Source organism: Orcinus orca, chromosome 2 (genome assembly GCF_937001465.1).
Source record: "Orcinus orca chromosome 2, mOrcOrc1.1, whole genome shotgun sequence".
Lineage (NCBI taxonomy): Eukaryota > Metazoa > Chordata > Mammalia > Artiodactyla > Delphinidae > Orcinus > Orcinus orca.
This window is the reverse complement of record NC_064560.1, coordinates 105,322,002-105,443,897: the sequence shown is the minus strand read 5'-3', so window position 1 is coordinate 105,443,897 and position 121,896 is coordinate 105,322,002. Positions and strand designations below refer to the sequence as shown.

Here is a 121,896-nt window from a genome sequence, read left to right as displayed (position 1 = left end):
AGGGTCAACTGTATGTATATAAAATTTCTCAGAATGTCTCATCCATCTTTCTATTTCTGACAGTATTGTACTAGAGTGTTTTATACCTGAGATGGAAAAGACTCACAATCTGCAAGCATTTCATGTTACCTAAATTACAAAGCCTTTACAAATGTAAGTTAGGCTGCTAAGACCTCATAAACAAACACTGTAAATTAAAACAAAATTTAAGACTACAATAGTCAAATTCTTTCTGCATATTGTAGTAGCTGAAATCTAAAGGGATCAACTTCAGAAAATACACCGAAAAACAATATAACACTTAAATGAGACAAAAACTGCAAATCGAATCAATAGAAATTAAGTAGATCAATTTATTTTTGTGTATTTCACAAGTATAATTTTGGAAGGGCTATTTAACAAATTTCAGCATTAACTGCCAACTCTATAGACATGTTCAACAAAAAAGGCATTTACTCTTGGCCCTTTTAATACAGGCAAGTGTCCTACTGCATCACAAATAAAAGATGCAGTAACAGATCTGAGGGTATATTAAAGAAATTAGATTTTTCTTTCAAATGCTGTTTAGTTGATAAATAACAAAATACAAACATAATTAATGGCTGTCGTGACCATCAGTGATTTCCAGAATAAAACCTATAGGCCTACCTGCTTTAAAAGGCAGAAACTAGTAAAACAGTATTAAAATCAGTGTTTTTATCCTTAGATTAACAATCCCAGAATGAGACTTCTTTGATCCCAATTTTACAAGGTGTGGTGTGATGTCAGGGGAAGAAGGGATATGGGGGAAGACTGGCAGTGCATGCTGAATTGCAGAGTTGGGACGGTGGCTCAAACTTGTCATTATCCAGATGAGGAGAGTGTTTTAGAAAATTTTAAATGGGTCCTTAATTGTGTTATATTGAGAAGGGTATTAAAGGATTGATCATTCATCAGTCCTAAATACCATTTAACAGATGCCATCAGGCGGCTTAAGAAATAAGCAGGGATGGGAGGGGGGAGAAGTGAAGTAAAATGAGGTGAAAAAGGAAAATGAAAAATGGAAGAAATGTGTCTGAATGTTGGGGAATGTAAAAAGGCCACCACAGAAACTGCTTAAGTTGCCATTCAGACATGCTCTTCCTATTGGATACTTGCCCCTGGATCACCAAACACCAAGTTTAGAGCACAATTCAAGTAGAGATCATATTTCAGCACTGATAAAACTTCACTAATTTGGATTGAGAAAGAATACATGTCTGATTTAGTAAAAAGTATCAATAAACATTCAGAGGTATAGTTTTGTTACATTAAGTAAAAACAGCAACAAATTCCAAGTGAAGTAACAACAAGTAGAGGGCTTGATGAATAGTTAAGACTTATTTTTAGGTGAGCAGCAAAGGAATATTGAATAACTTGTAAATAGACTGCAAAAATGCTCCTTTCAGTTCCTCAAAACAATCCAACAGTCCTTACTATCCCAACATGCCAATAATTGTTTTAGTCAGATGTAGCCTTTAAAAATGAAATGTTTCTCAGAACTGTATTATCAAATAGGAGCTACTGGACATAAAACAGGTAACTGAGTTCAGACATTAGCTAGTTTTCATGAAGTATTTATCTCCAACTTGTTTACTCCAACATTCATTTATAATAAGAAGGACAATGATTAAAACTGGCCATTTCTCAAACCACAATTCTGAAATCACAGAAATGTTTGATTAAGCCCACCTTGGTCAAAAATCTTCATTCAAGCAATGGTGAAACAGCCTGCAAATATGTCTTCAATTAACTGAGCTTTGAAGCAGAACAAAAACAGAAAAATGTAAAACCTCTATCCCAAGCACCAATAATGGAGGCTAAGCAATTATACCTACAAGTCCTAAATGACAGGTCTTTTCTGATGGAAAATCCTGAGATTTCTATTACTGTGACTTTACAGAAGGCAGGTTGGTTTAATGAGGAAATTTACTTTTAATAAAAAGACAATAAACAATGTTTTATTTTGGGCACTTACTCAGTATTTCACAGATCCTCAACAAGTTTTGAGGTAGGTTAATATTAGCATTGTATTTTACAAATGAAAACTCAGGCAGAGATTACATCACTTGTCACAAACCATAGCAGGAGTCCTACCATAATCAGTAACATGGTCTGATCTTTGAGATTAATCTCTGATGTGTGTGTGTGAATTTAATGGTGATAGCTTGCAAATAGTCATAAAAACAAAACAAAACCACTAGATATTCTACTTTGGGCTATTTTGTAATTCTTAAATAATCCTACAATGATTATACATACTTTGGAATAACCTACGTACTCCTGTTAGAAATCTATTTATATATAACTAATCCTTATAATAACAAATTAACACATTATCGATTTTGTTGTTTTCTGCCTTTTGGGGTGGGTGAAGCACGAAGATAATCAGCAAGTTTTCCTCAGAGAGCTAGGCAGCCTTTAAGTGCAGGTACTATGCTCAAGGCACCATCTATGGTGATTTGCCGTCATAGGAAAGCAGGTATACAAATGGAGCCAAGATCCAGAAAAGATGCCTGGATCCAAAAGAGGGGAAGGCCCTGCACAAGTCAAAGATGAAGAAAAACATACTGTCATCTCAGGCTACATATCCTCAGCATCATGGGAAGAGCTCCTAAAAGACCAGCAAATTTGTCCCAGTTAAGTCTGTTAATTAAAGTTCTTACTAACTAGATAAACCATAAGTATTGTATTTTATTAAAGTGACATCTATAGAAACAAAATATCTAAGTATTTATTATGAATATGTTCCACCTATCATGTAAATTCCTCTAATTGTCACAAGCCTAATTCACCTAGCTCATTATATTACTTAAAATTCAGCTCATCCTGACTAGGTTCCTGGGCCAATCTTCTCAAATATTTGTTTCATTATAAATTTCCTTTTATTTAAACAATTGTCAATTCTTAACAATACAGGATTAAGAGTGGTTAATTAACAACTGAGAAATATTATAAGGAAAATATCATTATTGTGTTAGAATATACAGCATTCAATAGAGCAAATTTCAAGAGTAAAGATATAGACACCTATGTTTCTGAAGAGACTGAACGGCACAGCCCAACACAATTTGAGTCAAAGAAGCAAGAAAAAAAGAAGGGAGGGGCCACAGGAGGCAAAGTATTTTATTCTAGTGTCCCCAAAATTGACTATGGAAGTAAAAAGTTTCTACATTAAAAAAGTTTATATAAATTACATGAATTGTAATTTTCATAAAAGTCAAAATGAAATGTTCTGCATAGGACAAAAGATATGCCTAAGCAACATATCATATTTGCACAAGGCCACTGAATGTCATGGATATGAGGAACAAATGAAAAAGCTTAAGTCTATGGCAGACTGAGCAAAGATTTCAGTTTGGTATTCTATAACCCCAAGACTGTAAACTACTCTTACTATGCAAAAGCTCTAATGACACACAGGGTTTTGTGTAGGAACTCTTGTGCTTCTGGTTGGCACATCATCTACTCTTTAATATGTGAAATTAATACAGACAGTTGTGAGAGGTTGTGCAAAACTACTGTATTTACAAAAATGGCACAAAAGTGAATTCAACAGTCGATGCACATGCACACTTCATTCACATCTTCAACAACAAAAGGTATTCTAACACTACAGAACTGAATAAGAATACTCTTCAACAGCAGCTGTTAAGCACTAGAGTCACATAAGTTACACCAGAATGGGCAAATATTGCCCAAGTAAAATTCTATTGTTAAAGCTGAAACAGATTTAAGGCCATTCAAGTTCAAGCACAGGATACAAATCTTTTGAAGCCCCATCTATTTATGTTTGAAATATGTGACCTTTCTTCTAACTTGTGGTCTTAAACTTCTGTTTTACAAAATTCAAAAGGAAAATACAGAAGAAATCAATACAATAAAGGTTACATTAAATAAGAGTAACATACAAAGCTATAATTAAGATGAATTAAAGAAAGCCAAAACATTAAAATTGTAAAACTTGCTTGTTACTTGTTGGAACCAGTCCTACACTAGGAGTTAGGTAATATATACAATTATTTTCAAGTAGATTACTTTACATTGCTCTAACATGTTCTTTTCATCAGTGCACTGTTAAACTAATCAAAACTCTACACATGTATATTCCCTTACACACACACTACCACTACCTGCAAAGCCATAACTCTCAAACGACTTAGTGAGTGAAAGGAAATAAAAAGTGGATAAGTAACATATTAAGGAGAAATAATGGGAATTAGAAGATTCATGCAGTTCAGCTCTTTTAATCAGCCAGCCAGCTTGCTAGCAACAAGAGATGGTTTCCGTTGAGGAAGGTCCTGTGGAGTGGGAATGTGGTCACCAGTGACGTCTGTCTTATCCGGAGCTGCAGTAGGAAGTTGCTTGTTCTTCATTTTTGCTTTAGCCATGTTGTAATCCCCAGAATCAAAATATTTTTGCTACAAGAAAAAAAAAATTCAGACTAGAGTTTAAAAAGCTTTCATATGCAATTACACTGGTTTAAGATATATATGTGACCCTGTACTGTCAAAATAAAATAAACCTAAAAGTTTTTAAACAAAAACATCAACTACACGAAATAGCTATGACTCTACAGTGAGTTCTATCACAAGTCAACAGCTGAGAAGTCAGGCAAGAACCCTTTCTTCAGGCTTACATATATCATTCTAGTTCCAGTATGGAACCCTCAATATTGACATCAACTTCCATATCAATCTATCTGGGAGCTAATAGCCCTGGACTTAAAGAGTGGGACACAAGCCTTTCACTTACTAATGGAAAAACCAGCATGAATTTCTTGTTTAGATTTTGAAAATAAAAACACACAATCCACCAACTTGCATTTGGGATGTCACCCACCTCCAATCAAGCTTACAATTATTAAAACTATTATTTATAGTTGCTGGTACTCTGTCATCTAAGATGAACTGCTCTGTAAGGATTTAAACCATTTATTTGAATTACAGCAGTTCACTAACATAAAAATTAAGGTTAAAATATAAATGCTTAGGGTAATAAAAGAAATGAACTCATTAGAAATTAATTATCACTTAAAATACACAACCCTATCCTATACCACCATTTTTCACCTAAGACACTAAGTACAACAATCGCTCTTATTAGTTGGAGATGGATGCGGTAACAACCACACCATTTATCACTGAAATGTAAATTGTGGAGCTAAAGATGAACCTTAATATAGATAACCTAATGAGTTAGTCTGTTCCGAGGTAAAAACAGATGAATTTGCCTGGGTTATGACTTTCACCTATCATGTTTAGCCTACCTTTAGTGAGTGCCTGCAATACTACATGAGGCACTGTGTGAATCATGAAGAGAGATATAAAGATGGACAACAGTCAAGTAAATCCACTGTTACAGTTTTAAATACATGAGGTGCTATGGTTACTCAAAGGAGGGGAACCTAACCTTTGCCTATAGCATAGACAAGAATCCAGATACGAGATGAGGGCTTGGACAAAGGATGAAGGGGAGGAAATATAAATATTCTCTTTGAGACTTCAGGGGTAACTCAAGTGGTAAATCAAGGAGCTAGGAACTCACAGCTTAGTTTAAGATTGCTGAATGGCCTGAAAAAAAAGGTCTCACTGGCTGCTTCTCTCCAGTGACTATTCTTTTATAAGCACCTGGCCTTAGGCCAGAGTCTAAAGTTAGAAATTGCTTTTCATGTGTCACTACACATAGAGTAGGAAACTTGGACCAGGCCTTTCTAAGACTTTCTGCAGCTTCATTTCTGCATGTTTTAAAATAAGTGTAGTGAAAAAAAAAAACCTCAGAACTTCTGATGTCCTATATTATATTAGAGAGCTACTTCTGAAGTTTAGTAGCCTCTAAAAGAGAAAGTAGACTGCCAAATTTCTTAGAGTCAAAAGCACAAAATGAGAACTTTAACACATAGTGCAAATTTTAGGCAGAGTTTCCCCAACGTAATAAAGTCTGTTTCTAATGTTACCTATTTTATAGTAAACAAAGGTTCATCACAAGGGGATCACACTTATCTGTAGATTAGGCTACTTTGCTTGAGGAAAAGGAATTAAATTTATTTAGTGTGGTGAGAGAAAAACTAAACTCAATGCTTAATAATTATAACTGCTCTAGGTAGAGGAATGAACTAGATCAATGTTTCTCATATTGGAAAAGATACAGTTCAAGAAGGCAATATTACTTGTCTTTAACAATTTTTAAATTTTGTATAAGTGAAAATTTTAAAAATTAACATATTCTGTACCATCTAGATGACACTCTTATAAGAGCCTTTTCCCACTTCAATTTAAGGGCCACACTTACATCCATATTTATAATTGCATTGACACTAATGGATCACCAAAGTGACAATACTTAATTTTAAGGTCATGTTTCTTAAAACTGGACCCTCAGTTTTCTTGGGACTTCACAAACTCCACAAATACGAAAAAACATGGGCCAGACTGCTGCTTGATATCCCTCACACGTCATATTGTTAAAAGCCTAAAAATAGGTATCCGAATAAATAACATTAACAAGTACAATAAAACAGAAAGGGACCTAAAATACATGATATCTAACCAACCCTCTCAAATGAACAAGAAACTGTTTAAAGATACTAAGATAACTTGTCAGTTTGCTATTACGACAGAGGAAAACTAAAACCCTGTGATCCAGACATTTTTTTAAAAAAAAACTCTTTTAACATAGTAAGAAATTATATAGTTGAATATAACATTTCATTTCCCTAATATAAAAGTGCTTATTCACTGACATTTTGGTAAAATACAGAATCATTCAAGAGCTCCCATCTCAAATTCTATATAAATTTCTTGATTCAAGTGGCATTTTCTTATTGACAACTATTTACATCTATAACACCAACGCCAAGATACAATGTATATAAATTCTAACTTGAAGATACTTAAAGTCATAAATCGTTGAAGCTAGAAAAATGACGAAGTCAACAGCCCAAATGTTGGAGGAAAGGCTGTTAGCATAAGTTATACTGAAGATTAGCAAAGGAAAAAAAGTTTCCTAAACACTAACAGTCAAATCCCAAATCCAAATAATAATAATCAAAGAAAATTACATAATTCCATACTAAAACCACATCTGATGGAATGATTTCAAAATGAGACTTGGTACAGATACATTTTACACAGAATGCATAACATGTTTCTCAATGCTGCTTTTTTCTATTTATCCTGTATATTATGGTCTTTGCTTTTCAAATGACCACATAATGTTCTACTTTGTTGACTTATCACAATTTATTTACTATATCTCTGCTGTTGAATAATGATGCTGCTTTTTATTATAGTTAAAACTACAAAGAAATAATTGTTCTAATTCATACTCCATTGATTTCTATCCTGGATAAACATTTTTTTGTGTTTCATAACAATATTTCCTCTGCTAAAATCCTTTATCTAGGGCACCTTAATGTTTTCCTTGTGTATTTGAAAAACCATTTTATGTATTACAAATATTGACTAACATTTTTATAATAATTTTCCCACCATATTACTTTTCATGGATCAAGGATTTTATTTTTATGTTTTGGTATAATCCTTCTTTGTCATTCTATTATTTCAAAGCTGTGAATGTCATTCTTTCATGCTGTATAAAAACACCATTCTATATTTTGCCACTTTTAAAAGTAATCTGTTAAACTAAAATTAATGTTAAAATATTCTTTTGGTAGAAAGACAATTAGTGTATGACATCACTTATATGTGGAATCTAAAATCATCAAACTCATAGAAAACAGAGTAGAACAGTGGTTGCCAGGGGCTGAGTGGTGGGGGAAATGGGGAGATGCTGGTGAATGGGTGCAAACTTTCAATTCTAAGATAAGTAAGTTCCAGGGATCTAATAAATGGACAACATGGTGTTAACTGCAGTTAACAATATTGGACTGTATATTTGGAAGTTGCTATGAGAGTCAGGCTTTAACGTTCTCACCATAACAAGAAGAAAATGGTAATTATGTGAGGTAAAAGATGTGTTAGCTAACCTTATTATGGTAAGCATTTAGCAATATGTACATGTATCAAATCATCACACTGTACAGCTTAAAGTTACATAATATTTTACATCAGTTATAACTCAATAAAGCTGAAAAAAAATTCCCTTGCAATTTGGTTTATTTGAGAAAATAATCCACATATAACTATAGCCAACATATATACTTATCAATGCACACACATCTGGTGGTAAAGAGCTATATACACAGACACCCATTTCACAATCTCTTTCGGCACAATGAGTTCACAGGACTTAAAACATATGAAGATTTACACATGAGAACTTACCCCTTTCTGCAATCGTTTCCTTAAAAAATCTGAACCTCCAGGCTTTTGTCCCAGATGAGGATACCTTGCTTTTAATTTTGCTTCTTCAGCTTTCTCTGGACTAGTCACTTTGTCTTCCATTTCCTGAAATAATTTTAAATAAATTACTTGTCTATCACAATTCAGTTATTTTAGATAATTCCACCTTTTAAATATCTGGATTCTGGTTTTAGTTGTCAAATACCAAATAATGCAGCAACAGACTAAGAAATCAAGCACAGAGGCTTTTAAAACATCTCTGTCTTGTTTTTCAAATGATCCATGTGACAGCTCTATTATAGCTGTGATGCATGTATAACACCCCACACACTGGATAAAAATATCAAGATAGCTCAGCTCTGAAGTCTTGCTTGCCATTACTTTCCAGTCATGTATAATACATTTATAGTTAGTCACCTTCTATGGAACTCATCAGCTCTTTGCCCATATTTAGAGAACCATCTTAATACTGTTAAAATAAAAAAGAGCTTTTTGACCTCCTGTTTATTCAAAATCATATTTAATTGAAAGCTCTGAGAATCTTTAATAGAAATTAATAGCAGCTTACTTACCATCATATTTTCCTTGAATAGTGCAGAAGACCTTGTTATTTTTAAAGGAGAGAAACATCATCTCTGCCAATCTTTACATCTGTATATTTTATTGCCTAATTTCTACCCATATTTAATGGAAAACAGTTTTCATGCCAAAGATCCCATCTTTAATGCATCAAAAATATGTTTTCTGACCAAGGACTATCAATATCTTAAGCCTATTCACTTTTAACACAGTCTTGATATAGCTTACTTTCTTCCATATATATATATATATATAAAAAAAAAATATATATATATATATATAGGCTGTGCCACACGGCACGTGGGATCTTAGTTCCCCAACCAGGGATGGAACCTGTGCCCCCTGCAGTGGAAGCGGGGAGTCTTAACCACTGGACTGCGGGGAAGTCCCCAAGAGTAATATTTTATAGGGAAGCAGTGTTTACCACTTCATGGCAAGTAGTGCAGAAGAAAGAATGAATCAAGAAAAATAGAGCTGCCTTGATAGGGGAGGCTGGGCAATGGCAAGGCATACTTTTCAGCTAATGGACTCACTTCTGCACACCAGCTCAGCAAAATTACACACCTCTGCATATCTTGATTCTTCCAGGTTATTTATGAATAGTCAAAAAGCAGAAATGTTATCCATAAATGTCAAGCCTACTGTTCTTACACAGCAGCAAGTAATCATTTATTAATCTAGGAACTCAAGAAACTTCATATAATTTTTGCATATATCTTCCTCAAAAGTATTTTCATACATGTTTTATAATCAACTTTATTCACCCTATAGATTGTCAATATTTTTTTCCATCTTCAAAAGCTTCCTCATGTGTTGTTACCTTTTCTCATTTTTAGTCTTAGAGGATTTTGAGAAAAAAGCTGCTGCTGCTGTCAAATATACCCTTTCTATGGGGCTTCTTTTATGTGTATGCTTCCTTCTGCTTCAAGTGTTCTACTCTCTTCTTATGCTGCAGTTTCATGCGTCTACATATTTTGATTTTCATTCTTTTTACTGTGGCTGCATCATTCACTCGATGTACAAAAAACTCAACTATGTGTGCCCAGCCAGAGATAGAGACTCTAAATAGTATCGGTGATTCTGCCAGTCATTCCATTCAAAAAGGGTAGCTCAAGTGTGAGGTTTATGACGCAACCCTGCATTCCCAGGAGAGTCTCAATCCCAGAGTATGTCTCTTTCAGAGTGTAAGTGTATCAACATGCTGTTTATCATTCCAGTGTTTAAAAACTCGGCCCCTGTAACAGGAGTCAACTACCTCAGCTGGCAATCAACTGAAGAACCAGCTCGGCCATCTGTTCAAACGCTAGACAAAAAAGTGACTACCACTTGACCTACTGAGAATTGACGGGGCAGTCTCTAATGTGATCATGACTTCACTGGGTTTTTCAAGGGTGATTTCAGTTATATGTGATTTTTTGCCTTACTAACTTTAGAACCTAACCCCTATACAAGATATGACTACATTGTATTAATCAGATAAGCTGGAGAAATAATATAAATTTAAGGTTCCCAGTTTAGTATAAGACAGTGCGCTGGGTCACCACAGAGGCTTCACTTCGCTACTACAGCCCCAGGGTATCCATAGTGGTTAATTTATAAGTGGACTTGGGAGGGACCTCCTCTTGGGTTCCACTATACAATTGTTTTTTAAATTGGCTGACGTTAAATTTGGACACTGGTTGAAAAGGACTCCAACCCAATTATAGCCTTTCAGTCCCAGCACCTTCAAATTAAAGGATGTTAACAGAGTCCTACATTTCCACTAAAACCATCCAGCTTTCTTAGGCTTGGGAAATGAGAGCACTCTACTTCTTTGATTTGAATTATCAGTTCTCTGTGTCTAAGAAAGATTCCTTAAAATTTCTAGTATGGGGTAGCAACTTTCCCTAATTTCCAGCGTTTCTGGAGATTTCTCCATTTTATATACGAGGGGAAAAAAGTTGTGCACAATATGCCATCTTATCTGGCACTCCCCTATTTTCTTAATAAGGAACACATTTATGTATATATTTACATATAATATTGAATTAAATGAAACAGTTTAATTAAATTGAAACAGTTTACTATCGAAAAATATTTTGGGCAAAACAGCACCTACAGCTGAAAATATTATTTAGATTTACAATAAATCTGTAATATGTCCTAGAAAAACAAACCAATTCTTGGACTTCCTGGCCAAATACACAGCACAATGGCAAGTCCCTGCTAGGTGTAACTTGGCAGTTGGATTCAGGATTTCAGCTACATTTAACACCAAAAGGGTGGAAAATATGACCTAAGCTACATTTTTTAAATGTAGTCAGTACCATCAAGACACATACAATACTTTTAATGGATCATACAGAAACATTCTTAAACCTTCTGCAAATGTATACAGTTCTAGGGCTTATTGATAAGCAAGTTCAAATGCCTGGATGTTCACCAATGATCTGACGCAGGTACAGTTTGCTTGTGGAGTATTAATAACATGTCAGGTGGTGGACTGTGTCCATGGGCATTCAGCCCACACTCACCCTTCTCTAAACACTCCTCTGAATCACCACAGTTAGAATAAGCCTGAAAGCACATTTCTCAGACTGAATTCCTATAAGGTTCTGCCAATGGTACCTACAACAAATTAAAAGGCATGGGAAAAAGAATCCATTTTATTCCTGGTGATGCCACACAATGTGCAGACAGCAGTAGCTCCTGTGTGTTCCTGCAGAAGGGCATCAAGCTCATGATTAGGGTCTATTGTAGCAGCTACATGAGATAGGGCAGAGGATGCTGGGCTCAGAATAGTGCTCACTCTTGCAGTGTCAAAGGTTTTTTTGTAATCCCTCACCTCTGGAAACATCATCTTCCCCTTTCTGCTACTCTATCCTTTCAAATAATTTGTAACCTAACCCCCTAAATCATATCCCTTTCTGTCTGAAATACCCAAATTGATTTCTATTCTCCAGAGCAGGACATTAACTGACAAAATCAGGTAAAATAAGCAATTTACTGAAATAGTTCCTAGAAAGTATTTGTGTAATTTAAAAGAAAGGAGATAATATGTATAGCAGTATGTATATATGTAAACTGCCAATTAAAATTAAAGGAATAAACTGTTGAATAACTTTTGCTAGAACTATTACAAATAAAAAGAGATCACCAGGATGGTCCTGGCAGGATTTGGGGTGACTGGGGTGGACACAGGGCTAAGAGGGAGAAGTGACCTGAGAGTCTACTCCAGATGCCTGACTTTGGAGTTTGAAGAGGTCTTATGTTGTGAGAATTTCATTTCACAGTGATTTAAAATAAAAAGCTGCAATAGAAATTTTTTTTTAAAAAGGCAATTTATCCCTACAGTCACGTTAAAAAATGCAAAGAAGCACACAAAATTTGGTGTGATTGCATGTTTCTGAACATCCTTCAAAGGAATTTCTGAACATTTATTCCAGCTAGAATGAAAATACATCCCTCAAAAGGTCTGAGATAAAGAAGGAAAAAGCAAACAAGAAATTGGTATGTATGTATGTATACTGAAAAGTCACTTTTCTAATTTTTTCCCCAGCTTTATTGAAATATAATTGACACACTTTCCTAATTTTAATGTCTTAATATGTGAGGTTAAAAAAGGACAGAACAAAAATATACAACAGTTTTTTAAAGTTTAAGTGTTCTATGTTTCTGTCTCATTTACAAAAAGATTTATGATATTAATTTTACACTTTGCTTAGTTGAAGAGGCTTGATAAAATTTCAGGGGGAATCAATTTAATAACAAAATAAAGTATATAACTTCCAAACTAATAGTGGGGGTAAAATGGAAGAAGAAAATCAGTCAATTGAAAAAAACAAGGGGGGGGAGGGGGGGAGGAGGACAAGAAATGGAAAAAAAAAAGACCAAAAAGCTTTATTAGGAATGCAGAAGATCTAATGTTTATGCCTCTAGTAAGAAAGCCTCAAAATAAATAAATCAACAAAATTATAGGGAGCAACTGATAGGTCTATCAGCATAGGAGAGTTCAACAGACCTTCCTCATATTGGTATGTGAAAAAGACAAAGTATTCAACATACTTGATTTTAATTCTGCATCCAACAATTAGGAAATACATATTCTTCTCAAGGACAAATGGAAAAACTGACTAAATATTAGGCCATAAAGCGAGTCTTAACCATTTCCATCCAGGCCACAATCTATGACTGCAATTCAGAAAGTTAAAAGTCAATTATTTCAAACTGTATATATCCCTGCCATTTGGAAATTAAAGTACATTACTAAATAATTCATGGTTAAAAAAGGAATCATAGGAATAAAAAAAATTACTTGGAACTCACTAATAATAAAAATTCTACACATACCAAATTTGTGGGATACAAGTGTCCCTTAAGGGCTTATATTAAAGAAAACTAAAACTCAATGAGCTATGCATCCAACTTGAGAAGTTAGACAAAGAACGGAACCCAAAGAAAACAGGAGAAAACAAAAAGAAATTAATGAAATAAAAAAGAAAGATACAATAGAAAGGATCAACAAAGATGGGAAATGACATGCTTAACCAAGAAGAAAGTATTTTTAAAAATTCAAATCTGGTTTTGAATCTTTACTCTCCAAGAGGCCTTTGTGTTACACTGAAATTTTACTAGTTTTTAGAAATAGATGCTGGAATATGAGTGACTTCATTTAGCTAAGTGGTTTCTATGCTGATAATAGCTTTGGGAGGAGGGGGGAAAAGCATCATTAGAATTCTGGAACTTTTACTCTAGGCTACAAACTAGGAAAGCAGAAATCCAGGATACTGCAACAGAGATGTATGCTTATGATGTACAAAAAACAAAAACTTAAAAACAATATTTTAAGTGATAGTTATTCTCTTGGCAATAACATATGCCCCAAAATAATCTTCGTTGTATACTCTACAATTAGCACAGGGCCTAATATTTATTAACGTTAGGCACTTGCATTTTTGTGAATCAGTCTATTGAAATATACTAGCTAAGCTTTCTGTAAGTAGGAGGAGTATAAGGTATAAAAGCATATATATACACATATATAAACATACATATATTCAAATAATTAAGGATTATTTTGTAGTCTGTCATGGAATTGATAGTAAGTTTGAATGATTAATACCACTTTTTGCTCTTCAGCAGGGAAGTTACACAACTACATCAGCAAATAAAAATCTGACCGCTCTAAGTAAATTCTCAATCTGCTCAGCAATATGTTCATTGATGCACTGATTGATGAATAAAATTAATGAAAGCCAACAAATCCTTTGGTATAGTGTCAGGAAGGGACCAATACTGTTATCAACCTCTGTGGAAAAATTCTGTAGTTCTATTAAGTCCTTGCTGCTTGCCCAGTCCCCGGCATTTAATTGGTGTTCAATAAAAGTCTACTGAATGAACAAATACAATGTACTCCAACTGTTTTTTAAAAGTTAAGAAACTTTCTAAACGCGTGATAGTTTCACCAACAGCTTATCTTTGGAATATTTCATGTTTAGTAGACACTATAAGTTCAGGAATAGAAGTTGTTAAGTATTGAAGTCTTGCACAAACAACAGGCAAGCCTAAACACTGTTGCTATCTCAGCAATTTACTATACAACAAATGAAAGAGCCTTTTTTTTTTGAAAGACATTTTAAAACTTTTCTGAGGTTTACTTCTAGATTGTTAAGAATCAATGGTTGCACAACAAACCAGAGGAGCAGGTTGTGGTCCAAACTGAATATATCTTAAGCCTTTTGGTTACCAAAAGTACTGTCAAAACAGTCCCAGAAAAGGCCAATATTAACCACGATTTTTTAAAAACTGGGAAAATGGGACAGCAATTTATATCCACTCTTTACTGATGACATAATGAAGTAATTTAAACAGTAGTTCTCTTCCTCCTCCACCAGTCATAAAAGCACCAAGCATACCTTTTAAACTGACAAAGATATTTAAGTTGAAAGCTCTACTTGAGTTAGCCTTTCCCAAGACACCTTACTAACTTAATTTGATGAATTTTGTAATAAAATCTCTAGAAAACCTGTTTTCTAGAGAACCTGCTATTAAGATCTTCTCTAAGAAAAAGTTAAAAGCCATATATATGAAAAAATACATATAAACATCCTTCTACTTTCATTCAGATTTCTTAAGTGGGTCTAAGCTAAGGTTTTTTATATTACCATGGTCTATCCCTCTCTTTTTTTAACTGCAGTACTAGTATCGTCATTTGTATTGACATAGTGCTTTGGCAATAGTTTCAACTGAAAAGTTTGGAGAAAAATTCATTCAACCAACATTTTCAGAACAATGCCAGGCACTATCCTAGGTGCCATGGGAGAAAAGATAAATAAAGGAGAGTCCTGAGTTTAAGATGCTCACAATGAAAACAGAACTATGTGTTTTAAGGCTCCACATGTCCCTTTTCACCCCCAGGATCAGACTGCATGCCTGTCTCAGCTAAGTATTATTCAAAGTGGATGATGGATCCACGAGGTCTCTGCTAAAATAATGTTTACTTTTCACTTCGGTGATAATCTAAAGAAAAATATAAGCATATCTTAGGGCATCTGAATTGTCATCTTATATTTAAGCAGTCCTATGGTGCTTGGGTGTCTGAGCTTTCATTTACTACTCCATTTGTCCAAATAATGAGAAAACTACAGAGCTGAATTTAAAATGTAAATGATCTACCTAAGACTACAGTTAAATGACCATACAGCTAACTCTTAAAAAAGGGAGAACTGAGGGATCATATGGTCTAAGGGAGTGTTAACTTGCCAAACTCAAAAGGCTCCTGTACTTTAACAATTGCTACCATAGTCTCAATACACTGGAAATTCAGTTTCAGCAAAACACCATGTGACAGTGAATTAATAATTTAGAATGTTTTTGTCTGTATTTAGTTTGTTTTAGATTTAGAGTGGTGTAAGAGAGATAAGAGTTTATACTTATTTTTACGTTTGTAATATTTAATTAGTATCGCAATAAAAAATAGTGGCCTATAGTTTTCTTCTCTTAACAAGGGTGCACATACTACTCAGGTAGATAAATAGTGACTTAGCTCTTACTCTATGCCAGGCTCATCATCTCTTTACCTTAGTTTTTCAGAAGCAATAGGCTGACGTACCATAAAACTAGAAAGGTATTTTAGTTGACTACTTTGGCTTTAATTCAAAGGTCAATTGAGTACAAAAACAATAATCCAATTTTTTTAGGTCATCTAACTATTCTTCCAAATACAAGAAACAGGTGATTTGGCTCACAGGAACACAGAAGTGACTCTGCACATTTTCCTCATGTTTAGGGATGGTATCCATGCTACGGGCACTTAACATCTACAGCCAAACCTTAATTCAAGAAGGGACATTATATTACTAACCTCACACAGCAGCCCTAAAACCAAAAGACCTGAATTAAAATTTTAATGTAGACACAAAAAGAACACATTGAAGATAGCCTTAAACTTGTTAAGAGACATAAATATTAGGCTCTCCCAAGTGAAAGCATTTACAATGCAGAAATCAACACTCCACGCTTTGGCAACATATTAACAAATCTCATAAAAGAAAATTACATAGCACATTATTGTGCGTCAGAAGTCAAAACTGAGCTTGATTTTAGTGTTTAGGACAAGACAGCACAGACATGGGTTTGCTGTTTTATCTGGTCTCCTAAATCCTAAGCAATAATGAACATCACGATAAATATTTTACAATAAATATTTAATATTACTATTATGACTGTAATCCTCAAATTATATATAGCATATATACTTTTTTTTTGGCCCCCAAGTTCGATTTTTAGCAAAGTGTGAAAAATACCCAACATAGTTTACATCGGAATATTCTCGAATAAGGTAGTGACTTGGCCTATTATTTGTTATTGCTTTTTTCTCCAGTTACTTTACAAGTAATATCATAACAGAACCATCCAATTCAGGGAAAGTTAACATGGTAAACAACACATGGAATGGGTTTAAAACACTAATCAAATTTTCAGCCTGATTAGGAGCATGGTTGTAACCTAAAGCAGAAGCCCTTACAAAATCCAAGTATTAGACCAAATCTCATTTATGACAATGCCCTCTGACTCTTTAAATAATTATGGTTATTTAGAAGCAAGCACTAACCTAGACAAATATAAAGCCTTTATATCCATAATCTGAATCACACCGATCCGTGGCCTATTTCCCTACATCAGCAAGGTATTACCAAGTGAGTTCACAAAATGTTCCCATGTTTCCACGAAACACGTGATCAAGTCAGCTGGCAAAAAAAAAATTTAAATTCCAACCTTCCGAGTTTTAGTCAAGCACCACAGGCGAATCCCACTGGCACACATTTCGGAGCACACGCTGCGCCAAAGCGGTAAGTTATCCACCACATTTAAGCTTCACAACAACTGTATCCAGCAAGGACTATTATTCTTATTCTACAGATGAGAAGACTGAAGCTTGAACAGTTTAGTAACTGAACAAAGTTACACGGCTAACAATGACTGGACCTGAAATTCCAACCCAGGTCTAAGTCACCGCCCCAACACGAGATACCGCCTTTAGAGCTAAGAACACGCAGACAATACAAGCAGTTGGACAGTTAGTTCTTCGAGAGAAAAATAAAGGTTCATTAGCCAAGTGTAGCCCACGGAAAAACTTAGGCTCCACGCATAAGGACCAAGTCACGGGCTTTTGTGTACATTTGAGTATTAAGGGAAACCCCGACACACCCAGGCGCTAAAGGAACGTTTCAGCCAGGACGCTGAGAACCTCCAACTCGCACCACGCCGGCGCTAACTACCCGAGCTCCTGCGGGCGGCCGGTTCCGGAGTGTGTGGCCTTGCCAGGTGAGGAAGAGCGGCACACCGGCTCTGCACCGGCGCCGGGCTGGCTCCGGCTGCGCCCCTTCGCCCGCGGTGGGACCAGGCCGCCGCCAGGCCCGGCCCCCGGCAGCGACGGCCCCGGGCCTTGCGGGCTCCCCGGCCCGCTCCACGGGCACACTCACCTTCTGCTCCTCCGCGGAGGCTGCCTCGGGGACTTCCGCGGACATACTGCTCCCTCTGCGGACAAAACGCCGGGAAGAGAAGCAATTACCGGGTGGCCAAGGCCGCCCGCCCGCCGCGCAGCCTCAAGCCCACCCCGCTCCCCGAGCGCCCGCCCGGGCCGTCTCTGCCCGCAAAAATGGCCGCCGCCTTATGACGACACGCAGCCCCGCCGCGCCCGGAGGGCGGCCACCACTACGGCCCGCCGCCGGCCCGCCGCCCCTTCCCCGCCGCGCCCTCGCCTACCTTAGCCCGCTTCTCCCGCTCTGCGACGCCCAAGCACTTCCTTCTTTCCTTCAAAGGTCGCGGCTCGCGCCTCACCTCACATCCGTCCGCCGAACGCTTCCTGGGAATTGTAGTTTATGAGTGGAGCCGCTTCTCCCTGCCCTTACCTACCTAGTCTGGTCCCTTCGGTTCCAGGAGCGTTCCTATTTTCACTTCCCCAGGCTCGCCTGGTTCCGCTCTTCTCCTGGCTCTCCGCGCTGCGGCCATACATACTTTCTTTTGGGCGCCCCATAACTCTGTGCTCCACAAGTCTCTCCCCACTCTGCTTCGCCTTCTTAACCCTATTTTTCACATCTTCAATACTACGTCATCGCCTCGGGCTTTTACTGAGACCCTACTAGGTCAGATCCACCTCTTAAATGCTGTCACATCTCTGCATAGTTCGACAATGCACGCTTTATCATTAGACAGTATTTGTTGTGATTACTTTATGTCACCTTTCCTGTTTAGATAAGCCACATCAGGGCAGGGACCTCGTCCATATTTGCTTATGTTTTGTTCCCAGAGCCCAGAAATTCCTAGATAGTTAATAAATATCTGATGAAGGAATTCAGCTTCTACTCATTTGTCAACTCCCAGGGGTCCACTCCCACAAATTTACTCAAACTGCTGGCACCAAACTCCTCCAATGATTTTTTTAAATAAATTTATTTATTTTAGTTTTGGCTGCGTTGGGTCTTCCTTGCTGCACACAGGCTTTCTCTAGTTGCAGTGAGCGGGGGCTACTCTTTGCTGCGGTGCACAGGCTTCTCATTGCAGTGGCTTCTCTTGTTGGGGAGCACAGGCTCTAGGCACGTGAGCTTCAGCAGTTGTGGCACACGGGCTCTAGAGTGCAGGCTCCGTAGTTGTGGCACACGGGCTTAGTTGCTCCGTGGCATGTGGGATCTTCCTGGACCAGGGCTCGAACCCATGGTCCCCGCATTGGCAGGTGGATTCTTAACCACTGTGCCACCGGGGAGGTCCCTCAATGACTTTCTTAATTGCCAAATCCGTTGGTTTTACATTGAATCCTTATTCTACTTGACATCTGAATAGATACAGGCAATATGTGGTGGTTCCAATGAAGCATCTCTCAGAAACTTGGAAATAAGATTGCCCTCTAAAAGTTAAACTAGTAAAAAGCAACAGATGATGAATGCAGTTCTGTGGGAATTTGGAAACCATAAAAACTCAACCAGGTTGTCCTACGTAGACTCTCAGGCAGGAAAAATTGCACTGGGATTGCAACTTGAAAAACAAAAAGTACACTCCTTTTGGAGAAAGAAAAGAAGGGGTTTGTCAGGCAAGGGAGCATTTAAAATACAAGGGTTCAAGAGACTGAGCTCTTTCTTTGACAAGTATATGCCTTGGGAGTGACTTAAGCTGGGCCAGCTGAGAAACTTCATAAGATCAACTAAATATTTGTTCTCATTTCATACTCACAAAGTAACCTACTGAAAATTTGCCTTTCTTTTATGCAGACCTACAGGGAGAAGGCAGAATGCACTAGTCAGGCTAACTTAAGCATCTAACAGTTTTATTTTTATTGAGTTGACATTCTGGTATATATCCTACATCAATGTATTTGTGAGCTAAAATCTGATAGATGCACATATATAGAAAATCAGTATATGTAACCTTAGATAGAGAGAATCTGTTCCTGAAAGATACTGACACTCACATGAGGGAAAGTTTGGATTTCTGGGAGGCAGATTTTGGTCAATGGAGAATCCACAAAGGCCAATGTCCCACTGTGGGGACTGTCTGAGAAGCCATCCTTCCCCAAGTAATATTCCTTTTTGCATCATCAACCATGTACCTTAATGTTTAAAATTACACAGCGATCACCAATTCCCTGTTTCTCAAAACTTTCTTCCCTTGATGTTTAGGATACCACTCCCTTATTCTCTCTTACTTCTCTGGTCATTGCTTCGCTGAGTCTTTACCTGCCTCTTAATGGGAGGATTTTAACAATTCTGTCCTAGGATCCCCTTCTCTTCCAGTTTTATACTTTCTGAGAAATCATTTCCATCCTCATAGTTTCAACTGCCATTTATATATTCTAGATCAGTGCTATCCAAGAGAACTTTCTGTGATGATGGAAATATTCTGTATCTGTGCTAGCCAATACAGTAGCCAGTAGCCATATATGAATAATGAGCATCTGAAATGTGACTGGCACAACTAAGTGAATTTTCAATTTTATTTAATTAAATTAAATTAGCTACAAGGATTAGAATCACTGAGAAACCCTAGTGACAGAGATTCGCATTAAGTCTGGGGCAAAGTCAAAGAACTGATGTTTAGCCAAAGCTCCCCCTGGTGATTCTGGTGCATACACGCACAAAAGGTTTTTCAGGCTTGGAACTAGGTAGGTATATAAAAGTTTTAAAAAGATCAGGGGTCTTTTTGAGATTTAGGTGCCCTAGCTCAAGGGTTTGTAGGAGTGAGTAAAGGAGATGAGAAGTCACACCCCATCCATTCCTCAAACAGCTGAGTGAGGAAGTCTACCTGCATCATTGCTGATATTGTAGCAAATATCAAGAACTGAATACCTTTTTTTTAATTGAAGTATAGTTGAGTTACAATGTTGTGTTAGTTTCAGGTGTACAGCAAAGTGATGCATATATATATATATTTATATATGTTCTTTTATATATATATATATATAAAAATATGTTCTTTTTCAGATTCTTTTCCATTATAGGTTATTATAAGATATTGAATATAGCTCCCTGTGGTATACAGTAGGTCCTTGTTGTTTATCTACTTTATATATAGTAGCTTGTATCTATTAATCCCAAACTCCTAATTTATCCCTATTCCCTTTCCCCTTTGGTAACAAGTTTGTTTTCTAATTCTGTGAGTCTGTTTCTGTTTTGTAAATAAGTTCATTTGTATCATTTTTTTTTTAGATTCCACATATAAGTGATATCATATGATATTTGTCTTTCTAAAAACAGAATACATTTTTAATGAAAGGGAGAGACTGGAAGATCAATGCAGAGAAACCAAGTTAGATAACAGAGTGCCAAAAAACCCTGAGTATAAATGGTGATGTCTGTGAGAAAACTCAGGGAACATTACCTGAATAAGTAAGTCAGAGAACTGTAAAAAAACAAAAAAAAAGTTTTAACAACTTGAGTGTTGGAAGTGGAGGATGCCACTTCTCTAGGGACTTAGTGAGACAAGAGAACGTTATACGAACTGGAAAGGCTGGAATAGGAAATTTTTGAATGAATTAAAAAGAATGATGAACGGTGGGGTCTGGAAGAGATGTTTAAAACTTTAAACATTTAAATCTCATAAAATATTTGCCACAATATGTTTCTAAAACTTCTCACAACTGTATTTGCATGCCTCCTGACAGTATACTAAGTTGAAGGGCCTCTGAGTTGCTTTAGGACATTCCTTCCTAAAGTCTTTTATTTTTTAATCAAAATATTTTCCCCCCTAATGATTAATAGGCATTGCCTTATTATATAATCTCATTACACAGCAAATTAACTTTTTGCCAAGAATATTGATGAAAATTATATTTTGATGCCAGGCCACAATTTGTAGTAGAAAAAAGAAAAAAGAAAAAAGGGGTGAAATGCCAGTGTAGTAGAGTGGAAAAAAGAAGATTTAACCTAGATTTGAATCCTGGCTCTTCAACTTACTGACCATGGGACCTTGGGCAAGTACTTCAAGTGTCCTTTTTCTTTCATTGTAGACTATATCCATACTCTCTCTGAATCATGGCTTTAAGTATTAAATAACATATAAATTGTTTACAATGCCTGGCACACAGTAGGCATTCATATGTTCCCCGCCTCTTCCAACAGTGTTCAAGTTTAAGACATATATCTCTCACAGATAATCCATGGTGGACTACAATGAGCTGATTCCAATGTCACAGAGAGACAGGCTTAGGGATTGAGAGTGAATTCCTACCATGATGAAAAGCCTACTTCCCATCTAGACTGATACTGTGTTCCCAGGTCTAGTAGATCATGTGCAGTGTCATATACTAAAATTTTAAGAGCCACCACATCTGTAAAGTGATAGCTAGAAAGGTGGATTGAAGGAGGGACTTTCACATTTACTTTACATAACTATGTACTGTAAAAAAATTTTATAGTAAACATGTATTGCATAAATTAAAAAAATTAAATTTAAAAACAAATCATTGCTTCACTCACGAACTGACTAGGGAGAGTGGGGATCCCAAGGATGAAGTTTTTGAAGGAGAAATTGCTTCCTTTCTCTAACCCTCTGGGAATGAGAGAGAACTGGTGGGGTAAAATGACAGGAGAGGGAACCTTCTGTTGGGTGCCTTGCAGCCAGTCCCCATTGTCACCACTTCTTATTAATATTTTTCATTCTCTTCTGACAAGAAAATCTCCAAGGACTTTCCGGAGGTTACTTGTGTCCTGGGGTTCCTTTTAAAAAGAAGTTATCACTCATTTTGTTAGCCTGCAAAACTGCCAAGTGAGCCTGCAGTAAGTGAGATCTGTATTATCTGTCACAGGTAGCACTGTTGGTTGTCTTTACCTGCAAGCCAACTCTCAGTGTAGTGACATAATCTGTGAGTACGAAGAGGAGCCACACAGGAAGTGTGGTAAAGTCTCGGCCTATGACAAAAGAAGGGTAGAAAAAGAACCATTATGATAGAGATAGTGCCAGGGCAAGTGAGAGCAGACAGATGCTGGGTCACCATACCTCACTGGGAAAAAGAACACAGACAAAAAAGGCCTTAAGAAGTAGATGGACAAAATGTCAGCACTTGTTTCCCTTGCACAAACTTGCTAGGAAAAGCACAAGATGCATCCAGCTGCTTCACTCATTTTCTGGAAATTTTCTTTAAAATGCCCAGAAACGTGGAAAACCAGGTACTAGAAATAATTCTAGAAAGATTGCAGTGTCGTATCCACATAAAAAGACACCTGCATACACATACATCATTAATTTTTGGAGTACTAGAGAGGTCAAAGCAGCAATAACATTTTTTAAAATTAAATAAAGGCATTTTGATGTTTTAAATACTTGGTATTTTCTGAGTTTTATATAAAATTATCAATATTGACTTTTGTCAAATATATATAAAAAGTCTATTGGGATTGACATATACACACTACTATATACAAAATAACTAATAAGGACTTACTGTATAGCACAGGGAACTCTGCCATACTCTGTAATGGCCTGTATAGGAAAAGAATCTAAAAAGAGTGGATATATGTGTATGTATAACTGAATCACTTTGCTGTACACCTCAAACTAACATTGTAAATCAACCGTACGCCAATAAAAATTTTTTAAAAGTCTAGATACATGTATTGAAATACATATTCCAATAATTAGATGACACTTTAAGAAGACACGTTAATGATACTCTCACCCCATTTTCTCAATCACACAGAGCCAGAAAGGTCAGTTCCATCAGATACCATTAGAGCTAGGACTATAATCCAAACCTTATGGGTCCTAATTCCATGTTGATACCACACACCTAAAGATTAAAAACAAACCTTTATAAATTTGTGTCACTGAAAACTTTTTTTTCGTGGAGTGTAAATAGACTTTTCTCTTTAAGCTGGTGTTTCAAAAGGACTTTATAAGAGGCTTCTTGCTGAGCACCCCACAGCCTGCAGGTATACACTCTTATATGCCTTGTATAGTCTATCCATTAGCTGAGTGCCAAAGTAAAGACCTTCCCATCTCCCAAATTCCAGACTGCTCATTTGGTTCTAGACTCCCAGGTCTCCTGGGTCTGGCCTACTTGAACTGTATGTATTTTCTAACCTGCGTTCACGGCTTTGTGTGAGCATTCCCAGTATTTGTGCCTTGTTAACTGATCTGCTGTTGCCCACTGTCCCTGTACAAAGATCTAAAACCACTCCTCTTTCTGAGGGGGATGGATGGGAAGACTTTTGATGCGCTCAATCATGTTCCTTTACTCAGTGTTTTCCCAGTTGCCAAATGCCTTCCATGTGACTGTGAATGAGAAAGTGATAAATTGGTACAAGGCTCAAGATATCTCTCCCCTCTTATCAGCTGTAAAGCTAGAATAGAAACTGTCTGATCGGTACCAGAAATTCACTCAATCATATAAATGTCTCATCTAAAAATAAAAGCCAAATACACATTTCTTTGTTTCTTGCATATATTTACAATATAAATACTAATTTGTTTTCAAAGTACATATTCTTTTAACAATTTGCAAAAGTTTTCTAGAATGGGACAGCAATTTAACGTAAAGCCTTTGTAGTAGTGATTAAGGAAAAAATAGAACTGTTTTGGGGATAAGGGATTCTAGAAGGAATATGAATGGGCATGATGATCTGAACTTGCTAAGGGAATGTGAAGCAGCTTACTCCACGTTGCACTGCCGATACAGCATGTTAAAGGACTATTGTGTGAGACAGCAACCGGGATGGGGTGTTGTAAAAACTAAACCTGGGAGATATAAAAAGTACACATGCTTGCATAGTGCGTTAATCTTGAAAGAAGCTCAACATTTCATTCTCATTTTCAATAACTTAAATGAATAGTACTTAAAACACATCACACAAAATTAAAAGACTTGTGCATATATTTCAGATTTCAACATTAATGTCAAAAATACATAGTATGATTTTACATAGGATTTGTGCTACATTAGAACACTAAAGACAAACATCACTTGAGTAGTAAGGAAAACATTAAATATTAAATAACTGAGAAACGAAACGTGTAAACGCTAATCTAACTGTGGCGGGGGTGGGGGAATGGGGGGTGGTTTGCTCTTGCAACAAGTCCAGTGAAGTGATTTCGACAGTACAAAAAGGGTTAGGACATGAGTGTTTCCAGTCTCCTTGGAATATGTGGATCTCATCCCAGGAATCCTTTCATAAAAACTGGTCCAGGATAACAGGAGAGGACCCACTCTCCTGCTTGTTAATTTGGTACACTCCCTTCTACGCTATTTTTTACTTTCAAACTTGGGTACTGAGCAAATACTTTAAATTGTCACTCTTTATCAACATCTTGGTGAAAACTGAGGGTTTGTTGGCGATTCAGTGTAAGATTTGAGTTCATATGCAGCACCGCTATCAACTTCCATCGACTTTCTAGAGAACAGGAGCCGTACATCTCTATGGAGGTAGATCTTTCCAGATTTAGAACTCTGGAACCTAAACAAAGAAACAACAAAATGATGCTTCATTTCAGGGAATTAGTGTTTAAAACAAACAAACCTGAGTAATTAAATTTTGAAAGCAGGAAGGATTAGTCTTGCTACAACATTAACAGTGCCTCTTTAACAAGATATTTAAAGTCTTATATTGCCAAAGCACTTGCTGCTATTTCAGTGCCTCTCCCTCACTATCCCTAAACATTCCATACTCCCTTTCCCCTCTTACAATGACAGAGGTGCTTCTTTTTGTAAATCTGGGTTTCACATGCAATCTGACTCTACATCCCTGACACCACAGCACATGCACCTTTCCTTACCTGTAGTATGCACTTTCAGTTCACGTCAGCCAATTACACTACATTTGGGCATCTTCTAGCTACAAAGAATGACCCATTTCACACAACTTGCCCTCCTACAATTTTGAGTACATTAAAATGGATTCCACACTTGGAAAGTCACCACAGAAAACTATCAAGTTTTGAGACAATCACAGGATGAGGAAGGACTGCTACCACCAGTAGTGGCTAGCTAAATAAAACCTAATCATCATTAGAAACCAAGAGGAAAGTTAGCAGTGAAATGAAAATGGTTACCAAAGCTGTATATGGAACTGTTTCTATCCTCTGCTAACAGCTTACAGCATAATACAGGGGGTTGGAGGCTTTAATCACATAAACTTAACTGGCAGATAGTCAAACATACCCTTTAGTGTTAATTTCTCTAGTTTTCCCTTTGCATAGCAGAAATATCTGGGTTTGTGGATTTTATTCCCAAATTAGCTGAAAAATCTGGTGGTCAGTTGTATATATTAAAGCAGACCTCAGACTGGCTCACTCTTTGATTCTTTCTGCAGTTTTTCACCTTCTCAATCTGAAGAAGAACATGGTGAGCTTTGGGAATTATGCCATGCCTTCTAAAGCAGTTTCTTCACAGCATTTAAGGTATCTAATCATTATGTGGAGATGATAAAAGCTGGGATAGTTGACTTTTTGGCGAATGTTGGTTATATATGGCTAAGGCTGTTGTAACAGATTGAAGTTACCTCCTCCTGATGAATAGGGCTCCTTGGAGTAAGCAGTTAAGCTAAGATGAATTACTGTCACTGATGTGATTGAGGACTTCTTATGAACAACATCAGAAAATTATTATTAGGAATAGAGTTACAGGCAAAGGGCTACTGAGTTCTCTTCTAAGCGATACACTTGCTCATTGATCTTAAGAACTACACTAGGATTTCAGGGCTAAAAACCTTACCCTATGATGCTGGAAGCATGGACCTCAAGAGCAAACAAATGGTTTCTCACAACCTAGAGCTATTAGCTGGGTAGTAAAAGTCTGAGGAAAATATATTTCTAATGGAATCACCAGAATATAAGCTGTATAAGAACAGAGATTTTGTCCCTGCTGTTTCCAAGAGTCTAGAAGCATGCCGGACACATCAATGTTTGTTGAATAAATGAATGAATAAATGAAAGTTAAGAATTTCCCTGTCCAACTCAGCAGCCACAAGCCACATGTGGCTACTGAGCACCTGAAATGTGGCTAGTTCAAACTGAGTACAGCAAAGGAATGTAAATATCTCATTAATAATTTTTATATAGATTACATATTCCAATTATAACACTTGAATATGTTAGGTTAAATAAAATATATTAAACCTCTGCTTCTTATTACTTTTTTTAATGTGGCTACTAGAAAATATAGAACTATATATATGGCTCATATTACAATTCTATTGGACAGCATGGGTTTAGACAACTGTGTTTCATTTCCCCCAGATATATTAGCATTGTTTTGCTATAACATAGTTTCCATTACACAGCTATAAATGAAAACTCCCCTAATTCAACAAGTAGTAATGACTGAAGGAAGATATGCCATGTGTTTTCTGCATCCTGGCCTATCATAAAGAGTGTCGAAGTTAAGCAAATTCCAAGGGGTACTCGTCTAGTTAGAATGACAGTTTTTAAAAATAAACTAAAAATTTTAGAGTTTTCTTCTAAAGTAACGTATTTTCATATTCATTTGAAACATTACCTCAGATGTATGAGGTAGCGTAATAACCGTTCTTCTGTATGTCGGATGTTCTCTTTATTAACACTTCTCTTCATTTCTTGTTTAACAGGTACAGAAAAAGTTCTTTGTCGTAGGAATGTCTGATGATTGGCTGGCATATCTCGTAAGTCATATATCACAACAAACATCTTCACCACAGTCTTATTAGGATTAAATAAGGTCTGAAGAAACAATATAGAAATTATTCTTTAAAAACAGTGATTTGTTCATTTGATTCAAAATGATTGTGCCAATAATAAAATAGGCTTTTCAATAATAAATTAATCCCAGTGGATATAATTCAGTTTGGGGGAATAAAGTTAATAAAATTTCAGAAGTTTATGAAATGATATTCAATATTTTTTAATGGTTCAATTAGATTTTTTATTTACAGAAATAAAAGAAATAAAAACTCCTGTAACAAATCAAAATCTTTAGTCACAAATGTCATATTAATAATAGATAATACATAACATTTACTCTTGTTCATATTTTAAGAAATGGTTCCATTAGATTAAGCAAAATACACCTTCACTGAATTAAAGCATTCCAGTTCAACTACTTCAAACACTAGCTTTATTAAAATAAGTCAACTGAAAAATGCTCAAAATAGAATTTTAGTTTTCCTCACATTTTAATAGTGAATAAATAGAATTTTTTTAAATAAAAAAATAAAATCTTGGTAAAACTAGACTTTGATATGATGTTTCAGGTACATATGGTTATTATAAAATTTAAAATATATTCTCAAAAAAGAGAATTTTTCTTGTTTGGAAATTTTTCCAAGTTTAGAAAATAAAGTTCATTATTATTAGTTACAAAGTAGGCTAAGTAATATTTCATGTTCTCACAGTTGGATTCATTTCAAACACTGCAGTGACACTAGACTTTTTTTTTAATCATCATCAATATCATAATAGACTGAAATTAAATTCAGTTGCTACTTGGCCATTAATAACTGAAGGAATATTATTTTTTAAAGTACTAATTTTTAAACAAAATTCCAAGCTGCTGATTTGACTTTAACCAAATTACCAACACATCAATAGGTAACTTGGTGCCCATGCTTTCAGAAGCTCATCCGTGGCACTGGACATCACTCACTGAATCAAAATGAGAAATATATCAATATTATGATCCAATTTTTGAAATCTAGTGAGTCTTAAGATTAAGGCTAATAATACATTTAACAACCACAACAACTAGCAAGCCAGGAGTTCAAGCCATGTTTATACATAATTAAATTTATACAAGGAATGAAAGACATATCCAAATTTCAGATTTAAAATAGCCAGTAGAGTTGGTAGTCTTCAAACAAGGGGTAAATGTGCTGCCTCTGGGTTTCTGCCTCATTATTATGATACCTGATAGCTAGCTTTCCAGTGACCCCCACTTTCACAAGCACTACAGAGCCAGAGGCAAGAGATCAGAAGATGATCACTCTTTTAGTTCAAGAAATACATTCAACATAAAAATCTTACTTTAAAATGCAGTGATTTTTCCTTGGTAAAATTTATACATATGTACATACGGCAATACATACATGCATATATATTGCCTAGTACTATGTTTCATTCCTGTGTGATACGAAATAAACAAATGTACAGACTCTTCGCTATACTGGAACAACGAAGATGAGTAAAAGTGGTCCTTCGAAGCACTGATCACACTGAAGCCAAAGGTCATCAAAAGGCTTGCTGGATTAGACCAGATCCTTAGTGTGAGGAACTCAACTAGACTCTTTTTTTTTTTTTTTAATTTCAGCTTTATTGAGGTACAGTTGACAAATCTCAGCTAGACTCCTTCCAAGAGTTGCAAGAGCCAACACTGTAATAGACTTGCGCGCTTACAGGATTATCCTGGGTCTGACTTGGAGATGAACTCAATCACAAACTGGCCTTGATATAAAATTACTCTTCTGAGAACCCTAGATCAAGGATGATGAAGGATTACTGCTCTGGGCTAGAAGAGTTCTCCTAAGCCAAAACTAGATCTACACCTAGACCAAAAGGAAAGAGGCATTCTTTGCCCTGACATCTGTCGGACTGCATTTCTGCTTTGTGTAACCGTCTCATTAAATCAATTTTAGAAATTATTACAGTAGGGATAATATAATTTTGCTTCCCATGTTTCCCTGACAAAGCAATACTAATATTTGGGGTCTCCTTTTACATAAGTCAATCTCAGTCCGGCTTATTATATTAAGTAGAAGGTACTGGTAATCTAAATTCTAATTATACTGAAAATAGCTCTATTTAAATTATGTTAACTGTCATACACTATTTTTCTAAAGCATTCACCTTGATTAGCTTATTAATGCTTTCCTTTTATGGAGGTCCCCAAATGGTCATTCCTGAGGCAGAGCAGGGAAACTCCAAACAAAGCTGCAGCCCCACTGTTACTTACCAAAGTTGTTGCAGCAGCAGTAGCAGGAGAAAGGGCTAAGTTCTATATGTATGTGAGAGAATGATTATTGCAATTGTAGGCTATAAAACACATACCACTTGTATTGTTCCTGAAGGAGGTACTCGATAACCCCTTTTACCAAGGGACTCTAAAGTAATCACACCCTTGAAATAAAAGAAGACAAACTGAGTACAAACTGATGCATATATATACATAAAAGACTAAAATAAGAATAATAAATCATGTAATTACTAACATTTCAGAATTGTATTTGTATGGAAAAACATTCACATTGAATTAATAGAGATACATTCTATGAATATGAAATAGTGAGGATCCCACCTCACTAGGAAACAATTTACTGTTCTTCCAAGAGATGCTTCAATAAACAATACATAACATCAATGACCATACTGCTTGAAATTAATATTAAGATATAAGATATAGAAGTGAGAAGTTCTTTAACTAAAAAGGAAATAAAGGGAGATGACAGGATTATTCTCTTGTACCATGTGGGAGCAGGGAAATGAAGCAAAACAATTTATTGGTCTTTGGACATACAGAAACTCAGGAATGAGGACTGATCCTAAGTCTTTCCCAAAAATGAAGTCAATTCTTCAGTCAGAAAGTTGAGTTGTTATATACACATATGGACTTCTGACTAGAGACAGACCAGCATCATCAGCATCACCTGTGAACTTGTTAGAAATGCATAATTTCTGGCTTCTCCCCAGACCTACCAAATCAAATCTGCATTTTAACAAGATTCCCCAGATGATATCATATGTACATTAAAGTTTGAGAGGCACTGCCATATTATATAAAATAGTTTTCTGAGAAAGATGCTGTAATCACTGCAGAAGTTGAAACAATGACGAACAGTATAAATTAAAACACGGGAAGCTAAGACTGAATGTGTGAAAGTTTCTAGATAACCAGGATGACCAAATTACTACAGGTGGTGACTGTGATACTTAATTCTTAGGTGGCTTTAAGAAACAAATGCTGATTCATTTAACTGGGTGAATAGTTTTCTTTTGAGTAGTTAAGTAGAATAATTGCATGCTCTACAACTCATATCCCATCATTTTACACTGTACCTGCAAAATGTGTCAACCTTATGTAAAAGTAAATATAAAACAGGACTGTCCCATCAGGCAACATTTGTTGGGTTTGAAAGACAGACCAGGGGAGGCGGTGGGGGGTAGAAAGCAGTGGACAAAGGTAAAAGGGAAGGCCAGACTCTAATATGTGAATACCTAATCTCCAAGTGAACAGCAATTGACAATCAGAATATTAAATTAATACGTTAATAATGGGAAATGTTCATGGAAATGGGCACTGAAAAGACATATGTGGTTCTTAACAAATATGATTACATGGTCATTTAAAGCATGAAAACAGCATATCAACAAACTGCATCCCTAACCAACACAGTAATGAAGTTTTAATAATTTTTCTCTTACAATCTTCTCTACATGAAAAAATGCTATGGTATATAATGCTCCTCTTCTTCCTAGTTCCAGAAAGAAAAAGCAGAATATATCTAAATAATAGCTACCTTTCTAATCACATTGCTCCAGGCAATATATTACTGTTTTTCCTTGCCATCCTCCGCTAAATATATATAAGAAAACTGGTGAGGGAAAATCTACTACCAAGCCTACACTTACTTCCTTTAACACAATACAACTCTAATAGATTTTAGAACATAATAACAGTAACTAAATCAATTTATAAAGAAAGAATATGGATAAAACCCCTCAAAGTTTAAGGCAACACTTTACAACAATAATTTCTAAGCAATATAAGACTAGTATTGGCAATGGCAAGTTAGGAATTTTGAAGGGATTGGGAAAGTATTTGGAATTTTATTTGTATTATTATTAAATTTATTATTTTTTTTAAAATTTCATTATTTTAATTGGTTGGCATATTAATATTTCCACCTAGGAAGTTACTGTATTTAACATAAAGAAGAAAAATACATTTTCTTCTGGCATTTTAGGATGGAATAGGTAGATTAAGATGAACTAAATTTGGTCAAAATCTTACACAAAAAATTCTCAAGTGACTGGGGAATAGAGAATATGCAAAGCTAAGTAAAACTGAAGGAGGTATATCTTAATTTCGTTAATTATAAATAGAAGAAAATATATAAAATATATAGTGCTGTTAATATGATCATAAAGCAAGTCATACCATGAATTTGCCACGGGCAAAACTGCTTTAGACCTTTCTGCCTGGTTCCACCGTGCAATAGTTTCTAAACAGTGAAATGTTGCCATATTACGTAACACTTGGAGAACATTTTTACTACTGACATAGGATTGGAGAGAGACATTTGTATGGCTTTGAGCTAGTCTAAAAGGAATTATTTAATGAAAAGCCCTGTACTATCTCTACTCCACAAAGACAGAATTCTCTGTGCTAAAATTTCACCCTTGCAAGTCATTTGTATAATTTGTCATGAGAGGTCCCAAGGTTATTATTAGAGTAACAAATAGGGGTTTGGTGTCTCAGCTCCACTGGTCTGTGATATGTACTATCTTATCAAAACATGATCAGACCTTTGAAAACAGACTAAACTACCAAAATACAAATAACACTCCCTACTGAATAAGATTAATTTGATTAATTTACAGTAGGAAAGATCCGTGGTCTAAGATTTGGACTGGGTCATTTGTAAAGGGAACCCATTCCTAATGAGTAAAAACAATTACATATTGGAAAATTTATTAAAGAATATTATCAGAGAAAAGTAAGAAAAAGATTCTTAAAGGATAGACTAACTTAACCTAATTTAGACTCTTTTCAATATTTATTCAAAATCTGTGATCATTTGTGTGTGCTTTCTGGAGACAGAGTGATAAAATCCTTTATCTCTCTCTTTTTAAAATTTAATTTAATTAATTTATTTTTTATACAGCAGGTTCTTATTAGTTATCTATTTTGTATATATTAGTGTATATATGTCAATCCCAATCTCCTAGTTCATCCCACCCCCGACCCCCACTTTCCCCCTAAATCCTTTATCTCTTAATCCTTATTTTTTTAGATGTCAACCAAGGTCAAGAATTAATGTTATTTTGCTTTTTTAAAGCATAGTTCAAATTACCTCTTGCTCATGAATTTCACTCAAAGATAGTTTTTTGAGCTGACTTTCAGCCAATTCACTCTTTTACTTGTTTCTAACTCATCCTAATGGTCATCAGGGACTCTGTACACTAATGACCTCAGATCTTATCTTTCCATTCTTTATTACCATGTGCCAATAGAATACCTGAAACTAATGAGACTTCTTGATGTCCCAGTAAAGCAGAATGGCCATCTTTATAGCTATATTCTTTTTTTTTTTTTTTGCGGTACACGGGCCTCTCACTGTTGTGGCCTCTCCCGTTGCGGAGCGCAGGCTCTGGACGCGCAGGCTCAGCGGCCATGGCTCACGGGCCCAGCCGCTCCGTGGCATGTGGGATCTTCCCGGACCGGGGTGCGAACCCATGTCCCCTGCATCGGCAGGCGGACTCTCAACCACTGCGCCACCAGGGAAGCCCTATAGCTATATTCTAATATTGTAAGCATTCCAGTAAGATACACATTTTTTCTGGTATTGAGCTTATCTCAATGATAGTTTCCATTTTATTAATTATCTAAAATTAACAGTTATTTTTTCAAAATTATACTGGAAAGTGGATACATCTTACTATGGTAAATGAGTAACAAGTGGTATATGTGATAACTGGGTAGGCTTGTGAAGAACTGGGCCTCTGTTTTTTATAACAACCACTGTTATGCATCTTTACAATTATGACCCACAAGTGTTATTATTATTGAAAAAAGAAAACTTTGAATAAATGACACCACTGTGCTTTTTAGATCAAAGTATGAAACACCAATCAGACTCGTGATTAAAATTTCACCCTTAGAATGGAATAAGGCTTAACAACCTTCCGTGAACAAACTACATCAATGATGAGTAGACTGCATTTAGGTCCCTAAAAAACTGTAACTTCCCTTCCTCTGTTGTTTCTCAATTATGCAGAATTTGCTTTTCATAGTTTTTATTAATAACAAAAGACATTGCTGCTAATGTCCTTGAGGAACCTAGAAGGTGGGGGAGACGGATATTAGAAAGGAAGCAATTGGATCAGGAGGTAAGTTAGGAAATTCAAGTAGCAAGACCAGAGCTGTATATTTCTATGCCTACTGCAATTTGTATTTCTCAAAGTAAGACCTAACATAAAAACCCAGATCTGACTCCATATTTTATACCATCAATGTAAACTTCTTACAGACTTGCACTGCTAGCCACTAACTTGTCTTTTGGAAAAGGGCTGATAGTAATCACACACCAGGACTTGGTATCATTTTTGCAGTTGAGGGCTTATTTCATCCTCAAATCCACTGGAATAAAAGATGGGAAAGATAAAATTATAGGATCCTAAGGCTCAAGACAGTGCTCTTATTCCTCTTAGCTATTTTACTCTCCACTAAAACATTGGCATGGAGTCAGAAATAGCTAGTATTCTAAAGAACCCTAGGATTGGAAAACGAATGGTCCAAAGATAAACCAAACAGGAGAAAGGGGGTGAAAGGGCATCACAAAAGCCGTACGTCACCAAATCTTTACCTAAACTCTACTGAGATGAGGATCATAGTGAAGGCAACACTGTTAGGACTAGAGTGCCCAGTAAGCACTTGAGAATCTGCGTGAACTCAGCAAGATATGGAATCACAGTGTCACTAATCAAAATTTTATCATTTTTTCATATTACATAGAAACAAGTAAATTTTCAGCACAATCCTCAAATGTAATAGAGGATATCTGTTATTAGAGCTTGCTCAGAAAGAAGTTGTGAGGTGTTATTTTGGCATATTCATCTCTATGCAGCCTTCAATCCCCTCTTAGGAAATGCTTTATATTTTCAAGCATGGCACCAAAGTAGTACTAAATCTCTTTAAACTTAAAGGTATTTGTCATTAAGATGGTTGATTTTAGCAGAAGAAGACAATTAAAAATACTTGCCATATAAGGAGAGGGAGCATTATCATCAGAAACACTGTAGAATGACACTTCAACTGGAAGAGTCAAATGAGTGGGGCAGAAAACACCACTTGCCCCTACCTCGGCAGTAAAGCCATCAACAATGCCGAGAGGATCTAAACGATAGTTCAAGACAGACTCCTGGAAGGCAAAATAAAAGAATTTTTAAGAAATAAAATTTAAAAGTTAACACATTCATTCCTTCTTTCTATTTAAAGAAATATGTTAGTATGCTTTCTGGCACTAGAAAAGTGGTCACTGCCATTGCCATGCCCTCATTTCAAATGTTCATCTGACCTGAAATCAACCCCCTCCCAAATCAATCTTCTACCACCTTACAAAGTTTGGCCTCCTTACTATTCCAACCCCACACTGAACTATCTTTGAACTTCATCATTATTTTTTTTTTCACCATTATTTTGATATAATCGTTTAATGAGTTATTCTTATCTCTGTAAAGAAAGTATGCTCTACCAGAGCAGGTATAATATCAGAAATTTTCTTATTCCTCAGAGTTTATTTCTACTGTTAGCCACAGAGAAGCACTTGAAAACTTGTTAACAGGTCATATACAGAAGTTCCATCAAAACAGAAAGCCAAGTACTCATAACTTTAACTGAAAAACAACTGCCTCTTAAAAATTGTTGTTGGATGTGACATATGTTTTATTGTTTAGTTTAATTTAAAAAACAGTAAATACACATTGGGAAAAATTTAAAAGTACATAAATACAAACAACAGAGAAGCTCCTTATCCATCTCTCCCAAGCTCATTTGCTGAGGAAACCACTTTTAACAATTTAGTGTTTATCTTTCCAGGTATGAGAAACATGTTAAACCTTTCACAAGCTCTCCTTCCTATACATATATCAACATATATATGCATACATCAAGAAATGTGAGTAACATTTCTTTGATTCAGTAATTCTTTGAAAAGAAACACTCCAAGCCCTCATGAGTCTAAATTTGAAAGTGGCATCAGCAATTCTCAAGTCCCGTGTCAAAAAGACCAGACCAAGAGACCTATGTTACAACGAGCCTTCTATATCTCCCTCCTGCCCTGCAATCAATCCAATCCATACCCAGCTGATGGGACCTCTCAGTCTCACAGCCTCAGCTCTCTCAACACCAGTAACCTAGCTCAGACCCTCATAACCTCTCCTCTGAACAAATGCAATACCCTCTAATTAGTTATTCCATCTTTAGTGTATCATCTGTATTACTGCCAGAGTTTTTCTTTAAAAAAAAAAAAAAAGTCTTACGTTACCCACCAGGTTAAAAACTTTGTGTTTCTTGATGTCCACAGGATGAAGTCAAATATTCACAGCATGGTACGTAAGGCCCACCCTACATCTCTTACCACAGCTCTCCTCACTTGCACGCAGTCTTATACTCCAGTTCTGGATGATGCTTTTCAATATCACCATGCTCTTTTACTACTTTTACACATATGCCTTTGCACATGTAGCTCCCTTTGTCTAGAATCCCTTGACACTTCTCACACAATTTACTTGGCAAATTCCTACTCAACTTTTGTAACTAAGCTCAAATGACAGCTCCTTAGTAAAACTTTCCCAGTCCCTTAGCAGAGAGAACAAATATATGGAGACTGAGAAAATTTCTATTACAGTGCTAATTACTTCGGTTTATAGATTATTTATATGTCCAACTTCTCCAGCAGACTGTAAACTTCTCTAAGGCAGGCAGTTTATTATTTAGCTTTATATTCCTAGCATATAACATGACACATAGTAGGTACTCAATAAATGTTTCTTAAATAAGAAACATGTTCTAAGGATGTATGAAAATTTCAGAAAAAGAGCACAAAAATGCTAATGGATAAGGCCAATGATCCAATGTAGTCTACGACTTTATTCAGATTTTTGTGACTTTAAACGAATATATTGTACTAGCATGCATGTTAGGCCCTACTGAGTGCAAAACTACAAGAAAAGGAAATAAAAGGCATACAAATTACAAAGTAAGAAATAAAACTGTCCCTATTTGTAGATGATGTGGGAATCTACATACAAAAATCCGCCCCCTCCAAATCAATAAAATTAATAAGCAAGTTGAGCAAGGTCATAGGTGATTATATATGTTTATACACACACACATACATACATATATATATATATACACACACACACACACACACACATATAAAAACACTTATATATATATATATATATATTTTTTTAGCCCCAACTCTCAGCATGCAAGATCTTAGTTCCCCAACCAGGGATCCAACCCATGCCCCCTACAGTGGAAGCATGGAGTCCTAACCACTGGGCTGCCACGGAATTCCCTAAAATCACTGTTGGGAATGTAAATTGGTACAACCGCTATGGAGAACAGTATGGAGGTTCCTTAAAAAACAAAAATTAGAAGTACCATATGCCCCAGCAATCCTAGTCCTAGGCATACACCCAGAGAAAACCATAATTCAAAAAGATAAGTGCACCCCAATGTTCATTGCAGCACCATTTACAATAGCCAGGACATGGAAGCAACCTAAATGTCCACTGACAGGGGAATGGATAAAAAAGATGTGGTACATATGTACAATGGACTATTACTCAGCCATTAAAAAGAATGAAATAATGCCATTTGCAGTGACATGGATGGACCTAGAGATTGTCACACTGAGTGAAGTAAGTCAGACAGAGAAAGATAAATATCATGTGATATCGCTTATGTGTGGATTCTAAAAAAAGGGTACAAATGAACTTATCTACAAAACAGAAGTAGAGTTACAGATGTAGAAAACAAACTTATGGTTACTGGGGGGTAAAGGGGGGGAGGGATAAATTGGGAGACTGGGATTGACATATACACACTACTATATATAAAAGAGATAAAACAGATAACTAATTAGGACCTACTGTGTAACAGAGGGAATTCTACTTAATACTCTGTAATGGCCTATATGGGAAAAGTATCTAAAAAAGAGTGCATATATGTATATATATAACTGATTCATTTTGCTGTACACCTGCAACTAACACAACATTGTAAATCAACTATACTCCAATAAAATTTTTTTTTAAATGTCATTTACAGGTTCATGTTTAAGATTGTTTTCTAATTGAAGAAAACTAAACCCTTGATATACTTGATCCCAAGTAGAAGAGTCATTAAATAAAGCAGCACATGTATCAGAGACCTTTAACCATTTGATTTTTTAAAAATAATCTTATTTTATAATAAATTTAGATTTACAGAGGAGTTGCAAATATAGTACAAAGCACTATTTGATTTTGAAAATCAGCCTCCTTGATCATGAATCAGCTGCTATCAGCCCACCATCATCCTTCCTGGGTCCCAGAGCCAGTTTTACCAGGTAAGAAGGTGCGGTCAAGTCTACTTTCCAGCTCGAGTAACGGATACCTCCATCCAACCTGATTTCACCTAAGTCCTGCATCTCCTCCACCAGCTACCCAATTCTAAAATGTCACTGCCAACAATTCTCCCAACTTTACTTCTCATGAAAAGGAAAGGAAAAAGGGAAATCAAAAAAGGAAAAAGGGATAAGGAAAAAAGAAAAAGGGAAAGGAAAGGAGGTGATTTCAAGGCTTTAGAAAAATATAATCCACTTATTTCCTTTTTAAGAACAAATGACATAAATGACACCATGGGTCTAGGTTAGGAAACTTCAACTCTTAAAATAGTTTCAAAAAACATTACCTCAAAATTTCCTAAGAGACTAAGACTTGTTATAGGTGGAGCACTAGAACTCAGAAATGGTTTTTCATGAATATCTGGATCATCTTCAATGTTTAAACATGGTCGAGGACTATTTAAAAAAAGAACAAATCAGCAAATGGACATATTAACAACAGTATTTTCTAATTCACTTTTGTACAAATTAAATTAGGAGGATCTGATCAATTTTACTTAAACTACCATAATAAAAAATTAATGTAACCAAATTTTAAGATATGAAATATCTCATTTTAAATTCCTGATTAGATTTTATAATCTTTGTTATAATATTTGATAAAGAATATAAATAACATCCTAGGTTTCAAGGTGGAATTTATAACATATCACACAGCAGCATCTACTGGAAATATATAATATTGTAATGCAGTCTTCTATATCAATCTTCATTTTAAGTTAAAAATTAGAATACAAAGGCAAACTTATGTGACTAAGGAATATAATGAGAGTATTATTTGTCAACATGGAACAAATTGCCAAGGCTTTTTTGCAAAGGAGTATAAGACAAAGGAGGAGGTGAATGACCAGAAACAGACAAACCCACTTAAATGTTAAAACCAATGTAAGTGTTTTGTTTATCATAATGACCACTGTATAGTTAGTTACTCATCATCTTAATTTCTCCCTCACTCATCCTTAATAACTGTATGTGTGAAATCATCTTGAAAATGATAAACTGAAAAATGGGATTCCTGTTCAAAGTTTGATTTTCAGAGTCAACATTATTTACTGTGAAAGGCTAGAATTTTGTGCAAGATTATTTCATATACACTAATGAATTTTAAGATAAATACCTTCTAGATGATAAGCTTTTCAGATGCAGTAATGAAGAATCCAGATTAAAGCAACCTGATTGTGCCTTTCTTTGAGGAACCTAAGGTTAAAATAATCACTTGTTAGGTTTCAAAAGAATTTCAGAAGACTATAATTTTTTTCTTGAATTGACAGAACAATTTTCAAATGAAAGCTAAGCATATCTTAAAAAATAATAAAACTTCTCTCCTAACAGCTTATTAAAATCATGCTCTTTATTACATATTGTCCCTATGTCCTCATTTTATTAACTAGTTTGGAAAAAAAGATGATTAATAAAAGCACTTTTACTAGGTTTTTATTTTTTTCTTTTTTTGGCCAACCGCACTTCGGAATCTTAGTTCCCCAACCAGGGATTGAACCCTGGCCACAGCAGTGAAAGCGCTGAGTCTAAATCACTGGACCGCCATGGAATTCCCTCGGTTTTGATTTTTTAAGAACCAGAACCAGTTTTTTCTAAAACCAAATCTTACATGTAATCCCAACATATAATATAACAAGACTTTTACTTTTTTACTTTATATACTTCTGTATTGAGGGGGTAGGAATAAATGATTAATAGCTTTACAATAAAAGGGGGAAAAAAAGAATTAAATGGCGATGGGAGTCTGGGGTCCTGACAACTCTACTGTTCTTTTAACCATCCCTACCCGACTGCACATTTCCCAGAACCCTGGCTGGGGCTTCACAGAGAATAGGTTTGAAAAATACTACTGTGGATTTTTAAGCACTATTGTATAACAAATTACATTTAAGACAAACCACCAACTAGCTAAAAATGATCTAAAAATGAAAGACCCAAGTGTAAATTAAAGGTAAAATCACATACAACATACAAGTTAGACGGATTTGTCTCTAGAATTAATGTTAAATATGTATAAAGTATCTGAGTGATTGGTCTAATTTGTGACTAAGAAACAGATGATACTGAAAGTCTAAAAAACCTCAATATTTTTGAGAGTTGTACAAGCGCACCATTCTATATTTTGGAGTTAGAACTTAATGTGAAATCTTCAATCCAAATTCTCATGTCTTCAATTCAGGAAAGTTTTCTACTTTCATTTCTTCCAATACTGCATTTTCCTCATTCCATCTAGCCTTCCTTTTGGAATTTCTACTAGGCTTATACTGAACATCTCATTTTATCCTCCAGGGCTCTTTCATATTTTACCATTTCTCTTCCCTTCTGCACTTTATTCTAGGTGCTTTCTTAATACGTGTCTATCCATTGACTAAATCTCTATTCAGCTGATTCCAGTCCACCATTTAATCCATGTGTATGTGTATGCGCACGTGTGTGTACACTTCAATTATATTTTTCATATTTTTGATTTCTATTTTTCCAATCCCACATGTTCTCTTATCTCAGTTCCCTGTCTTTATCTTCATTTATCTCTTGGAACATACATTCACTCATTCATTCATTTATTTATGTTAAAATCTTTATTGGAGTAATTGCTTTACAATGCTGTGTTAGTTTTTGCTGTATAACAAAGTGAATCAGCTATACATAAACATATAACCCCGTATCTCCTCCCTCTTGTATCTCCCTCCCTCCCACCCTCCCTATCCCACCCCTCTAGATGGACACAAAGCACCAAGATGATCTCCCTGTCTTGAAACATTTTAAAAAGAATTATTTCTGATTCTCTTTCAAGTTGCTCTGATAACAGGATTCCTAAATATGAATTTTCCCACTTCTTCTTGCTGATTCTTTTAAGGTGCTTTGTAATTTTAATTCCCCTGAGATCATCCTCAGTAAGAGTTATCTTCCATGAAAATAAATCCTTGGTGCCATGGGTGATAGATGTGGGATAGTTTCATGTTTTCTCATAGACAGCACAAATTCAGAACCCCCTAACCATGGGTGACTTAGGCTTAGGTCCAAATTCTTTTGGGGGCTTCTTTTCCCATCTACTCTATCCCTCCTATTGCACCCCTTAAGTAAATAGGTGATTTCTTTTCTCTTCTCCCATTTCTAGAATGGCAGTCCTCACCTGTTTCTGGCTTTATGGAGTTTGGTTTTAGGTCCCAGCTACGACCGGTATAGAGCTGACTCCTGATCCAGCAGGAGCATTAAACCCTAGCACTATATTAGATTTAGATATCCTAGAAGGTCATAATTTGCCCCAAGTTAGTTTCGGAGATTTACCTTTCTTGCACTTACACTATATTATGTATTTAAAAGTTGTGTTATATTTTGTCCAGGATTTTTGTGTTTGGGAAGGAGGAAGGATCTTCTTGTATTAACTCAGTCCACCACATTGAACAGAAGTCTGTAGTGCTTTTTACACCAGCATGATGCTGTAAGTTTTTTCCTCATCACTTGGGCATTTTGAAAGCACCTCATACGTAGGTCAAACATTTGGGGTTATTTTAAATTGTTTAGAATTCAACTTCCCTAAAATAAACACCTAAGGTCCAAGTTACAAATTTAAAACTAAATCTCTTATTCAAGAATTAATTTTTGAAAATATGCTAGATATTGTATGCTTTGAGTTTACTTAAAAAAACTCACATAAAAACAAAAATTATGTCAATAGCAAAAATAAACATGTTTTTAGTTTACTAGGATATTGACTGCTTACCTCTGGTTTAACCGAAATGGCAGCTTTAGCGACTATCAAATGCTTACCAGGAATGATACTAATCATCTTCCCAACACTAAGGTAGACATTATCACCCATTTTTCAGATGAGGAAACTGAGGCTCAGAGAGACAATATTCCTCACCTAATGTCACACAGCTAGGGTGAAGTCAGCGTGATGCCAAAGCGAGGTTCTTAACCATCACACTCAGATCTATAAATTTATTAGTAAATGTAGAGTGGGGAAACGTCTCAAAATAAGACGATTAACTGTACAGGTCGCAAGTCAAAGACAGCCACAAATTTGATTCCCAGATGATTCAGCTGGTGGTGTCAACCAGCCACAGTACTATGATACAAATCTATTTAGAGAAAATCCACTTTACACTAAGTATTTTCTTTACATTAGTGAGAATTAATACGCTGGACAAAAGAATTTCAGAGAAATTTTATAATCCTAATACAATAAATTCATTTTTATTCATTTTTTCTGCCTTTTTCCATATTAACATTTAGCTATTAAATGTATCAAAAAATAAAATGTTTTCCCACTAGAAATTTATTTTGAAGGTATTTAAATTTTTTCAATTAAAATTTGGATAAAGTGATTTGCAAACATTTTACATGTTTTGCAAGTCTAAACATAAAATAAGAGAAAAACACTTACAGGACTGGAAAGAAGAGGCAATCCAGTTCGAGGATGAAAGGCTCTGGTTGAGGTTCCATCCAAGGAATGAAAATTATGTTTCCGCCAGACACTTGAGTGTTTAAGTGGTATAGTTCTCTGCTAGGAAAAGATTTAGATTTTAATGGCAATATTTAAAATTTTTTTGTTTCTAGATTTATTCTTAACATCTACTGAGGTATTACATCCTTGGTGGTAAAGCTAACAACCTATATAACTATCTATACACACATATATATACACTTTAATCAAAAAACAGTGTTTAAGAGTTTTTTCTAAGTTGATGAATAAACTCAAATATTCTAAAAAAAGTATGTCCAAACACAATTGCCTTATCAACATATTTATCAAAACTCAGTCTGGGCTTCCCTGGTGGTGCAGTGGTTAAGAATCCGCCTGCCAATGCAGAGGACAAGGGGTTCAATCCCTGGCCCGGGAAGATCCCACATGCTGTGGAGCAACTAAGCCCATGCACAACTACTGAGCCTGTGCTATAGAGCCCATGAGCCACAACTACTGAAGCCCGTGCGCCTAGAGCCCGTGCTCTGCAACAAGAGAAGCCACCGCAATAAGAAGCCCTTGCATCTCAACCAAGAGTAGCTCCCGCTCACCACAGCTAGGGAAAGCTCACGCACAGCAATGAAGACCCAATACAGCCAAAAATAAAAACAAATAAATAAATAAGTTTGTTTTAAAAAAAAACAACTCAGTCTATCATCTAGTAAGCTAATATTCAATTCTTTTAATCTGTGAAAAAAAAAACTCACAGAAAAAAATTAGTAAAATATTCTAAAATATAAAACTATGTCAGTAGCAAGAGCCATTCTCAGAAAATATAATTTGGTACAGCATGATACAAAAATTTAAATGTGAATTTTAAAATATACTTAACACAGTCACAGTATCATGTTTTTGAAGTGATATAAGAAATAGACTAATTCTTAAGAATTTAAAATGGCAAATTTATACCCAGAAACAAAAAATGCATAAAAACACATGAATAAAAATCAGAGAAGAATAATTGGGGCCCTGGCTCTACCATTTACTAGCTTTATGACCTTGGGCAAGTTACTTAACCTCTCTGGGCCTAGAGTTCTCATTTGTAAACTGGAGTTAGTAATAGCGCCTAACCTCAGAGCGTAGTGAAAGGATTTAGTAAGCCAGCATGTATAAAACACTCAGAAGAGTGCCTGGGCATCCAGTAAATGCTATATAATTATATTTAAAGTAAGTGTATGAAAAAACAAATCTTAGTGGCTTGAAAAATACCATGGTCAAAGTAAGTCTCCCTATTAGGTACCAGAAAGGATCGTGAAAAGCTAGTATTCTTAAGGCCAGGGTAGGTTTTTGTGACAATTATAGTTTTAGGAAATTGAAAACTGTCATTTGATTAAACCCATGTGTTAGAAAGAGATCGTCTGTTGAAAAATATTAATTGGAAACATGGCATACTTTTAAGACTCTAATGTCCGGCAAAACTAATTCGTATGATAAAGAAGATGAATCAAGGTCATTCAGATTTGGATCGAGGCAGTTAAGTAGTTTTCCATATAACTGAGATATAAATTTGTGATACTTCTTGGAAAAATAAAGGAAATTTAAGCCTAGTAATAATTTTCTAAAGTTAAAAAGTGATTTGGTAGACAAAATGGAACTAACTTAAATATCTTTGATTTAGGTAGTGCATTAAAAGCTTACAAAATGTTTAAAGATCTATAATTTGATTATCACCACAACTATAAGCAAAAGATATTCATCGTTCTTATTTTAAAATCGAGGAGACTGAGGGTTTTACAAGTTACGTGATTTATTCAGCTTCACTCAAGGACCAAATTGTCAGGACTGACACTTGGGTATTCTGACCAACAGCCCAGTGATTTCACTATAGGTATTCCTAGGCATAACACAATGGGCACACTGCTTGTACTAGGCCAGAGCTGCTGTCAAACAATACCTTAAGCTAAAGGTACAAGTTTCATTTCTGACTCTTATTTACTCTCCAGCAACTGTTCACAGTATTAAAATAAACAAAAAAAGGCAACAGGAAGAATTTACCTAGCATTTGCTCTGAAGTGGGCGGGTTATTTACAAGGATGTTTATTATATCAGACAGTCAGTTCTATAGATAATGGGCATCTTGGGCCTAACTAGATCTCCTGTAAACAAAGTTCAAACCATAACAAATGTTTGAGGATTACATTTGAAATGTTAGATATTACCTACCAATACCTCTTTATTTTTCAGGCGTTCACACGTAAACAAACAGTCTTTTATATTCTTCCTCTGAGAACAGTTTTGAGATTTTTCATCAACTGGATCTTCTTTCTTATCCTGTTCATTGTTTAATTGGTTTGGCTTTTTGCATTTGAAACCTTCACTATCTTTATTGAGGTAATTTTCTATACTATTAAGTTGAGTATTTTGTTCGCATGACTTAGGCTTTTTTGAGTCTTTATCTGAGCACTCATTTGCATGTTTGTTCAAATATCCAGACATTTCCAACACAGTAACATTTATTTTCGAGTCATTTTTTTTTGAATGATCAAACTGGTGATTGTTAAAAGATTCTGGATTATAATTTTCATTTATTATTATTTTGTCCTTATACTTATTTGTGCAAATCTGTTTGTCAATACTGTTACATTTTGAATACTGTTTATTGATTTCATTGTCAATTTCTTGTTCCTTAAATTGACACTCAGAAAGTGTGTTTTCCAATCTGATTGTGAAATCTAAGTTATCTTCTTTGCAAAGAGACATATTTGAAGGATTCATTAAACCAGTGGCTTTGTTCTGTGTCTCTTGAAATGTACTTTGGATTTCACTAGGATTGTTCTGATGCAGATTTCTTCTTGTTTGAGGTTTCAAAGAAGCCTTGACATTACTATTGCATTTAAAAGAACTAAAACGTTTATTAGGTGTTAAGTGTTTCCCTTCACTGATGTTATCTAACAAGGAAAATTTTGTATCAGAAATGGAAACAGAGGTGTCATCCTTGTTCTTCTTCAACAAATTTCTGTCTTCATAGGAACTCCTAAACACTTTAGAAGGAACTGAACTGGAGTCCTGAATGTTGAATGATTGCCGGGGCATGTGAGGTGCTGTTGGATCAATGTGCTCCAAGTGCTGAGCAATCCTTGCAATGACATCTTGCCGCTCCTGGAGTAAAGAGCTTATCAAAGGATTAATCTCACCAACAGACTGATCAGAATGAAGACCATTAGAAATGCAAGTGTCACTTCGAGGAGTTTCTGGTTTTACTCGAATTTTCCCTTCATTGGTGTCTTCTGAGGAGGTGAGCGCTGGATTACCAAAAGAAATGGAGAACGTTTCTTTACATTTTCTCACATTTTCATTTTCTTGTGAAACCCGGAAAAGCTTTGAATTAAGTGAACTAGATTCTTGTGTATTAAGTGGATGTCCAGAAACATGTGAAGTGCTTGGATCACAATGAATCAAATGCTGAGCTATTCTTGCAATAACTTCTTGTCGCTCCTGAATTAAAGAGCCTATTAAAGGATTAGTCTCACCAACTGACTGCCAGGAACTCTGGCGGCTAGATTCACTAGAATCAATCACTGAAAATGATTTTAAAGTTCTCACTGATGTTTCATGTGACTTTTTATCTCCTATACCACTGAAGCCCAGAATATTGCCTTGAGATGTTCCATAGTCAGATTTACCACTAGTGCCCGGATATAGTTTGACATTTTTGACAGCTGCAGTATATTCTGGAGTTGTGCCATTTTTTGCATGTAATATTATGCTTTCGGGTGCCATGGTCCAAGTTTGTTTGCTACACAGACGCTGTGAACTGTTTGTACTACATTGCTCTGCTTCAGTAGAATTTCGGTGCTGATGGGTTTTAAGTTCATGGTCTTGAACTCTTTTCTCAAAAAGGCCAATATTAGTGTGAATACTACAGGTCAAAACTGGATAATTAGATTGTCTGGGCAAGGACTGAACACTGACTTTCAAGGCCACATTGTGAGACACATTGGGAACAGGAAACACATGTTCAATTGGAGTTTGTGAAAAATTCCACTGTAGGTCTACATCAGCAGCACTGATTCTAGAATCACACAGAAAAAAATGGAATCAGTGGATTATAAAACATATCATTATTATATGTTATTTAAAAAATGTTAAACAGTCATATACTTACCTTTGTTTGCATTAATTACTATTGAGATTTTATTTTAACCTACTTTACCATGCATGTCATTCTAACAAAACCAACATAAATAGATTATACCCGGAATAGAGACCATCTTCTTTTTAAGAACACCATTCTATTAAAGCATTAAAGCTCAAAAATACTATAATTTAAAATTTGTTGTCAAAACAGAAAAAAGGACTTTCCATTTACTACTAAATAAATGGATTCAGCTAATTCTGTTGCGCATGGTGATTAAGAGATACTCTCTATCTCACGGCCACCTGCCTAAAGAGACAGTTAAGACAGTTGTTCAGCAGCCTGTGTGTTTATAATTTTCAGGATCTAAAAATTAAGTCTACCATTATGGAAATTCAGCAACCCAGAAAGTTTTTCCACTTTATTTATAATGGTGGTACATTCTCATTGTTAGTTCTGTAAAGTAAGCTAAAAAGTTCTCTGAAAACTATTCTACACCAGATTTAACCCAAGAAGCAAAATGCATATTGAGTCATATCTAAATTTCTCCAACTTGTTTTGAAAAACAAGTAAAGTTTTTAATTTTTAATTTCAGTAAATTTTGTCCACTTATATTTAGAAATGAAGGATATAAACTGCCTAAAAGGTAAAATGTCATTCAGTAGCTAACCACTGTAGCTGAATACACATTGTCCTTTTTCTGCCCTAGACATACCTGTAAATAATATTTCGTGGAATAGCACCATGAGAAACACTCAGCCAAGCACTTAATTGAGAAAAAAACACAAATGAGCGGACAGCCAATAGGAGAGTCTTCTCTTCAATAAATCGATCGCCACTCCTAAAAAAGTAAAAAAGCATCATCTAAATGTCAACAAGTACAAAATGGCTAAATTTTAGAAAGATAAAAGCTGAAATAAACATATCACTCAGGACATGTACTTTCAAGAGTATAAGAGTGCATTTACCAGTGTCATTTGAAGTCACATAAGTACTAAATATGTAAATTTTACTACATAAATAGAGGGACTCAAAGATATGATATATTATTAAAATAATTTATAGAAAGTAATGGAAAACCTGATTTACAAAGGACAACTTCAAACTCAGTTCAACTTACTGTCGAGGAACTGGCTCCAATATCCATCTTTCTAATAATAACGCATCTTGCTTAATTGCAGGATCATTTAGATCAATCCCTTCTGTGGTGGGCCCATCGTCACTGTAGCAGCAATCTGGTAGTAGCATCACTTCCACCATGATTGGAAGGTTATTCTTCCACAATAATGCGACCTCAGACCTAGTTCGTCGGGCTTGGCGACACTTGGAGAAGATGGAGATAAGCAAAATGGCTCAAGAGCCCACCCAATTTTATATTTAAATTTGAAAAATATAATTGTAAAGCAGACATCTGTATGAAAATGAGTTGCCTATTGCAGGGCTCAGCTCAGGCTTGTCTGCCTATTTAGGTTTCCTCATTAAACAATGCATCAGCACTAGGAGCTCTAGAGTGTGGGGATTAGTAGCAAACAACAATTATGATGCAAATTTTCTCCGGGGAGGATATCTTTGCTCTATTTTGCGGAAAAAGAACTGCCATGCCCAATGTCTGACAGGCCGCAAGATGGCCCAGCCTCGCCTCATTTGTTAATTACATCATCATTAATTAGAGGAAAGATTCATTCTAAGATCAAAATATTAAAAACTCATTTTCATTAAACACTCAAAGTAGACAACATTTTTAGAAGTTTAAAATTTTGGACTACAGTTAAGAGACTAACTGGGAGGAAAATCCTTACAGCAAATTATACGCTACATATTAAAATAAATATTTTTAACAGTATTCTACAAAAACATTAATGATAGCAAAAAGTATCCTCCCATTAAAAAGGGGAGGGATATAAGAGGGAAAGTGATTAATGTGGGGAAAATAATTATGAACATCAATCTATTAAATAAACAAGAACACAAAGTTGATGAACCGGGGCTGAGACTAAAACTAAAGAAAAGCTAATTCATAGTAACAAAGATAATCTTAAATCTGGTGTGTGTGGAGGCAGGTATGAAACTGGCTGCCCACCTGCCTGCTGATGGAAAAGCCTTTTAGAGCCTTGTTCACAGCCAAAATTATTAGCTGCAGTTCAGGATTAGTACCTTTTCTTTATGTTGTGACCAATTTTATACTTAAATGTGAACATTATAATTGTGATTTAACAAAGTCAATGACAGAATTTAAACAGGTTTATATAAAAGATAAAAAACATTCAAAACACAGTTCTCACCTGGGCCAGCTTATCACTACATTCATGTTTGCTAGTTACTGGGTAACAGGACTGTGCTGGAGGGCAATGGAAACTTTCCGTCCGACCTTTAACAGAACATTCAGGTGTTCGTCCTTCTGTTATTAACAAGGCCAGAGAGACCAAGAACTCCTCTGCATCATATTCGAAATATTCATCCAGACTATCTGGTATCAAAAAAAAGAAAGAAAGAAAGATGGGTCCTTGCTTTAAGGTATTCTTGACAAGAACTCTTTTTTTTTTAACATCTGTATTGGAGTATAACTGCTTTACAAGAACTCATTTTTTTATGTCTAAAATAACTAATACCATAGCCCAAATTCAAGTATATTCACTAACAAAGAGTGAAAAGAGAATAAAAGTGAGGCAATTAAAATACAATAAACTCTTGGTACTTCCCTGGTGGCGCAGTGGTTAAGAATCCGCCTGTCAGTGCAGGGGACATGGGTTCGAGCCTTGGTGCGGGAAGATCCCACATGCCACGGAGCAACGAAGCCCGTGCGCCACAACTACTGAGCCTGTGCTCTAGAGCCCATGTGCCACAACTACCGTGAGCCACAAGTACTGAAGCCCACGCTCCTAGAGCCCGTGCTCTGCAATAAGAGAAGCCACTGCAATGAGAAGCCCGAGCACCGCAATGAAGAGTAGCCCCCCCTCACCGCAACTAGAGAAAGCCCGTACGCAGAAACGAAGACCCAACGCAGCCAAAATAAATAAATAAACAAACTTATTTAAAAAACCCAATAAACTCTTAATTCACAAGGTACAGAAGTCAGATGATGATGGATAATTCAAAATTTCATTTAAGACAAAGCCGGTTAAAATTACGGCATAAAATTGTTTTTATGTAAACTTCAATTAAAATGTTTAAGATTTAGGAGTACATTTATAATCTTTTAGATAATGATATTTTTGGACATCAAATACAATAGTTTTCACACACAAAACTTCGCCAATAGCCAAAAGGTCAAAATGTCTTATTAGGTCATATAAATATTTTCAGCTAAGACGTTTTATTACTGTTATTAAATATTAGAAAAAGAGGCAGATACAAATGTATGTTTCTCCCTTTCTCTCCCTCTCCCTTCCTTAACTAGTTCCTTGTTCTTAGAGCCCTAATTCTGTGATGTGGACACTCACAGCCACAGGGTCCTTCTCTTTCCTTGCTATGCAGTGGTAGTAGTTTCAGAGGAAGAAATTTTATAATTATCCAACAGGAGATGCAGGCCTGTATTGCAATATATGAAGTGTGATATTTTTTGGTTACTAGGCAGTTCCAAACAATCTAACCTGCAGATGTTTCACTTAGATATATTAAATTAAATTTTTTTCACAAGTCCTCCAATTTTAAAAGCACGGTTAGTCTTTAAAACTGTTAACCTGCTATGCAGGTTGAACATGCATGCATGTGTACATGCACACACGAAATTCAATTTATAGTGCAAACTTGAAAAGGTTGCTTTCTCTTATCTCTGCCAGCTAAGCAACACATATTTTAAGTGCCTAGCACACTGTAGTAGGTGACAAGGGGACACAAAGTTGTACTGCACATAGCTAATAGTTTCAGAGGATTTGATTCAGGGACGATTTTTTAAAACAATAGAACACTGAAGCATATAATAAATTCCAAAGAAGTTCAGATAACAGTGGTAAAATTTTGCCAAAGAGGTAGATGTTAAGCTGAACCATGAGAGAGAAAGTGCAACTTGAGCGGAGCATTTGTACAAAAACAGTGTAGAAAAGGCAGGACTGGAGCCTGATTGTGAATAGCCTTGAAGAGTATGATGACGAGTGCCTATTTCTAGCCTCAGGAAGGCCTTACCAGGAAAAGAAGGAGTCTTGAGAGCCAACTTGATTGAGCTGGTATTTTAAGACCATTCAGTCCCTAAAATGACCATTTGCAATATATAAAATAACAGCCAGCACTTAGTAATGTTGTTAGGCATTGCCAGTTCTCACTACTTTCTATACATTAACTCATTTACTCCTCAAAGCACCTCTAGAAGGGACTATTACCACCATTTTTATAGATAACCGAAGCATAGAGAGGTTAAATAACTTGCCCAAGATCACCCAGCTAGGAAGTTGCAAAGTTGAAATTTGAACCTACACAAGTCTGGTTCTAGAATCTGAGTCCCTAACTACCCCACACATGCTTCCTTTCACTGTGGCTACAAATTTTGCCTTTATATACTTTAATAGACATTTGTAAAAATATAAATAATATGTATTCAACATATATTTTAACAATATATTTTGGAATATTGTGGTACAGGATTTGTTTCCAGGAAAAGGACCATAATTTATAATAATGTGCCAAACTGGGGGAAAAAAAGAGGTCTCAACTTTCAACTTTCCTCCAGGAACCAATTAGGTCATAAGCCAAGGGTCTCCTGTGGTCTCCTGGGACTCACTGAGTTAAACCATGGTGTCCTTCAGAGGGAAGCAAAAGACATAAAAACAAATCCATTCAGACCTTTCTCTGATGGTTCTGTGGGTTTTCAAGGCTAGCTCAGGCTTGCCATGGGCTGGCTACATGGGATGATTTTAGCTCCCGGGAGATTTCTCTGGGCTCATCCTTTTCCCTCTCTCGGACTGTGGGGTAATCCTGCAGAGCTAAGAATTGTGGCAGAGCAGTGGCTCTTACACTATGGAAAGCTGAATGATGTCAAGATGTCAGTTACTCCATGTGAGTACCAAGGATGGTTCACAGCCTAAGTAATGTCTCATATATATTTGGCAGTATTTTTTTTAAATTATAATTTATCTCCAAAACCCTAGCAGGATATCCATTGACAGATGAATGGATAAAGAAGACGTGGTACATATATAATACCATGGAATATTACTGAGCCATTAAAAAGAAAGAAATAATGCCACCTGCAGCAACATGGATGGACCTGGAGATATCATACTAAGTGAAGTTAAGTCAGAGAGAGAAAGACAAATATCATATGATATCACTTATATGCAGAATCTAAGAAAAAAAATGATACAAATGAACTTACTTACAAAACAGAAACAGACTTAGAGAATGAATTTATGGTTACCTGGGGGAAGGGTGGGAAGGGGGAATGAATTTATGGTTACTGGGGGGAAGGGTGGGGAGGGGGATAGATTGGGAGTTTGGAATTGACATGTATACACTGTTATATTTAAAATAGATAATTAACAAGGAGCTACTGTAAAAAAATAAAAAACAACCCTATCAGGAAATGGCTTACTCATATACTAGAAATTACCAAGTTTAAAGTGATAAAAATTAAACTGTTATACACTGTAAAGCAACTATACTCCAACAAAAATTTTAAAGAACTGTTACGTGATGACAACCTTTAGGAACTTGTCAGGAAAAATTTATGAGTGTCTGAATTTTAATAAATGAGAATACTAAATCACAGTAGTCATTAGAAAAGTTGCATTATTAAAATTTTGATAATTTCAATCTCTAAAACCTCTGCCATAGCGCAGAGTTTACTGTAATAAAGAATATGACTAAGGAACTGGGAAATTTTATGTCATACTAAAGAAAATTCATTAGATCCGACGATACTTTGAGGACATAGCTTACTCAAGAAATAAGGTATAATTTTTGGGTCTCTGAAAACAATTTACTCTTTACAAAAACAAAAAGTGCTGCAAATCTAGACAAATACGGGCTGCTAAGGCTTACCTACTAGCTATACATTTTAAAAGAGATAAATTATTTGATGTAAAATATAACTTTGAAAAGAACAGAAAGGATGTTATAAATTGTCACAGGCTATCAATGACAATTGACAGTGGGAATTAATCAATCAAATCATAGTCCCTCTGCCCCCAAAACCTCAATGAGGATAGTGCTTACACCACAGTCGGACTAGAAGCCATGACCAGACTAGCTCCTTTTTTGTGGCACACTCTTCTGGCTCCGGAGTTCAGCCATCTTAAAGTTCTTCATCTGTTCTCTCCAACAAAAGAGGTTAATAATTTGGCCACTGGGAAAACCTTAAATAATCAGAATGACCCATAGGTGAAACAGACTAACTTGGGAAGTAAATTCTTCATCACCAAGGCACAAACAGACTGATAAACAATTGCCAGGGGTGTGGTTGAAGGGATTTAGCTGTCAAGTGGAAACTGAATTAGACTTGCAGTGGTTCTTTCAACCTTGAGAGTCTATGAATCTCTGTTCTTCAGAAGTACTTCATAAAAAACCTAGGGGAGAGACCAGAACCACCACTTCCTTCTTGGGAGGCCCTAACCAGGAGCCCCTCTCAATCAGAACTCATCATAAACACTTAATGGTGGTGCCTCTGGATCCTTGATTTAAAACAAAAACCTAGGATACTTCAAAGCTCTGTCTCAAGGAAACAGAAGAAGGTCCTTCCTACCATTGGGCTGCTGTATATACTGTTCAATGTACTTCTAAAGCCTGCCAAGGTAGTAGATTGCACCCCCCTCATATATGGAATAAAATGGGAAGAGAAGCATGAGAACCCCTGGGGGATTGCCAAAAAGAAAGTTTCTCTAAAAATAACGTCCTTTCAAACTTATGATGGACAATCTAATAATACGAATAAAAATTATTCCATGAATTTATTCCAATGAAATAATAGAACAAGTACACAGAGATGAATGTTGAAGGATATTTATTAAAATGTTTATACCAGTCAAAAATAATTGTAATCAATCTAAATGTCCAACAAAAAGGGACTGGTTAAATATACTGTGGTACAGTTTTATCTAAAATAATGATATAGATCTACTTTTGACAAGGAAAGATTATCTACATCATAAGTGAAACACAACTCTCAAAAGAATGTTATGATCATGTGTTTGTGGAATTACACATGCATAGAAAGATATACATGCAACAAAATATTATCAGTCCTATAAAGCAAACACACAAACACATAAACTAAATTTTAAATAAATTACTATTCTCTGACTGGCATTAGATAAATGATAAAGCCTATTAACTAAAAAATAATATGTAAATAAAAGAATTACATAGTGTCATATATTTTAATTAGAGTTACTGTTTTGTAAAACCCCTGCTAAGGAGATCATAGTCTGGTTACTCAGTAGAGGAATTTGTGAAGACACATGTAAGTAACAGCACACTGGTTCTGGTGTTGAAAAATTAGAACTTAGCAGTTTGAAACACTTTTCTGCTTTGCTTTGCTTTCTTTTTTTCTCTTTATAAATAATCTTTTAAAAATAATTAGGTAAGAACTAGCACCTCAAACTGATAATATGAGAAACATATGGATGAATCTGAGAAAGGGTGTTAAGAATTAGTAGAAGAGGTTATGCTCAGAGAATTGGACTCTCAGTTGATATTACCAGTATGTAGGTATGAAGATGGTGCTAAGTGCCATGCTATAATTGCAAAAATTGAGAATAATTATGTAAATGCTTTATACTAACTGTTGAGGGATGGCTTTTCTGAGCAGATAACATTTAATTAAGCCAAGGTCTGAACAAGGAACAAGCAATTCAAAAATCAGAGGAAAGAGCATTCTGAGCAGAGGGTCTAAGGTGACAATAAAGGAGTAATGTCCCAGGAACTAAAAGGTGAGTAAGGCTGGAATGGCAGTAGCAGAGAGGGAAAGTGGTAAGAACTATAGTTTAGAATGGTGGGCAGGGACTACATCACACAGGATTTTGAAGCTAGGGCAAGGAGTTCAGATTTTATCCTAAATGCAATGGGAAGTCACTGGAGGGTTTTAACTAGAGAAGTGACACGATCTGATTTACTTTTTTAAATGATCGCTCTGACTGCTATGTTGATAACAGAATAGGGGAAAAAGAATCAGAGTAGGTATACTAGTTAGGAGGTTGTTGTTTTCCAGGGTTGGGGATATAGTTTTGGGAATCATTGGCATTTGGATAGTATTTAGAGTGAAGAGTTACCTAGAAGCATGTAGAGGGTATTCATGACAAAGGCCAGAGGTACTCTAAGAAGTAGAGATCTGTTAGAAGATGATGAACCAGCAAAAGGAGCTGGTATATGTCAAGTATGGTATCATGGAAGCTGCGAGAAAAAAAATGTTTCATGGAGGGCATGGCCAATGGTCTTAAACACTAGTGAGGTTTAATAAAATATAAACAAAGAAATGACCACTGTATTTGACAATAAGGAAGTCATTGGTGACTTTGACAATAGCGATCTCAGTAGGTGGTGATGATGGAAGATTAGATGTGACATACATTGTCAATTATTCTGAAGGGTACAGATGATAAATACAAAAGCCTACTTTCCTAGTCCTCTCTTAACACAATGGCAATTCATATATCACAATATAAGTATTACACATGCAAAATCATCACTCATACAAAATTGTCGCCAAATCCCAAAAGGGAATAAGAGAAGTTCCCTTCTAAGTCTATGGTACAGGGGCAGGAGATTCTCCCTCTTTATGGTCCTAAAATCCAGTGACTGAACAAGTCACTAACTTGTTCTTCAAATTTCTCTTGAAATTAAACCTTCCTTTTTAACCTCAAAACAGTTACCAAGTTAGATTCCTATTACTTTACACATAAATTACTACACCAGTCTCCTAGCTATGGTCTAGGACTCTAGGCCCTTTTTTATTCATCTTGCACCCTGATGCAGATTAATCTTCCCGAAAGCCATTCCATCACATTCCTCAAGTTTTTCTGTTTGTTGTTTGTTTGTTTTACTGGCTCCCTAACTTCCTATTAAACCCAGTGTGGACTCTTAAGCCTGACATTAGGGCCAGCGCCACTGTACAGAGGTAGCTACTCTGGCTGGGCATTGCCAGATTCTGATGTGAACACTACCTCTTGAAGTTATACACTGAGGTGACCCTGCTTAAGACTCCACCCACCTCTGGTTCTTAATCTCATCTTTTACTGCTCTCTGTGTTCTACCCAAACTGCTGTCTATACCACGCTCTACTCATTTCTCACCCTGTACCACTGCTTTTTCTTTCTGTACTGCTAACTTTAGCCAACACTCTCCCAACTGCAGGCACTTCCAGAGTTACACTAACCCATCCATTTCTTTATAAAAATATTCTTAATATTTCATAGATGTTTATCTCCTAATGGGTTAAGTTCTACATACATTGAAATATTTTTGGTTTCTCATTTATATGTTCCAATCTCATAGGTATGTGTTGAGTGTTTCTGTTTTAAGTGAGAATTGTAAAGGACCTTAGAAATCATGTGGCCTAATCTACCTTACTTCCAGATGAAGAGAGTAAGGTAAAAAGACATTAACTTTCTTGCTTAAAGTTGTATGCAGTATGCATACTGGAGAAATCCAGGTTTCTTCATTCCTAGTGCAACTTGACTTATACACCATGAGAAGTCTTTAAGCAGAGAATAAAAGACAAAGCTGACTTTAATGACAAGTGCAAAAAATAGTGGCTGTGGCTATAAATGAAAGCAACTTTATATCTGTACTATTATTTTATTAATACTAGTGACACATAAATATTTCCACTGTCAGAAGAGTACCTTCAAACACAAAAATATTCTCTGTTTTTGTTAGCCAACAACAAAGCTTAAACTGAATTTAAAAAAATCCTCAGCACTCTATTATGAAAAAGGCAAGTGATCTGTAAACAAACTTATCATGGACTGACTTTAAAAGCTTTCTAGACGTGTGTGGTTTAAATTCAACCAAGTATTTCTGCTGTACATCTACAGTAACCACCAAAATTCAAAATTATGATTAAAACAATGAATATTCTGAGGTTCTATCTGAAAAACAAAGTCATGTGTATGTTTTTATAATAATCTAGCTCTTTGAAAGTTGGCTATAAATTTTAATTGTCACGTAATACAAACATTCAGTTAAACAAAGATGATCATTATCATCTTGAGTTGTGGAGTGTTTTATCAAGTGCTTCCTCATCTTAATTCTCATGATGTAGCATAAAGTAATAGTTAAGAACATGAACTCTGAGGTCAGGCAAACAGTTCTGTTACTTGCTAGTTGTTTGGCTTTGTACAAGTTATAGCGATACAACCTCTCTTTGCCTTAGTTTTTAAAAAATCTATTAAATGGCAATAATAGTAGTATTGACCTTCAGAGGGTAGTTAATAGGTTGTTATTTGTAAAATATTTAGAATATTGCCTGGCACATAGTGAGCACCATACTGTTTCTTTTTTCTTTTATTTTCCATCTAACGTTTCTTAAATTTAAAATAAAATAGGGACTTCCCTGGTGGTGCAGTGGTTAAGAATCCTCCTGCCAATGCAGGGGACACGGGTTCGAGCCCTGGTCCAGGAAGACCCCACTTGCTGCGGATCAACTGAGCCTGCAAGCCACAACTACTGAAGCCCACACGCCTAGAGGCCATGCTCCACAACAAGAGAAGCCACCACAATGAAAAGCCTGCACACTGCAAGGAAGACCCAACACAGCCATAAATAAATAAATAAATAAATAAATAAATAAATTTATTTTACAAAATGAAATAAAACAAAAATAAATGCGAAGGCATAGGTTTTTCTCTCATTTTACAGATGAAAAAACTAAATTTGTAAAATCATTTGCCCAAGGTCACAAACAGTATCAGTAAGTAGAGAACCATCTGTAGGAGCCCACTTTCCACTACCAATAGTTCTTAATAATTCTCAATTATGAAAGTTCATTCTTATTTTTCATTTCACACAAAAAAGACTCATTTTTAGGGTAGAGGTTACCCTACCAACTCAGGGCATAGATTCTAGAAATCTCCTCAGATAGACATATCTTCAAGGATTCCTGGTATTAAAAGAATTTGGACAGCTATTCCTTTCTCTCCTTATGTCTCCCAAGTTTAAAGGTTTCTCAATTTAGATATCATGGAAAAGGTCTGGATCATGCAGTTCCAGAAAGAGCAAGAGGATATCCCACTTAAAAACATTATCCTTATAATGCTTGGCAAAACTGTACAATTACATCTGCTTATAAATAAAATGTTTCAATGTTCTGTTTTGTGCATTCAAAACCACTTAGAGTTAATTAAAACCAAACTTGGTCCCTCTGTCATCAAAGAAAAATAAGCAGCTTCTGTGGGCAAAACTACAGGGGATAAGTTAAAAAGTGGGGCGAGGTGGGGGGAGTCTTGGCTTTTGTATAGAATTCAGGAGTAAGAACTCAAAGGAACCTTCAAGAGTATGTATTTTCATTAATCTATAGATGAAGAAATTGGACTTCAGAGAGTAAAGTGACAGCTCAGACACACAGAGCAATATAATGGTAACGTGAGGTCTTAAATCAAGATCTCCTATGTATATAAAATGTTAAAAATCTGAGGACTTATTTCCAAGTCTCATCCAGGGTGCCTACCTAAACTCTACTCCCCAATTAGTCCAATTCCAATTCTGGCTCAGGAAAGAATAATGGATGGAGACTCAGCCTCAGGTATTTGTTGGCTTAGCATCAAGATCATTCTTACAGCTCATTCTGTATTGGTTATCCAGCCTGTGAATGCTGATTCTGGTCCTTACTGTAAAACATCTTGATGTTTAATTCCCAATCTCTGTTTTCCTTTGAATTCTAACTGGACTTCCCAGTTTACACGGTTACTATTCTGCAATCTTGACAGAATTTTCTTTGTTTCTCTGCTCATGCAACCACTCTGAACCCTGTCTTTCACCACTGAGACATGATGTGCTTACCTATCTCAGGACTGTTTCCTCAATATCTATTATATCTGATAGGGATTCCTATATGCCATGGCTACCCAAACTAAACCTGACACTTTGAAAGCTGCAAAAGAAGAGTTGTGAATGAGTTGGAAAACCAAAGGGGGAAGGGAAACGGGTTAAAAACCTTAACTAAGGAGTACACTGTTACAAACTGTGTATTTTCCAATGGAGAAACTGAAAATCTGCCAACTTTTTTCTAGTCCCTGATTTCAGTTAAATTTCAACTCAGGCGGGAAGCAGACACAGAGGGAAATCCTCTCATAAGCTTCATGTGTTCCTACTGCAATTCTTAATCTACTCTAATGGCCGATTGTCTCTAATTAGATTATAAACTCTAGGCATGCAGGAGCCAGGTCTAACACATCCATCATTCTATTACCAGTGCCTAGGACAGTGCCTGGCGTATAGGAGATGCTCAATGAATACATAAGCAAAATGAAAGAGTGGTTAAAGTGTAGTTATTTAACTAATTAATAAGATCTCAGTTGCAGATCAACTTGAGATCTATGTTAAAGTATGACCAACTCTGAAGAATTCAGGTATTATAGGACAAGTGACCTCAGATTATTAGCCCTCTAACAAATGGCAGATTGAAGGTGCCAGGACATCAGGCAATGCACAAGAAGTTCTTTTAGCTTTTATTTTACTACGTTTTTTTAAAAACAGAATTTAACTTATTCACACTGACATTTTAATAAAGAGTTGTTAAAACACACACACACACACACACACACACACACACACACACACACACACACCACTAAAATGATTATATTCATGTATGTTCCTGGGCCTCAATCATCAGTATCTCAAGAGAATTTGTTTCCTACATTCCAATTTGACAGCCAGTTCTGCCATCTGATAGTGTATTCTCTAAAATGTTGAAAGCAGGTAATTTTTGAGGGTCAGATCTTACAGATATCTTCATACTAAATCTCAGAGAAACCAAAGGAAAAGCCTTGGCTAATTCTCTAATCACTAATTCTCTATCGTTAACAATTAGCACAACTAGTATAACCAATGGAAATGGACTAAAGGAAGGCAGGCTTAGTGATCTGACGGGTGAGAATTTGGACTTTCAATTATTTTCAATGCTCCAAAATGTTTCTTAAATTTTTCTAAAACTGCTCATGTTTGTAGACATTCTAACAGGCTCAGAACTGGTGTTTTGAAATTTTCATATATATACACAAAAATTTAATTATTGTGAACAAAATCAATACAAAATATTCATTCCATCATTCTTAGATATTTTAAGATTAATAGTATTTTCCAAAGCACTTTGAACTTCTTGAAACAAGGATCTAAATAACATTAAAAGACAAACAGTTCTAGTTCTAAAACTAAAAAAGAACATAAGAGAATTCTGGAAGCATAGAAGGTGCTCCTTTGATATGAGCTATGACAAGCCTGTGTACTCAGAACTCAGCCCATACTGAGTTCCTATGTTCCCTAAATTACTTACAGTCAAGTAATAAGTACTAACCCTTTTCCCACCTTTGCAAATATTGCATAATAAAAAACAGCAATCACCTACCAATTTGAATTTGTTTACCACAACTATTAAATAAATTACAGTAACAAAAAATACAATGCTATGTAGTTTTTTAAAACACTATCGTAGACTATATTAAAACTTTAAAAAAGGCATATATTTTATGCCATTTAAACTGCTCAGATGATTATATTATAGGTTAAAAGCTTGCATAACAAAGAAATATGGCATTTATGATTAGTATTTACATATCTTCCATCAAAATAATTTTTAACTAAAAGTGCTACATAGGCATAACACAAAAGAAACAACTCTTTATAGTAGTAAAACAATTGGTGAGTTCATTAAAAAAAATTCAATCTAATTTATGCAATACTTACTACTGAATTTTTCACCCAGTTGTTAGCAGATAGATATTGTCTAGGCACAGAAGAGTAAATAGAGTTCACCAGAAGCCAAGGAAGGTAAAGCTTGTACTTCACACAATTCTGCAAGGCGACTCTCTTCCCAGAGGACTGTAATTGGCTGCCGTAACAGACATCTTTTCCTCTACAATCCGAATTCCCAACTACACAAAGCCTCTAATATGTAAGTGCCATCCACATTCCCCTCCTGGCTCCTTACCAATTCAACCACAGTAATTTGGTTGGAGATAAGGAAAGTTTTAAAGAAAACAATCAGAAAAGAATAGAAGGATAAGTAACTAAGAATTGTGATCAAAATAAAGAGAAAAAAAGGAGGAAAGGGACAGGGAGAAACAAAATAGACAAAGAAGAAAGAATAAACAAGAAAATAAGATGGGGTGGGGGGGAAATATAAAAGGAAAAATAAAGTATACAGAGTAAGAGTAGAGTTAGAGGAAGCTGAACAGATGAGGGAGGGAAAAACTTTTCAGGGGAGCCATCACTTTCTGTTCTAATTGTTCCTTAGACTCTTTTCCTAAACTCCCATCTTTCAAACATTGCAAAGTAGGCTTCCCTGTCTTCTCACACATGTTCTACTAGCACCCCTAAAAGGAGCCCCAAATTTGTTAGGTAGTTGTATACCCATTGATTAAAAACATTTTAAAGTAGAAAAGGCCAATTCAATCTGGATTTCAGTTCACAATAGTGTTCAAAAGGTACAGAGCTTCAATTTAGTGAGCATAAAATATTAACTAACCTAGGCAAGTTGCTGTCTTAATTATTTCTCTGGTAACTAAGAGATGATTTATTGTTTGATAACCATATTGCTTATAATAATTTTTCTGTTGGTTTTAGATAAATGATCTTAAAGATTAATTTTTCTAAAGGACACATAATAAGCCAAAATTATAACTGTGAATTTTAAACCTGAAATATTAAAATTTTATGTTCTTCTATAGAACTGTGATGGTTCTAAACTGTGGCCTAACTTCGAGGAAAAAATTGGTTTTATGATCAAGTAGATGTAAATTCAAATACTGAGTGAATCTAGGCAAATTAAAATAATTCTTTGAGAAATTTCTGAGAAAAAAAAGACTCTGCCCTTTGATCTCTGGCATACACTGCTATGGTAGGAATTATCAAATTAAATTTCAGTTATTATTTAACCTTAAACAGCAAACCTCATGTAGTTGACAAATATTTATTTATTTATTGACAAATATTTAAAAACCCACTATAAATTCACTGCTCTTTATGGTCAGAAGACATTCTTAGTAAAGTTTTCATACAAAGGGCCAGAATACAAATTAATTATTGATTTCAGGCTGTATTTCCTTCATAATGTATTTGATCCAAGGAATGCCATGAAGCATAAAACCTTCCCATCTCCAGAAATGAAAGGAGGTTATATACAACATAACTGATGGTCAAAGTGAAAATTAAAATTCATGTAAAGATCTAAAAATAAAATTAACCTTTAATAACTATTTCGTAACTGCAATACATAAAACATTCACTGCAGAATTTGATTTTACTGTTTTCACAAGGACAGTAGGATCCAGTGAGGACAGTCCTGGGCAAGTTCAGGCATGTCACTTAATTTCTTCATTTATACAATGATAATGGTAAGTGTCAGGGGAGAAAGGAACTTCTTCCCTTTACCTGGGTTGGGTCTCTGTACACAGGGAGAGCAGGACTTTACCACAACTCTTATCTTCCACCAAGGAACATACTGGGGAGAAACGCATGATTTCTATATTCATCCATTTTATGAATTCTTCCACAAGGCCAGTAGGATGGCTGACATGACTGGTTTGATTTTGGTAGTCACTGTGCTATTTCCAGTCAAAATGGAGTATCAGGGACTTGATTTACCCACACACCTAAACCACAACAAAATACAAACAACTGTTTCCAGACACTGGACAACAGACAGTGTAAGACAGTGATCTCTGAGAGAAAAATAAACAGGTGAGCTCTAAACTGCCCAACTTTAATGCCTGGAGAACGTTTCCAGGCCAAAGGACAGGGAAGGAGAAGGCAGATGGAATCCAGCAGAAGGCAGATGGAATCCAGCAGTCTCCCTGAATCAAGCACAAAAGAACTAAGGGAAAGGGCAGTTAGGTGGCTAGAGTCACAGGGCAGAGTACCAGACAAGGGAGAGTAGCACAAAGAAGGTGAGCTCAGGAGAAATAGAGAAGGAGTGAAAGAAGAAAACTGTCAACCTGGAATTCCTGAAAAACAAACAAACAAACAAAAACCTTAGACCCAGAAAAGCTGAAACAAGTTTATCACCAACAGACCCTCACTACCAAAAATGGTAAAGGAAATCCTTCGGTCAGAAAGAAAATTAAACCATTTGGAAATCTGGATCTACACAAAGAGAACTGGAAATCATAAATATGTAGGTAAATAAAAAATAATTTATTATTTGTTTTTAAATCACTTTTAAATAGAACTATTTAAAGGAAATGTTGAAGTATTTGAAGGTAAATACTTCAAAGTATTTGAAGGTAAACTGTGACAAGTTAATTATTGCATACTTTAAAGTAACTACTGAAAAAACAAACAAAACATACCCCCATAAAACTAATTATAATTAATAAGTTAACAAAGGAGATAAAATGAAATTATTCAAAAAAAACCCCCCAAACTGTCAATCCAAAAGAAGACAGAAAAAGAAGGATAAAGGAACAAAGACCAGATGGGACAAATAGAAAGCAAATAATAAGATGACAGATTTAATCCCATCCATATCAACAATAACCTAAAATGTGAATGGTCTAATTAAAAAGCAAGGATTGGGCTTCCCTGGTGGCGCAGTGGTTGAGAGTCCGCCTGCCGATGCAGGGGACACGGGTTTGTGCCCTGGTCTGAGAGGATCCCACATGCCACAGAGCGGCTGGGCCCGTGAGCCATGGCTGCTGAGCCTGCGCATCTGGAGTCTGTGCTCCACAGCGGGAGAGGCCACAGCAGTGAGAGGCCCATGTACCGCAAAAAAAAAAAAAAAAAAAAAGCAAGGATTATCAGATTGGTTAAAAAAGCAAGACACAACTGCATACTACCTATAAGAAATCCATTTTGAATATAAAGACACAAATAAGCTAAAAGTGAGTGCTAACACTAGCCAAAAGAAAGCTGGAGTGGCTACAGTAATCAGATGAAACAGATACCAGAGCAAATGAACTTGCAAGTGATAATGGTGGCCATTTCATAATGATAATGAGGCCAATCCATCAAGAAAGCATAACAGCCCTAAACATTTACGAACCTAAGAAAATAGCTTCAACAAGTATAAAGTAAAAATGATAGAACTGTAAGAAGAAACAGACACATCCACAATTATATGAGATTTCAACACCCGCTTTTTCAATAATCAATAGAACAAGTAACAGAAAATCAGTAAGAACATAAAAATCTTGAACAGTACCATCAATTTGACCTAATTGGCATTTACATTACACTCCACTCAACAAAAGAAGAATACACATCTTTACTAGGTACACATACAACATTTACCAAGACAGACCATATTCTGGGCCACAAAACAAGTCTCAATAAATTTAAATAGTTTTAAATCATCCAAAGTGTGTTCTCCAACCATAATGGAATTAAATTAGAAGTCAGTAAGAGAAAGATAGCTGGAAAATCTCTAAATATTTTGGAAGTAAATAACTGGTGTGATTTCAATAGTCACTGGACCACCTCTTTACTCTGAAGTGAGGTTTCCAAGTTTATGGACTGAAATGTGTCCCACCACACCTCCCCCGACCCCCAAACTCATATGCTGAAGCCCTAACCTCCAATGTGACTGTATTAAGAGACACGGCTTTTAGAAGGCAATTAATGTTAAATGAAGTCATCAGGGTGGGGCCGTAAACCAATAGGATTGGTGGCCTTACAGGAAGCGGAAAAGAGAAATCTCTCTACCTCTCCTCCTTCCCCTCCCACCTCCCCCCTTTCCAAGCACATGTACCAAGGAAAGACCATAAGGGCTTCCCTGGTGGCGCAGTGGTTAAGAATCCGCCTGCCAATGCAGGGGACACGGGTTCAAGCCCTGGTCCAGGAAGATCCCATATGCTGTGGAGCAACTAAGCCTGCACTGCACAACTACTGAGCCTGCACTCCAGAGCCCAAGAGCCAGAACTACTGAAGCCTGTGCGCCTAAAGCCTATGCTCTTCAACAAGAGAAGCCACCACAATGAGAAGCCCGTGCACCACAACGAAGGGTAGCCCCCACTCTCTGCAACTAGAGAAAGCCTGCGTGCAACAACAAAGACCCAATGCAGCCAAAAATAAATAAATTAATTAATTTTAAAAAAAGGGGAGACCATATGACCACACATCAAGAAGGCATCCATCTACAAGCCAGGAAGAGAACACTTACCAGAAACCAAATCAGCTGGCACCTTGATCTTAATACTTCCCAGCCTCCTTAACTGTGTGAAAATGAAATTCTGTTGATTAAGCTACTCAGTCTATGGTATATTGTTATGGCAGCCCAACCTGACTAATACATCAAGGATAAAAGCCAGGAATCTGCCTCTATATTTCCTGTTCTTTGCTGAAACTCAGAGGGTGTAGTCCTGCACCTTGTTCCAGATTTCTAGATAAGGCATGCTGGAGCCAGTGCCTAAAGCCTACATGTTCTCAATTAATAAAAGAGGGAGTAAAAATACCAGGCATAAATGGGTTTCCAGAATCCTTGCACTTGGAGAACCACAGGGTGCATGCCTGGTTTAATAAAGTGATACTCTATTTCTCATTCTATTGATACCATCAATCATGTGTGTATATACTTGCAGTTGGAAAGGAGAAATGGTAGTTAGTACTATGAATCCCTAGCAATTATAACTATCCAACCATCTTACATAATTGTCATGATGATCAGAAGTGAGGTATGCCAAACACTGATTCATTAAATTAATCTTACTCAAAGGAAAAAAAACCCCTTCTGTTCGAGGGCATGGCTACTTAATGAAGTCAAGGTGGGGGCAAGAGGAGAAAACTGAGAAAAGAGTGAGGAATAAGGGGAAAAGAAAAACAAAAGTAATGATAAATACATGTAGAATTCACTAAGTACAACATCATATTCTACTCCCCCCTACTACCTATACATCTCCAAACCCAAATCTGCTCTTTCTCTTGAGTTCCCTATATAGTCTAATATTATCGATGCTTAACTGCCCAAGCCAAAAACTTGGCAATGGAGTCCTATAAACGGCACCACCTAAACAGCTCTAGCCACTTTTCTTCCTCACTCTATGGCCCCTACCTATACTACCAATGGCCATATGGGGACTTCCCTGGTGGTCCAGTGGTTAAGACTCTGCGTTTCCACTGCAAGGAGCATGGGTTAGAACCCTGGTCAGGGAACTAAGATCCTGCATGCTGCATGGCGTGCCCCAAAAAATTAATAAATAAAAAAATAAAATAAAGAAACCGTTAAAAAATACATACTTTAAAAAATGTCCATATGTTACACACTAGTGTGTATAAAATAGATAACTAACAAGGACCTACTGTACAGCACAGGGAACTATACCCAATATTATGTAATAACCTATAAGGGAAAAGAATCTGAAAAAGACTATACATATATATATATATATGTATAACTGAATCACTGTGCTGTACACCTGAAACTTATATGATATTGTAAACTATACTTCAATAAAAAATTTTAAAAAATAGCCATATGTTAAAAAATACCTCCTGTAAAATGCTATAAAAAATATATATATGTATTTCACCAAGAGTGAACCCTAATGTAAACTATAGACTTTTGGTGATGATGTGTCGATATAGATTCATCGACTGTAACAAATATACCACTGTGTCATGGGGTATTGATAGTGGGGGAAGTTGTGCATGTGTGGGGAACAGGGTGTATACGGCACTCTGTACTTTGTGCTCAGTCTTGCTGTGAATCTAAAACTTCTCTCTAGGGACTTCCCTGGTGGTCCAGTGGGTGAGACTCTGAGCTCCCGATTCAGGGGTCCTGGGTTCGATCCCTGGTCTGGGAACTAGATCCCACATGCATGCTGCAACTAAGAAGTCTGCATGCCACAACTAAGAAGTCTGCATGCCGCCACTACGAAGTCCACATGCTGCAACTAAAAAAGATCCCGCATGCCGCAACTAAGACCCAGGGCAGCCAAAATAAATAAATAAATATTTAAAAAAAATAAAACTTCTCTCTAAAAAAAGTTTATTAATTAAAAAATATTTCCCTTCTATAAAATGCCAGAAAAATATTCTTGGTGTTTTTTTTTTTACTTTCTGCAGATTTAAAAAAATAAAAATCAATACTGAAAATAATCTATTCACTTATCCCAAAATTGTACTTAAGAAGTTTCCCTCAGGAAGCATGAATTATGAAGACAAAAACAAAAATTACAGGGGCTTCCCTGGTGGTGCAGTGACTGAGAGTCCACCTGCTGATGCAGGGGACGTGGGTTCGTGCCCCTGTCCGGGAAGATCCCACATGCCGCGGAGAGGCTGGGCCTGTGAGCCATGGCCACTGAGCCTGCGCGTCTGGAGCTTGTGCTCCGCAATGGGAGAGGCCACAACAGTGAGAGGCCCGCATACCGCAAAAAATAATAATAATAATAATTATAGTAGAAAGCAACAAAAGAAGCACAAAAGAAAATTACCAAATCTCAGATGAGCTATCACTGTCCCAGGATCAAAAAAAAAAAAGACGTTCTGTACAAACTTAAATTAACATAGTTCATGTTTTATATTAAAGCATTTTAATGCCTGATAAGTATGAATATACTTAAAAGTCTTCAGGGTCTGAAAAAAATGTGTAAGTTACTGAAAGAACTGAAATAATGTTCTGCAACATTATTTGCTATTTAATTTGTATTACAGGTAAGAAGTTAAGTGACTGAGGGAAGCACAGTTCTTATTATAACTGATATTCTCAAAGTCTACTGACAATAATATTGTTTCTCATATAACCTCTGGTGCTGAGCTTCTTGGACAAAATTCCCCTAGACTAGACTATTGAATACCTATGTTAAATTCTGTATTTTGAGAATATGCCAGAGTAAGAGTCCTTAATGAGCAGTACAGTGCAGTATATTGTATAATGATGGCTTTCAGCATTCTATAAATACAGCAGTCTTGGAAATATCAATTTAATGCCAGTCAGATTTGTTTACAAAAGAACCTACCTACAGGAAATAACTTAAATAAGTTTCACTTACAAACTGAAGACTGCTTGGACACCTTTCTCTGGTCTGTGGTTGTGGATCCATCATGCAATTATAACACTAGTATTTACAATGCTATAATAACAGCTGACACTTCCTAAGCTCTTACTATGTGCCAGATACTGTGATGATTATTTTATCTTATTTAATCTTCACAACAATACTGAGAATACATCACACTGTTTTACCTCCAAAAATAGCCTGATTATATATGGAATGGTCATTCATATATAACCACTATTGTTAATTCATCAAATCTAAGATGTCATTAATTTTAAGATACATGACTATTTTATCTTTCATTAAGAAAGAAAAATCTGCCAATTAATTACAGTGTGCATCAAAGTGTAAGAAACAACTTTCTTTCTGATTTCAAAGATTTAAAATATAGAAAATGTGCATGCTAAAATCAACCAAATATGGTAATCCTAAAATTATAAGTTTAATCAGAATCTGATTTAAATGCAGTATTTCTTAATAGAAGACCTGAAAACAAAGTGAGCTAACTAACTGAATGTTTTTCAGCCTCTTTTGAGAAGAAATCCAACCTTGGAGAATGAAATCATTTCGCCAACAAACTTCTTAACTGAATGGGAAAAAAAGAGAGAGAGCTACAGCTGCAGGTGTTCATATGAACTGCATTCATACTTTACGCTTATATATTTTTAGTCTAACTATGTACATTCATTATTCAAAGTAAAAACACCTTCATCAAAGTGTGTGTTTAACAGTGACTGGTTAATCTATATTGTAATAAAAGGGTGAAATAAGACTGGATATTTATAGTTTCGTGGTTAAGATCATGATTAACAGACAATCTGAATCCTGGTTCTGCTGTTAATAACGATGTAGCCCAAAGGAACTTATTTAGTCTCTCTAAACTTTACTTTCCTGAAAAATGGAGGTAATACCTATTTCATAGCATCAATGATTTCATGAGGTAACAGTATGTTGTGTTGGACAACATGGCATACAGTAAGCAGTTTTATATAATACATAGTCTTACTGTTCCTTAATAAGCCAAAGTATCTGGAGAGAAATTTTCAATAGTTCTAGAATCTTGTGGTTTGGAATCCCAGCTGCACATTGAACAAACTGGAGAGCTTTAAAAACAAAGTATAAGACAAAACAAAAAAACAGAAACAAAACCCAGGGACACATCCAAGACTGGATATTATATTCTTATAAAAGCTCCCTAGGTAATTCTAATGTAATTTTAATGCAACAAGGATTGAGAACCACTGCTCTAATTGGAAGCTTGAGGCTAAGCAAGGGGAGAAAATGAGGATATTAGGCAAGCTGGTACATGGAGAAAATAGTGGTGACATTCAAAAAGCAAGAGACCCGCTTTAACATATGTACACTGGAGTTACATTTTCAGTTATAGCTGTGAATTTTCAAATATCCATTTATAATATATAACTGAGGTAGAAGTGGTTCTCAGACTGGGGTCTGTGGACATTCTGGGGATCTGACAGCTCTTTCTCCAAATTTAACACGTGATTTATTTTCAATGAAAATCTCAAAAAATGAGCAAAAACCTAGCCTGGAACATTGTGGACAATGATAATCAAGGATTGCCTTATAATGTCAGTGCTATATTCATATGTACTATTATGATTTACATTTACAGTTTTGCTGGTGTTTAAATAACACGACTTTAACAGCTCTAGGCTAGTGAGAGAGGTGGACTTAACACAGATGATGTTTTTATATTGTGTGCAAAATGGTGGCCTGGGGTACCAACAAAAGTTGACAATGAGTCAAATGGGACAAGCAAATATCAAGCCATAGTACGGTAGGCACGTTCATCTCAGAAGGACTTGGCCCATAATACCAATCATGATAGTCACATTTTGACCAGTAACTTTGTAACACATCATGATTTAAAGTTTACTGGTTCTACAGTTTTATTTGCACTTAGTTTTTAATTTTTAAAAACTTTTAAAATATTTTAATTTTATTGGAGTTGATTTACAATGCGTTAGTTTCAGGTGTACAGCAAAGTGATTCTGTTATACAGATACATATATTCATTGTTTTTTAGATTCTTTTCTCATATAGGTTATCACAGAATATTGGATAGAGTTCCCTGTGCTCTACAGTAGGTCCTTGTTGGTTATCTATCTTATATATAGTAGTGTGCATGTGTTCATCCCAAGCTCCTGATTTAACCCTCTCCCCCATGTTTCCCCTCTGGTAACCATAAGTTGTTTTCGATATCTATAAGTCAGCTTCTGTTTTGTAAATAAGTTCATTTGTATCTTTTTAAAATTAAATTCCATATATGAGCGATATTGTATGATATTTGTCTTTCTCTGACTTACTACACTTAGTATGATAATCTCTATGTTGCTGCAAATGGCATTATTTCCTTCTTTTTTATGGCTAAGTAATATTCCATTATATATATGTACCACACCTTTTTTGTCCATTCCTCTGTTGATGGACATTTAGGTTGCTTCCATGTCTTGGCTATTGTAAAAAGTGCTGCAATGAACATCGGGGTGCATGTATCCTTTCGGATTATGGTTTTCTCCGGATATATGCCCAGGAGTGGGATTGCTGGATCACGTGGTAGCTATTTTAAGTTTTTTAAGGAACCTCCATACTGTTCTCCACAGTGGTTGTACCAATCTACATTCCCAACAACAATATAGGGAGATTCCCTTTTCTCCACATCCTCTCCAGCATTTATTGTTTGTAGACTTTTTGATGATGGCCTGCATTTGGGTTTTAAAAATCATTTTGGTTTTATAGTTGTACGAGGTCTATAAGAAAATTATACTGAGTTCAGTTTTCTACAATGTAATTAAAAAATAACTTATGTTAGCTGGTTCAAAAATTTTTTTTCCCTTAAATAGTTGTGGGGAGTCCTGGAAGAAAGACTGAATGGATTCAAATCTCAGTTCCATTATATAAGGAGGAGGCTTTCAACTTTTCATAAAATCTTTAAGATCTCTTTCTCTCTCTCAGGTATTATTCTGAAGTTGGCAAAAAGTCATACTTGGCACACCTGTCAGAATGGCTATTATCAAAAAGACAACAAATAACAAGTGTTGGTGAGGATATGGAGAAAAGGGGACCCTCGGGCACTGTTGGTGGGAATGTAAATTGCTGCAGCCACTATGAAAAACAGTATGGAGGTTCCTCAGAAAACTAAAAATAGAACTACCATAGGATCCAACAACTCCACTCCTGAGTATTTATCCAAAGAAAACAAACACACTAATTGGAAAAGATATATGCACCCCTATGTTCACTGCAGCATTATTTACAATAGGCTAGATATGGAAGCAACCCAAGTGCCCAGATGAATGGATAAAGAAGCTATGGTTTATATATACAATGCAATATTACTCACAAAAAAGAATGAAATTTTGCCATTGCAACAACATGGATGGACCTAGAGGGTATCATGCTAAATGAAATAAATCAGACAGAGAAAGACAAATACTGTATGATCTCAGTTACATATGGAATCTAAAAAACAAAACAAATGAGCGAACGTAACAAAACAGGGTCATAGATATAGAGAACAAATTGCCAGAGTGGAAGGGGGTTGGTTGCCAAAGTGGAAGGGGGTGGGGGGAGAAAAGAAATAGGTCATGGGTATGAAATGTACAGTGTGGGGAATATAGCCAGTAACTATGTAATATCTTTGGTATGGTGACATATCATAGCTACACTTATCATGGTGATTATTTTGAAATGTATAAATACCAAATCACTATGCTGGTGCAACAGGAACTAATATAGTGTTGGATGTCAACTGTACTTCAAAAACAAAAAACTAATGCACTCATAGAAAAAGAGATCATTGTGGTTACCAGAGACAAGGGGTGGGTGAAGGGGGAATTGGAAGAAGGTGGTCAAAAGGTACAAACTTCCAGTTATAAGATAAATAAGTACTAGGGATGTAATGTACAACATGATAAATATAATGAACACTGCTGTATGTTACATATGAAAGTTGTTAAGACAGTAAATCCTAAGAGTTCTCATCACACAAAAAAAGGTTTTTTTCCCTGTTCTTTAATTTTGAGATGATGGATGTTCACTAAAGTTATTGTGATAATCATTTCATGATGCAGGTAAGTCAAATTATTATGCTGTACACCTTAAACTTATACAGTGCTGTGTGTCAATTATATAGAGAGAGTATGATCCTATTTTTGTTTAAAAAGAGTTTTAAGGGCTTCCCTGGTGGCGCAGTGGTTGAGAGTTCGCCTGCCGATGCAGGGGACATGGGTTCATGCCCTGGTCTGGGAAGATCCCACATGCTGCGGAGCGATTGGGCCCGTGAGCCATGGCCGCTGAGCCTGTGAGAGTTTTAAGACATCTAATATTATATATACTTATATGAGGACAGGAGAAAGAGTAAAGATACAAGCACAAAACTATAGATACTGTTTATCCCTGGGAAAGTAGGCATAGGAAGAGGTAAGGAGTTTTCCCTATTTGCTTATACACTTTTTGTTTGTTTGAATTTTTTTTCAAACACCATGTACTATTACTGTAATTTTTAATCAAATTTTTCAAAACTGGGGGAGGGGGCAGTGAGAATCAAATAAAGATACATGCCTTTAAAGGCTTTTAAAATCACAGATAAGAAATACCTACCATAAAAACTAGAGCATTACCAACTTTTTACTTTGCTAGATATTTTTTAAAAGACTACTGAAATAGAGAACTCCTAAAATGACTAATTATATATAAAACTTTAAGACCTCTATCTTATATAAACTTTCCAAGACAGAACAATATTATTTAATAACAGTTCAAATATATATACAGTGATTAAGGGAAAAATATTGAGTATCTACCATACACCAGTGTTTCTCAAATTTTAATTTTTCTAAATATTATGGTAGACAGAGTAATGACCCCCCAAAAAATGTCCATGTCCCAATCTCTGGAACCTGTGTATATGTAACTTTACATTGAAAAGGAACTTTGAGGATGTGATTAAGTTAATCTTGAGATGGTGGGGGAGGGGTCCCTAGATTATCCTGGTACGCCCAACATAATCACAAATCCTTATAAAAAAGAGGCAGGAGGTAGAGGTGAAAGATGATGCTACATTGCTACCTCTGAAGACTGGTGAAGGGGCCATGAGCCAAGGAAAATAGGAGGCCTCTAGAAAGCTATAAAAGTCAAAGAGACAGACTTTCCCCTAAAGCCTCCAGAAGGAGGAAGACAGCCCTCTGGACCCATTGTAAACTTCTGACCCCAGAACTGTGAGACCATGAATGTATGTTGTTTTAAGCCATAAAGCTGTGGCAATTTCTTACAGCAGAAATAGGATCCTAATACAAATATCATCTTAGGAGCTTGCAGAAAATGTATATTCCCAGGTCCTACTCCCAGAGATTCTGACTCAGGAGGTCTGCATGTTTAATAAGAAAGCTCTATGCCTCTGATGCAGGTGATCTCTGAATCATACTTTGAGAAATAGCACTTTAGATCATACATCAAAATAAATACCTCACAGGTAAAAAGAATCACATCTAAATTTTAACGGGGAAAACTAGCAGAATATTCAATATGTATTTATTTGACCTGTGGAATAATGAGACCTTTCTCAGCTTGGCAAGAGAAAAATACACACAAAGGAAAATATTGGCAGATTAAAATGTTTTAAATCTAAATTTTATATATTTCTTTTTATATTTCTTAAAGGTAAAAGGTAGAAGGGGACTTCCCTGGTGGTGCAGTGGTTAAGAATCCACCTGCCAACGCAGGGGACACGGGTTCGAGCCCTGGTCCGGGAAGATCCCACATGCCATGGAGCAACTAAGCCCGCAAGTCACAACTACTGAGCCTGCGTGCCACAACTACTGAGCCTGCGCGCCACAACTACTGAAGCCCATGCACCTAGAGCGCGTGCTCTGCAACAAGAGAAGCCACCGCAATGAGAAGCCTGCGCACCGCAACAAAGAGTAGCCCCCACTCGCCGCAACCAGAGAAAGCCCGTGCACAGCAACGAAGACCCAATGCAGCCAAAACTTAATAAATAAAATAAATTTATAAAAAAGGGAAAATATTTCTATACTATATGGTTGACAAAGTGTTCCTATTTATATTATATTATTCTATATGCTATTTTAATTAAACTTACTATTTCAAAAGTTGAAAAGAGAAAGAATTCACATAAGGTGAAATAAAAAGAGTAAACACATAGAGAGGAATGTTTACTCTCTCTAGCAAAGAAATACCAATTAAAACCATGTTGAAAATCCATGTTTTATCTACTATAATAGTAAAGTTAAAAATAATTTTTTTAATTATCTATGAAAAATGGTTTGAGTGATGTTATGTCAACATGATGGAATATCCAACAGCCATTAAAATAATTATATTATTTAGAAAAATGCACTCAAAATCCATTAAGTTAAACAGCAATACATACAATTTTATATTTAAGACTTTTTTCAATAATGTATAAACTGATATAAAGATGATCTGAAACAATGACAATATAAAAAACTATAATAAGTTTGCTAAAGTTTGCTAAAATAAGCTCTCTAAAGCTTCTGAAGATTTTTAAATACTTTACTTCTTAAAAGCAAAATTAGAAAGAAAAACAGTACTATCTATCTATCTTTTTACTTTCACCATCATTTCATAAAAGAAATAACAAAAATTTAACAGTCATGATCCAGAAAAAGGAGTCTCTCTTGAGAAAGGCTGCCATCTTTGCCATGGACAAATGAAAAGCTTATGTTAGACTAGCACAGGTCTGAGGACCAGTCTTTGGGAACCACTGCTACTACCCTGAAAACTACTGGACTTTAGGCCCTGTGTGAATAATAACCAAGAGCCCAACTACAGTTCTCTGGAGGTTCTTCCTCTTTGTCTCTCTACTGCTCCCACTTCAATCAGCCTGAGAAGCTTATCTATCATTTGAAGGAGCAATGATAGGGAGGGTAGAGACCATGTTCCACAAAAGTGGAAAACTGCCAATTCTAAAAAAAAGGGGGCAATGGACCAGAAGTCAATGAGAAAGATAGCTTGCCAAAAAGAAAATGAGATGATGTAATAGCACCAAGAAAGAATACCCACTGGTTCCTTCAGTGATCCAACCGGTTGAAGCAGGGAGACAATGCCACCCTTTTAACCATTTGTTTGTTCAAGTGGATTCATTCATTAACCTCTGTGCAAATGTGGGGAGATCAATTATTTTGAATGGAAGTTGCAGTTTAGCTGTAAATGGCTATTGTAAAGATATCACCTTGCTATATACAAGGTTGGTAAGAAAAGAAACAATACTTTTTTCTCTCTAATTTTTTTCCTCAAAGGCAGTTTCATATTGCTCTATTTCCCCTTTAAAATGGGTAACTCTGCCAAAGACAGTATCCTTTGATAAAGATAATGATCAAGCAGGGGGATTTAATGCTAATGTAATGCTTTTAATTAACGTTTTATTGGATAACTCTGTGGTCATTATCATCAACTTCAATCAGCCAAGTACAGGATATTTCCTAGAACCAGATTAAACTGGTTTTAGTTCAGCCAGTATACACACAATTAGAACTATCGTCAGTCGAGCATAGCTATTATCATCAAGCAATTATTTATTGTTATATTATTTTAAAATCATCTGTTTAGAAGATAAACTTGCCAACATGCTTTAATTCCATATTTAACTTAGATCTTTTACCTAAATTTTGATAGCTAAATAAATCTTAACACTAACATTTATACTTGTAACAGATCTTGAAATTGACAGATCTCTCAATAAAACAGAGGACAAATGAAAAAATTTTATAATAACTTGCAAAAAGTATGAAAATGCTATACTAGAAGTCAGAAGATCTGGATTCTAATTTCAGCTTTGTCATGAACGGGTTCCAAGACTTTGGGAAAGGTCAGTTAAACACAAACTCACTTGTAAAATGAAGGAATGTGAAACTAGATGGCCCCTTCCAATTTAAATAATATCTGATTCTACATGTGCCAATTTTTGGAGTTATAAAATACTATCATCCCATTTACTGTCAGTACCACTTTGTCCACAAGCACAGACTGATCCTGGTACATCTAGCCTACCACAAACTAAAAATAATCATGGGGGTGCTGGTCAGAGTACAAAACTTGTCCCAACTACAGCTGTTTTTGCTTTCTGTGACTCAAAATCTTAGAATTATCTATGCCTCCTCCCTTTCTCCCGCCTCCAATAAGTAAAGTCTGACTGCTTCTATTAACAATCTCCCATATCTGATCCCTCACCATTCCCAGTTTGGCCAAAGCGTTGGTTGCATAAAGAGAAGCAATGAGAGACGAGGTAAAATAAGGACGCTATCTGTCATTAATGCCCTTTATGCATCCAATGGTCTGGCTCACCTGATCTTATTCTCTCCCAGAGCCACCTCAAGATATCCCACCCCTCCATATTCCACTGAATCACTATAATTTTCTTGCTTCCAGCACTCCCCTCCTGGCAAGCCTCATAGCCCCACCTCGGTTGTTTTAATCATTCTCTCCAACTATTCCAGTATTCTTAAAGCCACACCATGGAAAAACTTTGTGGTAAGGAGGTGATTCATCCTTTGTGCTCCAACTCTCCTAATACTCTTACTGCTTTTCCATTCTTGATACCCCACTAATTTACCAATGAGTCCCAAAAATTACAGCTAGTGACTCAAAAATTACTTCAACTAACTTTTTTTTTTTTTGCGGAGCACAGGCTCCAGACACACAGGCTCAGCAGCCATGGCTCACAGGCCCAGCTGCTCTGCGGCATGTGGGAGCTTCCCAGACCGGGGCACGAACCCGCGTCCCCTGCATCGGCAGGCGGACTCTCAACCACTGTGCCACCAGGGAAGCCCTCAACTAACTTTTTTAAAACTGCATTTTAAAGGTTCAAATCTCACCATTTATACAAGCCTTCTAAAATATTCTTTGGAAGAGTTTTAAAATTTTCTTCATAAAGAATTTGCTATTAAGTTCATTCAAAATTAGATTTGTTTGTTACACTTGTGCATGGGTTTTTAAAATTACATTTTCTAACAATCTCTACTCTTATGAAGTTAAAAATTTAACTTTACCACTTGATCAAAGTTCTACAGATTAAAAGAACAGGGTATGATATGATCCGGCAATCCCACTACTGGGCATATACCCTGAGAAAACCATAATTCAAAAAGAGTCATGTACCACAATGTTCATTGCAGCTCTATTTACAATAGCCAGGACATGGAAGCAACCTAAGTGTCCATCGACAGATGAATGGATAAAGAAGATGTGGCACATATATACAATAGAATATTACTCAGCCATAAAAAGAAACGAAATTGAGTTATTTGTACTGAGGTGGATGGACCCAGAGTCTGTCATACAGAGTGAAGTAAGTCAGAAAGAGGAAAACAAATACCATATGCTAACTCATATAGATGGAATCTAAAAAAAAAAAAGGTTCTGAAGAACGTAGCGGCAGGACAGCAATAAAGATGCAGATGGAGAGAATGGACTTGAGGACATGCAGAGGGGGAAGGGTAAGCTGGGACAAAGTGAAAGAGTGGCATGGACTTATAAATACTACCAAATGTAAAACAGATAGCTAGCGGGAAGCAGCCGAATAGCACAGCAAGATCAGCTCGGTGCTTTTTGACCACCTAGAGGGGTGGGATAGGAAGGGTGGGAGGGAGATGCAAGAGAGAGGAGATATGGGGATATATGTATATGTATGGCTGATTCACTTTGTTATAAAGCAGAAACTAACACACTACTGCAAAGCAATTATACTCCAGTAAAGATGTTAAAAAAAAAAAAAAAGAACAGGCTATGAAATAATGCAATGAGCTCTAGTTCAGCTTAAATACACAATTCTTCCCTAGGTCTTATCCCAGCTAATCTGGTCCTATTATACCTTCCCATGATGTTTTATTGTTTTTAGGAGAAGAGCTCATTGTACCTTATGCTTTTCCTTCCTAAAACTTAGCACAGATAAAAATAAATCACTATTTGCCTCTCTTCTCTAACCCACTAAGCTACATGAGAACAAGGACCAACTCTCTTACAGTTACCCAGCACAGCACTTAACATGAAGAAGCTCTCAAACACTTGTTGAAATACTGAATGGTTAATGTTCCATCATATTTTGTTTTCTGCCTATTTCAGCTTATTTCTGGTTAAAGTGATAAAGGCTTGCTGTTACCCTTTCCAGATAATTATCACTTTATTCTTCTCTTGGATTTGACATTTTGCACTGAAATAGTTTTTGTGAGTTTTTTTTTTTTAATGCCCTTATCTATATAATTTTCTTAAACGGGACAAGGAAATATTTGTTTTTAAAATAAAGAAATTGCATTAGGTAATCACCACATCTCTAGCCCAGGACAAAAACATTTTCATTTTAAAAAATAAAAAAGAGAGGGGCTTCCCTGGTGGCACAGTGGTTGGGAGTCCACCTGCCGATGTGGGGGACGCAGGTTCGTGCCCCGATCTGGGAGGATCCCGCGTGCCGCGGAGAGGCTGGGCCCGTAAGCCATGGCCGCTGAGCCTGCGTGTCCGGAGCCTGTGCTCCACGACGGGAGAGGCCACAGCAGTGACGGGCCCACGTACCACACACAAAAAATAATAATAATAAAATAAAATAAAAAAGAGAGAGTACTTTCTGAGTTCTAATTTCCATATTGGTTATTGGAATTTCTAGGCCTCAGCAGTCTTTTAAGGGATAACAGAGAATTCATCATACCAACCTATTGATTGCTTATGTGATGAGTTGGGGGCAACTTAAGCTCTAGAAAGAAAACTGTATTTTAAGTAATTTAAAGACTGGCTATAAGGTAAGAGTGGAAAAAAGAGGTATCTGCATGTCAAAAAATTCAAGTGAAATCCAGCTCTTCTCCAGAAGGCAATGGGAGAATGCCTTCAAATAGAGGACAGTCTTATGGAGCACATTCAGATAGTCTAATTCAGGGTGATGCCTGATAGATAATAAAGGTGTTACTAGAATGCTTAGGTGGGAACTCAATCTCAGATATCAGAAAAAGCTCCCAGAAGGCCTGATATTTAAAATGAAAGAATTAGGGAATTCCTTGGTGTTCCAGTGGTTAGGGCTCGGCGCTTCTATTGCAGGGGGCACAGGTTCGATCCCTGGTGGGGAAACTAAGATCCCGCATGCTGTGTGGCACGGCCAAAAAATAAAAAAAGAAAGAAAGAATTAGACCTAGTCAGTGTTACTGAGGTGTTCTTTTGTTTTGCCTCCTTAAGTTCAGGCTGCCAGAACTGTGCTTTTAGCCACGTATCATAGATGCACAGGCACAAACTTAGAGCTACACAGATTTTATTCATTTCCTTTTTACTTGCACTGACCCTATTTTTTAATTTCTCTGTGCTCTGTGTAAACCATTAAGCCTAATTCACCACTTTTTCAGGGCCTGAAAATCCTCAACTAGAAAATATTGTCCTTTCCACTTTTGTAGGAATATTCCTGATTATATGGGTGTTATCACTCCATACCACATGCAGAAAGAACCATGGGACAAAAAAGCTGAGAAAATACTGCCACAAAAGGAAACAAAGTCCTGGGCTTCCCTGGTGGCGCAGTGGTTAGGAATCTGCCTGCCAAGGCAGGGGGTCATGGGTTCGAGACCTGATCCAGGAAGATCCCACATGCCACTGAGCAACTAAGCTAGTGTGCCACAACTACTGAGCCTGTGTGCCACAACTATGAAGCCCGTGTGCCTAGAGCCCGTGCTGCACAACTACAGAAGCCACCGCAATGAGAAGCCTGCACACTGCAAGGAAGAGTAGCCCCTGCTCGCTGCAACCAGAGAAAAGCCCACACGCAGCAACGAAGACCCAACGCAGCCAAAAATAAAATAAATAAATTTATTTTTTTTAAAAAAAAAGGAAACAAAGTCCTGTCTCTCAAAACCACAAGTTCTAGATTTAGCTATACACTCAAAAGATGACCCTGTGCTAAAAAAGCAACAATCCACTATTCTAGTTCTGTTTTGTTTTGTTCCAGCTTTCCTAATCCCAGATAACTGGCACATAACTTTCCAAAATTACTCTCAAGCTTAACCTAATTTAGTCTTTCTTACATTTTTATCTCGTGGGAATATGGTTACAACATAGGCTGGTCCCCAAAAATACATCCTGTCCTTTCAACCTCCTTCCCTCTACCACATGCATGATTCCTACTTTTAAGTACTCTTAACATTCATATTTTCCACTGACTGTGTGTTGGTATGTGTGAACCCTAAAACTCCAGCACAAATAAAAAGTGGATAGAGAGTTGTTTTTAGTTAAGAGTTGAAAACTTGCACATACACACTAAGATCAGTTCTGCTCAGTTCTCTTGAACAAAGATGGAATTAGGTAACATCCGTTGCAGTGGACCTGTCATCTCTAGGGCAGAGCTATTTCTGGAAGAGCATCCAGGTAAAAGCCTAAGGCCATAGGAGGTGTCTTCTAGGTCTCCTCTTATCTCAGTCTACAACTCAGAGATGATATGTAGGTGCTGGGGACCTAGATATTACATTCCAGGCCTGGTCCTTTTGTACTAGGTTCTTTACCAGAAGCCCATCCAGAATATAGGAGTCAGTGCAGGAATATGGGGTACTCCCTAGGACAAATCCATTTGCAAGAGTATTAATGTACAGAGTACATGTTAGAACATTTTCCCTCTCCTCAGAAGTTACAAAACAGCATCCCATGTTCACTACTTAACACTTCGCTTGTATACATATCTTGAAGTTCTTATCCAGTTTGTTTTAAACCTCAGTTCTCTAAAATTAATGCTTTTATTCTCTGACTAAAGGCAAATTATGTTTAACAAGATTTCTTAACTTAAGAGAATTTATGAACCTCTAGATATTTTCCACAAAATTATGTATGTATATACACAGATGCATTTTTTTTCCTAGCAAGAGGGTTGATACCTTTCAGCAGATTCTCAAAAGGGTTAGTACCCTAAATGAGAAACAATGACATAGAGCAATCTTTTTTTTCTTTTTCTGTGTGGACATTTTTCAGAAAAAAATGATTTAAGGTAAACAAATACACCAATGCAATGCAATCAGGTAAAATCAGGATACTTATTTCTAAAAAGGTTCTCCTATCCTTTTTGTCAGATGTGAAATAGTCTCTGGACCCAATGCAGAAGCCACTTGGGCAGTACCACTGAATGCATTGACAGTGAAAAAATGGAGCACACTTGCAAGAGACTGTCTTTTCTTTACATTTGCTTGTTCTCTAATCCTCAGTAAGCTAAACTTTATCTTCAGCAAATTGGAAGACTAAATATGTTTATGTTGGCTTCCCTGGTGGCGCAGTGGTTAAGAATCCGCCTGCTAATGCAGGGGACACGGGTTCGAGCCCTGGTCCAGGAAGATCCCACATGCCGCGGAGCAACTAAGAGCCTGTGTTGCGCACCTACAGCCGTTTCTCCGCAACAAGAGAAGCCACAGCAATGAGAAGCTTGCGCACCGCAACAAAGAGTAGCCCCCGCTCGCTGCAACTAGAGAAAGCCCGTGTGCAGCAACAAAAACCCAACAGAGCCAAAAATAAATAAATAAAATAAATAAATTTATTAAAAAACAATAGTTTACATAAGAATCACAAAATCTTAGCACTTGATGAAAATATGAAAACCAGGATGGGAACCCAGATTAACCCTCTCTCCCAAAATAACTTAAAATTATCACCACCCAAAGCAATGAAAATACTGTGCTCAGCTGAAAAGAATCTGAAATTTTGTGTACTTATTAAAATGACAAAAGAGCATTTTCTGAACATTTTGGCTTAGAAGTTTGAGTTTTCAAATTTTAGCCCTACACCACCAGATTTTTATTCTGTAAGTTCTTATATTTCAAAACTGTTACATTCATCATGTATGTGACAATATTTAATTTCTGGCTTCCAGACAGCTGGCTTATCCCTTGTCATTAATGAGTGGTAAATACAAGGTCACCCTTAGCCCAATCCTAGTTGAGGAATTCAAAAGAAAAGTCAGAAATGAGTTACTTCCCGGTAAACAAATCCCCAGTGGATTTACCAACTCTAGTCAGTCAGCCCAGAACTTGTGGGCACTTGTATGCACACACAGGTGTGCACACACACACACACACGCACACCAAAAATAACACTACATCAAACAAATTTTTTTCTGCCTTCTCTTCTTCATTTATCTTCCCATTTACTCATTATTTCCTTGCCATTATTGACTATTATCTTTCTTCAGAGGTTTAGTCGCATACTTCCCTATCAGCCTTGCCCTTTCTTCTGCCCAAATCTCCAAACTTCCACAATTTTCTGGGTCATAAAGTAAATTGAGACATCTGCATAAAAGTATATCTGCATATGTGAAATTTAGAGGGAAAAATATAAAAAACTATACTTAAAATTCTCAGAATTTAAAAATGTAGAATAATTTTAAAGAAAAGAGAATGGTTAATATTTAGCAAAAAAATATTATATAAATAACAATGATTGTAAATAACTGGCAGAGTTCCCCTTTCATACTCTGGATGACAAGATGCCTACAGCAAAATCTGAGGCCCAACTATGTATGACCCTTAGGGCCCGGCTATTTTTTCTACCCTATCTTGACTACTTCCTGTAATTTATAATTTTAATGTCCCTGTGCTTATCATAAACCTTATAATTCAAATCCTTTGATGTTCAGAAGTCTTTAAATGAGTAAAATAGAGACCAGTGAGCAACAAGGCAACATTTCCAGTTTCTCAAGTAACAGTCATCATACTACCACTTATAACTCAGCCTCATCACAAAGGATTATATAATCAGATTCAAGCAGTACAGTAAACGACTATGTTTTTTAAAACTTGGGTCTTTGATTTTAGATACAACGGCATCTGAAGATTTAAAAAAAAAGATTTACTATGCTCTTGCAAAAGCAATATAGTTTATGCAATAACACTGTTGCAACATGAAAATGCTTGATAAAATGTTGTTAAGAGGCATCTGGTGGCAGGGTCTGGGGAAGGGGCAGCAGGCGCCACGTCGGGCCACGAAAGTGGCAAGAAGAAGCCCCTGAAGCAGCCCAAGATGCAAACCAAAGAGATGGATGAGGAAGATAAGGCATTCAAGCAGAAACTGAAGGAGGAGGAAAAGAAACTCGAGGAGCTAAAAGCAAAGGCCGCGAGGAAAGGCCCCCTGGGCACAGGTGGAATTAAGAAATCTGGTAAAAAGTAAGCTGTTTCTAGACTCCACGTACTGTGTCCAGGCAAGTTAATGAACAACACACACACACATACACATGTGCACACAGCAGCAGCAACAACAATCTATGGGGTGGGGGGCAGGGGTAAGAAATGAGAATCTAGATCTGCTACCATATATTATCAAATATGTCTAGTTATCAAGAAAAAAAAAAGTAAGCTGTTCCTTGTGCCTGAGGCAATGATGATCCTTAATTCCATTCCTGTTTAAACATCTGGATTAAACATCTGGATTCCCTGCCATAACATCTGTTGCCACCTATAGCTAGAATGAAGTGTTGTCTTGAAACCTATTGTACATTTAAGAATAAACTTTTGTAAAAAAAAAAATCATTAAAAAAGAAAGTGCTGTTAAGACAAAACTTCCCTGCCTAGCTGACTATAATAATCAAATCTTTTTTGGATTCAGAACATGAACAAGTGATGGAATTTCTGCAAGAAGGAGTCAAAGAAACATTGTATCATAGAGCACTTAGAGCATACATGTAGGAATCAAACGTTTGGGATAATACTTGCTGTAGGAATGATTTTTCACAAAAGACCAAAAGAGAAAGAAATACTCAGATTGTTACCCCTTCCCAGCCTGAAATTTTAAATTACAGAATTTTTTTTGAAGAACTATAAATGAAATACTATTTTCATATTATTGCCTGGTTATTTAAGAATAAACAAAAAAAATTATTTTATTTAAAATAAAATCTGTTACAGCAATCACACTGCATCTGATAAATATAAGAACTTCTATTTGCTACTGTATCAAGTGGCTAAGAGAAAAAAGAAATCACTATTTTTGAGAACTGAAGTATTTTTCTATTTTCAAGTACAAAGAAGTATAGTTAATTTAAAGATCTGGCACAGAATAAGACAATTAAAATTCTATTGTCAAATAACAGATAAATTCAAAGAGTTGAAATATGCTAGCAGTGTCACTAGCCTTGACCAGAGGAACTTTCAGATGTGTTAAGACGTGTAAGAACCATCTTTAGGGGCTGAGCCCAGGAATAAAATCTGGGATTCTGCCAAGACTATTCCTCCTGCAACACAAGGCAAAGCTTTTGTGTGACACAACAGTAGATCCAAATTTCTTGCCAATATCATGTACCTTTATTTTCGCAGCATATGAATGAAATCACCCTGCTCTTGGAAAGTCTGTTAATTCTTAAGAAATAAACCAAGGAAAAGGGAGTAGTAAACCAGTTCAAGCAACATTTTGGTTTTTGTGGTTGTATATTAAAAAATAAAATAGTAGTTGATGAGAGTGATAGCTAAAAAAAAATGGAAATAACTAGATTGACTTCCATGTGGTTAGAGCTACATTTGATGAACTTGGGTCTACTCAGCATACCTCTGCCTCCCATCCCTGCCCTTCTCATAGCTCCTCTTCTGCAAATGAGTGCTTTATATTGCAAAGGCCACCAAGTCCAAAAACTATAATAGCTTTCCTTATTTTGCCATAATTTTTGTAACTCCTATCAAGTTCAAGTTTGGGGGTACACGTAACGAACTGAAAAAACTAAGAAATGCCAGTCTTTTAAAGTTTAGCAACATGTAGGCTCACATAAAACACTTTTTTAACGTTTAAGGCCAATTTATTTTGTAAATTTTCACCTCCTATTTGAAATCCTTAACTTACTATAAATATATATGTATCTTTAAAAATGATCAGTAATGGGCGCAAAAGCATGAAATGTATTTTGAGTTCTTTTCAAGAAAAGATATATCTCTCCTCTCTTATCAAATAATGCTACCCCTTCCTAATGACAAGCACTTCTTGAAGAGAACAACAATATCAAAACCAATCCTATTCCAAAATATATCATTTGTAGAGATAAAAAATAAAGCTTGAATATTAACTTGGAATTTATATTATATTAATTTTATTCAGACATAAGTTACCTAGTGAATTAAAAAGGAGCCACTTACACAACTGGGTGAAACTGGATAAGCAAAAGAAAATTGTTCATAAATGGGCAATATACTAATTAGTATTCTGTTCTGCTTTAATTAATTTAAGAGAATCATTAGCTAAATCAACTATGTAAAATATAATTTCACAGTATTTGAAATTATGTAAAACTTTTCTTTATATCTAAGATATTTTAAAACTTGCCTATAATTAGTTGGATAAACTGGTTTTTCCAGATCTCATAAACTGTAACCCATATTCTGTTCAATTATTACAAATATTGAATTAGGTTCAATTTAATAAGACTGTACTATATTTGCAGTATTAACTAAGTCAGATATGGAATTATTATATTTAATTAAGGTTTACTTTAATTTTAAAATATTATCTTAAACATTTCTGGTTTGTCTTCAAAATCCTTTATTTTTTCAGTTTTCTATATGGACATTTAATAGAACATGCCACTACCTTTGCAGTTGGATTTTACTACTATCCTTTATCTGAACTGAGAAGTACTAGCCAACAGATCAAATAATTAAGAGGTTATACAATTTGAGGTAGCATCTTCACAAATCCTTTATAGAAAGACACCATGTCAAAAGTATGTCAAAATTCTCACTAAGCTAAATTCTGACAATCTCTGTCAAATTCAGAAACAATGAATTTCAGTTAAAAATACGTAACTTATATTAAATACATTCTCCTTAACAGCTTTTATTTTAAAAACACCTCCTACCCCCAAGTACAGTTAATACTTCTGTCTAAACCTCATTCTCGTCCCAGTTTTCTCATTTTTATCATATTTTTTCCCCATTAAAGTAAGCATATTGTATTTTGGTTTCTTTTCTCCCTACTCATTGTTCAGACCAGCATTTTAAAAATCTTTTAAGCAATGCTGTTCAAAGAAAACAGGCTATATGAAGCTAAAGAAAATTCCCTAAGTTCAATGTTTTTCAACCTGAGATCATTTTCCTGGACCTATTTATTAAAAATCCACGCAAATCAAACACTACAACTGTAAACAGCTATAGAAAATTGGAAGCTTAAAAATAAAGCCGTTGAAAACACTTCATTACACACCTTCTCTGTGAAGCCCTTTGTTTCCACTGAAAACCATACTGGAATCCTTGTGTAAAATAAGTTGCCTTCTGGCTGTCAATAGCTATACAGTCAGTAACTGAGGGATCCAGATGTCTGCAGTGGTTAAAACAAATGTTCAGCAGTGGGTGCTGATTCCGCTTCCCTCTGTGTAAGGTTTTTCACAAAGGCAGCAGAGTAAGAGCTCACATAGCAACAGCACTCATAGCTGATTGGATGGAGGATACGCTCTGCCGCCCCTGCTCGCTAGGTCCACTACAGCTTCCTGTCTGCTTGGCAGCGGTATCTTGTTGTCTTTGCTCCTCTTACCAACTCAGCTGTGTTTAGGCAACGTGAAAGGAAAGATCAGGAGAACGATAATGACAAAGTATTCTAGCATGAGTCCCTAAAATGTGCATCTCTGGGTGCTTTTAAAAAGGAGAGAAATTCATAGGGCAAACATTTACTTCAGTGTTTCACATAAAACTGAGGACAAAGAGGGGTAGTGGAGGGAATCAATTTATTACTTCGCATTTCAAGTAAATCAGGCTCTACCAAGTGAAACCCTCTGAAAACAAAGAATACAAAAATTTTCGACAATTAGGATAAAGCATCAACCTCCATCTACCTAGAACTATGAATTACTTTACAACAAAGTTCACAAATTCCAAGAAAATCACGCAGGACCAGTTAGATAGTTAAAATGAGACAGGGCCTAAAAATAGTCCTCCCTCAAATTTATGCAGTGCCTTTTAAGAGGGCAAGAAAAATTAAGGTTAACAGATTGCTTAGAAAAAGATTTTAAAAGGAAAAAATAATTGCTTAATAAACTCTGACAACAAAAGATTTAACTAGGTATCTGCATTAATAATATCTCTTCTTACATAAACGACAATGACATAAAATATAAAACAACGACACTGAGCCTGGATTAATTTATTTTCTCTATCATAAAAGTATCTGGAGACAGGAAGGCATAGGAATTTTTTTACCCCTAGGTTTCAAATACTGGGCTTCAATGTACCAATCTACACTATCTCCACAAGCTTTAACAACAAAAACAAAAATCCATCCCCAATTTACGAAGATGTTTGGGGGAGTCAATGCAAGTGTAGTAGGAGATAAACAGATATGAAGAATCGGAAAAATTCCTCATTTAGGAAATATTTCCCTTGAACTTCACACAAGCTAGGATAGTGTTTTTCAAATTTTTAAAGCAACGGAACCCTTTTAATTTGCATTCTTCCAATAAAATGCATTATTAGTGGTGGCATTAGGATTTCTATACAGGAGGGGTTTGTGGGAGTAGGCAGAGGCAACAGCAGAAGCATGCTGTTTATTACTCAGATCTTTGTTTATGTGGAGTGTCTTGTGGGTAGGGCAGAGAGGCTGATGGAAATGCTGGCACTACTAAAGCACCCCATGAGCACCATGAGGCTATTTTTAAATGAGAGGCTACAAACAACACTGCAGTTTCATATCAGCCCCAGAATCTACAAAATTCCTACCCTTGAAAAAGCTTTTAGGATCTCTGGAGTTCTACAGTATACAAACAAGAGATATAACCTGTAAGAGTTAAATCTTATTATTACCTTAGTGTAAGGAAAGAACCTGATCCTTGCCTCCACAATTAGCCAGAGGGAGAGCTGCTAAGCCCTCTGAGAAATAACAAGAGAGAAGATGTGTTTAGGAGCACAATAACCGCTGAGCTAAGTGACTCGGAGAAAGAATGGCATAGTAGAGAGAACAAGGACGCTGGAATCAGGCTGACCAACCTGGGTTCAAAATATTAATCTGCCATTTACAAACAGTAAGACACTATACAAATTACTTAACCACTCTGAGCTTCAGTTTTTTAATCTATAAAATGGAGTTAACTCACAGGATTATTGTGAAGGTTAAAAGGTGCTCTTTGCCAGCCAGACTGCTTTTTTGGTTACTAAGTCTCTTCAAAACTTAGGGTCTTTGCAAATACTATTCTTCTTTTGCTAGGACTTGTCTCCCACAACCCCTTCCATTGATAAGTCTCCATTAAATTTCTCTTCCCCAGGGCAGCTTTCTGTGAGCCAAGACTAGTCTCAGGCTCCCTGTACTTTTTTCTTAGTACTTAGCTCACAGAACGTTAAATAATTATTTGCAAAAAGACTGGTTGGACATTCTCCTCCACTACACTGTAAGTGCTTTAAAGGGAGGTACTACATCTGTCTACATTATTGCTTACCTAACACCATGCCTGATTTATATTCCACATACTATTTTATTTGATTTCATAACCTTGGGAGGTAAATACAAGTATCATTATCGGCATTGTTCAAATAAGAAAATCAGCTCTAAATGTTTATTTACTCAAGTCATACAACTAGAAGTCAAAGGAAATAAATTTTTTAAAATTTTTGGATGAATAACTTTATAATTCAAAATTAACTTCTGGGCTTCCCTGGTGGCGCAGTGGTTGAGAGTCCGCCTGCCGATGCAGGGGACACTGGTTCGTGCCCCGGTCCGGGAAGATCCCACATGCCGCGGAGCGGCTGGGCCCGTGAGCCATGGCTGCTGAGCCTGCGCGTCCGTAGCCTGTGCTCCGCAACGGGAGAGGCCACAACAGTGAGAGGCCCACATACCGCAAAAACAAAAAAACAAAAACAAAAACAGAATTAACTTCTTCCTATATCTTTGAAAAAAAGAACATATAATGTCTAAACTGTTTTAGAATACTTCCTTTCAGTTAGAATTCTTAAACTTTTTAATTAAAGTCTAATGATAGCCTGTTTCTATAATCTAAAACTACTGATTAACATTTACAAAGAGAACTTATTGAAAAAATATTAACTTTAATCAGAAATATGTAATTATAAGTGAATAAAATGAACTCCAAGAGACATGCCACCTTAAAAAGTAAAATCCAACCAAGAGATTTATTTAGTGAAATGCTTCCTCTGCTACCAGTTTTCTAAATGGTAAATAAATTTCAAAATGGCACTTTATATAACTCTGAAGAATGCTTGCTTTTTTTCCTGGGTCATCTTGGTACACAAAGCTATAAATAATCTCAACAGTCTACAAGTTAAGAATCTGAATAGGACTTCCCTGGAGGCGCAGTGGTTAAGAATTTGCCTGCCAAGGCAGGGTACACGGGTTCAAGCCCTGCTCCGGGAGGATCCCACATGTCGCGGAGCAACGAAGCCCGTGCGCGACAACTACGGAGCCTGCACTCTAGAGCCTGCAAGCCACAACTGCTGAGGCCTGCGCGCCTAGATCCTGTGCTCCACAACGAGAAGCCACCGCAATAAAGAGTAGCCCCCGCTCGCCACAACTAGAGAAAGCCTGCACGCAGCAACAAAGACCTAGCACAGCCAAAAAAAAAAAAAAAAAAAGAATCTGAATAATATAAAATGCTATACTAAGTGCTAGTCTCAGGTTCTCAATTCTCAACACTTAACCATGAAAAAGCCCCTTTTTGCCCAGCGTGGTCATAACTGTACTCTCCATAGACCAGTTCAAGAAATATAAATTATTTATATTATACTAATGTAGGAAATAAATAGGAAAGCAGATCTTCCATAAGAGTTTTCTAAGGTACATATTCCAAATATTAAATGGAAAAATTTGAATTATCAACTGTTTCAGATCATTTGTGTCCTCTGTTAGCAGAAATAATTGGAAACTATCTACTTTTAAAATACCTTAGATATAACCATGCTAGCTTGGACAGTTTTTAAACAAAAAGATATCCTTCTAGAAGGAAAAAATAACCCTTCAAAGGTAATGATTATATAGCTGCTATATATGTAGGCCCACGGGCCAGGCATGGGGCTAATTTCTTTACATGCCCATCTCTTCTGACTCTATGGTAGTTAACTATCCTGAGAGATAAGGAAACCGGCTTGTAACCTGCCCAAGTAAGCAGAACTAAGTGGGCAAAGCCAGGAAGTAGGTCTTCCTAAATCTAATATGTGTGTTCCTAACAATTCCTTTCATAATTACATTTCCATAAGATAAATATGGCATCACATAAGAATAAAGTTTAAATACAGAAATCTCAAGTTAACATTTTCCACTTATTACTCATTCAATAACCACCACTACAGCCCCATTACACCTCAGAACTGTCATTGATACACTACTTATAATACAGAAAAACAGGATTTGACTACTAAACAGGGAGCCAGGCTGTAGCAATAGTGAAGGCACAATAAAAGATTCAATCTGTAAAACTTCACTACTTTATGGTCACAGAACACATACCTGATTCAGAGAAAGTATAAAGGGAGTATTATACAAATCAACATTGAACCAGGAACCACAGATCTGGGCTCTAGTCTGAACTCTACCACTAATGAGCTTTGTGATCTTAAGCACTTCTCTGAAATTGCTCACGTCTAAGTCAGGAATCTTTTTTTTTTTCCTTTTCTTTTCTTTTTTTTTTTTGCCTGCAATATTGGTATGTTGCAAGGATCAAATAGGACAAGAAACAATTATTTTGAAAACAGCAAAATGCTACACAAATAGGATATTGTCATCCCTGGTGGTCAGTCTTCTACGGGTTGGCACAGTAAACATGTTTGCACAAAATCCAGTGTAATTACTGAAAAGATCCCTTAAAGCAGCAAGACATAATGGAGAAGAGCCAGACAGTCTAGGGTTCAAGTTCTTTCCACTTAACAAGCTGTGCTATCAAATTATTTAACCTACCTCAGTCTCTTTCTTCATCTGTAAAGTGGGAGTAATAATTTCTCTAAGAGTTATGAACCATGTAGTCCAATACTTGCTCTCAAGCAATTTAAGTGTCCTCTTTTCTTTTGCAAACATCAGTTCCATAAGATGTTACTAAAGAGCAAATGTACATGCATACACACATACACATACCAACAAATAAAGGGCAATACATCAGTAGTATCCCATATTAATAACAGTGGGGATAAAATTTAAATCTTGACTACCAAAGAAAGATTTTTATGACACTGATTTTTTTTTTTTTTTTTTTTTGCCGTACGCGGGCCTCTCACTGTTGTGGCCTCTCCCGCTGCAGAGCACAGGCTCCGGACGTGCAGGCCCAGCGGCCATGGCTCACGGGCCCAGCCGCTCCGCGGCATGTGGGATCTTCCCGGACCGGGGCACGAACCCATGTCCCCTGCATCGGCAGGCGGACTCTCAACCACTGCGCCACCAGGGAAGCCCGACACTGATATTTTTTAAGTTCGTTAAATGATGTCACTTTGACGACACGTTTCACAGCTCACTAACTTATTTGCAAGAAAGACTAAACAAAACTAAATTTTACAGTTTGGGGAATTAGGGAAATTTATGGTTTTTCTAATTAAATCAGAGTTTTTATTCAAAAATTATGCTGTCAGGTCACTACTGGGATAAATTAAGCCATAAAAAGCTATATTAATTTCCACTCACATGGAGATTCCTAGTGATCATTACTGCTGAAATGATTATCCAGTGATTTGTATTTATTATGACAGGGTACCAATAAGCCAAGTGGCCAAACAACAATCCAAACATACTGTGTTTTTAAGAGCTAAAACACTTCTTAAATTTAAAATATTAAAATGTACCTAAGAGACTTAATTGGGATTCTCATCTTTCAAAAGATTTGGGGTTATGATGACCTACATTAGTTCCAGGAGCAGAGCCTTGTTTACAAAATCTAAGATCTTGGAGAGAAGAAAATGTTCTAGCCTGTTTTTTGGCATCACTCATACTACATTGTTTAAAATGAGCTAGAACAGGGATTATTTATAATCTAAGCTAGTGGACAAACACTCTAATAATATCCACACACTAGTCAGATTTAGTAAGTATCAAGATCAGGTATAAGAATCCATTTTTAATATCCTATAGTACTTGGTCTTAATAAAAATATCATTATTTATTTTCTTTTTTTAAAAATTAATTAATTAATTTTTGGCTGCATTGGATCTTCATTGCTACACCTGAGCTTTCTCTAGTTGTGGCAAGCAGGGGCTACTCTTGGTTGCGGTGTGCAGGCTTCTCATTGCAGTGGCTTCTCTCCTGTTGCAGAGCACAGCCTCTAGGTGGTGGGCTTCAGTAGTTGTGGCACGTGCGTTCAGTAGTTGTGGCTCGCGGGCTCTAGAGCGCAGGCTCAGTAGTTATGGTGCACGGGCTTCATTGCTCCACCGCATGTGGGATCTTCCCGGGCCAGGGCTCGAACCTGTGTCCCCTGCATTGGCAGGCAGATTCTTAACCACTGCACCACCAGGGAAGTCCCCTATCATCATTATTAAATATGTGCCAGGATGCACATGGGTTCCCCTTTACCTATACCCATATTTCTTTAAAGATATGATCTAGGACGTTGTTAACCTTCTGCTATTATAAAGAATGGTATGTTTGATTCATACCATCAACCTAGAACCAATCAAGGGTTTTTTATTCTGATAAAATGATATTTTAGTAAAAGTATTTCCATACAGATAATGTATCTTACATTTACTTGTCCCTTAGATGATCACAACTTTGTGAAATAAGAATGAAGAAACAGAATCACCTAACCCAGGTTTAATTCCAAGTCCTGGTTTGTTTTGTTGTTGTTTTTTTTCCCCACAACTAGCCATCACTGGTAATGTCATTACCTCTACTAATTATGCCAATAGTCATACAAATGACAGATTCTGCATTTAAAATTTTGGAGAATGTTAACAAAAATCTAGTAAAGTAAATTAGTTATGTGGAATTAAGACAACCTCATGTAGCTTTAAGACTCAACTGCTAAGCCCTCAAAGTTTTAATAATTTACTTGCATTTTTAAAAATTTTGCTAATTTCAGACTATTTCATATAGTCTTGTTTCCAAATGATATAACAACTCTTCTGGCTACCTGTATCACTGCAAACTCTAATGTATCTAAAACTGAATTACTTTTCCTCTGATTAGGATTCACCATTATTATCACTCCCAGTTTCCTAAGCTAACAAACTTCGGAGAGAATAAAAATAGCCACTGATTCTGTGTTTATTAAGTGCCTGATACAACGACTTTACTCAAGTTATGTCATTACAACAAACCTATAAAATGAATACCATTATTATCTCAATTTTAACCAATGAAGAAACTGAAGCTCAGAGAAGTTAGGTAATTTGATCAAGCTTACACAGAGCAGGTGACAAAACCAGAATTTTAACCCAGGTCTTTCTAGTTCTTCTAAATGCTAAAACAATCTGCAGGATTAAATGTGAAATTAATTTAAGGGACTGGGACTATCATTTTCTTTTTAAATGAAACAGGAAAAAGAAAAGATGAGCCACCATTGCGTGCGCAAGATTGAGTAATGAGTTTTGCTTAGGAGGAGGGAATGTTGTTATAGGGCAGCAACTTCAGCTGTCTTTGTGGGCAGTCAAAAAAATGTTTAACCTACTGCTCCGTTTGATACTGCCTCTCAGTTACCACCACCCCCTTAATTTTCCCAAATAGGTGTTTGGTTCTACCTTATCACATTCAACCAACATGGACTTTGGAAGCATATATTAAAGGCTGATATTAAGTTTTACCTAGTTTGAGAAAGAAGTAGTTGCTAGAGATTTACCACCAGAATGCATGAATTCTGTAACTACTAAATACACTTTTTTGTGTAGAGGGAGAGCCTTTTCTTCACACAAATGCTAGTCAACCTCTCAAAGCTTTCCACTTTCAATACAATTTCAGTTTACACAATTATTTTACCCAGCAAGCCAGTGCAAAGTACTTATATTTTGCATACCTTAATAGTTTCTAACCTTTTAGACCAGGAAGGTTTTAGTTGCATCGCCTAGAGGGGAAAATCAACAAGACCTCATGAACTAAGCACCTCAATTGAAACCTGCACTTACTGAGAATAAATTTCCATTCCTTATTCTCAAAAACGAAATAAAACAGAACAACCAACACATACATACATACCCCCTATATTCAAACCAAAAATATTTGAGACAACCACAAATAGAAAAGGGTAGTGGAACATCAAAGTTCTACAAGTCTGTGCAGGCCATCTGATACTCTCTTCCTCTGGGCCAGTTCCCTTACTCCCCACCTGCGCCTCTTCCAAAACAGCACAGGGTAACCACTCCAGTCCTGATTTGTCTGTTGACTCAGGGAAAAAAAGTCAGGAAAGACTACATTTGACAACAGGTTCCACAGGGCAAAGATCATGTTAGTTCTTGCTCATGATTATATTTCTACCACATATGTGCCAGGCACATAGGAGGTGCTCAATGAATATTTGTTTCAGGAGAAGAGAGGGAAAGGAATCTAACTGTCCGAAGTTTTATCATATTTAACAGTAAATTCTAAAAATGATAAGTCATTTTATCCATATACTATGTAATCACTAATTTAAAGTTTATTACAGAAGGCACTGTTCATAAGAATTCAGATGACTTTGAATAAATATTTTTTTTGCTATAATATGTGCATTTTGGTAGAAATTTTAGAAATCAAGAATTTCTGAAACAAAGTCCAGGTGTTTTGTACCAAATCAAAGCAAACATTCCATGTTGTCAATCCCTTGATTTAGTACAAGAGTCCACATAAATTATAAAATACTAGATGCAATATCCTACAGAACACAGCTGAGGCAAATTGTCTGCCTTGAGCTATATTTAAGCTAGCTAAATACAGAATAAAATACAAGTTAATGGAAGACAAGATTTGAGTGCACTAGCAGGACAACAAAATGGCTAATAACTAGGGTGAACATAAAATTCTTTGTCCAAACAATGACACATTTAGAGTGAAAGGAGACAACTGTGAAATAGGATTGAACACAAGCGCAACAGGCATAAAACCAGGACCACCCCAGGTAGCATTTAATCCATCCCATCCCCCAAGAAAATGTGAATTTCATGGTTAAAATAGATATATAAAATGGTTTAAAAAAAGATATATAAAATGGTTAACTTAATTTTTTAATGTAAATTTTTTATTCCATGAAACTCACTGATCTGAGTCAAAATATAAAATTTATGATATTCTATGATATCTGAAATACTTTACAACTGTGCATTAGGTTTTTCAAATGTCCTTAAAAAAAAATAAGTTACCATATGCAGCTCACTAGTCCTAGCTTTCTTGTCTGAAGGGAAGGGAAAGAAAGATCAGGTCTTCACCCACAAAGCACTGACAGTGATTAAGCACACAATAGGCACTTAAATGTTTTCTCAAACATCTAATAAATGCCAGCTCTGAGCCCAGCACCATAACAGGTGTGAGGGAAGAAGTCAGATGCTGTGCTGCCCTTGGAGAATAAATACTCTAGTGAAGGAAGCCCAAATTGTGGTATGTGTCCTAGTCTTCTTTCATTTCCTAAAGCATGCCAGTCTCTTTCTAAATTCAGGACCTTTGTACATACTACTCCCTTGGCCTGCAATGTTCTTCTCCTCACTCGTTACACAGCTAGCTCCTGTTCTCACCTCACTTTCTCAGAGAGGCCTTAGCTAATCATCCCAACCAAAGGGGTCTTCTCCCTGCCCTAAGTTGTCACCCTCTTAACCTTTGTATATTTCCTTCAGAGCACTTAGAACATGTACTTACCTTACTTGTTGAAGAAATGTTAATGTATTAACAATAATAGGTAACATTTATTGAATATTTCTTCAGAATCAAATACTATTCTAAGCACTTTACATGGATTACTTCATTTAACCACTATGACAGTCCTTTATTTAGGCACTATTACTAGCCCTGCTTTTCACATGACAAAACTAAAGATGGATTTCCTCTATAATTCTTAATAAGCAGCTTACACTATTTCTTGACTTTTAAATTTTAGGCGTTATGTCTAATTTCTTTATATTCCTTTCTCTTTTTAGCAACCCAGTTTCAAGGATTAAATATTTCTTTCACTTTGAGTCTATGTATTACGATTTGACTTTCTTTTAAAAGTATGTATACATTACTTGAGAAGAATGTTAAAATATAATCACCTAGCCTTTGTTTCTTTCAAGTTCCTTGAGGAAGGCTGGATGATCATGATGTCATTTCTGATGCCAGAACCTAGAGGCAACTGTGATCTTGCTAGAGGTAACAGAGTACAGAAAAATACTCAACTGGCTAGCAGGTAATTTAAGTTTTACTTTTGTAGTTAGAGAGGTTACTTCTTTTTTGGGGGGCCTTATGTTTTCTCAACTGTAAAAATGAAAGAGATTCACACTCTCTAAGGACCTTTCCAAATCTGTTGTCTAGCAATAGCATAACTTTTAGAGTAATTTCAGAATAACAAAAGCATTTTCATGTCCTGAGCTCTTCATAATGGAATTTAATCTGTACCACGATGTAACCCGATGATTTTTTTTCATTGTTAGTCATTCAGAGTCCCCTGGCAGATCCCTGAACTCTGCAACATAAGCTATAAGAAACAGCACAGGCCAGGGTTGTTATATGCTGGACTACAGAAACATGTCTCCAGGACTATCATTCAACCAACAGAATAACTACCAAGATTTGAGTATACTTCCTCAAAGGCACAGGTATGTTCCTTATTCCAACTTCTGAAGAGCAAGTATACCAACTTAAGAACATACATGCCCAGAGAAACAATTTTTAAGAAAGGAGTTATGAATGATGGAAAATAAGATTTCCTGCTGTGCTCTTTCTACCACAATACACTGCTGAACAAACCCCTCTTATAACCAAAATTTTTTTCTTGAAGCTTTGGTGTGAAAAGTGTTTATTTGGTTGGGTAGTGGAGAAGATATATGTTCATTCTCTCCTTAACACAGCTAGAAAAGCTTATCAGTATTGTGGGGAATCTCCTTACTCTTAATGCTCACATGCAGTTGGGAGGTACAAGGGCTTCTAATCCTACAGAGTTCATTAAATTTCTCCCAGCAATTGTCTGGAATGAGAGAAGGAATCTCCAACTTCATCCTGTTCTTTTCCCCTTTATTTGTTCTAACACACAGCTACTTTAAAATAAACTGTGCAGTTTACTACTCTGACCAAAGAATATCATAAAACAATAGCCATGGTATTGTGTGCCATCTTAATATTCCCAAGAATTTTCATAAAAGGCAATACACACTAATCCCTCATATATTACAACAAATGGTGGTGAAGGGAAAAACATATAGAGAAGAAAACAGCCAACAGTAGACATGAGTGTCAGGTAATTTTTATAATACCAGGTAATAATGTAATTTTGAGGGCTAAAAAACTGAATTTAAGACTGTCAGACATTCAATAATCTCTGTTCTGGTTTATAATGAAATTATATAAATGTACTGCCAAATTATTCTTCCAAAAAGTTCTCTTAATCATACAAAACAGTAATTAATGGTGCCCCACTATCGAATGAATGAAGCTCAAAGTCCTTAGCTTGACATTCAAAACCCGAATCCCCTCATTCCTAAGTAACCCTTCCAATTCACATTAGTATACCTGCTAGCCCTCAAACATCTTTATTGCTCATGTCCTCTCTTCCAATCTTCCCCCTCTTAATCTCTGTAAAATTTCCATCTATCCAAATCAAACTTTTAAGGCTCAATACAGCTGCTGTCTCTGCCAAAAGACAGGCTTTGCCCTGAAATTAATCATCCCAGCTGAAATTAATCATTCCCTACAAACTCTGATAGTAGACATTACTTTTACCATTTACTGTACTCAGTTACGAATATCTTGTATTATGTTTGTTTGTTTGTTTGTAGTTATCTCATTTGATCCTTCCAATAACCTTGAGAAGTGGGAATAAATATTCTCATTTAGAAACAAAAATGGACACTGTAGAATTAATTCTTAGTTATAAAACTAACAAATCACAGAAAAATAATGCAAAAAGTTTTCCAGTAATAAGTTTTATGCTGCACCACAAAGATATTAAAATGCATGCAAGCATTCATTCAATGACAAATATTTATTGAGCAGCTACTAAATGCCAGGCACCAGTCCATGCATGGGGAAACACAGCAGTGGACAAACACCACTAAGTCCCTGCCCTCTTGAAGTTTACGTTCCTATTGGGAGAAAAACAAAAACAGCAAATAAATAAACATAGAACAGCAGGTCAAGCAGTGGTAAGGACTATGAAGAGTAATGCAGAGTCAACAGACAATAAAAGAACTGTACTCTTTTGATAGGATGATCTAGGAAGGCTTCTTTGAGGAGCTGACAACTGAGCAGAAAGTCAAATGAAGTAAAAGACAGTCATGAGACTTATATTCCAAAAGGGAACAGCAAATGCCAAGTCTCCATGGTGCCAATGTGCTTGTGGTGACTGAACAGCAAGATCGATGTGCCTAGAGTACAGGGAACCTTAGAGAGTACCAAAAAATGAGGTCAGATAGGTAGCATGAAGCTTCAGGATTAAAAATGGAATTCTTCCCAATGCAAAAATAATTTAAAATATAATTCTTTTTCAATTGAAAAAGTCTTAGAATTTCACCAATACTCATTTTCCTCTTACATCTACTTAGTCCAGGTAATTTTTTTTAAAGCTAAATAAAATAAGGAAAAATCTGCTAAAATCTTAATTAACTGTCCTATTTACATGACCTAATTTTTTTTTCCAGAAGCCAATCATTTTATTTACTTGTACCTTTACATATTCTTATGGTGTACTCCAAAAGCTTTCTAAATGTTGTTCAAACATCAGGGTCTAACTCCTTTTCTGTAACAGAAAGCAACTTACTTCCTTAAAAGGCAGTATGACTATAGACAATACCAGGACAACTAGAGAAATATGAATATAAACAGTATATTAGATATTAGCATTGTGCCAATAGATTTCTTGGGTGGGATAACTGTATTGCAGGTATGTAGGAGAATGTTTTTATTTTTAGGAGACACACAGTGGTATGATGGTAAATGTTTAACGACTGGCTCTGCAAAGGAAAAAAAAAAGCCCTGGTTTGTAGCACTGCCAATTTCCATGGTGTAAATGCTGGTACCATTGCTGATTTCAAGCAACCAACTTGATGCAGAGCTGGGAAGAAATGTACACAATCAGCTTTCACATGCTGTTACCAGCCAGTTCCACACTGAAGTACACAGGGTTGAAGTGTCATGATGTCTGCCACTTACTCTCAATTTATAGAAACAAAAAACAAAACAAAACAAAAAAGCCCCTATGTCTGTCTGTCTAACCACTTACCTATCTACTGACCTCCCACTCAAGAGAGATAAAACAAAAGTGGTAAGATGTTTACAATCCATGAAAAGTATTTGGATGTTAACTGTATGATTCCAACTTTTCTTGTGGGTTTGAAGTAGAGCAAGCAATGTACGGAAGTTTAAAGAAATCCTATGGCCAACTCTATTGTATACCAAAAAATTTGTTTGTATATCAAAATTTTTTTTGTATGTCAAAAAAATTTGGGGAAGTATACCGAATATGATATAGAACTTTAACTTAAAGTTATTTTTAAGATCAAAACCTTGGAATTCCCTAGCGGTCCAGTGGTTAGGATTCCACATTTTCACTGCTGAGGGCTCAGGTTCAATCCCTGATCAGGGAGCTAAGATCCCGCAAGCCGCACAGCGCAGCCAAAAAAAAAAGATCAAAACGTTTTTAAAAAAAAGCAATTTGCCAATACTGAATGCTAAAGTTATACATTCTCCTACTATTATGAATTTAAGTAGAAGTGACCCACTGGATAATGCAACAAACCATGATATGTCTTCACAAAAGAAAATGGCTGATTTGGTTAAAAAATGTAAAAGAATTCTCTAGATGTCAGAGTAAAGTTTTATCAATATAAATGGCCCGATTTCAGCTACTGTTATCAAATTTTAATTCCATTCAGAATATATAAGTTTAATAAGTGGGAAAATAACAAATGGGAACTTCATATTAATTTAAAATGTTAATTCCTAACTATAAACTAGTTGTGCTCTCAAAAAGGATGTTTTAAAGTCCAAATAAAAGTCATACTTTGAATAAATATTATTTATAAATAATAAATAAATAAATAACAATTATAAAAAGTTATGACTAGATTCCCAGGCTAGCCTACCAAAGGTTTCTTAACCTATAATATTAGCCCATTTCTTACAGCATCATGGAACAAGTGTAAATTCTGGGTCACAGATGCAGAAGGGCCATGCTCCAAGCACTGAAATCAATCCTAGCTTATATTCTAAAATAAAGAAAAAAGCAATTTGGGGCACCATCTGACCATTCTAATAATTTCCATCAACCTCCTTCTAGTGTCCACCCCCACCCGAATCTCTTTGCCTTAACGCTGCTCTAAATGCTCTTAATGGTGTATGATCACCCAGAAATAGTTGGTGTGCTCCAATTACCTACTTTCCCTCTCCCCTTGCATGCACGTTACAGATGTGTAGTTCAGTACTTGTTTCGAGTTCCTCTAGTTGTATATTCCAGAATACAAGGTTCAGAGTGACAAACAATAAGGGCCTATCGATCTCTTATGCCTTTTATGATTAACTTTCACAACAGAGTACTGAAACATTCATTTCCTCAGTGCAGCTGATCCAAGTTGTGTATCCTTGGAAATAAAACACTCACCAATCTCTATCCTGTGCCAGGCACAAGCTAGGTGCCGAACCATAGGTTCTCAGTTCGTCTTTCCCACAATCCTTAAGGTTGATGTTATTAGAACAAAATGAACTGAAGTTCTGACAGGTTATGTAATTTGCTCAAGGTCATTTGGCTGATAAGTGCTGAAGTTAGAATTTCTAAGTTTGACCCTAAAGCCTTAGGGTCTTAACTCTTCCTTTTTAGCATGCTGAAATTTGAACTAATTTTATAACAAAATATGCCCATTATTTCAATAATCCAGAAAAATGTATAATTAAATATACATTTATTAATCTAAATGGATCTCTTGTTGGTGTAATTTCAATCAGAATAACAAGGGGAAACTTTAAAAACAGTAAAAACCAGGCACTGTGTGAATGGATAATTTTAGACAGAATGAACCCACCTAAGATACACTTGGGAGCACCTGGCCCTTTGCTCATCTGTACAGATGATCCTGTCCATAGGGCAAACCAGTCAACATATATAGCATTTCACACCTTATAAAGTTCTTTGACACATTATCTTACCTGAAACTCAGAAGCAACACTTTGAGCCCAGTACAATTTACAGATGAGAAAACAGGCTTGGAAGTTGACCCAAGTCACAGAACCTATAAGTGCCAGAATGAGCCCCAAATCTAAACTCTAAATCCTTTGAGTCTTTATCCTACTTATACTCATAAATCTGAAGTTATCCAACAAATTTAATCTCTCGTTCTTTCAAAGAAATAGTAACAGGAACAAATTCAGCATGGTGGTTGGAGAGCAGAGAGCTACCAGAAGATGTCTGTGTGTGGATCATTTGTTAAGTAGATGTATATAAACTGGGGACCACCTATACCAAACAGCTTTTGCCTACTTCTTATTTTACAGCATTTTATTTCAATTTAATCAATTTAAAAATATAACCTTTTTTAACTTTTTATTTTACATTATAATTTATTAACAATGTTGTGATAGTTTCAGGTGTACAACAAAGTGATTCAGTTATACATATACAGGTATCTATTCTTTTTCAACTTCTTTTCCCATTTAGGTTGTTACATAATATTGAGCAGAGTTCCCTGTGCTATACAGTAGGTCCTTGTTGGTTAAATATAACCTTCTTTTAAGGTAAGTTACAGGCAAATATATCTTAAATCTATTTTTTTTAATTAGGTATAAAGTTGTGATAATAGACTAACAGTCAATAATGCAAACAAATTCCTAAAGTGAGAGAATTTCAGGTGGTGACACTAAAACAATCAATGATTGCTAATCATCTGCTTCTACTCCTATTTGCTCCACAAATATTGGGATATACTAGTGATTCATTCTTTCAGCAAATATATATTAAGCACCTCCTATGCACCTACCATGTATAAGGCTATCTGCTAGGTGATGGAAATATAGTTGCGAACAAGAGATAAGGTTCTTGTCCTCATGGAACTTAAAATCAAGCTGTGGAGACAGACAATAAGCAAAGAAAAAAATCACAAAATGTGGTAAATGCGGGACTTCCCTGGTGGCACAGTGGTTAAGAATCCACTTGCCAATGCAGGGGACACAGGTTCGAGCCCTGGTCTGGGAAGATCCCACATGCCGCGGAGCAACTAAGCCCGTGCGCCACAACTACTGAGCCTGTGCTCTAGAGCCCGCAAGCCACACTACTGAAGCCTGTGCGCCTAGAGCCCATGTTCTGCAACAATAGAAGCCACCGCAACGAGAAGCCCGCACACCACAACAAAGAGTATCCCCTTTTCGCCACAACTAGAGAAAGCCTGCACGCAGCAACGAAGACCCAACACAGCCAAAGATTAAAAAAAAAAAAAAAAAAAAAAAATGTGGTAAATGCTATGAAGGAAACAGACTGCGGAGACACAGAACAACATAGGACACTAATTTAATAAATAATAATAACAGCTAGCATTAATTGAGCACTTTAAATAGAGTAGTCAGAGAACATCTCTCTGAAAAGTGATATTTAAACCAAGGTCAGAAGAATGACAAAGAGCTACCCATGTGATAACTAGGGAGAAAGGCTTTTTAGGCAGAGGAAATAGTGCACACAGGGCTGTGAATGGTCATCAAAAACCTAAAAGCTGGCCAATGGCACTGGGCATGCTGAACAACGGGAAGAGATGCAAAAAGCCTTATTATAATTTTACTGGATGAGTTTCTTTTATATGAAAAGGAATATATGAGAAATCTCAACTCAGGTTATTGCTAGGTCTGTCTTTGGTATTACACATGGATTAATGTCTAATATTTTGACTAGCTACTGGCATTTTTAGCCAGTCCATCCTGTTTCAGTTTAAAAAGAAAGTCTGACATAATCAACGTCAGATTTTTCACCCATTTGAGCAAAGACAGAATTAAGTATTAACAAATTGACTTTGGTTTACCTACTAAGAAAGAAATACTGTTTCCTAGTACTACAATTTTGCTTTTTCATTTAAAAAAAAGTCAGTATTAAGTTAGAATTTCTAAGTTTAACATTCCCTCAGTTTTTAAAAACTTCAGCTTTAAATGGGGGAAAAATACTACCATAATTAGGTGCAAAGTTGAGAAGGACAAAAGAATAAATGAATATAAATATTCTTCATTTAACAACTAATTTTTTTCTATACTTGTTCATAATACAGAATGCTTAGGCCCCATGGGTTTCTTCACTTTTTGAAAAGGAAATCAGCTTTTGAGTCACTCTCCCTATGTACACATTAGCCTCTCAATTCTACCTTCCAATTATCTTTTTTCTCATCCTTCAAAGAAATGACAGTGTTCCACCCACTGAATCACTTCCTTCTTACTGAATGACAGGCAAAAACATAGGGAACCTCTATGTCAAGCCCTTTAGTACTGAATCTCAGAAGTTGTATCAAGCCAGCAATTATTTGACAGCTACTGATGTGTCAAGACCCATCAATGTAAATGGATGAAAGATCAACAGTAGCCATTTTTGGACTTGAGCTCACAGGGAGTATACAAAACATATACAGCTTAATTAGCCCCTTTCTTTTGTCCTCCCCAGCTTTCCCTAAATGATTGACTTCTTAATTAGAATATGTCCAATTGTAGCAAGAGCAGTTCACATTTGAATGTCTACTATATCCCAGCCATATTTTAAAACAAATTTGGTCCCAATATCTTATAATACTTTAATATAACATACTCCTACAAGTCAGAGGGTTAAGAGCATGTACCCAAGCTTATTTCAAATCTGGGCTAGCCCTCTTATTAGCTGCGTAACCTTGGGTAAGTTACCAAACCTCTCTCTCTGACTCAATTTCATTTATCTATAAAATGGAGATGACAAGAGCATCTAATTCCTTGAACAATTGTGATGTTTAAATGAGTTACATATAGGGCTTCCCTGGTGGCGCAGTGGTTGAGAGTCCGCCTGCCAATGTAGGGGACATGGATTCGTGCCCCGGTCTAGGAGCGGCTGGGCCCAGTGAGCCATGGCCGCTGAGCCTGCGCTTCCGGAGCCTGTGCTCCGCAACGGGAGAGGCCACAACAGTGAGAGGCCCGCGTACCACATAAATAAATAAATAAATAAATGAGTTAACTATATAAACTACTTGGAATAGTGCCTGGCACATAGTATGTAGAAGAGTTAGCTGTTATTAGTAATAGTACCACACCACTTCCACCCCGGGAATTTAGCAAAAGCCTGATCTATTTAATCTAGTCAACACTTCTTTTCCTCTAACATCTGTCATTCGTATTGTCTGACTTACACTGGCTAACAATGAACTATTCTTAGCAAGTAAGCAACACATCTAACTCCCATGCTATTTTTTTCTAGTCCTTACCACTTCTTTCCTCCTATTTCAGTTGCCCAGGAAGAACTGTTTGAGATTAAAATGGTTTGCATTATACTCTAGGCAAGTTCATAAGCCATCGCAATACTAAAGCTAAAGCCTAAATTTGTAATACAATCAAAAAGGGGGTTTCTTAGTCTATTCAGCCTGCTATAACAAAATACCATAAACTAGGTGGCTTATAAACAACAGAAATTTATTTCTCACAGTTATGAAGGCTGGAAAGTCCAAGATCAAGACACTAACAGATCTGGGTGTCTGGTGAGGACCAGCTTTCTCATTAGGCAGTTGTCTTTTCATTATAACCTCAGATGGTGGAAGGGATAAGGGCACTTTCTTGGGTCTCTTTCATAAGGGCACTAATGCCATTCACCCTCATGACCTCATCACCTACCAAAGGCCCCTACCTCCTACTACTATCATTTTAGGGCTTAGGATTTCAACACATGGATTTTGGGGGCACACAAGTATTCAATCTACAGCAGAGGGAAAAAACTAAGCATTCCTCTCAGTTTTAACCTCAAAAAATCAAATTGATTGGTATTTTATTCGTGGAACAGGTTTTGCACTAATAGTTTTTTCTTAAGAATTATAAATGACTTACAATATGTGTTCAAATATGAATTGAAACAAAGTATGTTTAAATTATTAATGCCTTGATGATTTCCTAGATGTTATAGGCCTTAACCTTTCATAACAGTTGATAAGCTCAGACAACATTCTTAGAAATGTCTGATGAATAAACTGTTTCTAACCAAAGCATAAAGCATAACAAAACTGACATTTATCTTTTAAATTGAAAAGATGTTGATTCTACTTAAATTGTTGAACAATACCATGAACTTGGGACTTCTGAAACCTTGGGACTTTTTTTTTTTTTTTTTTGCGGTACTTGGGCCTCTCACCCCCGCGGCCTCTGCCACCACGGAACACAGGCGCCGGACGCGCAGGCTCAGCGGCCATGGCTCACAGGCCCAGCCACTCCGCTGCACGTGGGATCCTCCCGGACCAGAGCACGAACCCGCGCCCCCCCGCATCGGCAGGCGGACTCCCAACCACTGCGCCACCACGGAAGCCCGCCTTGGGACTTTTGAAATCAAAACATAAGCTTATATTCTATTATTTTGAAAAATATTTTTATAGAAAAAATATGCATTCAAAAACAAGATTATAAATACCATACATTTATACCATAAATAAATATTAAATGTTAAAAACATAAAATGCTTTAATTGCTTCTATGCAAAGACCATACTTCAGACATCTCTTGAAACACTGGGCATTCAATATCTAACTAGGATCAGATCCAAACTTTACATCCTTGAGTACAAGGTGAAGTAACATTGTTTAACCTCTCCAGCTGCCCAGCTCTAGTCAGAATTTAAAAATATATTTCCAGGAAGCTTGGTCCACCCATGCCACCCCCTACATATAGAGGTTAAGATGTAACTGTAATAACAAATGACACAGAAATAAATTACACATACATCAAACATCCTTTCATAGCTTTTGTATCTTCTCAGATAACTATACATTAAAAGCCTACTAAATCTGCTTGAGCCTTAGCAGGTTACACGTTATGAATGCAAAACGAAACAAGATACTATTAGGTTATTGCACATTTGACTATTTCTTTACCTCTGTTGAACATATTTTATAACCGACCAACATATAACCACCTGTAATATCTTGTTTAACATGGTAATGATCATTTATTTAAAACCTACTATGTGCCAACCAGTGTCGTATTTCATTCTAACAACTATGAGAAGTTGGAATTATCCCCATTTTACAGACAAAGAACCTGAGACTCTCAAAGATAAAGGAAATTAATGAAGATTACACAGCTAGCAAGTAATGGAACAAGGATACAAATACAGGTCTGATTCCAAAACCTGTGCTAATGATAACATCAAAGACTCATCTTTGGCAGCATTGCACAAGTAATGTTATATAACTGCTGAAAAATTTAGAAAAAGAAAAAAGAGGAAAAAAAAGATTTACCTCAGACTATAGTAAAATTCTATTGACTACTGTGAAATATGGCCATTGTACAGTAACATCTTAATTATCTGGAAGTACAGTAGAAGGTCTTTTAATTTTCACTTAATCAACTAGCAAGATTGTCCAATGCTTTCCATATCTTCCATAGAAGCAAACTGACAGACATGAGCAGCTAATAAGTTACTTTCCAGTTGCCTGCACACTTCTACTCCTACTAGTTGAGTTGTATGCTTAAGTAGTATCTGGTGTTTCTTCCCAAATCTGCTTATGTGAATTTATTTTAAAACTATATAAATCAATGAAATGAATGCACAAAAAGGTTATTTCTGTGAAAACTACGTTGAATGCTTTGGAAAGCACATATTTTGATGAACATAATTTTGATGAATATATATTCCCTCTCCTCCCAAAACAAATTTCTGTTGACTACACAAATATCCTTGTAATTCCTGGTGTACACAGACACCTATAAAGTTGTGTGAAACATTAAAAAAGAATTTAACACTTTTTAAATGTAAAATATTCCACCCTTGGATTTTTTTGCAGTCTTATTCCACTTTAAAGAAATTGAAAGTAGAAATCTTAGGTGTACATTTTTGGTGTGGTTTACATAGGGAAGATCATATCTAACTCTGAAAAACAGACCCCATTTCACCCCCCAAAAAAGGGCCTTGAGCCTACACCAAAAGACAAATGAAATAATTAAGGCTGTTATTTTTTCTGATTCCTCATTTAAACTTTTTAAATTAGCCAACCAACTACCACATGCAACCATGTAGGATAAGAGGGTCCTTTTGCACTTAGAAACTTTCTGAAGCACAGCTGTATACCACTAAGCAAATATCTCACAGTTTCTACACTAGAATTCGTATACTTTCTTAGCTTCTGAGTGAATATCTGAAGGTTTTCCTATTTATTCTCATTTTTTAGAGAACTCAGTGCTAAGCATGGTTATCTAGTTCTTTATCCCAGAGACTAAAAGCAGTAAAATTAAAAGGAGACAAGAATAAGCATACTGACAACAAAGACTGTTGACAGCATGGGAATTCAAAAATCAGATCTTAAAAAAAATAGGCTGAAGTGGTTTAAGCTAGAGGAAAAAAAAATCTGTGTCCACATATCATGATTACAACTGAAAATATTTTTGGCATTTGAAGAGTAAAGTTTCAGTTAGCCAGAAAATTAACTCATATAGAATAGCTTCTTAGTTACCAATGTAGAAAAAGTGAAGTATTACTGTTGTCAAGCTCTCCCATAATTGTGCCTTGCCAACCACAGGTCAAGAAATCAATTCAATGGATTATGCAAGCAATTTTTAACAACAGAAATAGAACAGAAAGTACAAGACCACACTGCACATAGTACGAGTAAGTATGTTTTGTAAAGTTTATTTCAGTATTTCTATACTACTTTGCAAAGTAAAAGATACTTCTTACTCTAGGTCCTGGTCAAAAGAAAGCCATGGGCCTAAAGACTCATATTATAAAATATAGTCACAATACTAAACTTTCAATCACCTCATTTTTACATCATAATGCTAAAGATAGCTACAATTTTAACGAGAAAAAAGTCTCCTTTTTAGGAGTCTTGATGCATAAATGTATTTACTTTTCCTAGTAATCTACATTAATATATAACATTTTATTGTGTTTAGTACTAGTTTTGGCTAAAATAGAGATTGTGTGCAAATACTATTTTTTTTAACTGCTTAGGGGACTTCCCTGGCGGTCCAGTGGGTAAGTCTCTGCCCTCCCAATGCAGGGGGTTCAGGTTCCATCCCTGGTCAGGAAACTAAATCCCGCGTGCATGAGGCAACTAAAAGATCCCGCGTGCCTCAACAAAGACCTGGTACAGCCAAAATTTTTAAAATAAACAAACAAACAAACAAACCTGTGTAGGACCTTAAAGCGACTTTTGCAACAACCACCAAAACAAAAACAAAAAACAAAGAGCAACTCTGATTTTCTTTGCTTGTTTATTTTGAGATGCAATTACCGACCTTGGTGCCATCTTTCCAAAGTCACAGATGAAATCTAAAAGTCTAAACTTGGCATTCTACACAAGCAACCTGCTTAGTAACAATATTCTTGCTAATACTTAATTCATACAAAGCTGATTTTAAGAAACAACCAAACACTTAAACTAATCCACTAAATTAAGTATGGCTTTCTCCACTTCTTTCTAGTGCATTTTAAGACAGTATTACCAAAGATGTATTTTAATAGAAAAGAAAATTTGACTTTCTAATCCAGTTTGAAAAAATATATGGAAAAAATAACCAGTTTAATATATATCTTTTAAAATTATTTTATTTTATTCTTTTAAATTATCATTTATTGATTGATCGATTGACTGCCATGTCGAGGCCTGCGGGATCTTAGTTCCCCCACCAAGGATCAAACCTGTGCCCCCTGCAGAAGAAGCACGGAGTCCTAGCCACTGGACCGCCACGGAATTTCCCTTTTTTTTTTTTTTTTTGCGGTATGCAGGCCTCTCACTGTTGTGGCCTCTCCCGTTGCGGAGCACAGGCTCCGGACGCGCAGGCTCAGCGGCCATGGCTCACGGGCCCAGCCACTCCGCGGCATGTGGGATCTTCCCGGACCTGGGCACGAACCTGTGTCCCCTGCATCGGCAGGCGGACTCTCAACCACTGCACCACCAGGGAAGCCCTCCCATATCTTTTTTAAAATAAGCATCTAATTCATAAAGATAAATTAACATTTCCAATCTGAAAGTCTCAGATTCGGAAGGAACTCTGTCATCTAGTCCAACTCCCTACCAAATACATTAATCCTCTTCCTACAATGTTCCTTGGACTCAAATTCCCATATGACAAACTCCTACTACCACTATATTAAAATCTTCTAAAGTTGGTCCTTGCAATGGCCAATCAAAAGCAGATTGATAAATGAGTTTTCAATTCCTTTGAAATCCTTGAGAAACACAGTATATGCATTATTCCCATAAGTCCTGAAAATACAGGTTTATTAAGGAAATGGCACATTTACAGTTACTTATTATAGGGATTTCAGTAGCCCTGTGTATATACTGATATACTGGACAAAGCCCTGGAGTACTCTGCAAACTTTTAGAGTTTGCCTAAAGCACAAAAATCAGCAATGACAAATAATATTTGTGAACTCAATTTTAAATTTTCTCAGTTTATCAAGATCAAATTCTCAAGTTGAAAAAACTTTTAAACTTCTTTAAAATCGAAGTTAGATTGAACCTAAAAATGAGTAATGTAACTCTAAAATGATACCAAGTATTGTGGCAACAGATACACGTGCTGTTCTTGGCAATTTCATTTTTAATATCTCTTGAAACTAATACTTTGAAGACACTTTTGAAGAATGTATTCTCCCATCTAGTTCCTAACTCTTCCATGCGCCCTTCTCTACCTTACCAGCTGGAATCTGTAACAGAAACAAATAATCATATGTAATTCACAGAGAGTTGATCCTGCCGCAGAACTAGGTTAACTTTTCTAAAATGGGGCACAGAAAAAAAAAATCCTACTTAAATCAATTATTTACCTCGGTCTGGCTTCATCTTCACGCCAATTTCCACCCAAGGTGCTGTGAAATACACGTGTGGGTTCTTTCAACAGGCTCGCCGCCGATTCTGTGGCTACTGCTCCGTTTTTAAAATGCTAAAAGACATCAAAATAAAATTAATATGGTCTTGCCCTCAACACTCGATCTTGCAAGAAAACTACTGCTAACAGGCCTCTCCCTGGCACTAAGCGCGGTGACAGCACCATCCGCAGGTCTGAAAAAAGCAAAACTCTGCACCGCCCTCCCCCATCTCCTCCGGACCAAGCACCCCTCTTCCCCGCCCCTGTGCTCTCCAGGCCAACGTGTCCTTCTTTGACACAGTGTTTCGGAACCAAAAGGAAGACCTATTTATAACCTGAAGGTACAGGCAGGGGAAAAAAAAAAAGGATTCAAACAACACAAGCTAACTAACCCCTTTGTAAGAAAAATACCGCTGGGAACAGTGGCACCTCCGCAGTGGCTGGTATAGAAATGCTCCGACCTGGTGACTTGGGCGCAGGAAACTCTTCAAGACCCCAAGCGCCTCGCCTACAGCTCCGCCCGCCCCGCCGGGCCTCACCTGTGTAGTTACCCTCTGGCTAGTCTTCCTGCCTCAACCGCGGCCAAGTTGACACAATGAGAGGGTCAGAAAGAAACGCGAGTCATCTCCTCGTGCCCAGCCCCCAGTCCCAAACGAACTCTACTGGGCTGTCCCGGGGCGCCCCTGCCACCCCCCGGCCCTGCGAGGTCTTCCCGGGAAGGTGTTTACGGCCGGGCGCTCGCCCCTGCTCGGCGCAGCCTGCCCGTGCGGCCCCCTTCCGTCCCGCCGCGGCCCTGATTTCCTTCAGCCACGCCGTCCGGAGCGCCGCGCCAGCCCTTTTCCCCGCCGGAGAGTTGTTTTCATGGCTCCCTCGGCCGACCTCTGCTGACTAACTCGCTCTCCTCTCCCGTCCCAATCCCTCCTCCTCTTGGCACTTCTCTCCGCCGCTCGCCCAGCGGCTCACATCACACTCCCACCTCAGACGTGAGGCTCCGAGAGGCGCAGGGCCGGCGAAAGCGGAATGTGGCGCGCAGCGGCCCCCGGGGCTGCGTTAGAGGACCATGGGGGCCCGAGACAACAAGCCCGACGCGGCTCCCCGGCGCCCCTGTGGCCATCCACCCCCGCCTCGGCCTCCGCCTCGCTCCGCTCCCGGCGCTCAGCCCCTCGCCCTGCCTGCCCGACTCGCACCCGAGCCCCGCTGCCCCCGGGCTTCGCCTGCCCGTCGCCCCGTCCGGCCCGCTCGCCCCGCGCCTCTGCCAGCTCTTCGCCCGCCCGCTGCCTCTAGCTCTGGAGCCCCAGCTCCCGGTCCCCCTCGCTCGCCCAGTTCTTTCTCTTCAGTTTGCCCTGTCAAAACACTGCCCGGGTCACGTGTCCCAACAACAGCCAACCCACCGCTCGTCACTTCCTCCCCGGCGGCCTCCGCGGCGGGCGCCCGGTTGTTATGGCAACGCTCCCCGCGCCCCGGGGCGCTAGCCTGGGGGCCTGGGTTCCCTTGCTGGTGCTGCCGGCTGCGAAGGGCCGGCGGAGCCCGGGAGGCCCGAGAGGCGCCCGGCGCTTTGGCCGCGCTCGCCTCCTGCCTGCGCTCCGAGCTGGCTGCGGCGCTTCTGGGACCAGGAACCGGAGCTGCGCTATTAGAGCACAGGGTAACTGGGGAGATGTCATCCGAGGGCCTGCCCCAGACGTGGAGGATAATTATAGTCTCCTCCTCCTCCCCCACACTGGATGCTGGCGCAGAGTTGTGACCCAGCCCCAAGGGGCTTGCAGTGCACGGTGGAAGTCGGGTCTAATTAATGTGGCCAAGACAGGAGAGTGGGCAGCCATACGCTGCAGGGATTGGGGAGTTTAAGAGCAAAAACCCTCCCCAACCAGATTTTTTTCAAATCACCAGGGATTTTAGTAGGATTCGGAACCCAAGCTCTAGAGGCCTTCACTGTGCTAAAAATAACTTTTATAACCTCTAAAACACTGACTCATGGCAGGAGGACACTTTTGACACCGTGTTATTGTTAGGGAGCTGTAATTTTGTTGTTGTGCTATAACAATGTGACATGATGACATTTCGTGTTGCGATGTTGTATCATCATTTCAACACAAACAGATGACAAGGATCTACTGTAATTAAAACAAGCAATCCTAACAAGAGCTGAAGCTATTAGCTACTCAGTTTATAGACAAAGTACACATGGGGTTGTGAGCTCAAAACAGAGACAAAGAGAAGTACAAAATTTGCAATCCTCTTTGGTTTCATTTAGAAAAAGCCTTTTTTTTTTAAGAAATAATTTTGCATACAAGAATCACAACAGGCAAGTACTAGGTTAGGTTTAAAGGTGATTTACTTTAGTCTTTGTACTCTTCTGAGGTTTCCAAAGTTTTACAGGAAGTATGTTTACTTCTACATCAGAAAAGTTTTTGTAAATTACAAGATTGGGATTGCATTTTTTTTGCCTCAGATCTATTAAATACATGAAATTTTTATTATGAAGAAAACAATATTTTCTGGATGTTTTCATATGCACAGTAAAATTACATATGCACCTGCAATTAAAAACCTTAACTCTAAGATTGCAACTAATCAAAACAGGACAGAACATTTAGGAAGGTAACATTCATCTTCATGGGAAATGTTCTGGCATCCTGAAGATGAAACTTCTGACAAATGGCAACAGTTCCTTTATGTAATAGCTGCAAATGTTAACTCCCAGTGGATTTGACTTTGATATTACAGAATACTGTAGTATGTAGTTTCTTTTATGAACTGAAGCTTTACTTGTTCTAACATCACTTCTCAATTAACCTTGGTAATGGGAGACAGAAAGAGCAGTTAAAGATAATCCAAAATCCTAAATTTAGCACAACAGCTGGGACCAGATAACAGCTATTGTAAAGGCTTACTGGGTGAACAGGCAGCAAGATTTGTGATTTAGCTCCTCTTCCTCTGCCGAATTTGCAAGAGGTATAAAGACCAGAAAAATGTTGAGAGTAGAAGCTGAGAATATTGGATCATCTGGAAAACAATTCTCTTTTAAACAATTAAGTTTGTTTTTTGTTTTTTGTTTTTTTTGCGGTACACAGACCTCTCACCGCTGTGGCCTCTCCCGTTGTGGAGCACAGGCTCCGGACGCGCAGGCTTAGCGGCCATGGCCCACGAGCCCAGCCGCTCTGCGGCATGTGGGATCTTCCCAGACCGGGGCACGAACCTGTGTCCCCCTCATCGGCAGGCAGATTCCCAACCACTGTGCCACCAGGGAAGCCCTAAACAATTAGGTTTTAACAGCACATGGATAAATGATGCTGTCTGAACATTTGTTAGACTACCTTGAAGCTTTTTATTGAGAATCTTAAATTTGTTGAAAAATTGGAGATCATTATGGTAGTGGAAAAATATTTTAAAAGAGGTGTATTTTTGACTCATTCATTCATTTTTCAAATTATTTTTTCACTCAGCCTACATTTATGGAGCACTCACTGTCCGCTAGGCATATGCTAGTTTCTGAGAGCACAAAAGTCACCAAAAACAGGGTCATTACTCTCATGGAGCTTACAGTATTGATTACTACAGTTGCATAGCCTAGGTCAAGTCACATTCTACAGCCTCTTTTAACCTATAAAAATGAGGGGTTTGGACTCAGGCAGTAAATAATCTCTTTCCTTTCTAATTCTAAAACAATCCTGTAATTGTATAAAGCATTTGTAGAATGGTTGGAAATAAGGACCTACCTACCATGGCAACTCTAAGTGTTGGTGGTAAAGTGTGTTTGCACCTTGGAGCACTCAAGCAAAACAAACATCTCTGGTTCCTGCTTGGTGAGGTGTGAAAGTGGGTGAAGAAAGCAAGTCAAAACAGCTGGCAGGGGGCTTCCCTGGTGGCGCAGTGGTTAAGAATCTGCCTGCCAATGCAGGGGACATGGTCTCGGTCCCTGGTCCAGGAAGATCCCGCATACCGGGGAGCAACTAAGCCTGTGTGCCACAACTACTGAGCCTGCGCTCTAGAGCCCGTGAGCCACAAGTACTGAAGCGCGCATGCCTAAAACCCATGCTCCGCAACAAGAGAAGCCACTGAAATGCGAAGCCTGTGCACCGCAACAAAGAGTAACCCCCTCTCGCCGCAACTAGAGAAAGCCCGCGCGCAGCAACGAAGACCCAACGCAGCCAAAAATTAAATAAATAAATAACTATTTTTTAAAAAACAGCTGGTAGGAACCTTTCCCCTTTTGCATCTGATTTGCTCTCCATTTTGCTTTCCCCTAGTGTTGCAAAGACTTGAGTAATTAACTTCAAAAAAGTTAGCTCATCTTCAGCTAGGAGGTAATCCCCTCAATTTTGATATGTTTTGCTGACATGGGCAGTGTATAACAAAACTGTGTGTTTAATGGAGGTGTTTTACTAACTAAGATGATGAGGATTACTGGTTTGCTCACTTTATTAGTACAAGGCTGTTACTGTTACCAAGGTCATGGAACCAGTCCAGGGTACCAGAATGAGCTCCACCAAAGCAGGGACTGGTGCATTTTTCTTCTTGTATCTCTAACACCAAGCATAGGACCTGGTACAGAGTAGGAGCTCAATACATGTCAACCTTTGTATTCACCAATAAAGTATTCTTGTACATGCCCACAAACTGTACCTCTAATACCAGTTGGCATTTACTCCCTAGTGGGATAAAGCTAGATAGAGAGCTGGGAAATCAGTGGGTGGCACAAACTTCATACATGAAGGATAAGTTTTCATTATACTTTTGGTATTGTCTTATAATAGTAGGAGCTCGTTGTGGGTTGAATTGTGCCTTCCAAAATGCTATATTGATGTTCTAATCCTGATACCTGTGAATGTGACCTTATTTGGAGTTAGGGTCTTTGCAGATGTAATCAAGTTAAGATGTAGTCATGCTGGAGTGGGGTGGGCCCTAAATCCAATTACAAGTGTCCTTATAAAGTGAGAGAGATTTGACGACAGAGGAGAGACAAGGAAGATGGCCATGCGACCGGGCAACAGAGATTGGAATGATGCAGCTGCAAGCCAAAGAATGCAGAAGGTTACCACGAGCCACCAGAGTCTAGTAAGAGGCAAGGAAGGATTCTTCTCCAGAAATTTCAGAGGGAGCATGTCCCTGCCAGTATCTTGCTTTTGTCCTTTGCATCTTCAGAACTGTGAGGGAATAAATTTCTGTTGTCTTAAGCCACTCAAGTTTGTTGTATTTTGTTACCGTAGCCCTAGGAAACTAATATAAAACTCCAGCAAAGAATATTGCCATAATTTTTTCTTGGCCTGTAAGTTGCATTGCTGATATTGCAAGTTTTCTAAAGTTTCCAGATTCTGAATGGTCACGAAATCATGGAGATCTTTAATTCTATAAAAATTACAGTAAATAGTTGGAAATGTGAAGAAAATCTCTCTAGTGTCACAAAAGAACAACTTTATGATCATGAATAATAAGTGGTTGAGAATCATCACATGAAAATACACTGTTTTAGATATGGAGATTGGTAGATCTGTTTTCACCATATTGTGGAAATAAAGACTAGTAGAATTAACTGGAATGTATAGATAAATCTTCTAAGGTAAGTAAAAAAATATCAAACTGTGTACTTTTAGTTCCTGAAGCAACAAGAGGAAAGTCACGCTATCTTTTCTGTACCAAAATTGTTTCTGATTGTTCAGTCATATTTATTACAGTTCATTTCTTCCTAAGGGAGAAAGGTCATGGAGTCGTTGCTAAGGTATTGTTCTCATGTAAGCAACCCTCCACCTTCTTTTAAATCGGTTGGCTGATCTGTTCTTTTTTGAGACTCCTGTTTGTCCACCTTCTTTAACCACGGGTATAAGGAAGTGAAAAATGATTCTTTCTGGTTCCTGCTTGCAGAAAGTGACTGTAGTACTCAGAAATATGAAAGCTTCTAAACTTCAAGCCATGGGAACCTTTCATCTGAAGGTTTGCTGAGCTGCTAGAGGTCTCTGAGCCATCAAGACTTAAGATCTTTTCAAAAGTTAAAAATAATTGTTCATTTTTGTGACAGTAATTGTGCTCAGCACTTCACATATATTATACATTTGATCCTGAAAGGGTGATATTATCTTGTAGATTAGGAAACTGGGGCTCTGAGATGAGTAAGTTTCCCAAGGCTGCAGTTAATAAGTAGAAGCAGCCTGCTTCCTAAGTGGGCTCATTTAATTTCCATTACAACATGATAAAGTAGGTTAAATTATTCCAAATTTTTCAAATGGGGAAACTAATACTCAGAAACATTTGAGAATGGTTGCACATTTGGAATGTAAATTGGTTTATGTAAACTTAAGCTCAGTGCTTTGAGATATAAGTTCTAAATAGAATGGCTGTGGTTGGTTTGTTATATGTAAACTCCAAAGAGCAAATAGTCACACTTAGTTAATAACAGCAGCTAATATTTCTTGAGCTTTTAAGTAGTAAGCACTATACTGAGTGCTTTATAGGTATTAGTTCATTTAATCCTCACAATATCCCCATGAAGTATTATTATCCCTATTTTATAATCAGATAAACAGGAAAAGGGAAGTTAAATAACATGCCAAAAGTCAAGCAATTAGGAAGTGTCAGAGCCAGGATTCACACCCAAGGAGCATGACTGTGGAGCTTATGTCCTTAACTACCACCTAGTACTGGTCCCATATAGTTTGGTTTTCCTCCTAAACCCTGTATCTTCCTGCCACTGGGCTTTTGCCATTTCCCCCACAAAATGTTCCTCCCCAGTTCCCATCTAAACCCTTGTGGACTTTCAGGGCCCAAAATCTTACTTCACAATGCCTTCTAACGCCCACACTCACACACACCCATCTGTCTTTTCTATGAACTCATGTTTTATTTATTATGTTAAAACCACATACTATATATTTTTTTATCTTTTTATGGGCAGAGATGAACTGTGACCTCGGGTTCCTTTTTATTTCTTGTGTTGACTGACACCAAACTGGGCACAAAGCCTGAAGTAATTACTGAAGACCTGAGGCCATCACTATTCTCTAGAACTACTCCAGCCAATACAGTAGCCACTGGTCACATGTGGCTACTGAGCACTTGGAATGTGACTAGTGAAACTGAGAAACTGCGTTTTCCATTTTAATTTAAATATAAACTGAATGACTGGTTCTTGATTCCATGATTAGAAAAGTAAGTATGTTTGGAACAACTTAGGTATATGAATCTACTTTTTCCAACTGCAAATTGTAGGAAATATAAATATAGATCAATTATTTCTTTTTTTTCAACGAAATTTTTTATTGTAGCAAAATTCACATAACATAAAATTCACCATTTTAACCATTTTAAAGTGTACAGTTTAGTGGCAATTAGAACATTCACAATGTTATGCAACCATCACCACTATCAGTTCCAGAACATTTCCAACGCCCTAAAAAAACCCTTGTACCCACCATTCAGCAGTCACTCTTCATCCTCCCTCCCCCAAGTCCCTGGTACCCACAACTCTGCTTCCTGTCTATGGATTTGCCTCTGTTGCACATTTCACATAAATAGATCAACCAACATTTTTCAGGCTCAGCACCTGCTAGGCACCAAGGGTATGAAGATAAATATGACAATCTGCTCTTAATGAGATCACTTTCAACTGGGATGAAACATTTAAAAAAATCATAGTAGAATGTGATGTGACGATTATTGTAATCAAAATATGAACATTGTGAGAAAACAGATGAGGGAGATAAGGGATGCTGCAAGAAGTAAGATTTGAATTTGGGCATGGGGGCAGAAGTTTGCTAGACCAATGAGGGCTGGGCAGGAGGGTGGTGTAGAAAAGAGGGAGATGGAGTAGGACAGGGAGAGTGTGACCAAGGCACTATATCAATTATTTCTAATGAAAATTTAGCAACCAAATTGAAATGTGCTGAAAGTCTGAAATATACACCAGATTTCAAAGACTTAGGAAAAGTATAAAAAAAGGAATATAAAATATTAATACTCTAAAAATGTTGATTATGTGTTGAAGTGATCCTATTTTAGATAGATTTGGTTTCTTTTAAAAATTTTTTTAATGTGGCTACTGGGAAATGTAAAGTTACATATGTAATTCACATAATACTTCTATTAGACAACACTGCTCTAGGACTTGGTAGCTTAGTAGCAGCAACACAAAAGACATTTGAAAATCAGCTATGCTCCCCAACCAAGTGATGCCTTCTAGCAGTTCAAATTTAGGGCTAAGGGAACTTACTGCTTGCTCTAGTCCTATCAAGAGTTCTATGCATCCTAAGCAGAAATAGAGACACAGATGTAGAGAACAAACGTATGGATACCAAGGGGGAAGGGGAGGTGAATTGGGAGATGGGGATTGACATATATACACTTTTGATACTATGTATAAAATAGGCAGCTGATGGGAACATACTGTAAAGCACAGGGAACTCTACTCAATGCCCTTCAGTAACCTAAATGGGAAGGAAATCGAAAAAAGAGAGGATATATGTATACATATAGCTGATTCACTTTGCTGTACAGTAGAAACTAACACATTTTAAGGCAACTATACTCCAATGAAAATTAAAAAAAAAAAAAGAGTTCTATGCATCCTATGGGAATTCCCTGGTGGTCCAGTGGTTAGGGCTTGGTGCTTTCACTGCAGAGGGCATGGGTTCAATCCCTGGTCAGGGAAATAAGATCCTGCAAGCATAGCGGTGAGGCCACACACACACACAAAATTTCTATGCATCGTAATGAGACTTGAACGCACCACAAAATGGTGAGAGCATACCTTAGATATAGTAGACACAGTAGTGAATGACCCTTCCAAACACATGTTAAATTCAGTAGTGTTTTCATAGAAATTATTTTCCCTTTTGTGCCTGTTAAAGGATCACACACAGAACTATCTTGCCCCCAAACAGTGTGAGCTATTTTCAGAAGCAGTGATGGGTGGATTTCAGTTAAACTCTCCATGAGCTGGTAGAGACATTAAGTCTAATATAAATCAAGTTACTGGTCCTTTAAATCTTTTCATCAGAATATATCAGTTCATTGCATCCTAATGCGAATTCTATGACAGTGTTTTTCACTGTAAAAAAAAAAAAATCCAGACTATTTGACTTTAATGTAGATATAAACAACAACAGTGACCTCTGTTTCAAAATGTGTATGATAAGACACAGCAGTGTAAAGCAACTATACTCCAATTTTTAAAAATGTATGTGATAAACTAAATGATTAGATATTTCAGAAAAAGTATTTTGAGCAGAGTCTTATTCTTCCAAAAGTTTTTAAAGAAGCAATCTTAGGTTATTATGCTATTAGGTTTTTAAGAAAGAAAAAAGAGTGTAAGACTGTACAAAAATAATGCAGAAAATCTCCAACTCCTTTTTACAAATGGGAAAACTCATAACTGAAACTAAATTCTTCACGTGCAATTGATAGAGCATGATAGAACAATTTGTAATATAATTTTTCAAATCAAATTTCTGCTGCTTCTGCCAGAACCAAAAAGCTCAATGCAGCATAAAAAGAATTCTAGAAGTGATTCCTTTATTTGCCTGCTGTGTATATCTTAATAATTTCATTCTGCCATGCTTCAGAGAGAAGAGAACATTAGCTGCCTTCTTATTCCAAATTTCACAGGCAAAATTCTGTACTTGCAACTCAGTGTAATTGGTCTTTATTTCCAAAACGTCATTTCTGTCTAACATAAGTTTAATTCAATTTGGCATTCATTGAATTTTGAATGCCAAATACTTTGCCGGGCTCTAGAGAAAAAGAGGCCAGAAAAGCAAGTACTTACACTCCAAAAACTTTATTAATCTAAAAAGGAGGTGGCAATGTAAATAAATAACTGCAATTTATTTGATAGCAGCAAAAAATTCATGCATAAAGAAAACAGCTGTCACAAAGAAGGAAAGTTGCTTCTCTCTAGGAGAAGGAGTTGCTTAGGAAGGAAAAGGAACATATTAGCTATGCTTTGGAGCATGAAGGAGTCATCATCAGACAAGCAAAATGGGGTGGGATGCAGATGGGGGAAGTTGTTCCTAGCATGTCACTCCAGCATGTTACTGAGGCATGATAGAATATATTTTGTTCAAGATGCCATATTAGGTCAGATTCAAGAAAGTTAAATGAAAGTGATAGGTACAATATCAGACAGCCCCCCCCCCTTTTGCCATTGGCCACAGTTCTTCATCCCTCCACGTCTCCATGCTTTTCCCTTGTAACTTGCAGTCTCTCCCAGTAATAGGTCAGAATACATTGCCCAGATCCTGGTTCAGCCACACTACTTACCCTGACAAATAGAATGAGGCTAACATGATAGTTTTGAGCTAGACCTTAAGAGGCCTTAGCTGTTTGCTCTCTTGTGCCTCTACCATTTCCATGAAAAACAGATACCAGGGCTAACCTGCAGGTCCCTGGAAGATGAGAGACAAATGGAAGGAACTTTAGCCACCTCACATGACCCACAGATCATTCCAGCTTTGATTAGCAGTACCACCATAGCCAACCCATACACCCAAGAATATGAATCGTTGTTTTAAGCCACTAAGGTTTGGAGTGGTTTGTTACACAGCATTTTTGAGGCATTAGAAAACCAATACAGCCGTAGCAATGAATTTGGGTCTTACCTTGTGCATGACAGAAAACTATAAAGGATTTTTAAATGAATAGTTAGATTGTTTCAGAAAGATGGCTTCAGCAACAAAGTGGAAGATGGAGACGGAAAGAGATGGTGGCAAAAAAGCTACTACAGGGCTTCCCTGGTGGCGCAGTGGTTGAGAGTCCGCCTGTGATGCAGGGGACGCGGGTTCATGCCCCAGTCCGGGAAGATCCCACGTGCCGTGGAGCGGCTGGGCCTGTGAGCCATGGCCGCTGAGCCTGCGCATCTGGAGCCTGTGCTCCACAACGGGAGAGGCCACAACAGTGAGAGTCTCGCGTACCGCAAAAAAAAAAAAAAAAAAAAAAAGCTACTACAGTTGCCCGACCCCGAGAGTATGCAGACCTGAACTAAGGCACTGGCAGTGGGAATAAAGTAGAGAAGACAGACTGGAGAGAGGATTAGGTGATAGAACTGATAGAATTTGGGTGGTGACTGGTTGTAGGCAGAGAGAGAGGGCAGCATTCCCACGCTTACCACGCCATCCTACCCTGGCTCAGAATAGTTGATGAATCACCATGTACTTTTAGACAGGAAAAATCAGATGGCCACTGAAGGCTGGGGTAGGGGTGGGCAACAGGGGATAATGTATTTAATTTAGATACACTAAGTTTGAAAAACCTGTAATCATCTAGACAGGCAGTATGAAAGCAGAGGAAAATTCTGCTCTGAAGCTTGGGGATGAGGTCTCATCTGAATGCGTAGTGCTCAGAAACCATCACCATAACAAATGGTGGGTACTCCATGGGATAGAAGAAGGTGCTATCATGGGATAGAAGAAGGAAGGTGCTCAGAAATTGTGGCTGCTGTGGAGAAGTCAAATAAGGTAAGGGAAATATTCTTTTGATTTAGCAATCACGTCACCCTTAACAGAAGAAACAATTTTGAAACTGTTTTAACAGATGGACAGCAGTAGCAGTAGCCTGGGTCCAATTAAACTCATTGTCTATTCAGAAAATAACCCATAGTTGGGAAATTCACAGCACCAGTGCTTTGAATCAGATCACTACTTTACACCAGGTCAGTCAGTGTGGCATAATTCTGAGAACAGTTGATATTTTACTATGAGCACATGTTTTGGGAATTTAAAATCATTTGTGCTATATCCCAGAAACACCATTATCCTTGATTTCATGAAGTGCACCAGCAAAATCCAACATGCAGAGATTTCACAGAAATTGTTTTTCTGAGAGTAATGTACTTCAGAAATGTTTTCTGATTTATAGGAGTGTCACATATGAAAAACCAGAAAAAACCCTCCCCAGCTCTTATTCATAAGTGCCCATATATTGAATTTCTCTTCAGTGTGCTATATACATGACATTTTTCTCTCAGTAAATCATGGTTCATTTCTGTCTCTTCATCAGAATACACCATGGTGATTCTAGGAAACGTGATTGG

General features: G+C 36.8%; 3 protein-coding genes and 1 long non-coding RNA gene across 12 annotated transcripts; 1 reads left to right on the top strand and 3 right to left on the bottom strand.

The window, feature by feature from the left end:
- Positions 1–329: 329 nt before the first annotated feature.
- Positions 330–18,240, bottom strand: ARPP19 (cAMP regulated phosphoprotein 19). 2 transcript variants are annotated; one of them, XM_004281664.4, is made up of 4 exons: positions 18,147–18,240; positions 17,864–17,918; positions 8,304–8,426; positions 330–4,439 (listed from the first exon to the last, which is right to left on the bottom strand). In XM_004281664.4, exons 2-4 carry the CDS (start codon positions 17,906–17,908, stop codon positions 4,269–4,271), a joined length of 339 nt encoding a protein of 112 aa, XP_004281712.1. In that variant the 5' UTR covers positions 17,909–17,918; positions 18,147–18,240; the 3' UTR covers positions 330–4,268. The 2 variants fall into 2 exon arrangements, with proteins under 2 accessions (XP_004281712.1, XP_004281711.1); XM_004281663.4 differs by lacking the exon at positions 18,147–18,240 and having other exon boundaries at positions 17,864–18,122.
- Positions 18,241–24,294: 6,054 nt separating this feature from the next.
- On the bottom strand, positions 24,295–65,063 carry ATOSA (atos homolog A). Of its 8 annotated transcripts, none has more exons than XM_033409159.2 (12): positions 65,012–65,062; positions 49,053–49,237; positions 47,891–48,093; positions 47,486–47,611; positions 44,859–46,707; positions 42,618–42,734; positions 39,345–39,424; positions 38,515–38,623; positions 34,811–34,969; positions 29,880–29,948; positions 27,361–27,560; positions 24,295–25,321 (listed from the first exon to the last, which is right to left on the bottom strand). In XM_033409159.2, the coding sequence occupies exons 3-12, from the start codon at positions 48,028–48,030 to the stop codon at positions 25,168–25,170; spliced, it is 3,003 nt and encodes a 1,000-aa protein (XP_033265050.2). In that variant the 5' UTR covers positions 48,031–48,093; positions 49,053–49,237; positions 65,012–65,062; the 3' UTR covers positions 24,295–25,167. The 8 variants fall into 8 exon arrangements, 7 of the variants coding, with proteins under 7 accessions (XP_033265050.2, XP_033265051.2, XP_033265053.2 ...); XM_033409160.2 differs by having other exon boundaries at positions 42,618–42,737; positions 44,865–46,707; XM_033409162.2 differs by having other exon boundaries at positions 44,865–46,707.
- Positions 65,064–80,164: 15,101 nt separating this feature from the next.
- Positions 80,165–83,012, top strand: LOC117197382 (translation machinery-associated protein 7-like). Its single transcript, XM_033409113.1, has 2 exons — positions 80,165–80,237; positions 82,792–83,012. Exons 1-2 carry the CDS (start codon positions 80,165–80,167, stop codon positions 83,010–83,012), a joined length of 294 nt encoding a protein of 97 aa, XP_033265004.1.
- A 22,396-nt stretch (positions 83,013–105,408) lies between these two features.
- On the bottom strand, positions 105,409–111,240 carry LOC125963515 (uncharacterized). Its single transcript, XR_007475561.1, has 3 exons — positions 110,273–111,240; positions 109,840–109,955; positions 105,409–109,719 (listed from the first exon to the last, which is right to left on the bottom strand). It is a non-coding gene; the product is annotated as an uncharacterized LOC125963515 (long non-coding RNA).
- Positions 111,241–121,896: the final 10,656 nt, after the last annotated feature.

Excerpts from the sequence above, each read along its gene's own strand:
- ARPP19 (XM_004281664.4), bottom strand. The coding sequence starts at position 17,908 with ATGTCCGCGGAAGTCCCCGAGGCAGCCTCCGCGGAGGAGCAGAAG. Across the intron at positions 8,427-17,863 it reads CCTCCGCGGAGGAGCAGAAG|GAAATGGAAGACAAAGTGAC; the intron begins GTGAGTGTGCCC and ends AAATTATTTCAG. Across the intron at positions 4,440-8,303 it reads GGAAACGATTGCAGAAAGGG|CAAAAATATTTTGATTCTGG; the intron begins GTAAGTTCTCAT and ends TTTTTCTTGTAG.
- ATOSA (XM_033409156.2), bottom strand. The coding sequence starts at position 48,030 with ATGGTGGAAGTGATGCTACTACCAGATTGCTGCTACAGTGACGATGGG. Across the intron at positions 46,708-47,485 it reads CCACGAAATATTATTTACAG|AATCAGTGCTGCTGATGTAG; the intron begins GTATGTCTAGGG and ends GTGTGATTCTAG. Across the intron at positions 27,561-29,879 it reads CTTCAGGAACAATACAAGTG|ACCTTATTTAATCCTAATAA; the intron begins GTATGTGTTTTA and ends TTGTTTCTTCAG.
- LOC117197382 (XM_033409113.1), top strand. The coding sequence starts at position 80,165 with ATGGAATTAGGTAACATCCGTTGCAGTGGACCTGTCATCTCTAGGGCA. Across the intron at positions 80,238-82,791 it reads ATTTCTGGAAGAGCATCCAG|GGTCTGGGGAAGGGGCAGCA; the intron begins GTAAAAGCCTAA and ends ATCTGGTGGCAG.